The sequence below is a fragment of the Schistocerca americana genome, chromosome 8, assembly GCF_021461395.2.
Source record: "Schistocerca americana isolate TAMUIC-IGC-003095 chromosome 8, iqSchAmer2.1, whole genome shotgun sequence".
NCBI lineage: Eukaryota > Metazoa > Arthropoda > Insecta > Orthoptera > Acrididae > Schistocerca > Schistocerca americana.
Window position 1 is genome coordinate 314,742,877 of NC_060126.1, and position 144,179 is coordinate 314,887,055.

At 44.4% G+C, this 144,179-nt stretch overlaps 1 protein-coding gene across 1 annotated transcript; it reads right to left on the bottom strand.

Annotated features, from left to right (window-relative positions):
• Window positions 1–16,670: 16,670 nt before the first annotated feature.
• Window positions 16,671–113,752, bottom strand: LOC124545794 (Krueppel-like factor 3). Its single transcript, XM_047124740.1, has 3 exons — window positions 113,579–113,752; window positions 45,111–45,234; window positions 16,671–20,378 (listed from the first exon to the last, which is right to left on the bottom strand). Exons 1-3 carry the CDS (start codon window positions 113,750–113,752, stop codon window positions 20,206–20,208), a joined length of 471 nt encoding a protein of 156 aa, XP_046980696.1. The 3' UTR covers window positions 16,671–20,205.
• Between the last annotated feature and the right edge of the window lie 30,427 nt (window positions 113,753–144,179).

A 144,179-nucleotide genomic window follows, 5' to 3' on the forward strand; every position in this document is an offset into this window, starting at 1 on the left:
AGTTTTACGTTGTTTGTTGCTCTTTAGGACTGTAGATTCGATGCACTAAGAGTCACCAAATGGCAGAAAAGGCGGAGGGAATTAGAAGAAAACACTGCCTTCTGCTAGGAGACTGCTAGCAGCCTGTGAACGAAACTACACTACAGACGAGAAAGAAAAATTAGAAATAATACGAGTTTTCTTGCAAATACCGTTATCTATTTACAGGCCAGAAAGTGACGGCATTCAGATTACAGGGCATTAGCTTTTCTAATGCAATGTAAGCTATGCAAAATAGAGTGACTCATTGGGCTTTGTTTCTGCAAGAGTTCAATTCCGAGGTGCACTACATGAAAGAAGGACCAAAATTCAGAGGCTGACACTTTGTCAACACTCCCACTGAATGTGAAAGAGGGATCAAGATGTGTCACCTACGGCAATCCATTACAAGTATATTTTCTAACGAAGGCATATTGTAGCAGTCAGACGAAACATTTGCGAAAATATAAAAAAACAGGTATTTCATACACAGACTATCAGGGAAATACAGAAATTATCTGAAAACACTGGGCAAGAAGTAGTGCAGATGAAATGTATACTTCATGAGGGCACACTGTTTAGTTGTTTGGAGGAAGAAATACCGTACTGACGAGTATGCATACCTAAGGATAATGTGATACCTTTATCAGTAATGTACCATAAGGGGTATGGCCACTCTGGGCCAAGAAGTGCCTAAATCACAAGTGGAAATATTACTTTTTAAAGCAAACGAAGTCTTAAAATCATGTGAGCTTGCGTGAAACTTACTTGCAAAATGCAAGTGTGGCTACCAAAATTACCCGTGGAATTTCAGTACATATTTGTAATTATAAAAGTGTGGTCTAAACTTATAAAGTTATATCCCACAGTCAAAGAGACAAGCAAGAGAGCGATGAGGGTTATAGGCAATCAGTATTTCAACAACCTGGGAAAACCACATAAACTTTTGTCAGACAATGCGAGTGTATAGGAAGAACTGATACAGCACAGTACAGTATAGGATAGTACAGAACAGTACAGTACAGAAGGTAACAGAAAGAAAATGGAATGAGACAAACACAAATGACACTTTAATTGGAAAGCAATAATTACAACGAAGTCTCCGCAATTCGTGACGGTTCCCAGGACATTAATAAACGGCAGTACATGGTTCTTAACAAGCTTTGGGGGATCACCACAGATGACAACGCATGCTCTGCAACGTGCTCTCATGTTGGACACAAGGCTCATGAGGAGCATTCTACTCCCCAACCAGTGTGGCTGACATCTGCTTGATGGTAGCTGGTACATCTGAATGTTCTGTAATATATTGCCCAAGTATCCTAAATGTGCAAGATCAGATTTAAGTGGGAGGAACAGGCAGGTCCATCCATTCGCCAAACAAGCTCTTACTCGAACAGCTCTGCCTCCTGTGCTGTTTAATGCCATTGTCCATGAAAATGTGGTGAGGGTCTTATGCATCTCTCAAAAGATGCAGATGAGGAAAGAATAGAGTGTCACAATAATGTTGACCAGTTGATGTCCATATTCAAAGACTTGGCCATCATGTTCAACAATGATGGACATACCCTTATATCGGTGGGAACACACAATGGTCACAGGTATGTTGTTGATCATAACCATTTTGGTGGTCCAGGTGTTATGGTGTAGGGAGATATAATGTTGCATGGACATACTGAACTCCAAATCTCCAAACACAGAATCCTCAATGATCAATGTCATTATTACTCTGTACTTCTTTCCAACGTTTGTCTTTTCAGCGATGCTTTCAGCCCAGACATTCTTTCATCGATGTCAATGTGGCCCTTTACAAAACTGCGTGGGTGGACAAGCTCTTGCAATTATAGAATATTCAGTGAACGGACTGCCCTGCCTGTTCCACCAACTTAAATCTCATCAAGCTAGCGTCGGGAGTGTTGGGCAGACAAGCATGTCCCCGTGCACCAGCGACCATCCAGCAGTTGTTAACTGCACTGGTGGAGGAGTGGAATGCCTTACCACAGAAACTCCTTACCAACCTTGTAGCCAGCATGGGAGTATGCCGCAGAGCATGTATTACCATCCATTGTGATCACACACCCTATCCCACCCTTTGTAACATCTAGTGGGCCTTCTTAAATTATGCTGATTTCAGTGTAATTACTGTCTTGGAATGTAAGTGTCATTTCTGTTCGTGTTGTATTCATTAGTTACCTTCTGTATCATACTGTAGCACTTCTTCTTATGTATAATCAAAGTTTCATCCAGCTATTTTACTTGGCAATGTAACATCCCATGAAAGCTACTTTCATCCTGAAGTTTTCCACACTAGTAAATATTCCTTTAGAAGGGGTATTAAATAAAATAATACAATAGATAAGGGCAAACGCGTGAAGAAGGCTGCTGATACTAAATACAATTGCCAACAACTGGCTCAGGAGTATTCAGCAAATTATCTGGTCGATGTATCTAATTAAAAACTTCAGTATCACAGTTGCTATTCAGAGTAAACAAAGTGATAGATACACTGATGTATTTGATGTCACTGGAAGCAATATGAGCATTTTTAGTGAAAATTTTTTGAAGTGGTTGCAAATGCAAGTGATGTAGGATTTCTAGTAACAGGAACACACATGAGATCTACAGGACTCAGATTAAAAGTAATTCTTAGAATAGATATTGGTTATTTTACATAAGAATGAGCATTTGGTTAGTGATCAGATTTATAAATACTGTAATAACATAAACTTCGGGTAAAAGACAAGAAGTCTAACCAGCTTTATTATGAGAAAAAGAAAATTATCTCAAGCAACAAAGTAAAAACTATGTTGGATATAGTGAAAGGCAGGTGAGTACAGAAAGTAAAATGAACAGATAGCTCTAAAAATAACTGAGATATTGGTAACAACCCCCCCCCCCCCACACACACACACATGAACCATAGACCTTGCCATTGGTGGGGAGGCTTGCGTGCCTCAGCGGTATAGATAGCCATACTGTAGATGCAACCACAACAGAGGGGTACCTGTTGAGAGGCCAGACAAACGTGTGGTTCCTGAAGAGCGGCAGCAGCCTTTCCAGTAGTTGCAGGGGCAACAGTCTGCATGATTTACTGATCTGGCCTTGTAACACTAACCAAAACGGTCTTGCTGTGCTGGTACTGCGAACAGCTCAAAGCAAGGGGAAACTACAGCTGTAATTTTTCCGAGGGCATGCAGCTTTACTGTATGGTTAAATGATGATGGTGTCCTTTTGGGTAAAATATTCCGGAGGTGGAATAATCCCCATTCAGATATCCAGGCGGGGATTACTCAGGAGGACATCGTTATCAGGAGAAAGAAAACCGGCGTTCTACGGATCAGAGCGTGGAATGTCAGATCCCTTAATCGGGCAGGTAGGTTAGAAAATTTAAAAAGGGAAATGGATAGGTTACAGTTGGATGTAGTGGGAATTAGTGAAGTTCAGTGGCAGGAGGAACAAGACTTCTGGTCAGGTGAATACATGGTTACAATTACAAAATCAAATAGGGGTAATGCAGGAGTAGGCTTAATAATGAATAAAAAAATAGGAATGTGGGTAAGCTACTACAAACAGCATAGTGAACGCATTATTGTAGCCAAGATAGATACAAAGCCCATGCTTACCACAGTAGTACAAGTTTATATGTCAACTAGCTCTACAGATGATGATGAGATTGATGAAATGTATGATGAGATAAAAGAAATTACTCAGATAGTGAAGGGAGGCGAAAATTTAGTAGTCATGGGTGACTGGAATTCGGTAGTAGGAAAAGGAAGACAAGGAAACGTAGAAGGTGAATATGGAATGGGGGTAAGAAATGAAAGAGGAAGCCGCCTGGTAGAATTTTGCACAGAGCATAACTTAATCATAACTAACACTTGGTTCAAGAATCATGAAAGAAGGTTGTATACATGGAGGAGGCCTGGGGATACTAGAAGGTTTCAGATAGATTATATAATTGTAAGACAGAGATTTAGGAACCAGGTTTTACATTGTAAGAGATTTCCAGGGGCAGATGAGGACTCTGACCACAATCTGTTGGCCATGAACTGCATATTAAAACTGAAGAAGCTGCAAAAAGGTGGGAATTTAAGGAGATGGGACCTGGATAAACTGACAGAATCAAAGGTTGTAGAGAGTTTCAGAGAGAGGATTAGGGAAAGATTGACAAGAATGGGGGCAAGAAATACAGTTGAAAAAGAATGGGTAGCTTTGAAAGATGAAATAGTGAAGGCAGCAGAGGATCAAGTAGCTGAAAAGACGAGGGCTAGTAGAAATCCTTGGGTAAAAGAAGATATATTGAATTTAATTGATGGAAGGAGAAAATATAAAAATGCAGTAAATGAAGCAGGCAGAAAGGAATACAAACGTCTCAAAAATGAGATCGACAGAAAGTACAAAATGGCTAAGCATGGATGGCTAGAGGAGAAATGTCAGGATGTAGAGGCTTATCTCACTAGGGGTAATATAGATACTGCCTACAGGAAAATTAAAGAGACCTTTGGAGAAAAGAGAACCAGTAGTATGAATGTCAAGAGCTCAGATGGAAACCCAGTAATAAGCAAAGAAGGGAAAGCAGAAAGGTGGAAGGAGTATATAGAGGGTCTATACAAGGGCGATGTACTTGAGGATAATAGTATGGAAATGGAAGAGAATGTAGATCAAGATGAAATAAGAGATATGATACCGCGTGAAGAGTTTGACACAGCACTGAAAGACCTAATTCGAAACAATACCCAAGGAATAGACAACATTCCATTAGAACTGCTGATAGCCTTGCGAGAGCCAGCCCTGACAAAACACTACCATATGGTGAGCAACATGTATGAGACAGGCGAAATACCGTCAGACTTCAAGAAGAATATAATAATTCCAATCCCAAAGAAAGCAGGTGTTGACAGATGTGAAAATTACAGAACTATCAGTTTAATAATTCACATCTGCCAAATACTAACACGAATTCTTTACAGACGAATGGAAAAACTGGTAGAAGCCCACCTTGGGGAAGATGAGTTTGGATTCTGTAGCAATGATGGAACACATGAGGCAATACTGACCCTACGACTTATCTTAGAAGATAGACTAAGGAAAGGCAAACCTACGTTTCTAGCATTTGTAGACTTAGAGAAAGCTTTTGACAATGTTGACTGGAATACTCTCTTTCAAAATCTGAAGGTGACAGGGGTCAAATACAGGGACTGAAAGGCTATTTACAATTTGTACAGAAACCATATTGCAGTTATAAGAGTCGATGGACATGAAAGGGAAGCAGTGGTTGGGAAGGGAGTGAGACATGGTTGTAGCCTATCCCCAAAGTTATTCAATCTGTATATTGAGCAAGCAGTAAAGGAAACAAAAGAAAAATTCGGAGTACCAATTAAAATCCATGGAGAAGAAATAAAAACTTTGAGGTTCGCCGATGACATTGTAATTCTGTCAGAGACAGCAAAGGACCTGGAAGAGCAGTTGAATGGAATGGACAGTGTCTTGAAGGGAGGATACAAGATGAAATCAACAAAAGCAAAACGAGGATAATGGAATGTAGTCGAGTTAACTCGGGTGATGTTGAGGGAATTAGATTAGGAAATGAGACACTGAAATTAGTAAATGAGTTCTGCTATTTGGGGAGCAAAATAACTAATGATGGTCGAAGTAGAGAGGATATAAAATGTAGACTGGCAATGGCAAGGAAAGCGTTTCTGAAGAAGAGAAATTTGTTAACATTGAGTATAGATGTAAGTGTCAGGAAGTCGTTTCTGAAAGTATTTGTATGTAGTGTAGCCATGTGTGAAAGTGAAACATGGACGATAAATAGTTTGGACAAGAAGAGAATACAATCTTTCGAAATGTGGTGCTACAGAAGAATGCTGAAGATTAGATGGGTAGATCACATAACTAATGAGGAGGTACTGAATAGAATTGGGGAGAAGAGAAATCTGTGGCATAACTTGACTAGATGAAGGGATTGCTTGGTAGGACATGTTCTGAGGCATCAAGGGATCACCAAATTTGTACTGGAGGGCAGTGTGGTGGGTAAAAATTGTAGAGGGAGACCAAGAGATGAATACACTAGGCAGATTCAGAAGGATGTAGGCTGCAGTAGGTACTGGGAGATGAAGAAGCTTGCACAAGATAGATAGCATGGAGAGCTGCATCAAACCAGCTTGTGGACTGAAGACCATAACAACAACAACAACGTTGGTAACGACTGTATGTGGCGTTGCAAACCTCCTAAACAAGCACTTTGTTTCTTTTACTGACAGCTTGGGTTTATCCAGTTCAGTAAATCGTGCAATGGGACATCTGAGACCAGTCTACAAATAACTTCAGCGAAATGAAAATGACACTCACTTCTCCCAGAGAAGTAGTATCTATTACAAAATCCTTATAATCAAAGTAGTCTGGTGGTTATGATAACATATCAGTGATGTTAATCAAAGAGTGTTCATGTGGACTGAGTTCTTTCTTAAGTTATTTGTGTAATCAATCTCTTACCAGCAGGACATTTCCAGACTGGCTAAAATATGCTGAAGTTAAGCCTGTTTACAAGTAGCAGGATAAAGAGATATCGTTAAACTACAGACCAATTGCACTTTCATGGCTTTTTCATAAGTGTTTGAAAAGGGTGTGGTCAAATATCTTCTTAAGCATCTGACAGCACATGATATATTATCCACGTCAAAGTTTGCATTCCTTAAGAGTTCCAAAATGGAGAATGCTATTTACACATACAGTGGGAACATACTTATATCATTAGATAACAAATTAGAGCTACTGGTATTTTCTGTGATGTGTCGAAATCCTGTGAATCACAGCATTTTCCTAAGTACATTAGAATACTATGGTGTCACTGGTGGTGCTGTAAAATGGTTTGAGTCTTAACTAAATAGGAAACAAAGGGTGTCGTTTGCAAAATACCTATGGAGTAAACAAACAGTTTTTGTCTCACTGGGAATAAATTACATGTGGTGTTCCTCAAGGTTCCATCTTGGGTCCATTGCTTTTTCTTGTTTGCATTAATTACCTCTCAGCTGTCACATTGCCAGATACTCTGTTTGTTTTTTTTACAGATGATACAATCATTGCAATAAACAGCATGTCTAACACCAGTTTAAAAATGCCTCCTAATGAAATTTTCACTGACATTAATAGTTAAAAGCTAACTCACTATCACTAAACTACTATACGTAATTCAGAACCATTAAGAATGTATAACGCATGCAGATAGAAGACACTGACCAAGTCAAACTTTTTTGATCTCAATAATAAATTCAGTTGGGAAGTGTGTGCCACAGAATTACTGAAGTGCCTGAACAAATTTGTATTTGCAACACGGATGATGTCAATATAGGAGATATAAACACAAAAAACCTTGCATACTTCGTGTTCCTTCATTGAAATGAGTCATATAGTATCATATGTCGGTAACTCTTCAAACAGAGTACAAGTTTTTACAACGCAGCAGTGTTTGGTGCAAATTCAAGAACATCATATACAAAACCTGTTGGAGGAAATGGATATTCTAACCAATGCTTCTTGGTATATTTATCCATAATGAAATTTGTTGCAAATAGCATGTGTCTGTTTCCAAACAATGGCTCAATACATAGTATCAATACAAGGAGTAAGAACAATCTAAATAAAGACCTAAAATCATTTACCTCAGTCCAAAAAGGATTCCAGTATCCATGAACATGTTTCCAATAAATTTCCAGCAACCAATGAAAACTTTGTTTCAGATAAAGCACAGTTTAAACAGGGTTTGAAAGACTTTTTGATAGGTAGCTCCTTCTACTCTGTAGATGAATATCTTAATAGGGACTGTTAAATCAGCTTAAGGGGTGTCTGTTGGATTTCGGTACTGACAGCACTTGGTGACAATAGTCAAGATTAGGTATTCTGTGTAAAATAAATTTATTGAAAGTGCATAACTATGTGACATTCTGACAGTGTATTAATTCTGTAAATATTAGCAGCCCCAGTTTACTGCATTGTATTCGACAATCTCCTGACATATGATCAGGGAAATGTGTATTATATTCATATGTTCTGTGTTTTTATGTTATACTTTCTGACACGTTCCACACCAACAAGAATCATCTTAGTTTTGGGTATATGGAGGGAAAATTGAATTCTAATATGATCTCCAAGACCCTCAACGATGATGGCAAAAAAAGGAGAATTTCATTGAGGACATTACAAGGAAAACAACAGATTGCAGAGCAATACTAAACAACTATTATGAGGTGGATAAATAAACAGCACACTAATATTCAGAGGTAACAAAGTGATATATTGCTCCTTAACACTAGACAGAACTGAGTTAAGAATTATTTTTTGCTTTTGTTTGGTCATGAATAAAGCAAATAGTTTAGTGGGAGCACACGTGTCTTTTTAAGGGTCTTAAGCAGCTACATGGAGTGACTTAAGACATGCAGGAGATAATCAGTTACAGAAGTAATCTGGCGAAAAAGATTATTAATTACGTATGTGTTGATTGGTGTGAATATATTTGAGTGAGTATAATTTATTACGGGTAAATACCATCATTATTGTTATGTAATGTTGACCATTAGAAATAGGAATATGTGCAAACGAGTAATGAGGGATGGTACAGACGAAGTAGTAGAAAGTATTACACTAAGTGTCGGAGAAGGATATCGAAGAGGATAAAAATAAACGTGTACGAAATGGAGTAAACCACATGGGAATGACTGTTGAGTCTTAAAATGAGTGCTGTGACGTAAAAGTGTGGTTTTGTAAGTAAATGTCGTGATTTTGGACTACTAGAGGTTTAGACCATCTAACAACCATCTTCTTGTTCGATATACACACACCAAAAAAAGTTTTGCATCACCACAGTTCTCAGAACTCCTGAAGATAGACGTTGACTGTGGATATTGTATCACAGACACAGCCGTGCATGGCCCGTGTTCATGCCATTTATTGTTTGTCATCTATTACAGTACTGCCACCTCGTTTTATTATTCTATTTATTGGCATCACTAACTTCCTGCCTTACTTCCCCATGAGTGTCAGAAGCAGCGTGTTTCGATAGTGCACTGTTGTACCATCTCTGGAGTGACTGATAGTATTCACGGCTTATCGTGTGTCTGGAGTTTATTTGGGAGCTTGGTTGGAGATGGAACAGTGAAGTCCGCACAGCCAGTACCAGCAGCGACGACCGTTGGTTGGTCATTCGATCAGTCATCGCATCGACAATGTGCATTTGGGTTGATTCCTTCCTGTGCAGAGATGTTGGTTGTGTTCCCTCTGCATGGTTGGATCCGAGCTGGTGTCTCCGGGATGTAGTCTGTTCGAAGGAAGTTGGTTCCGTTGGAGATGGACCAAGAGGGTGGTTGGGACGCAGCAGCACTGCAGTCGGGGACGGAGCCCCAGTGAGGGCCACACAGCCAGCACCAGCGAGGACGACCGTTGGTTGGTCGTTTGGTAGGTCTTCTCATCAACGAAGTGTATTTGGGTCGGTTCCTTCCAGTGCAGAGATGTTGGTCGTGTTCTCTCTGCACTGTTGGGTCCGAGCCAGTGTCTCCGGGACGTCGTCCATCTGAAAGAAGTTAGTTCAGTTGGGGAATGACCAGGAGTGCAGTCAGGCATGGAGCAGTGAGTCAGCAGAGTTGGTCGGAAGGCAGACAGTGCGAGTACGCCCCGGGACCATGGTCGATGCAGACAGAAGGCTGTTGGCCAGTTGGTCAGCTGGTCGTCGCATGGCGAGGTGTGGTCTGCTGAGCACTGACACCAGTATCAGTCGGGGAAGAGTTGGCAGCCAGCAGCAATTGGGTCCATATGGTGTTAGTATTCACCGAGACCGCAGTCGGCTAAGGTGGTCTGCTGTTGGTCGTTTCCTCGGCTGGACGTCTCAGTTGACGATGTCTTCGATTCTCAGGACAAACACTATTTTCCCAGTTGGGATGTGGTTGGACCTTGTTGGTTCGTTGGAACTGAGAAGTGATGCAGTCTCCACAATGTGAAGCCAGGCCGGGGCTTTTGGCAGAGGGCACACACTGTTCCATTTGGAGGCGCTAGCTGTGCAAGCGACTTTTCGCTTTCTTCCAAAGCAGGCTCCTCAAAATGAATAATTAGTTACCTGTTCGTAAATCTCGACTGTTACGATTTATTCATTATTTGTGGATTGTTGTTTTCTCAACCCATGATGGGTGTGATATCAATTCGTGTGTTTTATTGCCTAGAATCTGCAGCCTCCGGTAGTGACTTGACAGTTGTGACTTGCGTTTTCACATTCTTTTAAACTCGTCTTGAGTGATGTTTGATGCCTTGATCTTGGTGATGCCCAGTTTGAAGTTATTGGTATCTCGGTTTACTCTTCATCAGCCGATATTTTCCATTATCTGTGCACTTGGATCTGACAATTGGAAATTGGTCAGATTGTCGGTCGGTCGTGAACCGTCCCTTGGTTGTGCTGCCTTCCAATTAAGAGCTTGTCGGTCGGGCTGCCTGTCTCACCTAAGCATGCGTTAGTGTTACTTCCCATGCCGACCCTTGGAACCCTCTGAGCGCCTCTCCTTCTGTTTTACATAGTGATTTCCTTTTATTTGTAAGTACTGAGTTTTAGCATATTTAAATTTCAAGGCTGTTCTTTTAGGACTTAAACTGTAAAATTGTTTTCTGCATGGTGTGTGTGGCCTTCAGCCGAGTTTTAATCTTTCTTAAATTAGAAATTCAAAATCTTGGTCTTGCCCTTAAGTCATAACATTGTTATTCTTTAGTATGAGGGTTTCAGCCACGTTTGCATGAAATGTTTAAGCTAAGGCCCTCAGCCTGTTCAATTAAAAGCTCTTCTTCCTAGGCTTTAAGGCATTAAATTGTTTGGTTGATATGTGGCCTTCAGCTGAGTTTTAGCGTATTTAGAATTAACATTGAAAATCTTTGTTTTGGCCTTAAGCCGTAACACTGTTCTTGCTTACTGTGTGGCCATTGGCCTATTTTTATTGAAGTAAAAATCAAATTAGAGGAGCTATTTCGTTAAAACCTTGAGAGTTTTTAATTCTTGCTTATGTTATTGTGTGTTATAACAATACAGTTTATATGTTGAGTGCAACTGACAGCAACTTATTTTGGCCGTTTTCCACAAATATAACCTCATCCGCTCTGTCCCGCTAGTCCAGGGATTTCAGTGTGGCTTTCATGAGCAATAAAAAGGACGGAAATGATGTTTATGTTGATCTCTATTCGCATTTTCTGTACAGGTTCCGGAGCTCTCGGAACCGAGGTGATGCAAAACTTTTTTTTGATGTGTATATATACTGCCAGCAGGGAGATATTCTTTACTCTGCTAGTCAGCAGTTCTGGTTCTTCCGCCAATTTGTCAATGTACCCATAACAGCTACTTCCTTTGTTAAATGTTCTTCAACATTATGAACACTTCAGTTGTCAGTGAAGTAAAATGGGATCATATAAAAATGTTTAGTCTGCTAAGGAGTGCTTAAACTGACATCATACAGTTTATTTTTCTGAGGCTGTGATGTTATATATGATTGTTAGTTCATTGTTGTAAGAGTGAAATGATACTGTATATGTTTTGTGCAGTCAGTCAGCAAAGGGGAGCAATGTATGGTTTCAATCTAGTTTCTTGGTATTGCACCCTTCATTTCATCTTAGCTGCATGTGTTAGTGTTTAATGGATTCTAACTGATCTTTCATTTGTGTCATTAGAATGTGAAAGACACATACATAAGAGATTTCGTATTATTAGATGTAGGATTCACTGCTAAGGCCATACACTGATGCTAAACAAACACTGGACAGCACATTCTAGCAGCACTGCAAGAAGCCAACCAAAAAATTTTTCTGATGGAAGATGTTAGGTAGTGAACATCAACGCAGCATCAACGTCATTTAAAAAGTATGAAGAAATGAAGAAGAAGCAGCAGCAATATCGGCAATTGACTAGTTGTCAGTCTCTGTATAAAGGCATCTGTGACTTCACAATTCTGGACATGGTATGACTAGCTCTCCCTGATTTTCCTGGCTTGCTATGGAGTACAACATATTAGAATGAAGAACATAATTCGCAGTAATTGTAATTATTTATTAAGTTGTGTGAGTTAACGAATCTGTGTCACTGAATATTGTGAAGAAAATTAATGAAATATAACTTGTATTGTAATGAACACTGGAATGGCACTTGTTAATGACGAATTTTATTATAGTTAACAAGTTTGTAACTTGTGTAAAAATTCGTTTTTAAATGAGGTAGAAATCCATTCATTTCTTGAGATCAGTTAATCTTATTCCAGTTAAGTTTTTTATGCATTAAGTCAGCTACACAAGACAACTATACACAAATTCTTTTTACCACACTAAAAGATTTAAACAAGTTCTAATTCTTTTTCATCAGAAACTTACTGCCAACAAAGTGACATGTTGTACTGAAGTTTTGTATTAATCTTCTCATGTTTTGTTTATGGTCAAGGATTAAGTTGTGGGCACTAATAGTCACCATTAGCTTTTTTTTCTATAACTTACCGGTCAGGGTGCATGAAGTGGGCCATAATTTTTTAAGTCCATGCATCGACAGAATCAGATCAGAAGTTAAATCTCTTTCCTTCTGAACCATAATATGACAAACTCATTGCCAAGCACATACTTCCATACCAAAGACATATCAGCCAGTTATTTATGTACCGTCTGCATGCTGCAGATATTCATTTATGCATGACTCTCAGTACTGATACAATGAGTTCTTCACTGCATCGTATTGTTGTATCATACGAAAATTATTAGGATTTAAGACAATCGTTATTCATTGCAACCATAAATTTCAAACATTATACACTTATTTTCTGTCTTTCAATCGCTGTTTATTCCAAACTGACCAGATGCAGCAGTTTTCCCTATCTTCAGATCATATGTTGTATTACACAGTAACTTATCCTTATGGACTGTCAGTTGACAGTAAGTATATGACAGTGAAGCAATTCCTCTGGGCCGTTATTCTGTAGCCACGACTTTTGATCTCAAGATGGGCAACATTATATAAAACTGGTAATTTTGATATAAGCAGCGTCTGTCAACCAAAAAATAAGTGTATTTTGTACAAATAACGATCGTGTGTCAAAATATTTCCAGATTTGACTTCAAACATTGTTGCTACGTTAGTCCACAGTGTGGCACATTACTACTTGCGTAAACTGACAACTCTGAGTGTGGTGCTTGTTATTTAATCTGTTTGGCTTCATGTTTAAATAATTACATTCAATAACATGTTCACGTACTTATAATTTATTCGTTTCTTTGAAGAACTTAGATAATACAAGCTGTATCTGGTGTCATGTAAAGCGAACAGTAGTGAAGTTTAATGCATTGTTTATGGGAAATACGATGGCCTTTTTTTGAGTAGGGAACTACTTGAGCACTCAGTTTCTTTGTTTTCTCTAGTGTCAGTTATAAAAGAAAAGTTACATAGTACATCCTTTATTTCACGTTAAACTCTGCAACCCTTAAGTCATTATCTTTGCAATAGGTAACACACATCAACACACACACTCTGCTATTTCAGACACACACATAACATTTCTGTATATATTAAAGTGTACATGTGACAGAATGTATCCTTCACACAAAAAATTGTCTATTTTAAAATGACTGTGTTCTTATTTGTGTACTTTATAGTGAGGGTTTGTTAAGCATGCTGTGTGTTAATAGTGTTAACACGCACAGATCAATTCACGTTAGTTGATGTTATATTTTTTAAGGCAACTGACATTGACTGTTTCCAATAATGCAATTCAAGTAGGTTTCGAACAAAGGTGCTGTGAAAAATACTAACTTAATATTTCATTTCCTCACCCAGACAAACAACGAAAAATTCTGTGTTCAAGCAACTGAGATAGTTTTCTAATTGATACTACATCATAAACGGTTTTTTTATCTTACGATTACCACAAACGAGTATACACTGTGTAACAAAGACCTTCATGCCCTCGACTCATGTACCATATAGCGAGGAAAAGAAGATTCACTGAGGCTGACCAATTGAACTATTCTTAAAATATAAATAAACGCTTACCACAAGAGATATATTTAGAGTTTTGAGTGCAATTTTTGTGTAATTTCATTTGTTAAGTTTCTTCGTGTTACGTGTGTCAGTTTATGTGTCACAGAACAAATGTGTGGTATATCTTACTTTTTATCGCTGCATTTTCTAAAATTTTGTAAGATTTTCATTTGCAAACTTCTGAAAAAGTCTAATCGTGGCTGTCATGACTACACACATTACATGTATTCACGTACCAGTGAAAATTGCTAATGTATGAACGAATAACAAGATAAGCTAGCCAACATTCGAATGAAGTAACACAATGCAGTAAGTAGACATACACAGCCGCAGGAGTGTTGATGACATCGTTGAAGTCATCGAGTGGTGAAGCAATCTCGAAGCAATGTCTCACAGCTACACAACGTTACAACAAAGCACACAAGCTATGACTGTGTCCCATGTAAGCCATTCCAAAGATACATCCATCCACTGTGATAGTGCAGCTGTATGAGTGTGTGCTAGCATTCACTGCAACATATGTACTACGGCTGTCCAGATGGGATACAACCACATGAACGCATTTCTGTAAGAGTACAATTTCAGGGGCTGGAGTGGCTCTGAGGTTATCGAAGGTGTTTAGAATACACCCAATTCGAAATAGCACCATGAATACCAAAAAGCGCAGTGCTTCAGAACATCTGGACATGTTCTCACGCCGTATCAAAAAAGATAATGGACTCCGCAATATGACATATTTCAACATCTCATGTTCGTCCTGTGGTCACTGTGGTCAAACTGAAGGACAACTCACCAGAAAAGACGAACTGTAGCCAGTCGTCACATTAGTCAATACTGACAAGCATTTGCAGATAGAGCATTTTATGCTTTTGCCACAGTGATAACGATTTCATATATTTTTCTCGACTACTCAAACACTAGGTTAAAACTCGTAAGAAATGGTTGCAGCATCAGGCGCCATGTGCACATAATAGTGCCAATGACGATGAAGCCATCTGTCGGAAACTTTAGTAACGTGCTGGAAACAATGAATAAAGGTGCTTTCTTCAGTGTTTAAAGTGCTATTTATATTTAATACTGCACACTTTTTTATTTCTAACTATGCATCATTCAGAAAACATTACACACTACATATAAATTTTATTTAAATACTGTCAGGGAATGGCGAGTACTAGTTACTGTACGCATGAGCCATTGTTAATGTATACGCGCGCCTTGAGTCTGGAGGCTCGTTAGCCACCACTGTGAGGTTATCTGTACGCTGCCAACAGCTGCACTAACTGCAGAATATAAGGCCGTGCACGTTTCCGCCAGGTCTGAAAGCCAAGACTAGTTCAGTACTGTCAGCTTGGAGCTGTGCTCAAGTACTGCGCACTATTTTTCACAATCATTGTTCATTTTCTCAGTCGTTCGCCAGACATTTCTGTGATTGCAGTAAAGAGTTTATTTTAACCGTTCCAAATGCCAGAAGCAGTGTTCAGTGGCATGCAGTGTTAAATATGTTCGAAATTTTCACTGACCTGCAACTAGTATCTTTTGTCACGCTTAGACGAGTTGCTAAACTCTGCACTGCAGAAATGCATACCGGGATTATTTCATACAGTACTACATACGGGATTTCACTGTCTCCATTAAACCGCGAGGCACGATCTGAATTACGGCGATCGACTGTTACACAACTTCATTACATGCCTAGATGATGGCAGAAAAATAAGCGTTAACTGCAGATACATTTCTGGGTGTTTATTGAAGTATTTCCAGTGTGACCATGACAAGAACGGTAGCCAGGTGTGCCTTCATTAGACAGTCAGTTCGTTCGCCAGCAAGGCTATACGATTTTCTGGATTAAATGACATTTAGCGTGAACCAGATCGTTCAGTGTACGTGGCAAAAGAACTGCTTCAACAGACCTATTCTATGGCACAGGATGAGATAGCACTTGCAAAAGGATAATAGCAGACACCACCAAATTTGAAAATGAGACGTGCAGCAATTTACCAGCGTTGTGCCAACATTTGAGATGAATCGACACGCTGCGACACTGTCCTAATTGATGTGGCTTTTTATCCTGGAGATACATTTTGTACTGATATGCTGGCTTTAACCATATATACATGCTTAGCATGTAAAAGCTAGGCTCAAACAAGGCTCTCGATATTGCTCTGTAGTTCAACCACTTACGTTCTATAATAAGCTTTGAATATTATTACAGTTTCATATCAGTTGCATGCTTTCTTGTGGTTTCTGAAACTGTCACTAGGATCAACGTAAATGTGTACCATAGCATGAGTGTGGATAGCATTGATTGTCCATAATGGTATAGTCTTCAGTAGATCACAAAACGTTTTCCGCTGGTAGTATGAATTGCTTTCTAGGGTTTGCTTATAATTCTTGTTTAAGTGAGTTTGTGATTCACATGCGTTCTTTCCAGGATGTTCAGTTAAACAGTAAGCATGTCACAGAAACTATGAAATTCAAGACACTTACTTGATTGTCTCTGATGATACTTACCATTAGGTGAGACAAATACAAAGGACACTCCTGTAATTATAATGTGGTGGATTCGGTGAAAGGAATAAGGAAGCAAAATGTACATTTACTGCACTGTATGCTACTTTTAATTTTTTTTATTTCGTTTTGCAAGTATACCTTTTCACATACACCACTTTTTATTGTAATCTGGAATGTTATTTTGCGTAACAAGCAACCAAGCCTTCTTCTGATGGCTTAGCATAAAACCAGAACAATCATACATTTATTCCACAAAATTTCACGTACACTTTTACCAGCTTAAAAAGAACTACGAAAATTCTAGCATAATGCCTCACTTAAAATAACTATACATAAAACGTATGCAGCATATTTACAAGAATAAAGACAATACTACATAGCATAAATAAATTATAAAGATAACCAACGTAGCAAACACGATGGGAAAAAGAAATGTGCGCTCATACTGACCATTATATTACAGAGATTATTTCGAAGAAGTAGACACTGACCTGTGGTATGCATAGCTTTTTCTTCTTGGCGATATAATCATAAAATTAATGAACGACAAAAACAAAAACAAAAAATTTGAAATATATTAAAATAAAAAATCACTGTAGTGAGAACACGGACCACCAACCTCTTTCACGCGAGAAATATGTAACAGAAGCGTCTCTTTGAGGCGCTGCATTGGCAGCAACGCCCCACATCAGTGATGGGACCTTCTGGTAACTAAGTCGGCAGGCTCGCTAGCTCAGTTGGTGGTCCGCGCCCTCCACAGCTTCCCCTCAACTCTCACTGGCCTTTCCTCTTGATCACACACAATAACTCACACAACCACTCGAAGACAAACAGGCACTCACCCGCCCGCGTAAGCAGGCGTAGGACGGAAGTTAATAACTCGAATCGGGATGTGACCACAGAACACAGAGCCAGACATTTCTACGCGTGAGGCTAATTAAATCCTGGCGAGGCCAGTGTAGTGACTGCCCCACGACTGCGTGTGCTTTGAAAGCATGCAAAGGCAGCCGTATGGAGTGACCGTCTGAGGTAGACTGGCTCAGTATTCTGTAGTCTCACTTCTGTTTTGTTCCCTCTTATTGCTTCAGCGTATATGATTCAGCCAACATCGAATAAATTACTATCAGTTTAAATTCAAATCCCAAAACACAGTTATCCACAGCCATATCAATTATAACCAACCCCAGTCGTTTCTATTAACAAGAAACAAAGAAAAATTATTAAGATATCTCTCAGTTGATCGGCAAGAACGTTTAACAGATTCTTTTTTTTCGCAAGAAAGATAAAATTAAATAACAGTTTTGTACATTATCAAAACGTAATATATCTCCTAAAATATAGATTTATGTCTATATGTACAATACAGAAAACTCACGTTCTCAATCGCTGTACAATTGTATTTACAAAGAGCTGAAACATTCAATAAATTAATTTCTTAAACTAATCCCTTCATAGTAGCAGTCACTGAAAGCGAAGTACAAATGATGTTTTGTTTCCTCTTTGTGCCCAATTTCTCTGGGTGATAAACAAAGCATAGTGAAACCTTACCACTCACAGGTAAAAACGTCCAAATTCATTCCAGTGTACCTCCTTTTTCAAGTACGATTCAAGCCATAAAATACTAAGTGAGATGATTAAGAAAAACTAGCAACAGACTCCTCATAGTCGTTCTCCAATAGTTGTATCACTGCATTCTTCTTCTACTGTGCCGAATAAACCCCACTCCAATAGTGATAATTAGCAGATACGCAGTTAAAGTGTGAAAACATCCTACGTAATTATTCAGCGACCATGAATGAAAGCTGATCTCCACTATTTCCCCCTCCCATTACAACTGTATCTGCACTCAGCATTATGTTGCAGTGAACGTATAGATTAGGCCTTTGATGCTTACAAATTGTTATATCACAGTAATGTTACGCAACAATGTACTGATTGCTTACGTCTGGCAGTCTGCCCAGATAAGATCACAGTAATTTGTAGTTAAATACTCTCTTCGAATATACTACATTTGCACAATTCTTTTTAAAGAAAAATGAAAACTTTAATCGTCAAATTTGTCCAAGCCACTACGTGCAAATACTTCAAGATCGCAGATTTCATAACTGGAAGACTTTTGTAGTTGGCAGTTTCCTTAATGGAATGTGAAGCTCACGTATGAAGGCTATCCGAGGTTTTAGGACTCTAATTAAAGACAGAAACTAGTGGATCTTGTAAAGCTGCTGAAATTGATAGACGTTATGAATGGATTATTACTAGCTGCGTATAAAGGTATCTCTGTGTGTATAAAAATGGTACAACACTTCTGATAAATAAAATATTACCAAAGTATTACAAATTGACATTTTCAATGGACAAATTTGTGTTGTATTGCCGTTTATACAATATCTGTTTAGTGAATCGTGAAATGGTCTTGAGGAGACATTAAATCGAAGGATCAGCAGATTTTGTACTTTCTTCGATGCTCTCTATTTGTTTATCTCGCTCAAAAGTGACGTAGCTCTACGCGAACAGTTTTATGCGTCTAACTGCTATCAACGTGGCCGAAAAATGAATTACCATCTTTCTCCACAGCGAAAACTGTTCTGTTCGAACGCAAATCGTGGGCACACCTGGACGCAAAAGGGGACAGCCGTTTTAATGACTGTCGTTGGACGGAAAGTACACATGCAGAGAGGTAAGTACCTGGAGTCGGCAGACAATTTGAGACGCGACGGCGGGGCAGCGACGAATTCGTTTGGACGAGGGCGGAGGCGTGCCGGAACGCTGCCGACACCGCCGGCTGCGCGCTGAGTGTGGAGGAACTGGTTCCAGCGGAACCCTAACAGGTGGCAGACGGGCGGGCTGGCCACTGCGCCCCGTGCGGTCCGACATCTGCGCTCAGCGCCAGCTGCTGGGCTGCAAAGGCAGTACGTGCAAGCTCTCGCGTCATTTGTTCGCTCTATCCGACTCTCTAGCTATTTTGGAACGACATCTCCCAATCAGCGAAGTGCTCTGGCGGGAGACACGTGGATGTTAAACTTGCGAACTGGCGGCGACTAGGACTGTTCTCTTCCAGCTGGCTGCTACACAATGAATTTACTGCTGGAAGCAATCTTGGGCACGCTCGGATGGGTATCCAACAGCAGGCCGTTTCATACCCAACTTTGGAGTCTAAGGATGCGAGACTCGCTGGTGTAAAACTCCGGTCATCGTACCAGGCGCACCAAAAGATCTTTGGACTCTATATAGCTTTCTTGGCACCGGTATCGAGCTTGATATTGTCTGAATTCCGTAATTTGTTTTTAAACGAAGTTGCTTTTTCGCCATAGGTTAAGAAGGTGTACGTAACCACTCCACAGGCTGGCAAGGTGTTACACATATATCCAGTAAATCTAAAGAGAAAAGTAGTTCTCGGTGGGGGAAACCCTGGCAGCAGACACGAGTTTTTTGATCTCTCGACACTGGCGGGCAGAAACGAGGAGGAAGGTCAATCGTGACGAAACAGTGAGACGACGCGGAGACATCGACCGGTAGCGTCCCCGTCTTTAGTGAAGGTGCCTTAGAACATTCACGTGTCTTCTTTAGTGCGGAAGGTGTTGGCAGCCGCGACGGACGCAGGCACTGTCGCAGACTCGGCAGCGGCGCGACGGCTCGTCTTCTCAGTGGCGCTTCATGTGCAGCGACAGGTGGTCGGAGCGCGAGAAGGAGCGCTGACACAGGTGGCACTTGAACGGCTTCTGGCCCGTGTGCTTGCGGAAGTGGCGCGTCAGCTCGTCCGAGCGCGCGAACTTCCACGTGCACCCGTCCCACATGCACTGGTACGGTTTCTCGCCTGAAACATAAAGAAATGGAGACAATCAGCGCTACTGAGAATCTAGGCAGGGCTATAATAATGCAGTGGGAGGACATGATGTTGTTATATGACGTTAATATACAGGGTGTAACGGGTATAAGTGCACATAATTTTAAATGTGGTACCTTAACATGCACAAACACACTGAAGCGCCAAAGAAACTGGTACAGGCATGCGTATTAAAATACTGAGAGAGGTAAACAGGCGGAATACGACACTGCGGTCGACAACGCCTATGTAAGACAACAAGTGTTCGGCATAGTTGTTAGATCGGTTACTGCTTCCAAGAACGGAACCAACGATGACTTAAGACAGTCGTTCAACGTGACAGAAGTGTAACCCTTCCGCATACTGCTGCAAATTTTAATGCTAGGCCACCAACAAGCGTCAGCGTCAGAACCATTCAACGAAATGGGCTTTCGGAGCCGAAGGCCCACTCGTGTACCCCTGATGACTGCACGGCACAAAACTTTAGGCCTCGCGTCGATGTTTCAACACCGACACTGGACTATTGATGACTGGTAACATGTTGCCTGGTCGGAGGAGTCTCGTTTCAAATTGTATCGAGCAAATGGAGGACGTGTTCAAATGGTACAAATGGCTCTGAGTATTATGGGACTTAACTTCTAAGGTCATCAGTCCCCTAGAACTTAGAACTACTTAAACCTAACTAACCGAAGGACAGCACACACATCCATGCCCGAGGCAGGATTCGAACCTGCGACCGTAGCGGTCGCGCGGTTCCAGACTGTAGCGCCTTTAACCGCTTGGCCACCACGGCCGGCGGAGGACGTGTACGTGTAAGGAGACAACCTCATGAATCCATGGACTTTGCATGTAAGCAGGGGACTATTCAATCTGGTGGAGGCTATGTAATGCTGTGGGGCGTCTGCAGCTGGAGTGATATGGGACCCCTGATACGTCTAGATACAACTGTGACAGGTGAACACGAACGTAAGGATCCTGACTGATCACCTGCATCCATTCATGTCCACTGTGCATTCCGACAGACTTGGGGAATTCCAGCAGGACAATGCGGCACCCCACATGCCCAGAAATGCTACAGAGTGGCTCCAGGAAGACTCTTCCAAGTCTAAACACTTCCGCTGGCCACCAAACTCCGCAGACATTCTGTCGTCTTTTTGCATCTTGTTAGAAACCTCGTTCGTATACCTTATGTCGTTTATGAGTTGGTGGTCTCTACTCTACGCGAGATACCCAAAACGCCTGTAGTGTCACTTCAAAAACGGGAAAAACTCCCTGTATGAGATACATAATACAATATGATCACTTTGTGCGGCCTGTCTGAATTTCTTATTGCTCTATATTCGTACAATGTAACAGCTTATTCTCAGTCATTTAACAGATTTTAAATTAACTTTGAGAAACTGGTAACATGATTTCCGAAACCAGGGAGCCCCAGTGTATATTAAGTAATTAGTTACAACTATGTAATTAGTTACACCGTTTGAAATAAATTATATTAACAAATATTATGACTTTCTGAAATCAGCCACATTGACGGAGCTGATTCAATAATTAAGACATCCAGATTTATATTTTGTATGGTATTCCTACAGCACTTTAAGGTCGTGATAGATTTCCTCCTCATTCATGTCCAATTCTGAGCCTGTTTTCTGTCTTTAGATGTCGTCGTCGACGGGTAGTTGAATCCTAACTTTAAATTCTTTAATTTTTTTAAAACTAGATCAAGCCATTCTTCACGAGCCATCTTGTTATACAAGAAAAGACAAGTATGTCAGTCCCTATGTCCAATAGTTTCAGAGATGTTAGTTGGAAAAATTAAGTTAAGCAGAAAGAAGCTTCTCTGTTCTTGCTGCCTCAGATTTCACGCAAACTTCGTGCTTTCGCAATTTTAGCCGTCTAATCCTAAGTTGACTATTGGACATAAAACGACAGAACTAAAATTTACAACTGTCAGCTGCTTGGTCCTGGCGCAGTCAATGGAGAATATCTTCGGCAGATTTAATTTTTTAAGCCAAATTGTACATGGGTGGAGAAACAAGAATGGTTTACCTCACGATGCTGTTCAGAAGGACCAGTCAGACCAGAAGGGTACAGAGATCGCCTTGAAGTTGTCAAGGATACTATGTCACGAAAGATAGGATGGACAGAGAACATCGAAAGAGTTTAAAGAAGGGCAGCTCCTTTTCTGGCGAAACAGGAGGGAGGGTGTTATGGATACGATGTGTGAACCTGGGTGGTAATCATTGAAACAAAGGCGTTTTTCGTTGCAGCGAGTTAACTTTTCATGCAATTTCAATCACCAACTTTCTCCTCAGAGAGTGATAATATTTTGTTGCTGCCTCCTATATAGGGAGAAACGATCAGCGTGATAAAATAAGGGAAATCAGAGCTTTCGCGGAAATATTTAGCTGTTCGTTTTTCTCGCAAACTGTTCGAGAGTGGAACGACAGAGTTTGAAGGTGGTTCGATGAACCCTCTGCGAGTCAGTCATACTTAGATTCTGTATGGTTTTCCTAAATTACTTACGGGAAATGACATATTAGTGTTAGTTTCTCCCACGCTGTTCGAGAGTGGAAGGGCAGAGAAATAGGTTGAAAGTGGTTCGATGAACCCTCTTTCATGCATTTAATTGTGAACTGCTAGGTAGTCATGTAGATGCACATAATTAGCAGCAATTACTGGGTGAAAAAGATATGAATCGGCGGTAGAAATGATTATGTGTTTAAGCCCAGCAATCATAGCATAAGCAAAACTATGTGAGAACACAGTGCAGGGATGCGTGGCAATGACCGTAGTATGTGATGTACGACGTGCAAGTACCTGGTACCCTGCTAACAGCAACGCGACAACTTTCTTGCAATTAATGATCCAGGTCCTTGCATTTTGTGTTCTCCCAATAATAACAGCCTTGTTAATGAAAAGTACAGCAGGGTGCATGTTTCCTGCGAAGCGCGTGTCAAGTGCACAAAGCTGTATAGGAGGCTTTAAGACATATAGGCAGTGCTGCGTATCGAGCACAGCAGAATGGTAAACGCCTATATGCTCCAGAGTACCAGCAGCTACAGCGACGCAGAGTACCAGCAGCTACAGCGACGAAGCGAGATTAATTGTCGGAAGAAAGACCAGCGTCGCTAACACGTTACATAGCGCCACATGTGGGATAGTGGGCTCGCAGCAGGTGACATGAATAATGCGTCGTTAGGTCAGACAATGGCGATTAGATGCGGGGCGCAAAGTAGCGCTGCGCCGTACACGAGTCTCCAGAGTGTCCGCGCCGCAGCTAACGACCAGTAAGTTACGTCGACAATTATTTTCCAGCCGTCGAAATTAGAAACACCTAGCACGCTTCGTCTCGCGGTTAATGGCGTCGTCCATTGAGGCGGCGTCGGCACGCAAATTAGTGACTGGGAAGAGCGCAGAAGAAAGGACGCGTATTTCACGGCGCGGCGCACGGGCTTGCTGCTCGCGGCCGGTAGAGCGGCTCCCGCCGGGAGAATCGATCCTAAATTAGCCATCGGCGATCTAGAGGCTGTCGCGCGCGGCGGAGTACCCTGCCAGCAGTCTTTGTACGACAGCGGCGCCCGCTGCGGGCGGACACGCGGTCCGCGTGACCAATAAAACACCGGGCCCTTCCCACCACGCTCCCTTCCCGCCGAGCCACGCCTGCTCCCCACCCTACCCTCAGGCGTAAATGATACTGTCTGTTCCGATTGCGGTGGGAAATACGAAACCAATTAGGTCATATTCACCGCGCCCGCCAGTCGGTAATTCTCGGCCATTGTCGGCGGCGGCGCAGTGCACCGCGAGGCTCGTTTCCAGGCCCTGATTTACCGGTGTGCTTTGCCGGCGCCCACTTAGGGCACATAAGTCGTGCGCCGCTGCGGCGTCGCCAGAAAGTAAATAAACAACCCTACTCCCCCCCCCCCCCACCACCACCACCACCGCCACCGCCCCCACCACCTGCGTTTCCACCGAGCTCCTCTCCTGGCCCGCGTAGCCACATTCCCGTTCCCTCCTTCGACATATATTTATTTGGGCTAAACCGCTGTGCTCAAATCTGACGCAATTTCTTTATTTATATGAGTCTGTCTCGCGGTTCGCCACCCTCTGCCCCTCGTACGCCGCCCGCTTCCCACGCCTTTGGCTTTTATTCGTTTTTGGGGTGCGCCGGCGCTCGTGGCACGAGCAGATAGGCCACAGCGGTGTCGCGTGACGGAGTGCCGAAGCCGACCCATTGTTCTGCGCCCCGCCAGAGATGAACCCGGCCCGGGCCGGCCCGCTGCGGTCCGCCTTGCATCATCGCCGCAGACGTCCGATTTGTGCCGAGATTAACATCCCAGTTGCAGCAACCTTCCCACGTCTGACGGACGAAACCCTGACGCCAATCAACATTTCACTCCTTTCATACTGCGTTTGAATTTATCACAAAGAACATTAGCGTAAACCCCTTACGTTTTCACGATATTGCACGATAACAATGGAACATAAATTCCAACCAAGTTACACACAAAAAAGATATACATATAGAGGATGATTCAGCAGCCCTCACCTATGGGTTTTACGCAACCCGTGACGCCTTCAAAAACCACAAGCGAGATTTTCATGGTCTCTCGCTCGCTAAACGCACACAAAAAATGAGCAGAACCTTTTTCTAGGAAATTTAATGTAGCTAAATTTTGTAGTGAGATAAGTTTTCGCTGGAAGCCACAGTTTTCGCGTTATTCAACAAAAGCGCGTTTGAAGGTCACTTTATCCGTACGTTTTTGTTGAATAATTCGAAAACTACCACCTCCAGCGGAAACTTATCCGAGTACAAAATTCAACTACGAGGGTTGGAACTTTAATAGTGGCAACTATTTATTTACAGCTCGAACCAAATAGATACGTGTTTCAAAGTTTTACTGAGGTTCACCAGCATTGTGCATAACCCTTTGCCAGCGATGTGAAAGTCGCAGGATACTCTTAGCAGTACCATTTGTGTTGACAGTTCGAGCGGCTTTGTAACAGCTCTAAAACGAATTCTGTGAAGTGTTTCCTTCAGTTTAGAAATCGAATTGAACTCACGTGGGCTTAAGTCAGGGGAGTGGAGTAGGTGGTATAGCACTTAGCAGCCCCAACAGTAAAACAAATCAGTAACAGCTTGCACTGTACGTGCTTGAGCACTGTCCTGCAAAATGACGGTCAGCCCCTGCAGAAAATGTCATCACTTCTGTCTCTATGCTGTTCAGTGTTAGAACACAACCTACGACCAGCTTAGAGACAGAAGGGATGATACTTTCTGCAGGACCTGACAATCATTTGGCACGACAATGCTCAAGCACGTACAGTGCAAGCTGTTACTCTTTTGTTTGACTGATGGGGCTGCTAAGTGCTATACCACCTACTCCACTCTCCTGACTTAAGCCCTCGTAAGTTCAACTCGATTTCTAAACTGAAGGAAACACTTTGCGGCATTCGCTTCAGAACTGCTACAAATTCATCGGGCAATAGACCGCGCCGCTCGAATTGTCAACCCAACTGTCACTGCTAAGAATATCCTACGACTTCCACACCGCTGGCAACGGGTTATACACAATTCTGGTGACTACTCTGAAGGTCAGTAAAACTTTGAAACACGTATCTATTTTGTACAAACTGTAAATAAATAGTTGCCACTATTACAGTTCCAACCCTCGTATATTATTTCCTATAAAAAGGTCCTGATGATTTTTTTTCCTGTAGGACTAACAGTCTGCATACAGCGAGCGAGAGAATATGAAAATGTTGCACGTGGTATTTTAAGGCGTTGCGAGTTGCGTAAAACCCGTTGGTAGGAGCAGCTAAAAAATTCTTACAGACGCTAGACGCTACACACGGTGATTCTGTGATGATGTTATAAAGTTTCAGGGACGATGGAAAAGAGTGAATATATTAATTTGAAGTAAGGGACCCTAGTCTGGAAAGGACAGGAGTCCATGGACATAAGCGAAAATGTACTCGAGTTGTGCCTTAGTCTCGCACTGCATTCGAACTACGGACTCCAACTTCCCCAACTCTCATCGTGACGTGCAGAATTCCCGCTGAATTCTCCGCAACACAACACTTGTTGAAAATTGCGTCCATCAGCCTCAATGCAGGCATGGGATCGTTGCGCGAAGTTCTTTCATACCCACTGTAATCTCTCCCGCGTCGTTTTAACAGTGCCACAGGCAGCGAGAATTCTTGTTAGGAATATCCTCTTCAGTGTCGACGTCTCGTACACAAGATGTTTCACTTGTCTCTCCAAGAAGAAACCAAATGGAGTAAGATCCATCGCCACGAAACATGACCTCCTCCACCGATCCACTTTTCAGGGAATGTCTGACAGAGGTGTTCACGAACCATCAGTCTAAAGTGAGGTCGAGCTCTATGATGATGTAGCCACATCCGTTGATGAATAATAAGTGGGATGTTACAGGAACCTGCATACGCTGGTACATTAAGCAGGGAGGAAGAAAAAAAGAATCTGATTATGCCCGTCCACACGTTGAATGATAATCTGTGTTGATGGCTTTCCACAGCTGTATGGTAGGGTTTCCCTCGACCCAATCATGACTGTTGCGACTATTTAGCATTCCATATCTGGTAAAACATGCTTAACGCGTGAAAATAACATAAGCAGAAAGAGAAGATCGGCTGTAAACAGCAGGAATAAGCACTGACTGGACAGGACACGAGATCCGAAGTCAGCAGTTCAAGCATGCAGTTTCTGTGGATGTAGGTGTGTAGTTGTTTTTCACGTAATACTGGCCACATAGTACTCTGCGACATATTTATTTCACATGCAGCTGGTCGAGTGTTGATTGCAAGCGCCTCATCAACTCAAGCAAGCAGTGCAGCTTCTCAGTCGGGAATCCGTGCGGTTTGTCGTCCTCGTCCTCGGTCACTGTACTGTGTTACTGCTTCAGTTAATCGTTGGAACACTCTTGGAAACATGGTATGAGCCGGACGTGTTCTATACGGATATTTGGTCCCTGGATTGTCTAAACTAGAATCTTAGCAACAACAGTACAATTGAGAAATTTCACTCTGCAGCGGAGTGTGCGCTGATATGAAACTTCGTGGAAGATTAAAACTGTGTACCGGACCGAGACTCGAACTCGAGACCTTTGCCTTTCGCGGGCAAGTGCTCTACCAACTGAGCTACCCAAGCACGACTCACGACCCGTCCTCACAGCTTTAATTCCGCCAGTACCTCGTCTCCTACCTTCCAAACTTCAAAGAAGCTCTCCTGCACACCTTGCAGAACCAGCATTCCTGGAAGAAAGGATATAGTTCGAGTCTCGGTCCGGCATACAGTTTTAATCTGCCAGGAAGTTTCAACAGTACAATTATTCCGATGTCAGAGGTAGCAGAATAAATTTCGGTTATAGTTTTCGACTAGGTCGCTTCCGCGCCAGGGTCCCTTACATAAACCTGACACATTTACCATTTTCTATCGTCCCAGAAAGTTTGTATGTCATCACGGAGTCACTTTGCATAAAGATAAAGGTCGAAAGTTCAAAATGGTTCAAATGGCTCTGAGCTCTATGGGACTTAACTTCTGAGGTCATCAGTCCCCTAGAACTTAGAACTACTTAAACCTAACTAACCTAATAACATTACACACATCCATGCCCGAGGTAGGATTCGAACCTGCGACCGTAGCGGTCGCGCGGTTCCAGACTGCAACGCCTAGAACCGCTCGGTCACTCCGGCCGGCAAGGTCGAAAGTGACCGAAGGCATAGTGGCACGAATGCCGACTTAAGGAAGAAGACAGCAGTAGTCTGGGGGAAATACGACATAAAGTCACATCAACAATTAAATTCGATAACATCAGTTGGCCAAAGTAATACGTACACCTGCACAATATGGTGATGAGATACGCTTTTAAACGACACCAGCTTGAGTTACTGCGAGCCGAAAAATGTATGGTGGTTAATGGGAATTTATACCATTTCCTATACTACCTTGTAAAACGAGGTGGAAGAGAGAAAGAGGCCGTTTTTACCCTTCCATACGAATTACCACTCCCGTTCGTTGTGTTCCTAGGAGCCATGATCTGACAACAGAATACACGAAAAAGGTGGTACCTATTCAGGAAGTGCGGGTTTCGAACCTCATGTTGTTAGCCTTATTAAGCTTTACGGTACAAGCAGTCTCTTGGAAAAAAAAATTCTATCACAGAAAGTCTCGTGTGAAATTTGAGAAAACCTTAATAATCGTTCATTAGACACAACGATGTGTTCGTTCTCCTCTTACGAAATGGAGAAAGAAACAATTACATTTCCACTGTACTGACGATTATATATGTTGGCAGTAATTAAAATTATACATAGACAACGTTCAGGAGCTATAGTTTTGAAGACAGTCTAGTAGGCGCATAGGCTGACTAACGTAACTCTGGCCTGAACATTTTGCGGAAATGTCAAGAGACAGTCACGTGCGCAATCTTAAGAGCACTCGTTGAAGTTGCTGAAACTGTCACGACAAGGCGGGTGGTCTGACGAGTTGGTAGCGGCCAGAGGAGGGTCCTGCTGGGACGCAGCTCGCGGCCCTGGTAGACGCAGCGCAAGGTGGCGCGCGGCCTGCGGTGCCATTACCGTATTTGCATGCGCGCGGCCGCGGCCACAGCCACGGCCATTACCGTAAATCAGGAGCGCCGATTGGCGGCTCGCGATGCCATCGCCGCCAACACTCGCCGACCAGCGCGTCCTTCTCGTCTGCTCCTTTCCCTCACTTCTATTTTAGCCCACACTTTTGCAATTCCGAGAGTAGAACTTGTACCGGAGGCGCATTAGCAGACAGTGCAGTCTTCTAGTATTAGCTATATCTTAGGTACACCTGTCTACAGATATACTCCGCAAACCACTTTACGGTATGTGGGAGAGAATACTTTGTGTGCAGCTGTCATTTCCCCCAATTCCTTTTCCTGTCGCGAATGGTGCTCCGAATAACTGACTGTTGGTAAACTTCCTGTCAGTTCGACTCTCCCTCATTTTTGCCTCTATGGCCTTCTTATTAGGCGTATGTGCGAGGAAGCAATATGCGCTAAGGTGACAAGCGATATTCACACATACATGTAGCGGTAGTATCGCGTATACAAGGTATAAAAGGGCAGTGCATTGGTGGAGCGTCATTTGTACTCAGCTGATTCTTGTGAAAAGACTTCCGGTGTGATTATGGCCGCATTACGGGATTGATAAGACTTCGAACACGGAAAGGTAGCTAGTGCTAGGTGCAGGGGACAATCCGTATCGAGAATCGTTAGGGAATTCAATATTCCGAGATCCACAGTGTCAAGAGTGTGCCAAGAATATCACATTTCAGCATTACCACTCACCCCAGACCCCAGACAACGCAGCAGCCGACGACCCTCACTTAACAACTGAGAGCAGCGGCGTGTAAGGCGAGTTGTGAGTGCTAAGAGACAAGCAACAATGCTTTAAATAACACCAGAAATCAATGTGCGACGTACAACGAACGTATTCATCAGGACAGTACGGCGAAATGTGGCGGTAAAGGGCCATCACAGCAGACGACCGAAGCGAGTAATTTTTGCTAACTGCACGACATCGCCTGCATAGCCTATCCTTGGCGCGTGACCTTCCCGGTTGAACACTAGACGACTGAAAACCGTGGCCTGATCAGATGAGTCCCGATTTCAGTTGGGAAGAGGTGATGCGAGGATTCGAATGCGGCGCTGACCCCACGAGGCCACGGGTCCAAGTTGTCAACAAGGCACTGTGCAAGCTGGTGGTGGCTCCATAATGGTGTGCGGTGTGTTCCATAGAACGGACTGAGTCTTCAGGTCCAACTGGACCGATCATTGACTGGAAATAGTTATTTACAGCTACTTGGAGACAGTTTGAAGTCATTCGTGGACTTCATGTTCCTACATAACGATGGAATTTTTATGGATGACAATGCGCCATTTCACCTGGCCACAGTTGTTCGCGAATGATTTGGCTATACATATCGCCCGATATGAATCCCACCGTACATTTACGGGACATAATCGAGTCGTCAGTTCGTGCACGAAATCCGGCGCCGGCAACACCTTTGCATTTATGGACAGCTATAAGGCAGTATGGCTGAATATTTCTGCAGTGGACTTCCAAAGACTTGTCGAGTCCATGCCACGTCAAGTCGCTGCACTACGTTGGGCGAAAGGAGGTCCGACACGATATTACGAGGTATCCCATGACTTTTGTCACCTCAGTGTACTAGTTGACTCTTCTAGAAACGTACGGTCGCTGAACGTTGACAGTAAATTTGTCTTTGAGGTCAGCCGCTGAAGGTGGATGAGAATCGCGCTACGCTTTCGCGCTTACCAAACGAACCCGTGACCCGTCACTCGCTGCTCGTGTTTGGATCTTCTCTACTAGTATATGTAATCCTCTACTTGCGTATGTACTATGCTAGTACATAACACAGGTATGCATGCAGATGCTCGAGCCTTTCGAATTTCGCAATCCTACAAATGGGAATCGCTAAAATAACTGAGTTATATTTAATCAGCCGAGAGATCGCTTCAAATATATTTTCTCCGTGTATATTAAACATGATTACTTTCGGTTATGTAGTTCAGAGCCGGCCGGTGTCGCCGAGCGGTTCTAGGCGCTACAGTCTTTCAGCAACTTCCACGAGTGCTCTTAAGATTGCGTACGTGACTGTCTCTTGACATTTCGTTCTGGTTTAAGCATTTCTAAGTTCTAGGGGACTGATGACCTCAGATGTTAAGTCCCATAGTGCTCAGAGCCGTTAGTTGTTCAGAAACGCTTTATCTGGCATAGGTTTCCTATTTACTTTAACTGCCTGTCTTTACAGTTCTTGAGCTTCGCTCGTCCCGGCCGGCCGGAGTGGCCGTGCGGTTCTAGGCGCTACAGTCCGGAACCGAGCGACCGCTACGGTCGCAGGTTCGAATCCTGCCTCGGGCATGGATGTGTGTGATGTCCTTAGGTTAGTTAGGTTTAATTAGTTCTAAGTTCTAGGCGACTGATGACCTCAGAAATTAAGTCGCATAGTGCTCAGAGCCTTCGCTCGTCCCCTTCCAGTGCTCTGGCGGTTAGCGTCGTAGCCTCTACATCTTGGGTTTCCATTATCGAGCTGGTTGAGGATTCTTTTCGCTTTTCGCTAGGGCATTGGGCTTTCGTGTTATCCTCATTATTTCATTTCATCTACACCGACGGGGATGTCACCGATGTGGCGTCAAAAAGAAAGACATGCACCAGGCAGCCGAAGGACCCCCGGACACAGTCTCCTCGCCAATAATGCCATACTATGATTCGTTACATTTCAGTTCAGTTCTGCGTAGATTTCCTTCTCTTTTTCCCCAAGTTTTGTTAAGTAACTATACTTGTGTGCCAGAATTCCGACCAAGAAAGTACGTTGTTACGATCCGAGAGGTTAGAGAAGACCGAAGCAACAATGAATGATTACGGTGGCGGTTAAAGGGTGGACAAGATGTTGGTGTCCACTTCTTTAGGGAAGATACATAAACTCAGTTTATGAAGGACAAGGAAACGTGACGGTTATTGTCTTCCTTTCGCCACTCTGATACAGTAACTGTGAGTTAACGCTGAATACCTATTTCAAGAAGCTTCGTCCAGGATTTAAAGCCCACCGCTCTCGGATGCATTTCCACGGTATTAATTACCACGCCGACCTCATTTAATCGTCTGTGTGTGATAGAGTGTCGTGAGAAGAATCTCGTAACTGTATTTCAAAAGGCACAAAAGGAATAAATGAAAGGCGAAGCATAAGGCAAATGATTCAGTAATGGAAATGTGTCACTCGATATCATTGTAATTTGGAACGAGCACCCCTCGAAATTATCACTGGACTCCTGGCTGGTGACACTTAGGAAGACTATTACACGGTCGTAAATACGTCTTCGCGTTCCCATTACAACGGCGTCGTAAATCTCGTCACGATGAAGAGGAACGTACGACGCATAAACACGGCAGAAAAAATACGATAAATAAGAGGCAAAGAAAGGGCAATTCTGAACTGTCAGAAGACACAGAATCGGACAGGTGTCGGGAGCAGCTGTGGAAAGGTGGTTGGCCGCGCATTTGGGGTGGGCCGCCGGTCGGAAGGAATTATGTGCTCGGTAAGCCTAGGAGTCACCGTGGGTAAGGTGCGCGGGTGGGGAATAAATCACGCTGCCTCCCCTCCCCACTCCCCAAAAGAGAAGAGCGGTATGTGGGCGAAGCGTAAAAGGAACGAAAGCCGGGGAAAAGGCACGGCGCTGCCGCCGGATAGCGGCCGGGGTCCCGCCCGGCTGCGGCTATCTGCGCCCATTTATCTGCGCGCGCGCCACAACTTACATCTATGACAGCGGCGGACCCACATAAATAGCGGTGACAACGCGGCCGCGAGCCGTCCCCGCGAGTAGGACCGCGCTCTGCCTACCTGGCGACGCGGCCGCGGCAGGCCGGAGCAGAGCAGAAGCAGGGGACGCGACGGCTCAATCCGCGCACAGCCTCCGTTCCTCATCGCCGGGACCGCGCATTCTAACCTGTCGGCGGGACGGCCAAACTAATGCCTCCAACATCTCGTCCCCCCACTCTTCGCCCGTGCCCTTTTGTAGGCGTTACCCACATTTCTGAGGTGAACGACACTGCACGTGCTTTCCCTTTGAATACTGCAAGTGTGCTTCACTTCTAAATGCCGTCTTCCGCTCCAAACGCCGTCACAGAGCGTGTAGTAGCGTATGTACATTGTGTCCCGTCCATCTTGACGCCCCAAATAATTTATTGTCTAGAACAAAATAAAAAAATTATCACGCAAAAGATGCTCAAATACTAGGAGAACATTAACCTACATGGTAGAATGATAAATGTTATTGCAATTAGTAAATAAATAAACAAACATTATTACAATTAATGTAGTCATTCCCATTTTCAAGAAGAGACACAAGATATATGCAAATGATTATAGACTGAGGTGACGAAAGTCTGGGGATACCTCCTAATATCGTGTCGCACCTTCTTCTGCTCGGCATAGAGGAGCAACTCGTGATGGTATGGACTCTACAATCCGTTGGAAGCCCCTGCAGAAATACTTAGCCGTGCTGCCTCTAAAGCTGACCATAATTGTGTAAATGTTGCCGGTGCAGGATTTTCTATACGAACTGACCTCTCGGTTATGTGCCATAAATGTTCGATGAGATTCATGTCGGGCCATCTTGGTGGCCGAATCATTCGCCCTATTGTCGAGCAGGTTCTTCAAACCAATCCCGAACAACCGTGCCCCAACGACAAGGTGCATCATCATCATCCATAAAAATTCGATCAAAATGGTCTCCAAGTGGCCGAACATATCCATCTGCAGCCAACAATCTGTTCATTTGGACTAGAGGACCCAGTCTATACCATTTAAACACAGTCCACATTATTATGCAGCCACCAACAGCTTGCACAGTGTCTTGTTGACAACTTGGGTCCATGGCTTTGTGAAGCCTCCGTCACGCTCGAACCTTACCATCAGTTCTTACCAACTGAACTCGGGACTCAAGTGACCTGGACACGACTTTCCGGTCGTCTAGGACCGAACCGATATGGTCGCGAACCCAGGAAAGGCGCTACAGGCGATGCTGTGCTGTCTGCAAAGCCACTCGCGTCGGTCATCTGTTGCCATGGCCCATTAACGTCCAACTTCGCCGCAGTGTCCTAACGGATACGTTCGTCGTATGTCCCACATTCATTTCTGCGGTTATTTCACGCACTGTTGCTTGTCTGTTAGCGATGAAAACCGTACGCAAACGTCGCTTCTCACGGTCGTTAAGTGACGGGCGTTGGCCACTGCATTGTCCGTGGTGAGAGGTGATGGCTGAAATTTGGTATTCACGGCACACTCTTGACAATGTGAATCGCAGAGTAATGAATTCTCTAACGATTTCCGAAATGAAATGTCCCATGCGTCTAACTCCTACTACCATTCCGAGTTCAAAGTCTTAATTCCCATCGTGCGGTCATAATCACGTCGGAAACCTTTCCACACGAGTCACCCGAGTACAAATGACATCTCTGCCAGTGCGCTACCCGTTACACCTTACGTACGCGAATGTGCATATCGCTATCTCATGACCTTCGTCACCTCAAGTGTAGGCCTATCTCGTTAACAGCAATCTGTTGCAGAACTGTTGAACATATTTTATGATCAAGAATTATGACGTTTTTGAGATCGAAAATATGCTCTATAAAAATCAACCCAGATTCCGTAAAGAGGGGTGTTATGAAACTCAGCTCGCTCTGTTCCTCCTGACATGCACAGCGCCATAGACAAGTGGGCTGGGGTTGATATCGCGTTCCTTGACTTCCAGGAAGGCTGTTGAAACCATCCCGCACTGATGCTTAGTGAAAAAAATAATACGAGCTTACCGAGTATAGTACAGATTTGCAGCTGGATTCTAGACTTCCCTGCAGAAAGAACTCAGAATGCTTCTCTCAACAGAACAAAATCGAGAGATGTAAAGGTAATTTCCGGTGTATCCCAAGGAAGTGTGATACGACCGTTACTGTTTACGATTATATAAACGATGGAGTGGAAAGTGTCGGAAACTTTTTAATTCTGTTCGCAGACGATGTGGTTGTTTATAAGAAACTAGCAACGCCAGAAGACAGTATTTGCAGAACGACCTGCAAAGGATTAACGAATGGTCGAGGCTCTGGCTGTTGACCCTGACGTAAATAACTGTAACTGCGAATACACAGGAAAAGAAATCCATTACTGTACAACTGCACTACTGATGACAAATTGTGGGAGACCGTATCTACCGTAATATAACTAGAAGTAACTACACTGAGCGACACTGAATGAAATGACTTCGTAAGGTAAGCGGTAGGAAAAAAAGATCAGAATGAGCAGAGCTTTTTTCGTTTAGTAACCTAACAAGAAAACAAATTTTTATGCATTTAAGCGTGGTATTCTGTTATTAACTTATTCGGCATCACAGAATCACACATATAAGAGCCTATTCCCATTCAAAAATTTTACATAAAGTTACTGAAATTTTAACTTGTGTGAAGCTGCAACTACATGAGACTGGTGTGAATAGTTCCGATGAGTCCAACCCTGTAACAATTGTGCCCCCCCCCCCCTCTTCCCCCATATACAGGGTGTTCGGTGTTCGGGGAGGAAAGGTCAATATTTTACACTGTGACAGTATAAGTAATTCTGAACAAAAAATGTTATATGAACATGGTCCGCAAATGCTTCGTTAGGGAGGTATGGGTATTGAAAGGAACTTTAAATTTGGAAAATTTATGTGCACAACGTGAACGTATACGCAATACAACTGGGCCGTAACGTGATTTTCTTGAAAACAATGTTGCAGACAAGTATAGATATGTTACATATTTTACATAATGTTTACTTACTTTGCATTTAGTACATAATGCATTACAACATGCATGTTACATGTATTCAGTTGAGAAAGACGTACCACGTCTTTTACACACGGCTTTCACACTTATCGCACAGATGTTGTACAGTTGACAGAACACGTTCGAATATCCCACCATCAACGTCAATGCACTTTTGCGCTCTAGCGATAACATGTTGTGTTGCTTGTTCAATTGCCTGTGGGTGGTTCCTAATCAATTCAGCATCGTCCATGATGCGACGAAGCAGTTCATCTCGTGCATTTACCTTCACTTTGTGCACCACTGATTTCATCCAACCCCATAAACATAAATCTAAAGGTGTAAGGTCAGGTGATCTTGGAGGCCAGTTAACAGCACCGCCACGGCCAATCCATCGATTGTGGTAGGTGAGGTTGAGATGGTCCCTGATACGTAAGGTAACTTGTGGAGGGGCACAGTCATGTTGAAAGTTCATTAAAGTTCGCTTGGCTAAAGGAACGTCTTCCAACAGTTCCACAAATGAATTTTCCCAAACAATTGAATTTTCCAAAAATGCGGGTACCTCTCTCCCCTCAATTGCTTATTGGTAATAAATGGACCTATCAAAAGGTTACCGTTCATGTCGCACCAAACATTTATGGCAAAACGAACTTGGAAATTGCTATCCACTGAAGCGTGTATATTTTCCTGTGACCATCGATGATTAATGGGTGTGTTGTTTATTCTATGTCGTGAAAACTGTGCTTCGTCAGAGAATGGTACGTATGGAAACAAATGACTATTCTCAATTACCCAGTGACAGAATTGAAGTCGTTGGGCATTGCCCCAACGTGGAGATTTTAGACACGCTGTATGTGAAATGGATACAGGTTTTCCGCATGTAATGTTTCCCATACACGTGTCTGTGGAACATTCATACGCAGGGACATTCTTCGTATGCTCGTACTGGGACTTCGCTTCACACTTACGATAATTTCTCCCTGTTCTTGCAAAGTTTGTTGACGTGTACGCTCGGGCGAAAAATATCTACTTGGAAGAGAGCCTGTTGCACGCGTAAGTGATAAACGCTTTGGTAAACACTCTGCGATCAGGAATTCGTCGAGTCGGAAAGCGCCTGTGGTATTCTTCCCTTGCAGCGATAGCACTACCGTCGCAGAAGCCATAAACATACACCATATCTGCGTATTCCTAATTACTGTAGACGTGTGGCATTGTTAGCAGCGCTTGTACGAATACAGTTAACACCATACACTACACAGCTAACCGATCCGTCGCTGGTACACTAAATAATGCGGCTTACACGGCAAAACTGGGCAAACTACGGGTGATTGTATTACGTACGTCGCATGACCACAATACGTGGTAGGCTGCACAGCGTAAGCATGGCATGTACCCGTGCATTGTTTGTAAGAAAATTACGTTACGGTCCAGTTGTATTGCGTATACGTTCACGTTGTGTATATCTATTTTGCAGAATTAAGGTTCATTTCAATACCCACACTTCCCTAATTTTTTGGTCAGAATTACTTATACTCTCACTGTTTAAAATATTGACCTTTCCTCCCCATATATATATATATATATATATATATATATATATATATATATATATATATATATATGTGTGTGTGTGTGTGTGTGTGTGTGTGTGTGTGTGTGTGTGTGTGTGTGTCTGGGACAAAGGACATCACAGTCTCAGAGGTGTATTACAACTAGTTCCAATCCCCAGTTCCGAGCAGGGTTTTTTGGAGGTTTCCTTTGATTATTATCAACGAATTCTGGAATGGGAAATCTCCTCCCACAGTTTCCCAATTGTCAATAAAGCACACTGTACAACGAAAAGATCCTCATACTTCAGCAGTAAACTGAAATGTAGGTTGCTGCCTGGCTCAAAAGGAGTCCATTGACAGCTAGCACGACATGTCGGTCATTTATTTCCAAAACTTGGTCGTTACCAACTTCGAGTAACTCTTCTGTTAGTAACAGAGATAACGCCTCTTTATAAGCCGTGAATCTGTTGTCTACGCTCGTGTGATCTTTTTACGGTGAGCATCCAACGAGTCACCATCTAACTGGACGGTTTCAAGAAGTTCTTGGTACTGGCGCATACCTAGCAGTTGCTCCAGGAACGGTGTAATGCCGAGACACAAATCTTCATCAAGAGAATTAGACACAGCCGAGATGGAGATAGGTAATATCAGGAAGAAACCTCGGGGAAATGAACGGCGCGAGGGCTGGCGATTAATTGGGCCCGTAGGAGGCAGCGCGGGACATTAAACAGGGAGAGCCCGCTCGTTCGTCATGGCGGACCCTGGCGACGACACACAGCAGGAATTCCGGCGATTAACATCAGCTCAGTATTTCCTCTTTACGGAGAGCGGCGGGGCATCGGAAGCTCTGGCATTCGCGTTACCAAACAATCGCTCGCCTCGTCGGAGATGACCAGGCAGCCGCAAGGCCGCGCTCTTGCGCTCGTCTCGGACACCTGCTGCCTCGGTCGTAAGTCGCTTCGGAAGAGGCGCACGTGCGTCTTTATCTCGGACAGGCGGAACATAAAAGGCCTCACGACCTGAAGCAGCTTGCTTTCAAACGTTTCTCTCATCCAATTGCTTGCCAACAGTTTAAAGACTACCGGCGCACTCGAAGAAACCTCTGGCAAAGCAACGACCTCTCGGAATGCAGTGGTCCAGTAAAGCAAAACTATGCAGACTCTTGCAGGCGACTACTTACGGTTCGACAATAAGACATAACGAAAGCCTTATATGTTTATCAACCCCGCAGATGAACAGAGCCTGTGCATGTCACTCTGGTTCCATCCAAATTCTGAACAAAAGCGCCAAGCAGTTGAAGGGAGTTTCGGTCTGTCACGTTTGTCCCCAGCAGTCTTTAAATACATAAGATTTTTTTGCAACTTTGTTGCAAGATTTTGCTGCTGACTACGCAGAAACTCACTCTCTCACTAGGTTTTAAGATTCTTACACCAACTGGTCCCTTTTTTTCGTCTACGTGACGTGGTGCTACACAGTCCAGGATGTCTCAAAGAGCGCCGAGGCTGATGTCTACGGACAATGGGACAGTACGAACTTCCCTCACCGATTTGATTTATACCGACAGGGCGTGTACTACACGACTAGGACTTTCAACATAGAGGGTGACAATTATTGAAGTACATGAAAAAAAAGTAAATTAGTTACAAACTACGACATGCACACGCTTTATTCAACATGTAAACGTCATTGCAGATATTCGGATTTAGGTTATGACATGTTCGATATGCCTGCCATCACTGATGATGATACGGCTCAGGCGGATAGCGAAATTCTGCTTTACCCGCTAAAGTGTCGGAACATCGATGCTGTTGATGACCTCCTGAATGGGTGTTCCCAGCTCAGCAATGGTTTTGGGGTTCTGCACAACATGTCTTTAATACAGCTCCACAAAAGCGAGTCGCATGTGTTCAGATCCGGAGAATATAGTGGCCAATCGAGGCTCATACCAGTAGTTTCTGGGTACCCCAGAGCCAGAATGCGGTCCCCAAAGTGCTCCTCCAGGACATCGACCTGGAGGTCGACCTCAGTCTTGCATGAATCACATCTTGTCGAAATCGGGGTAACTTTGGGTAATGGGGACGAAATCATCTTCCAGTACCTACACGTACCGTTCGGTGGTCACCGTGTCATGAAGGTATATCGCACCGATTATTCCGTGACATGCACAACACACAGCAAACTAGTTGGGAGCGAAAAGACTTCTCGATCGCGAAATCCGGATTCTCAGTCTCCAAAAACGCCAATTTGCTTATTGACAAACCCGTCCAAATGAAAATGGGCTTGCCGCGCGTGATTAGCCGAGCGGTCTAAGGCGCTGCAGTCATGGACTGTGCGGCTGGTCCCGGCGGAGGTTCGAGTCCTCCCTCGGGCATGGGTGTGTGTGTTTGTCCTTAGGATAATTTAGGTTAAGTAGTGTGTACGCTTAGGGACTGATGACCTTAGCAGTTAAGTCCCACAAGATTTCACACACATTTCTATTTTGAAAGTTGGCTTCGTTGCTTAAACAAACCATACAGCGTATATTAATTCCCATCACGCCCCGTGGCCAACCGTGCAATTTGCACATCGTAACATGAACCGTTCAGAAGTTATGACGATTACATTTCGTATAGTTCAATAAATGTCACCCTGTTCAGGATGCCCCAACTGTCAGCCGTTTTCGAGAAAATTGTGTTTGGAAATTTTAGGCGTTCTCATATAATTTGTATGGTTTCTAATAATCGGGGGTTCCGCAGCGTAGCGATTAAGCTTTTACTTTTATAATGCGAGGTCAGCTGATTAAATCTCGCTGCCAGTTTGCGACGTAAGCTACAAGCTACGAAATTCAAGGATGATCGAGAACCGTTTATGGACGTAAAGACACAGCAGGGTTTTTTTCCAACAGACGCACTGAAAAAACGAGGCATATGCAAAAATGCGGTGTTCGTTATAAACGCTGTATGTTATAATACCTTTTGTTTCCCATGTTTCTATGATCAGCATCATCCTGATTCGTGCAGTGCTTCGTAGGCTACGCGTGGCATAAATGTTGATATACTAATATAAATAAAGTAACTACAGAGATTAACTTGAAAGTTCTTGTGTGTCCTTTTTTACTTCCAACCTCCCGACGAAACTTTTTTTCTCCTTATCCCAGGCCAAAGTTTACGATAATAATAAAAGAATCATTAAATACTGATAATCTGCAGAGTCGTAATAAATCTGTTGTTAGAAGCACTTTGGAATAAAAAAAGGACGTGCCTGCAGGTAGATTCGATACAAAGACTTCACACTTTTGAAACTGAGCTGTTACTCGCTCACCTGCGGACTCCTTGAATACGTTCTAGGCAGCCATACAAAGCATACAAATACGACTAAAATTTTCAAACTCCATTTTCTCGATAACTGTTGCAAGTTGTATCTTTCTGTTTACTTATGCTGAAGTCATATTCGTGCCCTACAGGCCCTGACAGTATGAATCAAACCGGTGAGGGGAAGTTCCTACGGTCCACTTGTGAGCCAGCGACGCACTTAGAAGAAGTAACAGTTTCCGCCCTGATAAGCTCGCAACAAAAAATTATCTTAAAACTTTTAACGAACAGTCGCGACATGCTTTATATTTTTTTTCTCATTTCCACGAGGAGTGCATCCCTTCTTTCGTAGTGAGAGTGATTCAGTTTCCCGTAACTGAACATAGCTCCGGGAGGAACATATTTACATTTCACGTTTTGAACTCTGTCCACAGACCCTGTAGGCCCCTGTGGTCAGCACACCGCTCTCACGGCCGTTGCCAGTCTTCGTGACACGGAGCCGTTAACGCTCGGCCAGACAGCTCCTCAGCTGGCATCACGAGAATATGTGCACCTCGTTCCAGTCCTCACACGATGGAAGAATCCCTGGCAGTACCGAAAGTATAAGTTGGGCCCTTCGCAAGACAGTCAACCACGTTAACCACTATCAGCCACGGAAATGGGCTTATGCGCAACGGCGATGCTTATTATTAATGCCACATGCGAAGAGAGACTTTCTCCTAGTTGATTCTAGTGACTGCTCTGACAATTTAACTGAAAATGCGCCTCTGAACCGTACATTATGTGAATAAAATGAGTCCAGACAACACCAAAATGCGTTCACTCCAAAATAAAATTCCTGTTAACATGACTGGAACTGACAGGAAACTTCGTAAAATAGTTTCTCCTGAAATTGTGCCACAATTAGGTCTCTTCAAGTCTCTTCGTGAAATATTTTTACGATGCGCTCTATTTTGAGAAAACCTGGCAAACGACCGGAAATCACTAACACGTTTTACTACGAGTAGTATTCGCTAAGGTCCAAGAGGTGTAGATTTCTGAAATAGCTGCGCGTAGCATGTCGGCAGCTCGATAGCGCACATCAGTTGAGAAGGTGCGCGCAGCGCTACTGTGCGAAGTATTTTCAGAATAGTGCAAGTGTACGAGTAACACGACAGAGTCCTTGCACACTCCTTACGGAGAGTGATGCAGTGCCTCGTGAAATTAATACTCGGCACTGGATAGATCGTGAAGCGCTGTTGCACAATCACCGGAGTTACAAGACCTTCTTCCACAGATTATCGTACACTTTGTTGACTATACACCGAAGTATAAACTAGTTAGGAATTACTAGTACGCGTTTTAAATGCTCGAGCTTCTATTAAAGTTGAATGTAGACACCATTTTTATTAGTAACATATTGTCCTCCTACATCGACATGGCGATAGCATTTTTGAACAAGTTGTAATAAAGTAGTAGAGTAATAAAGTAGTAGAGTAATAAAGTAAAAGTAATAAAATACAGCGGGTACGCTCTATTAAAATACTATAGCATAGGAAGTTTCCATTCCTGAGTGTTTCAAGTGTTACTTCTGAATCACTGAAAATATAGCTCAGCCTGACACGACAGATTCCTTCAGTACAGTCCTCCGTAAAATATGCCCGTTCCCACATGAAATGCCGTGAAGAGACGCTCGAGGAGAAAGGTGGTACATGCATAACATTGAGTGTCGCGTCGACATACAGGTAGAGTCAGATACTTACGGCGGACCAAACGCGCCTGGGAAACGATGGGCCCAAAGGCGCAGCTTACCGAAGGAAATACACGTGTGTGAGTTCCTAAGGGAGCAAACTGCTGCGATCATCGGTCCCTAGACTTACACCCTACTGAAACTAACTTATGCTAAGAACAAGACACACACCCACGCCCGAGGGAGCACTTGGACCTCCGGCGGGAGGGGCCGCGCAATCCGTGACATGGCGCCCAAAACCACGCGGCTTACCGAAGAAACTGTGAGAGACAAGCATGAAGTAATGCAGGGCACCAAGGTTAACCCACGGCTCGATAGCTGCAAGAGGATTAACTGCTATGCTACACAATAAAGAGTCCAGAAACGTCTCACGGTCTAAACGTCTCGGGTTCGATACTCAGTCATTTCTAGGATTTTTATGTGTCAGTTTTCACTTTTTCACCTCGGGTAATATCTTTTGACGTGAAAACTACTAGCTGCATCGTGGTTCGGAATTCACCTAAAACTGCAGATCCCACTGTGCCTTGCTGGGTAAGCTAGTTCAAAAAACACAGGAAGGCATCAGCATACAGCCACAGGACTACGCCAAGTACAGTGTTGGCGCATTCAAACCGATTTTCGGACTGATGAAAGCTTTAAAATTTTAGGGTTCCTTAACTCAATTGGTAAAACCATAACACTTGAATGATCGAGATAATTCTCATTTATTGTTCTGTCTGACATGAACATTTTTAATTATATTACATGTTTCGATTACTCTGGAGCATCTTCAGATGCAAGCAGTTGCGTCAGCAACCTGTCTTGCCTACTCAGAACCACGTATCAGAGTACTGTCAGACTTATACGATCGCTTTGTTGTCCCTCCGCCCGTCCGAGCGTCTGTCCGACCGACCGTCTGTCCAACTGTAAGGAAGCCTTTTTCTCAGGAGCGGGTGGATGTATCAAGTTAAAATCAATGTCACATACTAAGGTCCACTAGTTATATAAAAATTTAGGCTTGTAAGTCACTGCAATTAAAAGACATGTCCATTTACGACACATAGTTTTGATACCCGCAATCTTACTCATCAAAACCTATAGGGTTCTTAACGTTGACCTAAAATCACGAAATTCGAAAAGAAGCAAGGTTTCACAGCACAAGTAAAGGAAAAAAATTCGAAAACTGTTAAACTGTAATTATATCATATAAAAATACCATTGTTGTCATTATAACTTACACTGCAATCATTATCCGTCAAAAGCATAAGAGAAAAATATTACTGGATGCAAACAAAAAAATGTAAATCTTTCTCTCATTTTATTATAATGATCATTTCTCTCTGTGTAGGCGGGAGGGAACAACATATTTTCACACTCTGAGGAGAAAGTTGGTGACTGAAATTTCATGAGAAGATGCTACTGCAACGAAAAACACCTTTGTTTTAAAGACTGGTACTCCAAATCGCCTATCATACCCGTGGCGTTTTCGCCCCTGCTTTGTGATAGTACAAAACTAGCTGCCCTTACTTCAACTTTTTCGATGTCGTCCGTCAATCCTTACCTGATGCGGATCCCACACCGCACAGGAATATTCCAGAAGAGGACGGACAGGCGTAGTCTAGCAGTCTGTTTAGTAGACCTGTTGCATTTTCTATGTGTTCTGCCAATAAATCACGGGCCTTGATTTTCTTTGCCCGTAATATTATCTACAAACTGTAATCCATAAGTATTTAGTTGAATTTACAGCCTTCAGATTTGTGTGTTTGTCCCGTAACCGAAATTTAGCGCATTCCTCTCACGAGGGGACCTTTTGGGAGGTGCATCGAGTTATGAGCTCCCACTTTGTCTGCTTATAGTGTGGGTAGGCACCTATCACACCCTAAAATTGTAGGTACCAATGCGATTTCGTTTTGAAATATTGCCTGTTAAAGTTTCGGCAGCTCTTTATATACAGAAAAGTTTCACTATTGTGTCAAGTGAGCGAGTAGCCTAGTGGCAAGCGAGCGAGACCTCCGCCCAGGCGACCCTGGTTCGAGACACATTTATGCTACTAAACGACAGCATCATCTGCAAACAATCGAAGAGGGCTCCTCAGATAGTCTCCTAAATCGTTTATGTAGATCAGGAACAGCAGAGGGTTTGTGACACTTTGTTGGGGAACGTCGGATATCACTTCTGCATCAGTCGATGATTAGGAAATCACGAATCCATTCGCACAACTGAGGCGATACTCCGCAGGCACGCAATTTGGTTAGAAGTCGCTTGTGAAGAATGGTGTCAAAAAGCCTTCTGCAAATCTAAAGTTATGGAATCAGTAAACATACTAATAAATTTAAACCATTTCAAACTCAATTACATATAACATTTCAGTGATCTTTATAACTCCGTGTGTTTCACTTGCTTTCGTTTATGGGAACGCAGACATACTGAACGTAATGTCATCTACTAGTTGACACGTTTGAGGATGCGGTCGGTAGCGAACAGGGCCATTCGACTTCCATCGATACCGCTACTCAAGTCAGCAAACGATTGGTGCATGAAACATGAAGGTACATTATTGTTTAACGTCTCGTCTACAAGAGGTCATTGGAGACTGAGCAGACCAGTGAAGGATGGGATAGGAAATCGATTGTGCACTTTGAAAGGAGTTATCCCTGCATTTTCCTTAAGCGATGTAAGGAAATCACGAAAAACCTACATCTCACTGGTCGGTAGGGGATTTAAAGCGTTGTCCTCCCGAATGATAGCCCCACCACCTCGCTCGGCATTAGCGCTTGAAAATGGGAGAGAAGGAGTGGTGTGGTACCTGTATGCGTGCGCTTGTGCGCCTTGAGGTGGGAGCTCTTGGTGTAGACTTTGTCGCAGCCGGCGACGTCGCAGCGGTGGACCTTGCGGCGGCGGAGGCTGTCGCCGTAGTCTCCGGAGGCGATGGAGGCGGCTGCGGCGGCGGCCGGCGTCTGCTGCAGCGCGGGCGGCGACCCGGAGGCGGCGCGCCCGTTGTGCTGCCGCGACGCCGCCGACGCGGGGGACGGCGACGGCGCCGACGAGGCGGCAATGCGCGGCGGCAGGTGGAACGCCAGCGACGACTCCTTCAGCCGCTGCGGCGCCGGGGGCGGAGGCGGGGGCGGCTGCTGCGGCCGCGGCAGCGCCGTCGTCGTCGCCGCCGACGCCACGGCGCCGTTCGCCACGCCCGCAGACTCGCTGCCGCGCGGAGGTGACGCGTCTGGAACGCAAGCAGAGTCCCTGCTCAGACGTCTGTTCTGTTGTTGCCACTACACACCCATATTCTTTAACTAATCAAACTCTCACGTACAAGACGGCTTCAAACGTCTGATCATCTTACGAATGAGTTAATGCGTTACATATTTGACGTTACGCATGGAAGAAACATTAAGTTTAGAAAAGGTGCATGTTTAAAGTTTCTTGAAAATCGCAAAGTGCTCTCAGTATCAAACACTGGATACTAGTATAGTGTGGTTAATCTGCGCTCCGTTTTCAGGGACAGCTAGTTTCTCATGCGACTCACTGTTTATTACGTCGTATATCCTGAACTGTGTGTCGTAAAATGACATACTTTTGCAGGTGCAGTGAAAGAAGGTACATGTGGGTACTATCTATAAAATGTCTTGCAAATAGAACTGGTGAAAAATACAGTGAGACCTCTCTAATCCGTCCTCTACGGGACTGCGAGTATGGTCGAAACGCAAAAAGGTCGGATTATCAGAGGAACGCTTCCGTTGACCCACAACATCACAATACAGTACAGTACAAATTTAATTTCACCTGGGAATACGGTCCATGTTAAAATAGTAACAAAACGAACACATGCACACAGTAAGTAATCTTACACGAAAGTGTAACGTACAGTAGCGCACGTACTTTAAAACACCTCTGTATCGTACAGAAAACATTTTTAACTCCGTCCGAACAGGCCTCGAAACGCACGACGGTACCGACCGACCGACCGCCGTATCATCCTCAGACGATAGGCGTTACTAAATGCTGATTAGACGGGCATCTGGTCAGCACACCGCTCTCCCGGCCGTTGGCAGTTTTCGTGACCGTAGCCGCTACTTCTCAGTCAAGCAGCTCCCCAATTGGCGTCACCAGTCAAGCAACTCCCCAATTGGCGTCACAAGGACTGAGTGCACCCCACTTGGCAACAGCGTTCGACAGTCGGACTGTCACCCTTCCTAGTACTAGCCAAGCCCGACAGCTCGTAATTTCCGCGATCTGACGGGAACTGGTGTTACCACTGCGCCAACGACGCTGGCAAAATATGTTGTTACTGTGAGTGAAAGATTAACATCTGTACATACGTTATTAAAGCACTTCACTGACACGCAGATGATTTGCGCTCAACTGTTTAAAAGATGAGAAATCACATGGTAAAAAAAGGTTCTGGTATTAAGAAGGACAAAAAAATCTGTAATGTTCTTTTGTTTAGCAGACGATAATATTGATTTTGCCGCTATTTTCCGCCACTTCTTAACTTCCAGACTATTGGGGTGGACCTAGAGCTTTGTTCGATGTACTGAAGGGGTATGTCAAACGCATTTTTAGCATCTGCATGTGATACTCGAACCGCAGATTCATTGTCTTCGTTGCCGTCATCATCTTGCTCGTTTTCATCAGTTGTTCGAGTTACAGCGTAAATGAGTTGGTCGTCAGTTAATTGTGCTTCTGTTGTGCAATGAGCATCAGCTGTACTGATCTACTCACTTACGTCACTTAGCTCAACGTCCGCTTTAAAGACAACGTCACCTGTTTACGTTTATTTGGTGCCAGAATTTAGTTTTACAAACTGTAATATGTAAGACCAACACTGAAACTACCTGGCAGATTAAAACTGTGTACTGGACCGAGACTCGAATTCGGGACCTTTGCCTTTCGCGGGCAAGTGCTCTACCAACTGAGCTACCCAAGCACGCCTCACGACGCGTCCTCACAATTTTACTTTCGCCAGTACCTCGTCTCCTACCTTCCAAACTTCACAGAAGTTCTCCTGCGAAACTTTCAGGACCAGCACTACTGGAGATGAACACTGTCACTAATTTATAAAAAAAAATGTGCGAACAATAACAAGTTAAGAACAACTTATTTCACACAAAAAATGATAGAATTATCTCACTTAGCAACGGTCTTCCGCCTACTGATCCACATCTCAGACGATGAGCCATGGACAGCTCCTGCTGCCTCTGGATCACGCGTTCCCGGATTCGAGTCCCGGACGGGTTGGGGATTTTCTCTTCCAAGGGGACTGGGTGTTTGTGTTGTCCTCATCATTTCATCATCATCATATGTGAGAGTGACTAGATTGGATTGTGAAAAGAAAATGGACTGTGTAAAAATTGGGACTTTGTACGGGCGCTGATGACCGCGCAGTTGAGCGCCCCATAAACCAAACATCACCACCATCATCATCGACAGCTCCAATCCAGACTGTAACAGCGACCTGCGTAGGTAAACAAACACCGGAAACACGTAAGCGGACGCTGAGATAAGTGACGTACGTGAGTAGATCAGTACAGCTGATGCTCACTGCACAACAGAAGCAGATTAACTGACGACCAACTCATTTACGCTGGAACTCCAACAACTGATGAGAACGAGAAAGATGATTAATATGTTCAGTGTTCTTGATAAAATAACGTCTCCACTGTTTCATTTAATCCTGTTAATCTTGTAACTGAGTCACTGATGGGAAGGTTACCTCATGTCAAGTTAGTAACTGTGATATAATTTCTCAAATTTAAAATCATCCTTTAGCCCTGGGTAGCATGTTTGGTTACGATTCTACCGTTTTTTCTCTAATTTTTTTATGACTGAAGATCACAAACAGAAAGAAACACCAACTTTGGGAAAACTTCTAGCCTCTGTTTCATTCTGAGAAAAATTGTCCTGACTATGGAATTTGTTTTAACATGTACGAAACTGACAACATTTTTCTGGGCAGTCATAATCCATTAGAATTTTAAGAAAAAATGAAGCATCAGAATTATAGCCATCAGTGGTTTATAAAGACACATTACAGTGCGAATGAATGTTGTCACAGTGATAGTGTTAGAGGAGTATTGTGAATTGAAAGTACTGGTCAAAGTATAACTGTTGTGCTATTCAAGGCACTGGTGGGCTCCTCTTGCAAAGACATTGTAGTGTACGTTGTACACATAGGGCAGTAAGTGATGCTGTGCATTCCGGAGACACTGAAAGGAAAGGTCCACTGCTATGACGCTTGTTATGCGTAATAGTAAAACATTACGCAAAATATTGATGGAACATGCACAAATATAAACAACGAGACTACTGCTACAAACCACTCTTGCCTTGTTTTGCCACATAAAAGGGGTTAACTGCTCTTCGGCGACTTCACCGACCAGTAGCATTACTCTGAGACATTATTTTCTTCTGGGCTGCATCATACTTCGTTTCTTTCCACTTCCCCACATAAATATACCAAATACGACATAATATCACGCGTGATACTACTGATATTGGCCTAATAGACGGGAATGGAAATGGAAAGAACTGTAACAATGGCAAGATGTTCTCCATTTGATCAGACGCAGATGGATTGATCACCTGGACGTATAACTCGCCACAATAAATTATTTCATCAGCGGTAGCGAGAAGTACGTTACTCACAGGAGTACGCATTCGTGTAGCGACGTTGCACTCTCACGTAATGGATGCTGCACTCTGGTACCTCGCGGACATCTTCGCGCAACAGGCCTGATGATTTGTTATAAACGCCGTGAAATTTTCTGATGTTGGAAGTAAAATACGAGTGACAGTGTCGAGGGAGAAGGCAGTGGAATATGCATGCAACATTCCAAAATTTTGTAAGGTCTGTGGTTTGCAAAACAGGGAAGGAACGATACAATCTCGAAATATCCGAGATTCAGCCATCGCCGCTAAAGTGGAAATGATTGGCCTCGAATAAACAATGAACTGACGACATAGAAAAACTACTATTAGGCATTATGTTAAGCGTGAACATTAAAAATGAATTAACTCTGCGAACAAATTCATGTCTGTTTTTCGACTGGATTTCAAAGTTTAGCAGTGATACTTCTCTGACAGCAGCGCGTGTCGGAGAATATCGACACGTACGCTGTTGCTATCTCCCTCCCTCATTGTCGGTCAAAAAACGTGACTGCGCTATCTTCTGGCAAACGGTAAAGGTGCTTTTGGCAAGTAATACAAATGTAACTTACACAGATTGCTTGTCGACTGATAGTTTATGCTACATCTTCTTAGTTGCGTGGCATGCCCTCATAGTTATTGCACAATAAATCGTTAACTACATCGTCTTTTTACATGCGTGACATGTCCTCGTAGTTACTGCACAATAAATAATTAACTACAGCCGCGCGGGATTACCTGAGCGGTCTAGGGCGCTGCAGTCGTGGATTGTGCGGCTGGTCTCGGCGGAGGTTCGAGTCCTCCCTCGGGCATGGATGTGTGTGTTTGTCCTTAGGATAATTTAGGTTAAGTAGTGTGTAAGGTTAGGGACTGATGACCTTAGCACTTAAGTCCCATAAGATTTCACACACACATTAAGTACGTCGTCGCAAAGCCTGAATTCTAACTCAAAACAGCAAATTATGAAGCCCCTAAAGGTCCACTCATCCTGTCAACTATGTGGTCGATCAGCGAAACAATGGAACGGAATAGGGCTAAGCTTCATCATAGTTACTAGAGGCGCACCTCAGACGACCAGACAAACTTCAGAATGATCGTCATCTGCGAGAACACAGGTGTATCATTATCGTGTGGACGAGGCCACATGGATTATGGAGAAGAATGCGACGTGGTAGTGAAAGGCGAGCACGAACTATCGGTTGGCACTCTCCAGCAGCAACAGCAGCAGTTAACAACAAGAAGTCATTATCGGAGGGGCGGAGTACTTACAGTGTGGCTTCGGCGGCGAGCATGGCGAATTCTAAACCTGCAGGACTATCGATAGCGCAGGCGTTCCAAGCGCCACTGGGACGGGCTGAGATCGATAGCGAGGAGGCACACGTATAAATAATGGCCATGGGCACCGGGTGGAGGGGCTCTGTGTGTGTGTGTGTGTGTGTGTGTGTGTGTGTGTGTGTGTGTGTGTGTGTGTGTTGGCGCGCGCACTAACGAGAGAGAGAGAGAGAGAGAGAGAGAGCGGAGGTGCTCCTAGCACTGGCTCTGGCTCTGCAGACTCATGATTCATAAGTGCGACTAGCGGCAACCGTTTCAAGTTATGTACGGCGCTCCACATATTGCGGCAAGTCGCGCGCCTGCTTCTTATCCGGCCGTGAAATTGTACCTGGCAACGCAAACTGCTATGAAATAGCTGAATATTTCTCCGACAACACTTTAGCCTCTGCAGCAAGTTGTACGCTACGCATCCTCCACCGGTATCTACATCTTTAATCTGACGTAATATATTCAGTGACATGGAAAGTTTGCTGCACTACTACATAAGCTGCGAATACAAATGTATGGCACTGGGAGTCGTTGTAGCGTCCTGAAAATTGTTAATTTTATCTTGTTACCCGTCATGAATGTCGTTGAAGGCGAGGTCAGTGGGCAACTGTTCAGTTCCAATAATGCTAGAAGATAGAAAGCCGAAACCATGTCAAGAAAACTTGTCACTCGACATTCGGAATGCACAAGCCGGTACGACAGGAGAGCGCTGTCCTGTGCAGTGTCATTTCACTGCGACTCAAGCACGAGTTCCATCACTGTATCACTATAAAGGAATGAAAAGAGGTGCGTATTAAGCAAACAGCACAAAAGTTTCGGTAAAACAAGTGCATTAAAATTATTACAAATGGCGCGTTCTTCATAAAACCAAGAACGATCTGAAAACTTAACCAGCTACTATCTAAATCAGAACTGGAAGTTCAAGTGTTACTTTCGGGAGTGGAGGACTCGGGTATCAATAATCTTATTTCACTCAATCATTGGGACAGTTACGCATAACAGTCTATAAATTCAACCGTCCAAGTTCTGCGCGATTCTGGCGATGAAATCAGCTATACGATGAGCTGAGCCCCTTGGGGAAAAGATGGAACAGTAAGTAAAGTGTCTCCCAGTTCATTTTACTTTCCTCTCCGAAGAAGGAAAAAGACGCACTGGATTTGCTGCAAAAGAAGTTGTCCAAAAATGCAACATTCACTGTGGCACACGAAGTATATGCCGGACATGAGACCCTTGTAAATGTAGTGATCACTGATATTATTTTGCAATAGTTTCTCTGTTATATAGCATGCTACTGCCAATTTCTCCAGTTCCGCGAATTTTGCATAAGTAATGTGCTTGGAGTAGATTTAGAATTGTCCAGGTTTCCTTTTGGCTTTAGAATAGAATGAAGGAATCACGTGGCATCTGGAAGAAGACGACTCTTTTTGAACTAGGATCGTCTGGGAAAGTCAGGTCCAATCTGTGTGTCGAAGCTTTCCGTAGAGAGAACGCTAAGAGCTTCCAAAATTGAGCTTGGTTACTGGCTCGCCAATACCGCCGTTGTGTTTAGGAGTCACCTTCATACATCGAATGCCACGCTGTTGTCTTGTTCAGTCCGAAGACTGGTTTGATGCAGCTCTCCACACTACTATATACGTGCAGGCCTCTTCACCTCTGCCTAACTACTGCAACCCACATCTACCTGAACCAGCTCACAGCACTCATTTTGATTCATTGACGCCTCAGGATATATTCTGTCAAGTAATTCTTTCTTTCAGTCGTGTTATGATAAGTTTTTCTCTCCAATTACATTCAGCACCTCTTAATCAGTTATACGCTCCATTTGTCTAATTATCAGTAGCACCACATTTCAAAAGCCTCTACTCCCTTCTCAACACATTCCACTTACGCTACACAAAACTTTCAGAGAACATTTCCTCATATTTACATTTCTTTTCGAATACGGTAATACGGTAACTCTTTTCGTGCTATTGCCAATCTTTGTTTTATATATATCCTCTCTACTTCAGCCGCCGGCCGGTGTGGCCGAGCGGTTCTAGGCGCTACAGTCTGGAACCGCGCGACCGCTACGGTCGCAGGTTCGAATCCTGCCTCGGGCATGGATGTGTGTGATGTCCTTAGGTTAGTTAGGTTTAAATAGTTCTAAGTTCTAGGGGACTTATGACCACAGCAGTTGAGTCCCATAGTGCTCAGAGCCATTTGAACCATTTTTTCTACTTCAGCCATCATCCATTATTTTGCTGTGTAAACAGCAGAGTTAATCTAATACTTTCACTGTCTCATTTCCTAATATAATCCCCGCAACATTACCTGATTTGCTGCGACTACATTCCACATGCCATTTTAAGTCTTACAAGAATAGTGAACTGTGAAACGCTAAAAATCTTAGAGATAAGCGAACCAGTAAACCCCAGTAAGACTATCTCCACTTGAGGGGGCAGGGAAGTTCCTGACGACAGAAGGGTCAAATGGAAATTTCTGGACCGCTTCGCTGAAGACTCAATTTCGCATGTGACGTTGGCTGGGCGGATAGTGGAGAACTTTGTATTGTCAGAGCGTTACCTCGTGAGATATATGGCGCCGGCGAATTCAGCAGGAACAGATAGGACAGTCTGTTCCCGGCGTGGAGTTTATTGTAGAGAAGTTGGCATTCGCATGGCGTACGCTGCGCCAGCGCTTCGCGCATACCCAAGTAGCGGATTCCTGCTGTCAGCTGCCCGACGCAGGTTCCGTTACAACTCGCAGTAGCGCACAGTTGTATACATGGCTGCGCATACTGACTGCCGGTTAGTGTTTCTGATTCCGCTTAGGGAGATGAGAGGCAGTCGCAAGCACAGTTCACGTCTTCGTCGACGCTGATAGGGCTGGAGTTTCCCCTAGCAATGCCTGGATTCAATGCGACAAAAAGAACCAAGTTGTAAGGTAGCCTTGTTGGAGATGTGCGCGCTGTTACGCCTGATTCTTCTCTGCATGACGTGGGTGGCGTAGTAATAGTCACTATAACAGCTGGAGTATTTTGTCGTTAGTTTATTGTATGGGCTGACTGGGGTACGTAGGCGTGCGCGTACAGCTTAACGCGCTACCTAGCGAGACATGGAGATGCCCCTCACCAGAATCGAACCTGCGCTGCAGACTGTCGGCCGCTGGCTGACACACCGGCCAGCCCGAGTTATGGTTCTTAGGCGATTTTCTCCGCTCGATCAGGCAAATATAGGGCTGATTCCCAATCTCCGTCTCACAATGTACAATGCAGAGACATTTAAAACACGGTAACTGACAGCATAAAGTTTATACGCGGTACTTGTTGTAACATGGACATATTAAAAACTGAAATGCACAGCACTGATGTTCCAGAATAATCTTTATTTTACAATTCGCTGTCAATCGGGTTTGGGTTTTCTACGGCATCCTCAGACAACTTAAAATTAAACAGACAATCCACACAACATCAGCGAGAGTTGATAGCTGTACAAAAGTTGTTTCCCAAAGATTTATGACCTTTTAGGGCCATATATCTTTACAAATATAGAAGCATAATGAAATTCACAAAGAAGTTATGAACAATAAATTATATATTGCTTTAAATACAAAGATTAAAAGTATAACAATGTTCAGAAGAAAAATGGCATACTAACGAGTATTGGCCCACACTACTATGTAATGTGAAGAAAGTAACTTATTCTTTTTTGTCTGTTCGTCTTATTCACCAGTTATAAAATAAAGTACGCCCAAGAGTCCACTTCCCTAGGTGGGGAGGATGGTTAACGCCAATGAGGATCTGTAACGCCTAATAAATGCCACATTTCCAATGTTGCTTTGAATGGAGTCATTTGTGAGATTCTATTGGTACTCACTCATAAAGCTTGTTCTGAGGGACTGATGATCTCGTAGTTTTGTCCCTTCACTCCCGAAGGCAACGAACCAAAGCTTGTTCTGGACCTCTGTGGTACGGTGGCTAGGATTCGTGATCAAGTTCTTTTAAACGTCACGATGAATCTACGGATGAGCAAAAGGCCTGTATGCCAGATAATGCACACTGGCAAGTACTGTAGGCCAACAGAAAGCCTGAACGTCTCATTCAGTGCCCTGTCGAATGCCGGCTGGGGTGGCCTAGCGGTTCTAGGCGCTACAGTCTGGAACCGCGCGACCGCTACGGTCGCAGGTTCGAATCCTGCCTCGGGCATGGATGTGTGTGATGTCCTTAGGTTAGTTAGGTTTAAGTAGTTCTAAGTTCTAGGGGACTGATGACCTCAGCTGTTAAGTCCCATAGTACTCAGAGCCATTTGAACCCTGTCGTATCTTCGACATGGATAGTGCGCCTGCCACCGAATGACACAATGATGATGCCGTTACTCTTCGAGGTCGAGGCTTATGGCCCCATGTGCTACCGTTTTATCGAACTCAGAATGTCATTTCTGGCTTCTACTTTCATCTTTATGTTATAACACTGTTGCTTGAGTGTCAGTGTGTGATCACGTGTGGCATCGACGTACTTTGGGTACGACTTTACAATACAACTGCATTTTTTGCCGTAAGGCACTGAGATTGCGATGTGTTTGTCTGCGCTTAAGATAGAAAGCAGACAGTTGGTTGTAACAAGGCTTTTGGCGTAGTTGATTCTCGTTTCATCGTATGGAACAACAATATTTCACCTTCGATATTTCGGTCTTCATGAAGGCGAGTCGATGACTAAACTCTGAGTGTCCAAACGTGGCTATTTATATGCTGAATTGCTAAAATCACTTGACACAATGAGATACTGTGGAGTAAAATGCGCATGCATCTAAGACAGTCGCCACAGGAGCGCCAGTCATAGATAAAACCTGTGCGTCTAACAACAAAATTTAGCAATCGCCGAGTGAGTAAATCCACAGTGCTTGGAAATTATGTGCTTAATTATTACAATGGATGCCAGGTCTCAGAATGTCAGGTACCGAAGACTGGGAGCAATAATCGCTCTGAGAGAGCGGACGGGAAATGAGTGGTCTCCGTGAACTGTCGAATTGGAAACTCACGTCTGTATTGAGCGGGTTGTCTGCCAATTGTGTCTGAGCAGCTTGCTTGACTACTTAATAGGATGAGGCCTTAAGGCGCACAGTAAACTACATCTCATGCAAAAGGAATCGACCGATTTGCTCCATTTGCCTAACCTGGAGGAAGCGGGTAATATTCAGAAGGTCTCCCTTTACCATAGGACAGATACAGGAAGACTAGAGTTGGTTATAGAAATTGTACCTAGCCCACGGGCTATCCAAAACACTTCACCCTACCTGCCTATCGCCAACAGGACCCGAGGTATGAGCCCCGGAAAAATCCCGATTTTATGCGCGGCGCGGCGTTCTGGAAGATATTTGGCAGCGCATGCTGTCACATACCTACCGATATTCTATCCGAATCTCACAAGTTTATTCGAAGCATCTACTCCTGAGAGGACTCGGCCTGAGATTGCCACGGTTACTCATTGCAGGGAGCAGAAACAAGGTGCGGTGGTGGTGTCCATCCTTGAGGATGAACTTGGTTTCTGCCCAAGGGAGCAGGCAGCGGAAGGCGGCTGGCGGCACGGAGAGAGGCCCGTGGCTGCGGGCGGGCGGCCGATAGCCGCTCTCCTCTCCGCTGCGCGGCGCGGCGCCCTGCTCGTCATTACAGATTGGCCACGCGCGGCCGCTACGTGATCGACATTTAGCCACACGGCCGCCGCGCCGCACGCACGCCGCGGCCGCAGCCGCAGCCGGAGGTGGCCCAGCATCACAGCCGCAGGCTTCTGCCACCCTCACTGCCTAGCGCTCTACTAAACACCTCGCAAATCACGATGCACAACCCATTTGACCAGTCACTAACGGTCGCAGCGCGGCAAATTAATCGCATACATGACGCCATTGAGGCCAATCGAGAGTAGTTTTCCAGCGTTTCAAGTCCTCATCAAAAAGGCTTGACAGAAGAGAAGGAACGAATTCAGTGACGCGCTGCTACAATCGTAACAACAGAGGTGCTCGGAGAACTTCAAATATCAGTCGTGGACGAAATATGAAGTAAATCTCGCGAAATCGTGTTGGCTAAATGCAGACAACCTGTTTTCGAGAACGACTGTGCAAAAACTCTGTTACCACCATCGCATATCTCACGTGTCCATCACGAGAACAGGGTAAGAGATATTAGGGCACGCACACACACACACACCCACACACACACACACACACACACACACACACACACGCACGTCGTATCAGACAGTTACGTTTCCTTCATCCAACAGGCGGCTCTAATAGGACATAAAATCGCTAATCCCTTGCGGAGTATACGCAGCGTATCCTTCCTGAGAATCGTCTGGCAATTTCTCTCGTGTTTCGGCAGATATTCACTATTTCGGACTTAACTTCTGAGGTCATCAGTCCCCTAGAACTTAGAACTACTTAAACCTAACTAACCTAAGGACATCACACACATCTATGCGCGAGGCAGGATTCGAACCTGCGACCGTAGCGGTCGCGCGGTTCCAGACTGTAGCGCCTAGAACCGCTCGGCCACCCCAGCCGGCTTTCACTATTTCGCTTCTGAAATATGTTGCTGGAGTCGGCCCAAACAAACACTGCCTGTCAAGTCTTTCGTGCGATGCCCGATGTTGACGGAAAGCGTCGGTTCCATCCCCGTTTCAAACAAAACGATTTTTACGGTGGAATCTTACGTTCAGTTCGACAGTATAGTCACATTTTAGTCCTTTGCGATGTTTTTTTTTATCAATATGTATTAACAGTGACAGCAAAACATGAAGAATAACCAGTACTTCGGCAGCCGCATCAGCGTCCTGGCCCGCGCTGACTGCTACCGCCATGCAGTAGCGCTGCTCAGTCGCTGCTGGAGTACTGGTTATCTTCGGGTTTTGCTGTCCCTCTTAACATATACAGAAAAAAAGAATATCGCACTAGACTAAACACGTAAAATTCACCTTTAAAAGTCACTTTGTTTCTAACTGGAAACAAACCACGCTTTCCACTGACACTGACCATCGCGTGAAAGACGTGATGAGCAGTGTTTGGTTGGGCTGACTCGAGCTACACCTTGGAAAAACCGAAACGCAAGCATCAGAGAAAATGCACGTGACGACCCTCAGGAAGGACACCCGGTGTGTCAACGTAAACCTGGATTAGAACACCAAAGTGACTGACAGCTACTTGTTTACAGACCAGCAAACACAGCAATAACCACTCACAGATTACGCTTGGTCACCCCATCTTGTTCGCAGTCGTAATGGCGCTCTCCTTTCCCACGCACCGATTCCCACAGTCAATTGCACACGACGCTTATGCCCAGTAACGTAAGAGTTGTAATTCGTTTTTCTATTTACATTCTTTCCCTGCGTGAAGTGGTTTATTTTACGCTACTCAATGTCAGAAACAAACTGTGCAGCTGCGCATTAAAGTGATCAAGCTATTACCGTCCCGCTAAGTAAACCCAATACTGCACACTGACGTGAAGCGTGTGAATGTATTCAGAATGCGAATCCACACCTGCTGCTGCCGTAGCCATATAGCAGGCGCGGGCCAACGCGAACCGACAGCATCGCACCGTTCCAAGCTAGGCTGCTTGACACTCAGTTATTTAGCTGGTGGTGTAGAGACAAGAATGGAAGATCGGTGTCCACATCATATGTCAGTAACTGTACAGTCAGCGTGCGCTGCAGCACTCGGTACGACATATCTGAATTACTACGGGTATTGTACGACACTGATGCTAAGGACTTACAAGAACCGGTATGCGCTACGTACCATGTGTTGGAATACAGTGTACATATTTTCAGCAACCAACGGCTTCCTCAAAGGAAGCACACTCACGGCCAATATGCTCACTTCTCAGCTGTAAAAATTCAATGGAAGAGCTACATGCGAGAGACAAGTAAGGTGATGCAAGAAACGGACTAGACGGCTTAATCAATTGCAGTCTCCCTCGATATATCACCACGTTGTGCAGAACACGTAATAGCACGGCCATCAGCAATACTGTCACGCAGCTCCACTGGTCTAATGCGTACATTAATTAGTAAAATGTCTTCTGTGTCATTATACAGAATGTCCCAAACGTAGCTATGTGGTGACGTAAAGGCAGAAATATGGTGCGGCCATTTCTTTGTAACGCTTGTCAGACATTCTTTAAGTAATTTTGTTACCGATAATTGGCAATTTTTACCTGTCTGGGCACTTTAACACCAGTAAAACTTACCTGAACCACTGAAAGTCATTACGCCTAGAAGAAAAAGCCACAACATGATCAGAGGATTTGCATGTTGTGTGCATTAAACGGATAGAGTGTTACAGGGCCATTTTCATTCTAAGGTACGATCACTGCGAAACATTACCCCACCACCACTCAGTAGCCTGCAGCGGGCCCAAATCAAGATGCCTGATTCAAACAATACAGGCCAACCACACACATTGATCTGCCATCTGTCCAGGCCTTAATGATCGTACCATCTTCAGTGACATCAGGTTTTTTCCGTGTCCATACCTGTGAGGATCACTGAACGGTGTGGTACATAAGAACCTGTCATAGGCTGCGGACAGCCGTAACCCAGTGCATCGCACAGGTAATTTTGGCAATACTCCAGTAAACGTCTCGCTATATACATAGAGAATACACAGACATTTATGCAGGCTGTAACAGGACATTTCAAATATCATTCGTAGAGAAAACTGCTCTGCCATAAGTACTATTTTAGATTTAAACGTTAAACTTTTAACAGTTCACCCGTTTCTGACAACATGTCGACAGCTTACATCAGTAGCCAAGAGATCACTGTGTCTGACGGACACAAGCGGGATCCAGGTACGATCTCAGTAGTGCCAGAAACTGAGGTTCTACGTGAAGGAGAAATAGTAGCTCCAGTTTCGAAAGCCACCACCAACGACCGGGAAAGCAATCTGCTAATACATATTCCGTCAATGCTTATTCCCGATGACGTGCTGTGTCTTCGTTACGCGATATTCTCTTCTTAATCATGAAATACGTACTCTTTTTCATTACATGTATATTTTTAAAACTGGAGAATGTATCACTGTAATTGAAATCCATATATTAAAAGTCTGATTACGGGCAATAATGTGCCGCTTCTTGTTACTGAAGGGGAATGACTATTTTGTTTCAACGTACTTTACACTAAGCATCTGTTCTTACCCGTCTTTTAGGAACAGTGTGCTATCGGTACTCGTCTAGACTTGCAGAATTCCCGGCAAAAGAAAGCAATTTTGTATGTGTAGTATTCCAAAACTTGTAATTTTTTTCAACATAAGATTGCTCAGCCAACCGGCTGCAAATAACTGGTACATTGACCTAGGTTTCGACACCTTCATCAGAATGAAATTGTGATAAACCTTAAAATTACACTGCGAAAAAGCAACGGTCAGAAATTACAGAAGTTGTGCTCACGTCAGAAATAAAAATAAAACATTCCAGCCTTTGTCACGTGCGACTAAATAGGAACAATATCTGATGTTTTATTTTATTTTTGATGTGAGCATAGCTGCTCTAATTTACCATTGCTTTTCCACAATGTAATTTTACGGTTTATCAAAATTTCATTCGAAGACACCTTCAGAGGGTGTCCGAATCCAGGTCAATGTACCGAGCAGTTATATGCAACCGGTCGGCTGTGTGATTCCTATGATTGAAAGATCGCAATGATTAACAGTATATGCCGCCTGGATAAAAAAATTTTTTGGTTACAACACAGATTATAATCAGGCAATCTCATGTTCTGGTAGTCGACGAAAAGTTTTTATTCAAACAGCAGCTTATCCTCGTGACTGTGATGTTCTTTAAGCAATCATGATCGATTCAATACTTAGACGCAGCACAAAGGCACTAGAGAAATCAAAATGTATACGAAGATGGCAAGACGGCGTTTCACCTTGAACGCACAAGAAGGAAGCCCTGCACCGTGTCGCCTCTCTATTGCCCTCTGTATACCCAAGGACTATGGTTTGTGTCGCACAGAATGCTCTCGTAACGAAAATACCACTCTCCTGAGCAAAAAGTTTCAACGACAGCAGCCAACCTACCAATCAACGAGCCTTCCTCATATTCACTGCGGAACAACCCAAAGAGTACCGTTCGCGCTCGCTTCCATCTTTAATAACACTGGAATCCGGTCGCCGTGATATTTTTCCGCATTGCGGTTCACTTTGTGATACCGAGAGCGTTTTTCCTGCTCTTAGTAGCGCAGCGGCCCACGAGACGGGTCGCGAATGACAGGGCGCGTTGGAACGTAAAGATCAAGGATAAATGAGGCGACCACGTTCCATAGTCAAGCGGGAGTCCCCAACAGCAATACTTCTGTATCTGTAACATGTCACGTGTACCTCGTGATACAGTTATTCTGACTGAACCGCGATTTAACATCTCGTAAATCGAAATTTAGTACGTGGTTTTAGGATGCAATCTGAAAAATATGATCAATGTCACAACGCTAACTAAATATTAGTACGCATTCATTAAACATGAAGCAAATTATTTATCAGTCTACACTTTTCTGAAGAAATATTTCTGCACAGCAAAAAATTTCGGCTGGTCATGAGGCGAGGGAACAATCAGAAACGATCAAGTACATCTGTTGCTGGTCTGTATGAACGATTCAGAAAACATTTTGAGCAGACCTTTTACGTTGTTTGCACATGATGTTGTCATTTATTGTCTTGAAAAGTCATTACATGACCAAAACCAATTGCAAAATGATTTAGATGCGACATCTGTATTATGGGAAAAGTGGGAAACGACTGTAAATTAAGAAAAGTATGAAGTCATTCACATGAGAACTAAAAGGAATTCGTTAAATTTCGGTTACACGATAAATTACACAAATTTAACGGCTTTGAATTCAACTAAGTACTTATGGATTAAAATTACGAATAACTTAAATTGGAACGATCACGCAGAAAATGTCGTAGGGACGGAGAACCAAAGACTGAGTTTTATTGGCACAACACTTACAAGATGCAACAAATCCAATGTGAAGAGACTGCCTACCCTACGCTTTTCTGTCCTCTGCTAGAGTATTGTTGTGTGGTATGGGATCCGTTTCAGATATTATTGACGGAGGATATCGAAAAAGTTCAAAAAAAGAGCAGTCCGTTTTATGTTATGGCGAAATAGGAGAGAGACTGTTACAGACTTGATACTCGAATTGGGGTGGCAATCATTAAAACATAGGTGTTTTTCGTTGCAGCTAGATCTCGGGTATGGTCACAGCAAACAAACGGGTACCCCTGTCGTAGAGGAGAATATACGCACTTGCAAATATATAAGCAAATCAGTACGATAATTGAAGAGAATTGAATGCACGAACCTTTTACAGATTTTTTTGAGCTAAGGTACAGCTAGAAGCAGACCAGACCTAACAATCATACTACAATTCCTGTCTCAACAAAATTTCCAAGTCACAGCTGAAGCAAAAGACATGTCTTCTTCAGCTCTGAGTTACATCACATTAACTTGTCTTTAAAACCAACCTCTATAATAGAAAAAATACAAATATGCGGATAAGGAAGATGAAATTACTCACTTCGCTGCTGTTCATGAAATAGACCACTACCAGTACTCTTACACTCGCTAACGCCGCAGCCATGTAAAGACGCCAGGAGAGGCCATATTAAGTACCTGGGAGTCCGGTCTAGCCTAGTGTCGTCTAGCAACTCGTGTTCCATCTTTTAAGGAAAATATATCGCGGTGTCGGAGCTCTTTAGTTATGTATGTTTTTTTCCTCGTACCTAGCAACTCGCTAAGAGGTACCACGTAGGCGAGTGAGCATATACTCTTCGAATTACAACGTGGGGGTAACTAATTGCAATAAACCGCAACAACCGAGCTAAAGCGACAGGGAGCAAGATCCTCGTGTCATCCACACCCACGCAGACGTGCTCGAGCAAGCGCAGTAGTTACAGATGATCCAAAGGCGGCGAATACCTCCAAGACGGGTCGTTATGGCTGCGATGGACGTCCACACGGTCGGAAATGCTGCTTGGCGAGTGTGACGAAAGCCATCGCAGTTGTATCCGCTACTAGATGGCGGCACGGGTGACTAGGGCTTCGACCTATCATCGTTACAGTTCTTTGTGAGCGCTAATGGTTTTGCAGCAACATTACCACTATAAACGTTTGCCTTTCACTGCCTCCAGGCATGTCAGTTCCACAATCTGTATCAACGTCATCGATCAGGCACTTTCGTACAACCCCTCGAAAATACACTATAGAACTACACTGTCGGAAAAAAATCGCAGCACCAAAAAACAGTGAATTTAGAATAATTAAACTTCGGGAATACTTTTATCTAGGTAACACATTTAAGTGATAAACACTACAAGATCACATGTTAATTTAAGCGTGAGATAATTCATTGCAAATGTGAAATGCTGGTACATTAATAACCGGTGTAACTGCCAGGATGTTGGGTGCAAACATGCAAGCATTTTGTTGTACAGGCGCCGGATGTCAGCTTGCGGGACGGAGTTCTTGCACTTGGTTGGAGTTCCATTGCTGTTGCACTTAGTTGATCAATACAGGGCCGGTTAATGCTGGTTGTGGATGACGCTGGAGTTGTCGACCGCTGATGTCCAACACATGCTCGACTGGAGACAGATCTGGTAATCACGCAGGCCAAGGCAACATGTTGACAATCTGTAGACCATGTTGGCTTGCAAGAGCGGTATGTAGGCTAGCGTCGTACTGTTGGAAAACACCCCCTTGAAGGCTGTTCATGAATGGCAGCACAACAGATCGAATCACCAGACTGACGTACAAATCTGCAGTCAGGGTGGGTGAGATAACCAAGAGAGTTCTCCTGCTGCCACACGAAATCACACCTAGGATCATAACTCCAGGTGTAGATCTGGTGTGTCTAACACACCAGAGAGGTTGGTTGCAGGCCCTCAATCGGGTTACTTGTAACCAACACAGCCATCACTGGGACAGAAAACACACAACAGACCTTAAAACAATGCCCTCCAATGAGCTCTCGCTCGATACAACTGTAGTCGCAAATGGCAGTGGTTTGGGGTAAGTGGAGTGGACACTGGAGGACGTCTGGCTCGGAGCTGTTCTTGAAGTAACTGATTTGAAACATTTCGTTTTGTCACTGTGGTGCCAACTGCTGCTGCAGATACAGCACGATGCGCCACAGCCATATGCCGTACGACGTACGCGAAGGTCTTCACTCTCGGCAGTGTCACGTGACCGTCCAGAGCCCGGACTTCTTGCGACTGTACATTCCCATGACCACCGCTGCCAGCAATCATTTACAGTGACTACATTCCTGCAAGGTCTTTCTGCAATATCGCGGAAGGAACATCCAGCTTTTAGTAGCCCTATTACGACCTCGTTCAAACTCAGTGACTTTTTGACAATGGCGTCTTTGTCACCTTAAAGACATTCTTGACTAACATAAACTCACCATCTCCAATCTCAAAGGTAACTAACGCTCACGATCGTTACAGCGTGTATTTAAAACGTATATGATTTGCATCCTCATGCGCGACTGACGGTATAATTGAATAGACACCTTTCAGATGTAGAAACATGCCTACCAATTTTCGTTTATGTCGCACAACTCCTTCTTGATACTGCAATTCTTTTTCGGTCAGTATACTACGCTGATGTAGTGGTGGAAATGTGTACCAGATTGTGGTTCACGAAGTGAGTGTTAGAGGTTGCATATCTCTACGAAATAAGTACCTTACATGGCAATTTGTGACCACTGGTTGTTTATATTGGGTGCTTGTTGTATCTAGCTAAAGAAATAAGAGCTAGATGGGTTGGTTGACCCATGGCGTCTTATTCTGGCGGGGAGAAGGACGTTAAAGAAACACTAAGAGGAATTCAATGACAGAAGATGTATGAAAAAAGCCTTCTGTTTCACTTAAGGTAGCATTTTCAACGGTATATATATATATATATATATATATATATATGGCGACAGACCAGGAGAAGGCGCAGTGTGTCTTCTGGTAAGCAGAATCCAAATCTGTGACTACGCCAATATAGTATAGGAGGACATCGACGGCAAGAAGCATAATGAGATGTTCCAAAAGCAGAAAAGAGATACACAGTGTCAAAGACCTTCCTCGCTGTTAACGTGGCCCTGTGTCTTAAGCACATGTTGACACAGTGCAAGCTACATTTCAACGCAGCCCTCAGAAGTCTGCATAGGGGTTACACCTTTCTGTGTACAAAGTGAAAACGTCCCGAGCACTGCATTCAAACCATCGTGCTCTGCGGTATACATTTGCATGTTCCATGCTGGCCTCCACAGATTTTGTAAATTACCATCTGAAAAAGAGTCCGTTTTCACATTTTTGGACATTTTAATCGCCACAACGTTACGATTTGTGGCTCCGAAAACCCACACAACACAATGAACACGTCTGCGATAGCCCGAAGCCTAACTTCTGGTATCGCCTAATGCACGATAGAGTGATAGGTCCATTTTTGTTCACAGAGAAGCCCATAATGCGAAATGTTTATCTTGGCATGCTCGAACAGTTCACGCTACCCTATATCTAAGAGCTACAGCTGCCCATCAACTACGAGCACGATGGTGCAGCCGCACACTGTAGTTTGCACATGTGATGTGCTGAAGGACACTTTTCCTCAGAGGTGGATGGGCTGTGATGGTCCCGTTGTATGGCCCCGTGCTCTCCCGATGTTACGAAATTAATTATGTATGTGCCGTCACGTGAAAAATCGCGTGTACACAACAGTTCAAAAATGGTTCAAATGGCTCTGAGCACTATGGGAGTTAACATCCGTGGTCATCAGTCCCCTAGAACTTAGAACTACTTAAACCTAACTAACCTAAAGACATCACACACATCCATGCCCGAGGCAGGATTCGACCCTGCTCCCGCGTAGCAGTCGCGCGGTTCCAGACTGAGCGCCTTAACCGCTAGACCACCGCGGCCGGCACACAACAGTAGTCAATGACGTGCTATCCTTCGTGCACGAACCAATGAAGCAATCAGAACTGTTGCTGCTGATTTGTACATGAGCAGGACTCGAATACTGCTACCAGCGAAGTGGGCACGCACTGAAATTCTGGCATAACAGAAAAAAACTATGAGAGCCGATAAAAGTTTTAAAACAAACCACAGTGCTCTATCTTTAGTAGTTGGTACGTTACATTTTTTTAACGATAGCTGGACTTTTATGGACCTGCAGCGATCACATCTCCCAAATAGGGTAACAAGGACTTACAGAGAAGGCAGTGAAAAGAAGATCTTTAATGTCCAATCGACACCGATGTCACAAGAGACGAAGAGAAGCTTAGATGGACAGGGATGGTGACGATATGGATTGTATTTTATTGTGTTTGTAACTATCCAAGTATTCACTGGACTGTTTCAGGGAAGTGTTGTAAGTGTAGTACGGATAACAGAGACTAGAGTGTAGCGGTGTGCACAGAGCTAATTGCCGCAACACGTCAGCAGCATAAACCAAGATCGCACGGCGACTGTCTTCAGTAATCGAGCTCGCATAGGATTGAAGAATACTGTCACAGGGACCTGTAAATCAACAGCTTGCACGACAATTTCACTGTCATAGGAAAAAGAAGATAGAAACAACGTACACGTGAAGAATGAAACACAAGTGCTAAATTTGGACCAAGTACGGAGAAGAGCACCACCAATGGAGCATTTTGGCTAGGAAGTACGAATGTTACAGGGGGCTAATGGTTTCTGGGAGAACGTAAATGAGAGATGCGAATCATTTGCAGCTCGTACCATTGCATTTGGGCTTGGCAACTACAGTACTTTCAATGCTAACACCGTTTCTTCGCGACAGAAAGGCGTCGTTTGGTGGATGATTAATTTACAGGGCGCTTCCCAGCCGCAGTCAGTGCACGATTTAGAGTCAGTGGAAGGTAGGAATAACATCGACAATAGCGACCGTCCCATTCAGTGGGAGATACTAACCGAGATTGGCTAATATTATGCTCGTCGGCGGCAGAGCGCTGTATCGTATAAATCAAGATTAACCTGTTCGGGCAACAAAAGTGGGCAGTGAGGCAGCGGGGCGGCGGTAGCGGCGGCGGCCACGCTGAAAGAGAGCAGTCACGGAGACGCGGCCGCATTCACGATAGCGTGGCGGTTCGCGTCCGGCGACCCCAGAGTAATGGCCGTCATTAAAGTGCTGCTGCCGCCCCCGCCCTAAGTGGATTATTAGGCGCTGTTGCAGCCGCCGCCACCAGATCGCTCGTCCATCTACTACTTTCTTTCTTAGTCCCCTCCCAACAGATATGCAACTAAAGTAGCGAGGCGGAGAGCAAAGCCACTTTATTCATCAGTCCGTTGCTCTACTGCGTACGCCACAAAGATTCGCTGTAGAACTTCGTCACATCTATAATACCAGAACCGATCTGCTAGTATAGACAAAAAAAGAGTACCTCAAGGACTCTCTCTCTCTCTCTCTCTCTCTCTCACACACACACACACACACACACACACACACTTACTCACTGAGCCAAGCGATTTTAGGATTTCCTCGAAGAATTCTGTCCACATGTATTTTACGCAATTCATGAATGATGTATTTAAATATTCACAATGGTGCCACAGAGCAAAGGTGGTCCAAATGCATTATGTGTTGTACTCAGATTACAAAAGTCTTGGGACAGCGACATGCACTTACACAAATGGCGGCAGTATGGCCTCCGCAAGGTATGAAAGGGGTGGTGCATTGGCGGAGCTGTCACTTGTACTCGGGTGATTCATGTGGAAAGTTTTCCGACAGTGTTATGGCCGCACGGCAGGAATTAACAGAGTTTGAACGCGGCATGGTAACTGGAGCGAGACGCGTAGGACATTCCATTGCTGAAACCGATAGGCATTTCAATATTCCAAGATTGACATTGTCAAGAGTGCGCCGCGAATACGAAATTTAAGGCAATACCTCTCACCAAGGACAACGCAGTGACAAACGGCTTCACTTAACGACCTAGAGCAGTGGCGATTGCGTAGAGTTGTCAGTGCTAAGAGACGAGCAACTCTGCATGAAATAACCACAGAACTCAGTCTGGGACGAGCGACGAACGTACCCCTTAGGGCACCGCAGCGAAATTTGGCGTTAACGAGCTATGGCAACAGAAGACCGACCCGAGTGTCTTTGGTAACAGAACAACATAGGCCGCAGTGCCTCTCCTGGACTCATGATCATATCAGTTGGACACTAGACGACTGGAAAACCGCGGCCTGGTCAAATAAGTACCGGTTTTAATTGGTAAGAGCTGATGGTAGGGTTTAAGTGTGGCGCAGAAGCTGTGGACCCAATGTGCAAGCTGGTGGCGGCTCCATAATGTTGTTGGAATGAACTGCGTCCTATGGCCCAACTGAACCGGTCACTAACTGGGTATGGTTATGTCCGGCTATTTGGAACCATTTACATTCATCAAATTCATGTTCCCGAACAAGGATGCGCCAAGTGACCGGGCCACAATTGTTCGTGATTGGTTTGAAGGGCAGTCTGGACAATTCCAGCAAATGATTTGGTGAGTCAGATTGCCCACCATGAATCGCATCGAACGTTTATGGGACGTAATCGAGAGGTCGGTTCGTGCACAAAATCCTTCAATGGCAACACTTCCCTCTAGGAGCCTTCCAACGATTTTTTGAATCCGTGTCACGTCGAGTTGCTGCACTTCGCCGGGCAAAAGATGGACCGACACAATATTAGGAGGTATGAAATGATTTGTTACCTCACTTATACACTCTCACTTGCAGATTACAATCTGTTGACGAAGTGGTACCTCCATAGCGATCTGAAACTTAATAAAGGATGCTTGGCATGGGAAATCGGTCGCCAATAAATTGCACTGTGAAACTGAGGTCCTGTACTACATAAGCGCTCCGCGCAAAAAAATCAGAAAGTTCCCATCCGAAACTACGAATCCTCTGGATAGTGTTGGGGTGCGTAGTTAAGCATCTGTACTCACAGATACCAGCCTTCCACAAGGCTGGAATGGCACGTCTCATTTTTGAAATAAAGCGACTGTTTTCCTCAGATGCTATCGATATTCGCTAACAACATTACAAAGACTGCAGCTACTAGCGCACAGAGGAATTGTACTTGCTGCTGCCGAAGATGAAAACGGCAACTACAGTCACATATTGTGGCCATTTTCGGCCTCAATTCTGAGAGGTCACTGTACGTACACGCAACTAACAGTAAAAGGGACTTAATAGAAGCTCTTTGCTTCCTTCTCGAAATGTACAGTTTTCTAGGGTTTATATGTAAATAAAATAAGAGTTAGAAGGTTCAAATCAGTATGTGTTACAAATACGACAGGACGGTTTCAGGTTTTGTAGCTAATATGTGGCTCATATGGCAGATTGCGTTTAATTATGAAAAATACAGTGAAGTGAACGTCGTCTAAATAAAAGATATAAACATTTTTCTGTTTTATTTCATCTTAGTGATGGACAGTGTGAGATTCTCATTAATTAGGGATGAAAACACAAGCACTGGAAAGGGCTATTCAGAAAGTAAAGTTCGACAGGACGTGAATTGCAAACTGCAGTGAAAATCAAAAAAGTTTTATTTGTAACAGTTAGCTACAGCTTCCATAGTCTACATAGTCGCCGCTCCCACTGAAACATCTTTCGTAGCGTTGTACTAATGCTCCAATAACCTCGTCATAGAAGGCAGCCGCTTATGCTTTCCGTCAATTCTCTACGCTGATCTGCAGCCTGTTGTCCGTGCCAGAATGTTGTGTTCATAGCCAGCGGTTTATGTGAGCAGAGTCGAAAATCAGAGGGAACGAAGTCCGGATTGTATTGTGGGTGATCAAACACTTCCCACTGAAAACGCTGCAGGAGAGTCCTCGTTGCCCCTGCCGTGTGCGGTCGAGAACTGTGCTGAAGAAGGAAATGCTCACCAGGCCCTCATACTGGGCGGGAGGCACTATTTTCGAGGCACCTGTACGTGCTCACTGCGCGATCAGAACTGAAAGAGCGACGTAATGCGATAGACGGGCATACTAGAAACACTGTCCAACACATTTATGCAAAGTTCCATCTGATTTTCACTGTGGTTTCCATTTCGCAATCGATCGGATCTTACATTCCGAACAACCCTCGTACTGTCTAGGACTTACCAGGTCAAATGAAAAGCTACTATTAAAAACTGAGAGAAGAATTCCTCATCTACAGCTGCGTGGTTTCGCTAAATCAATCTTTTAGCTGTCGAAATGAACTAGATGTGAAGATGTTAAAAGTTAACACCAACCTCAGACTACGTATTATGTCTGTGAAACTCTCGGAAACGACGCACTTAGACCTCCACCGTCTCTACAGGAACTAAGTCCGGAAAGAGTTTGATAGCTTGGCAATAAACGAACTGCAATGTAAGGCCATTTAAAAGAAACCTTGTACGACAATAAGCTCTTTCGACAATAAGCCTTTCTTACTTTCAACCGCCAACTGAAAGGACAACGGCCTTCGGAAACAAGTTGTGTCCCTGTCAGTCGCACCACCAGGTCCCATTTTCGCATTCGGACGCAGAGTACGTGCGTAGCCTGGCCGCACGACTGTCAAAAGTCGACGATCCCGCCTGTCGCGACGGCCCTATCTTTTAACATTCGGGCCGCACAGCGGGTGGCTCGCGGCAGTCACGGCAAAATCTCTGATCGGTGAAACAAGTGGAGTAGCCGCGGGCACTTTCGAAATCCAGACGGCCGAATTACTACGCGGGATGGAGGCTACTTGTCGCCTCGCCATGCTCCGCCTGTAGCCCTCCCTGCTTTTTAGTCGCATTCGACTGTAAAGTGGCGCAATTTATCCCAGCGCAGTAACACTACGCTATGTCCGAAAATTGGAGAGTGTATTACGTGACGAAGATCACCGCATGGAACGGGCTGCTCACGAAATTCTGCTCACCTATAGACAAGCATGGAGTCACACGTGCACACGCAGACAAATTCATATATCAACACAAACGCAACTACGTGTACAGATGAAGAGCCGATTTATCTTCTACACTGTTACTACCATCGTATTTGAATGAGCTGACCTAGAGCCAGTGAGGCAAATCAGTGAACCACAGATTCCTTAAAGAATCCAACTCTCGTGTATAAAGCAGCTTCAAACGTCCGATTCCTTTACAAATGAGCAAATGTGTTAAATATTTGGCGTTAAGCATGTAAGCGAGAAGAAGTTTAGAAAAAATTTGAAAGTGTGATTAACGTTTCTTGAAAGTCACTCCTCTCATTATCAAACAATGGATGAGTATAGTCTGGTCCTACATAAAATCGCTAAGCGGGTCGAAGACTTCTATCTAGTCATTCATTGAGCAATCCGGTGTGGCAGTAGGAGGTACCAATAGGAAATCCAACGTTTTAAATTTCGCGTTTACGAAATAGTTCTCGTAGGAGAATCGTCCAGAAGTACAGTGGTTTCACTATCGCACAGACTCCCGTAAGGACGACACAGTAAAAGGCATCCGTGACGTAGAGAAACAACAGAAAGGGTTGAGAACAAATAAGTCGCCAGGAGCAGATGGGATCCCAAAACACGACTCTAGGTCAATGGCTCTTATCTCCCTTGTATTCATCGCGAATTTCTTGCCCAGAGCAGCTAACGTCTGTAGATAAGAAAGGTACAAGATTGGGCCCACAAAATTACAGTCTAATGTCCTTAATATTGGTTAGCTGCAAAATTCTTGAACATATTCTCAATTCGAATAGAATAAATTTTTTTGAAACAGAAAAACTTCTATCAATGAATCAGCACGGTTTTCGAAAGCATCCCTCGTTCGAAACACAGTTTGCCCTTTTCTCACATGATATACTGCGAACTATGAACAGAGGGAACCAGGCAGTTTCCACATTTCCAGATTTCTGAAATGCATTTCACACGGTGCCCCAATGGAGTCTGTTAACGAAGGTACGAGCATATCGAAAAGTTCCCAAATGTGTGAGTGGCTCAAGACTTCTTCAGTAACGGAATCCATTATGTTGTCCACGACCGTACGTGTTCATCAGGGTCAAGGGTATCGTCAGGAGTGCCCCAGGGAAGTCTATATCTAAATGAAGGTGAGCAACAAACTGTTGCTGTTCGCTGATGATGCGGAGGTGCACGGGAAGGTGTCGTCGATGGGTGACTGAAAGAGGATACAAGATGACTTTGACAAAATCTCTAGTTGGTATGATGAATGGTAACTAGCTCTAAATGTAGAAAAATGTAAGTAATGCACATGAGCAGAAAAAACAAACCCGTAATGTTCGAATACAGGATTAGCAGTGTGCTACTTGGCACAGTCACGCCGTTTAAATATCTGGCGTAACGTTACCACAGCGATATGAAACAGAACGAGCATTCTGTAGGAGGGAAGGCAAATGGTCCACTTTACTGGGAGAATTTTGGAAAAGTGTGGTTCATCTGTAAAGGAGACCGCATATAAGACGCTGGTGCGACCCATTCTTGAGTACTCCTGGAGTGTTTGGGATCCGTACCAGGTCGGACTGAAGGAAGATATCGACACAATTCAGAGGGGGGCTGCTAGATTTGTTACCGGGCAGTACAAACAGCACATAAGTGCTAGGGAGATCTTTCGGGAATTCAGATATGAGTCCCTAGATGGAAGGCGACGTTCTTTTCGAGGAACATTACGAAGAAAATTTAGAGAACCGGCATTTGACACTGACTGTAGAATAGATCTACTGCCGCCAACGTACATTTCACGTAAGGACCACGCTTGTAAGACAAGAGAAATTCGGGCTCATACGGAGGCATAAAGATAGTTGTTTTTAACTCGCTATATTTGCGAGTGGAACCGGAAAGGAAATGACTAGTAGTGGTACAGGGTTCCCTCCTCCACACACCGTACGGTGGCCTGCGGAGTATGTATGTATGTATGTATGCAGGTGTAGATGTAGATGATGACGTAGCTAGTCTAAATAACTTGCACTCTGTTTTAAGCTAAAGCTAGTTTCCACGCATTTCGACGCTGATGATGTTATACCTTCTGAACTACGTGACGTACAATGATATCATTTTGCTAGGACATTCAATATTATCTGTAGATATTGTCTGAAAATGTGTTGCGAATACAGTTCCTGATGCGGTGGTTTTACTGCAAGAACAGCGACAGTACAGTATCTGATCAACTTTTTTCACCATTTTGCGGGGAGTATCAGCGAGAAAAAGTTTCGTAAACTTTTGTTTGAAGTCGCTAAGTGCTCTCATTCCAAAAACTGGATGAATGTAGTCTGGGTGACTGGCGCTCGCGGAGATACGCTGCCTGAAGGCATGTACACAACTTCCTACTGCAATACTTGCCTTATAGTGTTAAATCTTTAACGGAAGATTGTACCTCTTTATGAGTAAGTTATACAGCATTTTAAATTTAAATTCAGTCAATATTGACATCAAATAATTAAAATCAAATTTTTGCTGCCCTTCGAATCCGTTAGATACGCAATATCCAACTAGCATAGTGCAACGTGAACCAAGAACCGGCTTAGCCGTTTAGCAATACAGACGCGGCCGGATGAAACACAGTCCTCATAAGCCGACGCCCTCCTGCGTCCATTCTATTTCGAAAGATCACAATTATGTTCCGGAGTTTGCACTTCGGTGTTCAAAATTTTCTGATTTGTACACGTTATGCTTCGACAGCGAAATCCTTAGTCGAGTCATAGAAAGACTATAGAAAGGTCAAATGCAGATAACGGTTCCCCCTGTTGCGCTTCGCAAAAGGAAAACGCATGCTACTCCTCTCTCCCCGGGTTAATATTACACTGCGTTCTTTCTTGCATTGTTCTTTCCTTCCTCTTGATTATCACTCTCCAGACTTTTCAACTAACCAGTACCACAATTTTCTGAAGTTTCCCTTCATCCCTTGATCTTTTGCGCTTGGCGGGAATAGTTGTTCTAGAAAAGACATGTTTTGTGCAGACTTAAAAATAGTTACAATTTTGTAGCTCACGTCAGCAGATATATTAATGTGGAAGTTGTATATTATTTGTGAACCAGACGACTGACAGTTCTAAAATGCAGAAGGGTAAAGGAGCAAACAATTATTATTTCGTAGGTCAAATGAACCAACAAATGTTTATATAATCCCGAAAAATTATAGATTTGTTCGTAGAGGAACAACTCGAGACCATCATACCCCCGAGAAGAGACGATGCCAGCTGCACACGAATCAGCTAAGTAACGAAACTTTAACCCTTTAACTGCTCTGGACGTGTTAACGCGCGCGCATTTGTACCTGTCCCCATGTGCTCTGAACATAGCGTAGACACGTTCAGAGTACCAGGTAGAAGGACTGGTGGCGCGCGTAAGCACGTTCAGAGCACATACGGACAGGTACAAAGGCGCGCGCGTTAACACGTCCAGAGCAGTTAAAGGGTTAATTTATAGAAGTGCGGACGCCTTTGAAATTCACTCAAACATGAAAGTCATCTGTGCAGTGGATACTTCATGAGACAGATATTCATTCACGACAACGGCATTTTACAACGTCTCAGTTTTTTACCATCTCCTTGAATCTATCCAAAAACTTCCTCGTTCCATCTGCTATCCATTCGCTTGACTACATGTCCCGCGCACCTTTCCATTTCATTACAGTCATAATTACATCTTCCAATCAAACCTGTTCCTTGATCTACTTCTTTATTTTTCTGTCTCTCCTAATAATTCTCAACAGGCATCTCTCGCTCAGCAGCCTCCAGTTTCTGAATAGTTTTCGCATTACGAGATAACCCTTAGCGCATACTTCTCAAAACTGGTACGGTTCAATGACTGTAAACTCTCTTTTTCAGACATATCAGGAAATTAAGTTTCAAACTAACGTATTTAGTTTACCAAAAGCATTTAAAGTCTTTTTTCTTTATTTACTTTTCAGTGTCTACTGCTGTCTGAAATACAAAAACTCCTTAACTTTTCTATGATTTCATTGTTACTTTGTAATTTATTAGGTTGAAAACTGACCATTCTTCCTAGTAGCGGCTGCCAAGACTGATCGATATGTCGAACAGCTGGTAGGTATCACTGGTTATCGCGAAAAGCAGCGAACCTCGAAAACATACTGTTTTCATGTATTTGTTAATCTAGATTATTTCTGTTATCTGACAGAGCGCGTCGGCAGCAAAAATTAACTTTCTTACGAGATGTGCTATTCTAAATACAGGGCAGATAATAGGTGAGACAATGGCAAAATCTATCATACGACTCTCTGGGCTGGGATTATTTCGATGACAGTTAATGACGCTACGGTCGCAGGTTCGAATCCTGCCTCGGGCATGGATGTGTGTGATGCTAGTTAGGTTTAAGTAGTTCAAGGTTATAGGGGACTGACGACCTCTGATGTTAAGTCCCATAGTGCTCACAGCCATTTGAACCATCTATAGTATTGTTGATACGTGATCGCTATCCTACTGCGTCATCGTTACCTATACTTGCCAATATTTTGCAAGAAAAATCATACAGAACCTGTACTTATCCATTCCGAGATGACTGGAAACTATTTTGAATGTCAACAGTTTTCCTGCATCATATTAGGCACAGTAAAGTATTGTGTTTTTGATACTCCCGTATTTTTGTCCACCCCCTGAATATGCAAATACATAATTTTTGTGGAATATAGCCACTCACATAAATTTGTAACTTGTATGTATTTTTATATAACGTTCACTTACATTTTACGAGATTAAAGCGAAACTCACCACCGATGGTGTAACATCACCGCAACACATGTGAATGAATCGACAAAAACAAGGGTTTGGTGAAAAAGGTGTCCTAACAATATTTTTGCAAATTCTACAGTGCTAGGCGCTGTGCAGTCAGAGAACCGCCAGCTGTATCGGTTTCCAGCTGCACACTAGGTCGTGGCACTGGCGCATTAGTTTCCGGCAACGCCTTCACTCGCGTAAAGTGTTTAACATAAGGTGACAGGTGTCTATTAAAAGCCAAGCACGAGCGCGTAGCCTCGAGGAAAAGAATGCCACGGCAGCAGTCGCGAGGTGGCAGGGTGCTAAGTTACGAGGGGGACAGTGGCCACGCGTCATGACGGCCTTCTACTGGATGTGAGGCGCCGGTCACGCAAAGCCGTGCGGAGGCCGGGCGTATCTCGCGTGCCGCCGCAGCCGAGGTGGCCGCCAATGGCGGGCGTAGAGGCGACGAGTCACTACAGCTCGCGAAGAGGTGCCGCGAGCGTTGTGGAAGAAAGCGGGGGCCACTGAGGAGGCGAGGCAGCGAGCAAGTATTTTTGAAGCATTACTGCCATTCCCTATATTTTCAACGTAGTCTTTCTCCAGAGGTATCAAAATGCAAATAGTTCACGTACCAGCAGTGACATTCTTTGACTGATTTTAATTTCTACACGAAGTCTAGTCAGTAACACTACTTTACGCCTTGACATCGCCTTAAATTCCTGTTACTGGCATGCCAGTGTACCATCGCTATGGAGCTTCCTAAAAAGAACTATCCTGTACAAGTGAAGTCGAAAAACGCTTTCGCCACATAATTCGTTCGTCCTTCGGCCCCTCAGTAGTCAACAGGCATTTCTATGGAAACAGCATTCACGAGACTGTCGATCATCACATTCCCTATTTCCTTCAGACCTACCTCCCCACAAGATACACATGGCCTCTCTTCTCAGTTGCTACGGGATACCTGAAACACAAAATTTGCGCATTTTCATAAATCAATCCCAGCGTGGGACCTCGTTGCACAGCACATATTGCCGTCCGTGGTGACCTTTTGTAATGTCCAGGGACTATCACGAATCACGTGGTGACATTATTGCAATTGTTATCTTAGAATTGATATGCCATGACTGGAAATTCTGTAGGTGGCAGGGGTAAAATACAGGGAGCGAAAGGCTATTTACAATTTGTACAGAAACCAGATGGCAGTTAGAAGAGTCGAGGGGCTCAAATGGAAGCAGTGGTTGGGAAGGGAGTGAAACAGGGTGGTAATCTATCCCCAATGTTATTCAATCTGTATTCTGATCAAGCAGTAGAGGAAACAAAAGAAAAATTCAGAGTAGGAATTAAAATCCATGGAGAAGAAATAAAAACTTTGATGTTCGCCGATGACACTGTAATTATGTCAGAGACAGCAAAGGACCTGGAAGAGCAGCTGAACGGAATGGAAAGTGTCTTGAAAGGAGGGTATATGATGCACATCAACAAAAGCAAAACAAGGATAATGGAATGTAGTCCAATTAAATCGGGTGATGCTGAGGGAAATTAGATTAGGAAATGAGAGGCTTAAAGTAGTAAAGGAGTTTTTCTACTTGGGCAGCAAAATAACTGATGATGGTCGAAGTAGAGAGGATATAAAATGTAGACTGGCAAAGTCTAGAAAGTGTTTCTGAAGAAGAGAAATTTGTTAGCATCGAGTATAGATTTACATGTCAAGAAGTTGTTTCTGAAAGTATTTGTATGGAGTGTAGCCATATATGGAAGTGAAACATGGACGATAAATAGTTTGGACAAGAAGAGAATAGAAGCTTTCGAAATGTGGTGCTACAGAAGAATGCTGAAGATTAGATGGGTAGATCACATGACTAATGAGGAGTCATTGAATAGAATTGGGGACAAGAGAAATTTGTGGCACAACTTGACTAGAAGAAGGGATCGGTTGGCAGGACATGTTCTGAGACATCAAGGGATCACCAACTTAGTATTGGAGGGCAGCGTGGAGGGTACAAATCGTAGAGGGAGACCAAGAGATGAATACACTAAGCAGATTCAGAAGGATGTAGGTTGCAGTAGGTACTGGGATATGAAGAAGCTTGCACAGGATAGAGTAGCATCGAGAGCTGCATCAAACCAGTCTCTGGACTGAAGACAACAACAACAACAACAACAACAACAACAACTTCTGAATCTTGATTGACTGATGCAATGACTAGCGGCGAAAAAGGGGGGCATCTATTGAGGTACGTAGTGTACCGGTGGCTGCTTGGCCGCCTACAATTTCCAAGTTCTGTTGTGCCCGGATCAGGTTCCTGACCATGTGTTGCTCTTCAGCTCATTGTTTCAGACATCTACAATAGCACAGAGATTTTCAGTATCAGTGCTAAGTATTTTGTGGAATAGACGATGTTTTTTTACCGTTGAGGGAAAAAGAACACAATGCTCCAACTATCAGACTTTAGTATTCGAGGCTTTCGGAGTGGATAAAAAACACTGGAAGATTCTACTACAAAAATTGGTTCACTGATACATAAATTTGATGTACTCCATATACAGAGTGACCAGCCGACCAATTTTCAAATTTTAATCTTGACCGTCAGCTGAGAATTTTTATATCAGATACCCTCGTTCTTCAGCGACTCTTTACAGAGTAATTCATTCATCCTTGTATCCAAAAGCTATTGGGAACATACTACAGTTGGAATGCCACATATCAGTTCAAAAACGTTTGACATAAGATGTGCGTGTTGTTTGTAAGGTGGAAGGGTGCACTGATTCGCGATAATTGCTGCTAAATCTCTTGCATTTTAGTCCTCAGGATTCAAATGCATACTGACTCGTAACTCCACGGTGTGTCGCTATACACGCTGTCGTGATCACGACTGAAGAAGTTTTGAACAACGCCTTTATGTAAACTATTTCGTATTATTTTGTACTGAACAGGCTTCTGCATTACTATATGTTTTACAATTTTTTTTTCTATGTTGCTGCACACATGGTAGCATCTCTTCTCTTTAAGAGTTCGTACTCAACCTGTGTAAATCACTTTCCTCTCGTCTTCTATTCGATCTGAGTACCTCTTGTTTACAGTAATATGAGGTGAAACTGCGCTCAAGGCAAAGTCCCTTCTACAAACTGCGAATATGATTTGAGTAGCACTAAACAGCCTTAACATAAATCGAGCTTTACAACATGGAAATACTGCCAAATATGAACTAGCATGTAAGTAGTTCTCAAGAAATAATTCCGATGTTTCGAAATTATTCTAAAATATCAATTCCATGATATTAATTTGGTGCAAAGTTCGTAGCGTTTTTCCATAAGTTTAAGAAACACAACAGATACACATAACAGAGACTTCAGTCATCAATAAATTATCCTTCCTCACTGTTTACAACAGTCGACCAACGCTGAGGTAACTTTTCGATTCAGCGACTGTAGAAATCACGTGGTTTTGCAGTCAAGAACTCGTCGAGCCATGTTCAGAGCTCATTTTCATCCGGAAACGAAGTTCCTTGAACGTTGTTCGTTAAGAGAGCAGAAGAAAAAGAAAATCTGAGGCGCAAGGCCAGCTGAATAAGGTGAGCGCGGAATGACTTCCTAACCCAACTCCTGTGTAATGTTTTTGTCAGCCGGCCAGAGTGTCCGAGCGGTTCTAGGCGCTACAGTCTCGAACCGCGCGACCGCTACAGTCGAAGGTTCGAATCCTGCCTCGGGCATGGATGTGTGTGATGTCCTTAGGTTAGTTAGGTTTAAGTAGTTCTAAGTTCTAGGGGACTGATGACCACAGCAGTTAAGTCCCATAGTGCTCAGAGCCATTTGAACCATTTTTTTGTTTTTGTCAGTCTAACAGGGTGCGGGCAGGTGTTACCGTGGAGTAGTATCAATCCACGCAGTCTTCCTGGTCGTCGTTCTTGAATTGCACCTGCAAGACGTCTCACTTTTTGGCAATAAAAGTCAACAGTGGTAGTTACTCCTCGAGGAAGTAATTCGAAGTACACCAAACCGTCGCTGTTCCAACAGATGCATTACATTATCTTTCGTGGATACGCGCAGGGCTTTGTACGAGGAGCTGCTGCTTTATTTGGCCTCAACCATTCCTTTCGCTTCCTTGTGTTAGCATAAAGCACGATTTCTCGTCACCAGTGACGGTGCAGGATAGGAATGGTCGGAGCGTTCACAAGCCAAATGTTGACGAGCAAGCAGAGGTGCACATATGGCCACCCGATGATTTTTGTGTTTTGGCTTAGGGGGTACAGTACTCATACACCCGATTTTTGAGCCTTCGCTACTGTATGCAATTGTCGCACGATGGTGGGATCATCACGTTTGTCAGTTCTCGAGTACAATGACGCTGAGCATTGTGGATTAATGCATTTAAACGATCTTCACCAAACCCCGAACGTCTTCCTAAACGTGGAGAGTGGCTAATCCTCTTCAACATGAGAAAATAACTATCTCTCCGTGCTCTGTCCACTGGAATTATTCCCGCATATGGCAGCCTCCGCTGCTATCTGTCACCCCTCTACTAAACTCAAACCGGAAATGTTCCGATTTCTCCACTGTCTAGCGCCCATAGCTCAGTGTCTCCGAATGACAACACATAAACTCAAATAGGAACAGTGAACTGCAAATAAAAAATGACAGTCGATTAATAAACTCATAACAGCCGGAATACCAACATGCAAAACAAAAACGCTGCGGAGTTATGCACCAATCTAATGTAATACTGAAATAAGTTCATACGCCTTCGCTGTTCGTTCCAAATCCCGCAAAATTCTTCAGTGTTGCAGACAGTGTCATGTTGTAAAATTATGTATCAACGTTCCGGCTACTGCAGCAACTGGTCTTCATTAGAGTACCTAACAATATTGGTGCAAAGCGGCATTACTAAACGTTTTAGCAATTGCGTTTCAGCCCATGCTGTCTTTTTCACGTCTACAGGTTAAGCGTGTGTGTTGAGAATAGTGTGGTGTAAATGCTAACAGCGAGCCGCTAAACAAATGCGTTACACTGGATGGAGAACGCCGGTGTCGTGTCGCGGTGCGCACACCGCTACCCACGCTCGCGAGAGAGAGATTGGCGTGAAGCGTAGGTGACGGCTGCCGAGGTGCCCACGGTCAGACTGCAGGCTCGCGTTTTCTCATTAGGGGCACTACAGCAGCAGCAGCAGCAACGGTGAGGCGGCCTTGGTGAACGCAAGCGCGGCTGCGCTTGCAGCGGTCCGCAACCGACACTATCGCAGTCGAGCTGACAGCCACCACGCTAATTAAACCGTCCTCCTTTTTTGCGCTTCATTCGCACACGTGAAATTGAACTCTGATTTACTAATTAATTTTGTCCCGCTTGGCGGTAGGTACGGTAATCAATTTCCTGCCTCTTCGCTGCCTCGTTTTTTACCGCTCCTCCTGCGTACAGACGTATCTTCAGTTACCGACAGTGTGCCCCTTCCGTGTATGAAGCGCTGCGTGTAACGACGAGCAAGAAACCGAGTTATGTCAGCGCTCCCGAGATACGCGAGCTGACAGTGCCCTAATGGCGGAGTCCTACGATGACGCACCGCGTAAAATGTGTGACGCACCATCTTATATGTCTACAGGTGCGTCGGCGCTCATTTCAATAAGCCGTGTAACTTGTTCTCTCCAACAAGCAAACACAAACAGGTGTAAATTATATGAGCTGTTTCGGTATTAGGGCCAAAGATATCGCCACCATATTTCAAACGGAGTCACATAAGCTCGTCGATGCGAACGGCGGCACTCAATGACAGCGCAAGTGAACGACTGCGATCGGCGATAGGACTACAGCAACGCGAAGCGAGCCTTCTTCTGCACGCACAAAGCTAGCAGGACAGCCCGCCTTTGTACCTGTTGTGTCTGAAACAAGTCGCTTCGATACTATCTCGGGCCAGTATCGAGTTCTGGACTCCTACAAAAGCACTGCACAGTAAGTGGTGAACTATTATGGATGTTATGACGCGGCAAGTACTTTCAGGGCGGAGTCAGTCGATAGAATGGTACGCGCTGACGTAACATTGTGGTCATATATAGAGCCGAGTGAGATGGTGCAGTGCTAAGGATGTGTATTCACGATGACGTCACTTCTAATTCCCCCCCCCCCCCTCCCCTCCCCCTCTCGCAGCCATCCACATTTTCAGATTTAAGTTTTCCTTGGTTTTCCCCACATCCACTTCCATAACGAGGTACGCCACGTTGGTTCCTTAGCAAAGAACACTGTGATTCCCTTCCCTAATCCACGCTTGTGCACCATCTCTCTTATCGCAGTCGACACGATGCAAAGTTTAAGTCCAAATTTTCCTTCCATACATGCAGTGGTCGCATTTCTTCAATATTGGTGAAAATTTGAAGAACTAATTCGCCAATAATTACTAGATAGTTTAAAACCACACATCACTTTTATGAACAACATTTCTTACTTGCCAGCAGGCCGGCCGCTGTAGCCGAGCAGTTCTAGGCGCTTCAGTCCGGAACCACGCGGCTGCTACGTTCGCAGGTTCGAATCCTGCCTCGGGCATGGATGTGTGTGATGTCCTTAGGTTACTTAGGTTTAAGTAGTTCTAAGTCTAGGGGAATGATGACTTCAGATGTTAAGTCCCATAGTTCTTAGAGCCATTTGAACTTGCGAGCAGGTAAATAAATCACTCGTCAGAGGAGGGGCAATTGTCTCGGTGATATACCAGTACGGTTCTGGGAAAGAACTTGCCGCCCTTCTAGCAGTAGTTTATCTTAAGTCGCTCGCGCTACGAAGTGTTTGAAGCGCTTGGAAAAAGGCGCTCGTCATACCTGATTTCACAAAAGATAGTTGGTAGGTTGCGTGGTTTAAAAGAGGGGAGGGACCACTGCTATGTCATCACGAAAGATAGTCGGAGAGATGCTCGTAACAACAGACCTACACTGATGAGCCAAAATATTGTCACCCTAGATTGTGGGGCCACACATAGAAGCCAACACTGCAGCGCTTCAGTGTGACATGGATCTAAGGGGTGCTTGGTAGGGTTCTGGATGTATGTTGCAACATATGTCTTCGCGCAAATCGAGCAATTCCCGTAAATTAATGGCCGTTGATGTATGGGCCCGATGCTGGAGCCCGATAGCGTTCCAACTGAGTTCCAACGGGTTTAGAATAGATTTATTGGGTGGCGAAGACATCAACACGAGTTCGCAATCATGCTCCTCAAACTATTGTAGCATGATCCTGGTCTCGTGACATCGCTAAGTATCCTGCTAGAGGACCCCATATTCCTAGGAAAGTCAAGACGTCAAACAATTTGCAGCGAATTGTAGGAATACCTACTACATCATCGGATACGTAGAGAGATGCAGGTAGTCCCCAATAATATTGCCACAGCAGTCATGGTGCCTTGGATTACTGTCACAGGTCCGACAGAGGACCGAGCGAATGCTCTCCCTTGCGTAGTACGGACCACACCGACGTTCGTCCGTGGCGCGGTCCATGTTTCGAGCAGCCGTTCTCCTGGATTAACGGCGTTCGCCGACACGACTATCGATCTGGTGTAACAAGAAAAGGAATTCATCCGACCAGCCAACACGTTTCCTCTGATCCACAGTCCACTCTAAAGCATCCCACACATACTACAACCGTAACTGGCGACGTCGTTAGGACAACTTGGGAACACGTAGGCATCTTTTGGTGCGGTGTCCCATGTTCAACAATGTGCGCTGAACGGTGTGTTCTGAAACACTTGGGCCTGCACAACTGCCACAATCGGCACCTGTCCCACTTAACGGAGGGAGCAAGCCTCCAACTTCCACGTTCTGTCACGAGGTGTGGGCGTCTAACACCTTGTCACCGTCCTTCAAACACCTTCCACAGATGCTCACGACAGCAGCAGAGAGCTGGCGACTGGCTTCGCCGTTTCCGAGATGTTTGTTCCCTGGCGCCTGGCCATAACAATCTGGCTTTTATCAAAGTCGCTTAATTGTTGGTGGATTTCCCCCATTTTCCTAGGAAAGTCAAGACGTCAAACAATTTGTAGCGAATTGTAGGAATACTTACATACGAGTGACGCTTCGTACAGGGACTGGCATTTGCGCTTTGGCATAAATAATGTACAGGGTGTTTATAAACTAAGAAGTTACACAAAAGTAACCTTTAATTGTGAAAAAGGTAAATAACTTACATACCTTCCAGTTTCATTTACGAATGTTTGTTGTGACTACTTTTTGTAACACAATAAATGTCCCATCTATCACCAATTTCCTGCCAAATTCTACGAAGCAAGTCTTCATGTATGGTGGCAACTGCTTGTGTTATCCGTTTTCACAGCTCGTCGACGGCGCCCTGAAGAGAAGAAACCCCACACTCAGTAGTTAGTTAGGGTTAAATCGGGTGATCCTGGTGGTCAGGAGATTGTTCCACCAAGTCGACACATTCCTATGGAAATGGAAAAAATGGAAATGGACATCAGCGTATGGTGTCAATGGCCGGGTGTTCCCAGTCGGGAAGTTCGGCTGCCATGTGCAGGTCTTACTGAGTGCAACGCCACATTGGGCGACCTGCGGGTCGACAGTGGGGATGAAATGATGATGAGGACAGCATTACACCCAGTCGCTGAAGGGAGAAAAATCTCCTTCACCAGCCGGGAATCGAACCCAGGCCCCCGTGTGTGGCAATCCAAGGCGCTGACCGTTCAGCTAATGGGGCGGACATTCCTAAGGGGATACGCTACAACTTCATGATTATGCTGTGGCGCGGCTCTATCTTGCTGTGAAATGAATTCTGTGCCCATATTCTGTTGCAATTGAGGCATTAAATAATGTTAAATCACGTCCAGGTACGAGACGCCACTTACAGCTGACTCGGCAAAAAAGGACCGCAAGTCTTGTTCCAGCTTACAGCGCAAAAAACATTTACCTTGGACGAATCCCGTACATATTCGATTACATGAGGTGGTTTCTGCTCACCCCATATTCAAACTTGACTGCAGGTATGGAATGCGGCATTGTCACTGAACACAATTTCATGAAGAAAAATCATCTTCCGTCGGAATTTTGTTCAACATTTCTGCCCACAACTCAGCTGTTTCTCACTTCTCTTAAAGTTAGCAACAGTTCCAGTATGTAGTGTTTGAATGACAGGCGTTTCCATAATACCTTCCACTTTGCAGCACTAGGTATATCCATTTCTAAACTGGCTAGTATTGTTGATTAACGCGGACTACGAGTGTAACACTCCCGAACTTGTTCAACCGCTGCGTCGGAGACTGCTACCAGAACTTGGCCCGGCATCATATGTGATACACAGACAGTTTCGGTGAAAAGGTTATACCCATGATTACCGTTTGTCTTTGAGGTGGTGGCTTACGATATTGAGTCCTTAATTGTGTCTGAACTGTAGTGACGGATATGAATTCATGAAACCATAAACATCACTGTGTATGCTTTCACCGTTGTACGAATATACGATGACTGTTGAATTAACTCATTCGCGCATGCGACCTAGCGGGAACGTCAGGAACTAACAGCGTAAGGTGGGCATTACACTTGAAGATATGTTACATTCGGTGCTGCGTGATATATTTCAGTCTATTATATACCCTTTTCAGAATTAAAAGTAACTTAATTGTATAGCCAATTCATAAACATCCTCTACTATTGTGCATAAAATCTACTATTATTTGTTTACACGATTGGCGATTCATCATTGAAAGCAGTAACAGCCCTAAAATATCTAGAAGACTGTTTCCAGAAGAACATGAAGTGGAAAGAACACACAAAAGTAGTGACGGTAGAAGTTGCCAGACTCAAGACTCCCTGAAAGGAATCTAACGAAATGTAATTCATCCGTAAAAGAGGTGGCTGATTACACCCTCGATAGATCGACTCTCGAGTACTGTTGTAAATCTGCGACCGCTGCCAGGTTAGATTAACAGAGGAGATAGAGAAGATCAAAACAAGTGCGCTGCGTTTCGTTACTCGCTTGTTTAGTAAATGCGAGTACGGAAATGCTCACGAAGGCCCCGGGAATGACAGCAGGAGTGTGATGTTACGCCTCTTTACTTTTAAACCCCCCAGAGTGTTCATTACTACAAGAATCCGCCAACATCTTCCCACATTCTTTTCGGTGATCATGTGGGTAAAAATCAGAGAAACTGGAGGTCGCACCGGTTTTTAACGACAGTCTTTCTTCCACCGCATAATCCGTGACTGTAACAGGAAGGAATATGGTGGGAAGGAGGATACACTAGGGGGAGGGGGGAAGGAGGTGTGGAGCGAAATCATGTTGGTATCACAAGTACCTTCCGATACCTTGGTAGATATGGAGGTGGTTATCGGCGCCTCTTGTCGATTGTTACCTACGACAACACAGTTAAGAATTAAAATAAGTTAATACCACCGGATGGAGCAAAGGGCTGAAGTATCAAGCTAGCAAGTAAATACTAAATCGGAAACACGGCGCTAACGAAGGCTGTCAATCATAATTTGTCTTCCTTGTACAACGAGTAATACGTTTAAGAATAGCAACACATACTCCATAATAACTACGGATATGAAAGCACTAACTTAAATACGGGTGTAACTGGCAAAAACTAAAACTGTATCGGAAACACGATTGTAAAGTGAGATATCAGAAATTACTGACTGAGCAGGAAGAGAATTCTGCGGGTTTACTATTCAATAGCAATTCACAAAATAATGTGCATAGGTTGTGAAGCGCAGTAAATAGCCTTCATCGAGTGTTATTGCTCTGCTTGTCTCTTTTCATCTGATTCACAGCGGCGTTCAGACCCGGACAATGCTGACCGTATCATCAAGAGCCGTCCTAAGCCGCGTCATTACAGGCAGTTTTGTAAATAAGAGAGCCGAAGAATGTCCCGGCGCGTGTTCTGAGGCCGCATTTAACGCCAAAATCACAGCGAGCGGCAGGCAGGAAGCAGAAAATTACTCGCGGGGCCTGGAAGGGCGTCGCCGTCGCGAGAGGAAGATCAAAAAATAAACGACGGCTAATGTGACGCGTACGGCAGCAATTTGGCCGTCCAGTACCCAGGCCTACGGCGTAACGCGAGACACTAATTATCATCGCGTCGCTGCGAGGTACAGGTGCCGTGGCTGAAAAAGCGTACGGAATTAAGTGATCCACCCAAGCGTATCACTTAACGAATATCTCGTCGTCGTCATTATCAGCGGCAGAGGCTGCGCCATTCCGGAGGTCGGCTCGTATATAATTTATCTATTTATTAAATCTGTTAAGTGATCCCGGAATGGCGGCAGTATGTTTATGTTAATAGACACCGCGCCCCCGACCACCTGGCCTCTTCCTGGAGCGCGGCTTGACACATTTCTTTTTACAGTGCCGACTGTGTCACTGGACGGACCGAGAGGTGGTCATCAAAACAAGACCCGCCAGCTGCCGACATCTTCATTTGCGTTACACTCTCTCATTACCCCACACATGTCGTGCATGCTCTGAAACTCTCTTAACTTCTGCACGCAACAGAACGTGTTGCACGGGAGGAAACGTTCGCACAAGAACGATCTTTTCAGCTTCTGTCGCAGAGACGCTGCAATGTCTTCCTCGTCAATGCACAGAAAACGCTCACTCATTACGTGAGGCTACGATCTGAGAAATAGTATAGTTACTGTAATGAGGAACATTGAGGACATCCATATATTTACTTCAAAAGCACCCCCCCCCCCCCCCCAAATCACTACGTGTCGGTAGGTACATCGTACCGATATTATCGATTTTCCTTCCTGTAGCATTCGCGTATCGAGCGAGGGAAAATCGTCTGTCTACGTGCATCTATGCTTGCCGTAATGCCGAATCACACGACCCCATGCGAAATATACAATGGTGGCAGCAAAGTCATCGCACAGTGTTCTTCGAATACAGATTGTCTAAATTTTTCCAATGGGACTTTGTGAAACATACGTCGTCTTTCTTCAAAGGATTCCCTTTTAAGCACCCCGAGAATCTCTGTACAGCTTTGTATGGGCTATACCGACCTGTTACAATCCTGGCAGGCGTCTCTGGTTTCGTTCGAGTCTGTTATCACGCCTACCTGATAACGAATCCACTCTACAACTAGACGCACTAATATCTCCTATGCGATTCCCTTTACAAATACATTAGCATTTTCCGAGAACGCTTCCAACAAATTTAAGTCTTCTGTTCGCCCTCTCTGATGTTGATTTTGCGCAATGTCCCATTTCATATCGCTACACACCTCCAAATATTTCTACTATGTAACAGCTCGACATGGTTAATCCGGTAATCAGATAGGATCAGGTAGTTTCTTTATGTAACAGTCATTCGTTTCTAAGCACAAATTTGTTGATCGACACGTCTGTGTTCGCTACTTCATTCATGAGCTCCAATTTCAGTGATGTTCCTGTCATGACCAATCAGCTCATATTTTGTGCTTGAAAAGGCAGATAGGGACTTTATCTAATGCCTCGCAGAAGACGAGTAACTAACCATTAACTCGGGCGCCTTTTTTTTACTGCCCTCTGAATCTCATAGGTGAAGTGAGCGAGTTTCACATGATGGCTGAAATATACCGGTAAAAAAAATGTTTCGGTTCGTCCATATAATAGCAGCGAATGATTAAGTCTGAGAATTTGTTTAGGCTAGGTCCCCTCTTTTGTGGTACGTATCAACGAAAGAATCGAAGATGCAAACAGCAACTAAAGTTTCAGTTTTAGTTTCACTTTGAAACGTCCCCTTAGAAACATTAATGAATTACTGTGCTGATATGTAAGTAAGCTGTTTAGGTTTCTATATTGGTAACGTCACGTAGCGCACTGTATGAAAATCACTGGCTGTGCTGTGTTTGTCTCTGATTTTGTTCCATTGTGTCTAACTTTTGAAGCTTTTGCTGTGTTTGTCTCTGATTTTGTTCCATTTGTTGCATTAATTGCAATAATAATGTATTAGTGTCTGGAATATGTTCCTCTATGCTTTTTGGCAGTGCATTTTCACCGGCAACATTCACATTTTGACAAGCAGAAAATGTGTCTTGACTCATTTGAGAAAACGGTGAGGACCCAAAACCTGAGTCTACAGTATTTGCAATATTGTGTTCTGTCATTCCGGATTCATGAGGCGAGCTATTGCCGACCGATCGATCGATAATGCTTCCCTGTTCACTACTTGTTTCACTGTCTACACCATTATTTGCCGCCCGCTCCATTTCCCTATGCACTATTACCAAATTACTACTTTGAATGTCTGTTAATTCATTACACAGTGGTGCTGATAAGCTACGCTCGTCGTCACTATTATTTCTCAGTTTACTTTGGAGCCTAGTGTTACGTTTTTCACACGCCATTATTGTCACAATATTTCACACGATAACACAGAAAAGCACAATTTGAAGAGCAAAATAAGAAAACACATAAACATAGCACTGAAAATAATATCTAGTTAATTGCAAGCGCAGCTGCAAGTGTACCTGGTGCAAATCTACATGCATGCCACAACTGTTTTACTGTACAACAATGAAAAACTACAACTACAAAGGAAATTCTCTCCATGATTATGCGCAAGCAATGAACAACAGCTACACTAACTATACAAACTACAAGAAAAAAATCGGAAGATTCCAGTGAGGTATCCTGGCAGGGTCGCCATATGAACGTCCCCTTAGAAAAATCAATGAATTACTGTGCTGATAAACCTCTTACATTATTTGATTTTCAAACAGCTGAGCAGAACTGGATGTAGTCAGACATTTCGCTCTGTACCTATTCTGGTCAACACTAAACTGACACACAATATTTTTTAGGGCAACACAATCTGTCTTTCAATAATCCCTACAAAAGAATGGCCCTGACTAACATTAACCTATACCTTTCACAAATCACTTGCCTCACAAAAATCTTCGTTACTCAAGCTACTGCAATACAGCGAGCGCCAATACTGCTAGCTAAATAAAAGAGTCAAACTACTGAAGGCACTAACTACTGATAGGCACAGTTAGCAAATGAAAGATTTTAATAGAGAACAAACAATGTATTTACCTTAATAGTGTTCAAAGCTCATAATATATATAGCAGTTCATGACATACAATAATACAAATTTACTCTTTCTGATGGACACACGTCCAGATCGTCCACTCTCAAAATTCTGCCATCTCTCTCCCCATATCCACCAGTGCTGGCGGCTCACCTCCAACTGCGCAACGCTACGCGCTGTTAACAGCGAACTGCCCAACACTACAATAGCGAATATTACAACAATGCCACCCAGCCACAGACTGCTCACAGCACAGCCAGTGATTATCATACAGTGCGCTACGTGGCGTTACCAATATAAAAACCTAAACAGCCTACTTACAACTTGAAATCACGTACAAAGCAGGTGAGTTTTCTGAAATGTCCGCTTGCATCTGTAATTTTGTTGTATGGTCAACATCAAATTACCACAAAGCAAAATACACTGATGGTTTATAATTTCACTTGTCTACTACTTATTTTCAAACCAAGTCCGATTCGTACTCTAGATCCAAAAGCCTTTCTGCGTCGGATATTTTAAACGCTATGTTGACAAATACTCACGGTGCAACTTCTCTCTCTCCAGCAAAGAACCTGAGCTATTCAGCACTTCCGAATAAATTGGGCGAAGCGTTTGCAGAAAAATTTAAGTCCTACTGTCCCCAGAAAAAAACTACCTCCAACAGAATATTTTTGTTTTCGCTTTGCGCCTATTAGTGGTGCAAAGAACACGAGATAATTCATACCTTAATGACACCTTGTTATTTTTGAAAACTTCCGACTGCTGTCACTCATAAGGTACTGCAATAACGTCAGAAAAAGAAAAGCCATAGACAACAGCATCAACAGTTATTCATTTTCTACAGCAGCGTATGTATTACGCATACTTATGAGAGCAATGAGTGGTCATTTCTGGTGGCGAATTGTAAGTCTGCCTCTGCCTCTGCCTCTCTCTCTCTCTCTCTCTCTCTCTCTCTCTCTCTCTCTCTCTCTCATTGGACTAGCGGGGAACGCAGCTGTTTCCTTTCCATTTCAAGTTCTTATTTTTTATTCTCCTCTTATTGCGCAGAGCGCTTTCCTGACGAGCCGACAGACGTTACAGCTATTTCCATCCGACGACCATTTATCTCCAAGGTTCTTGCGATCATATATGTGTAATTGGTCTTAAAGCTGGGTGTGGTTCCTAATTATCTGTCTTCGACGGAAACGTGCAGTTTAGACGGCCGCCGTCGATAAGGACTGTGGCTCCTCACGGCGGAAGGAATTACACAGTGGAGGCCGGACCGGCTGAATTCGTATCCTCAATTGACTATTAAGGCGGCGTTGCGCCACGAGTGCAGCTCTGCTACTGGCTCGACTGGATTAGACCATTGCCACCTTTTACGGAGCACTGCCGTTAATGGCGTTAATACGTTTGCGTTCTACGCCCAAAGGCAGAGAAAAATGACAGGTTGCTTACATTGCGCTATAAAAATTGTCTTTCGCCAACACGAATTTCAGTCGTAATAAGTGGGTTACTACGAAATTAATGCCACTTCACCCACCGAGAGGGTTTTTTCACTTCGTCGGAGCGCGCCTAGAAATGCCGTCCATTACAATCTTGAAGAACGGCTGGTCTTTGAGAATTGGATCTCAATCTACGATTTCTCAACCGTAATACTGTCAATGAACGTTATCTTAATTCCAATATTTAGGATTACATGAACAAGATAACATTCTTAACAATCGATATATGAACAGCTGTTTGTTAAGCTGTGGTACTATTTACTAAAAATAGGGCTATGAAAATTCAGAAAAGTCAGCTTTTCTGTGTATAATGAAGAGGAATATTGTCAAAATGCTAATTTTTTTATTTCTTTTTTTAAAATAACTGCGTTCACGGTATGCCTGATGGGAGGCTACACCGTCGCTGCTGTTACTGTGTTCATGTACTTGCTCTTGTCTGTGTGATTATCATGGAAACTGGAGGGCCTTTCACATACAGTCAACTGCTATCAGATATGGCCCAGGCAGCTATGCTCAGTGTTAGCTAGGCATTTTGAAAGGAGGGCCATATTGAGGAGTATTGCAAAAGTAACAATTTGTTAATATGTAGGACCACAGATTCTGCGCTTGCGGCGCCCTCTTCATTTATTTCGTGCAATTTGTCCCGTCATTGAGCGCTGCCTTGAGTTTCTTCCCCTTCCTAGAGTGTTACGCAGGAGTTCTAAACAGCCCCGAAACCCTCAGAATACTGTTATGGATTGCAGTGTGGTATTCTGTTACAGTTTCTAGTCAATTTTCTCGAAAGTTTTTCCTTTCTTGCCATGAAACTCTCTACTCAACTGTGTATCAGGTTTTCCTTCGCCTGATTTCCAATTACTGGACAAATATATTTTATGCATGTGAAAGTTCCACAACACTATCAGTTGCACTTTATGTTACCGTCAGAGATGAGAATTCCTGACACAGACGAGGAACACTGCTTAGGTCATGTCACTGCGTCAGACACTAAGAGAAACCGATTTTCATGAAGTGCTGGGTTCCATCCAAGTAAGAGATGTCGACAGCGTGGAAAACGGGACGGCAATTGTGGCCGAACGGTTCTAGGCGCTTCAGTCAGGAATCACGGAGCTGCTACGGTCGCAGGTTCGAATCCTGCCTCGGGCATGGATGTGTGTGATGTCGTTAGGTTAGTTAGGTTTAAGTAGTTCTAAGTCTAGGGGAATGATGACCTCAGATGTTAAGTCCCATAGTGCTCAGAGCCATTTGAACTTTTTTTTTTATTTTTATTCTTTTTTTTTTTTTTTTGAGGAAATCTGCTGCTGTCAGCAAACGATGAAGACTTGAGGAAATATTCGGAAAAACCCACGAACCGAACAGCTAACGATTTTGCGAACCGAAGTAACAAGTTCAGAGAGAAAACGTGACCAACATCATAATTAGAGATCTCCACTTCCCTGAGTCCATGGTCCGAAGTTTAAGTGAAAAGTGGAGGCAGTGATAGATGAGGTTGTCGCGTTAGGCAAGACGCGTCAGGTAGTGAGACGGGGGCTGCCGAATACGGAGGTGTCTCTCCGTAACTGATAAGTGCTTTTGTTGAGTTCTTTACATGCCATTAATTAATATCTTTATTTACTTCTACTTTTAATTTATAACATTGAGCTGTGTGCTTCGGATGCCTGTAAGAAAACAAAAACTATTCCTTTTCATAAACAAATTATGCACTAACTCGATCAGTCATTTAGTTACTCCCCTTTACAGTCGCCTATAATTTTTTTATTATTTAAATCCAGCGAGGTTTTGATGTACACACACACAAAGTAGGAAAGATTTATATCAGGGACGTCGGGGGAGTCTCGACGCGTTATACGTCTGCTACACGTCTGCCAGTAACTAGACATTTCCAAAAACTTCACTTCCTCAAAAAATTTATGTTTGACATGAAACATAACGCACGTCTTAATGTATTAATCTGAATTTGTTCGTGCTCCCACCTATACCGAACGCTGATTTCGTATCTGGGAAAGCTATGAGTGTCATCTGATATAGAACTGAAATACATTAGTCGATACAAGGCACCTGGAGTTGATGACATTTCCTCGTAATGATTAAGATCACTGGAGGAGTCAGTCTTGAGATAACTGTTCTCTGTGGTGTGCGACGTGCATCAGGTATGAGGTAGGCAACGTAATCCCATATTTCAAGGAGAATGTATAAATTTCATTACCAAAGAAGACACGTGTTGACAAGTGCGAATGTTACCGAAGTGGTTGAAAAAAAACCGACACGGTTTATTTACAGAAGAATGAAAAAATTGGTACAATTCTCCTCCGGAAATTTCAGTTAGTATTTCCGAGTGACCCTACCACTTACCTCAGAAGAGAAGTTGAAAAAACTGAAATTTGCGTTTAGGTCGCTTATAGATTTAGAGTAATCTTGTGGCTTAACTGGAATTTCCTTCTCGAAATTTGGAAGACAGCAGAGATATAATACAGGGAGTAACAAGGTTATCTGCAACTTGTGCAGAAACCGGACTGCAGTTCTATCTGTCGAAGAATGTAAAAAGGAAACTGTGGTTGAAAAGGAAGTCAGAGATGGTTGCAGTCTATCCCCGATGATATTAAGTCTGGATATTGTGCAAGCAGTAAAGGAAACAAAGAAGATACTGAATGAAAGGAGGCGTCACTGAGGGAATTAGATTACAAAATCGACACTGGACGTAGCAGATGAGATTTGCTCTCTGGACAGGAAAATAAGCAAAGATGGACGAAATAGGGAGGAAATAAAATAGTCTGGTAATGGCAAGAAAAACTTTTCTGTAAAAGGGATGTTTTTAACATTTAATGAATATTTAAGTGCTTGAAGTATTCTCTGAAGTTATTTGGCTAAAGTGCGGCCTTGCACGGAGGTGAAGCGTGGACGAGAAACAGTTGAGCCAGAAAGAAAGTGGAAGTTTTTGAAATATTATTCTACAGGATAATGCTGTCAATTAGACGAGTAAATCGAATAGCTCATGAAGAGGTACGTAATCGAAGGAGGGATAAAAGAAATTTAGGTATAACTCAACTAACAAAACGGCTCGTTTGACAGGACACACCTTGAAGCAATGGGAATCGTCTATTTGGTAATGGAAGGAAATTGGGGGGGGGGGGGGGGAGGGAGGAGAATGGAGTGCAAACATTTGTAGAGGGATCAAATAAAATAAGCAGTTTCGAAATGGATGTAGGTTGGAATATCAGGTCTCCAACTTTGCTTCCGCCGTTTTGCAATAGATGGCAGTAGCAAGAAGTGGAGGTGCAGGTGGTACGCCGAAAGTGTCGTACAACACGCTTAGGCATACATAAACAAAACGCCATCAAAATATTAGTCGATGTGTATATCCATCATAAAGCTATTCTCGATTGAATATGTTAACTTACGAGCTCGATTCTCATCAGCTGCGGTGAGTTTTAATCTTCTGATTTATAATGAAAAAAATCTACGCCTGATGGTAATAAAATGCTGGATAACACCCATGGTCAGACGCCTATTAGTGAAAGAACGTGCAGAGAATTGTTTCAGCGCTTCAAGAACGGCGATTTTCACGTCGACGGCGTACATAGCGGGGAAAGACAGAAGCTTTGAGAACCTGCTCAAACTGACGGAAATCCCCGAAGATTGTTATCGAATGCAACTGATGCGTTTGAGCCGAGCACTGAAAGACAAACGTCCACAATACAGCGACAGACATAGAAGTATGATTTTGTAGCGAGACCACGCTACAGCCCACGTCGCAAAACTTGTCAAAACATACTATTTTTAAATTTATTGGCTTTAGGTACGTGCCCAGCCAGCCATATCAAAAGTGGAATGTCAATAATGACGATGCGAATGTAAGGACCACACAACACCCACTCCCCCAGCTGAGAAATTCTCTGACCGGACCGGGAACAGAATCAGGGCGCCTTCAGCTAGGAATCTGCCGCGCCGACCGCTGCAGCTACCGAGGCGGACGACAAAATACTTGGAAGCGTTGCTGTGGGAAGTCCTACGCCACCCGCCGTGTTCTCCAGACACTGTGCCTTCTGGCTACCGCCTTTTTCGATCCACTGACACACGGCCTGGCTGACCGGCACTTCCGGTCATGATCAAGATCAAAACCGAATCGATTCATCGATCGCCCAGTTCTTCCTCCATGGGATTCGTATGCTGCCCAACAGGTGGGAGAAAGCTGTGGCAACGGTGACCAATTCTCTGAATCTTAAACTTTTTGTGAGTTTTTCACAATAAAACAGCGAAGTTCGAGAAAAAAAAACGGTGAACTCGGAGTCGTAGACCTAATAGTTAGACAGAGATGAAACGATATGCACAGGACACGCAAGTGTGACAAGCTGCATCAAATCAGTAACGACAGTAGCAGTCGTGTGCGAGATAGTAGGGTTGCCCAGAGAGTAACAGACGTCTTGTTCTATCGCGGCGGTGGACGGGGCTACAGCCGCCATCTCGGTGCCATAACGTTCCTACACTCAGCATGCATCCAGCGGTAATAGCGTGTGTATCTCTGAAATTTGCTTTCTGTAACTTGTTAAAATGTGCGCTGCAATAGAAAATCCCGCCACTTGTGAGGTCCGTTCTGTGATTACGTTTTATGGCAGAAAACTGCGGACCAACGGCCAAACAGCGACAAAATTTAGGCGGGCGTCGGAGAAACCTTACCGCAGAAGTTTTGTTTTTTCACGACGTCGCACGTCCACACACGGCGAATCGTACGCGAGAGCTCCGACGGCGTTTCGGGTGGGAGGTGTTCCATCACCCACCATACAGCCTCGGATTTGGCGCCGGGAGACACCCGCCTCTTGCCGACAGTGAAGACGTGGCTCGCTACACAGCGGTTTGATACTGCCGCCGAACTGCATATTAGTACAATTAAGTGATTGCAATCGCAGGCAGCAGATTACTATAGACATGGTACTGAAAAATTTGTGCCACGGTGTGATAAGTGCCTATGTTAAATGGCGATTATTTAGACAAACAATACATTTCAAATGTACATAATAAAATTTGGTTTTTCATTAATAATAATTTTTCATTTTTTCAAAACGTCTGATACGTCCTGATAACTCTCGTATTTTCGTATTTTAAGTTGCAGCGATGTGTAACTTAAAAATTGCCCATAACGACTGGGCGAGCTAGAGGTCGAACTGTTACAAGGGAGCGGACGGTGCCCATCGAGGAAGCCAACCGCCTGCTGGCTGTGCTTGCTTGCCTCGCCTCGCCTCGCCTCGCCTCGCCTTACGCCCTCACGCACAAAGAAAGCTGGGCCGTCTGTAGGCCTACAACCCCCTCGCGGCCGGCGATAAATGGCGGCGGCGTAATGAGAAGCGGTGCGCGCATTTACAATTCCATTACACGTGCGCAGACCAGGAGCACGGCCGAGCAGCGCGCAGCACCTGCCCCGCGGTAATTAACTTGTCTCCCGCCGTTACGAGCGAATAAGTGGCAGAAAAAGGGGGAGAGAAATGAATCGTTTCTATTAGTCAATTTGCAGTTGCACTCGCTCTACTTAGGTCGCGCCGTTTCGTGTTTTGTCGTTCGGCCGCGGAGAAATGTATCGGCCGCGCGTGCACTACAGGTTTGTGCGGTGGGACGTAATGACCTCTGAATCAATTTAGCGCAATTGAATTGCGACTGCGGCCAGCGGCTCGATGCCCGCGCATGAAAAACAGCGCGGCCTCGCCGCAACGTAAACCTGATCCCCGTGATCCGCCGGCATCGGCTACATTTGTATTCAGTTATCCGAACAAGAACTAGGCGGATACCGGTTTAATATTGCATCCTGATGTGTTTCTAATGGCCAATGTTCCGAGCGCCGAGTCCCACACAGTCAAAGATCTTATTACTCATGTTTCTCCCTCACAAAAAGACAATTAGCTTGTTCGAGACGATAAATCTCCTTGTACGGCAAGTGGAGAGAGGTCTTGTTAATCCGATTTCGAGTACTCGGAATTTACAGTGTGATGTATTTTATTAATAGCATCCCTGTAATGCCATGTTCTATGTTCGTGCTGATGTTACAGTTCTCTGTTTTTACGTTCTTTTGCGTGGATTCTGGTGTCCTGTATAACTTATTTGCAGGTATATCTGGTATTAGGGGGGTTACAAATGTGTACTTGCTGTAGTTGTGAAGTGGTGCACGATTTCATACTGTGAGCACACATACGTAGTCGTTTCACACTCCGTGGCTTGTCGGGATAACACAGTCTCGATCCTGCCTCTGATTCACAAGTCTATGATGTATCCGCACTACCATATTCGAGTCTGGCGATATGTCATTTAGATGCGTCTTGTCATTTTAGCCTGTTTCATAGCGTCGTTCATACACTGAAGCGCCAAAGAAACTGGTACAGGCCGGTCGGAGTGGCCGAGCGGTTAAAGGCGCTACAGTCTGGAACCGCACGACCGCTACGGTCGCAGGTTCGAATCCTGCCTCGGGCATGGATGTGTGTGATGTCCTTAGGTTAGTTAGGTTTAAGTAGTTCTAAGTTCTAGGGGACTTATGACCACAGCAGTTGAGTCCTATAGTGCTCAGAGCCATTTGAACCATTTTTTGAAACTGGTACAGGCATGCGTATTCAAATACAGAGATATATAAAGAAGGAGAATACTGTGCTGCCGGCCGAAGTGGCCGTGCGGTTAAAGGCGCTGCAGTCTGGAACCGCAAGACCACTACGGTCGCAGGTTCGAATCCTGCCTCGGGCATGGATGTTTGTGGTATCCTTAGGTTGGTTAGGTTTAGCTAGTTCTAAGTTCTAGGGGACTAATGACCTCAGCAGTTGAGTCCCATAGTGCTCAGAGCCAATACTGTGCTGTGGTCGGCAACGCCTATCTATGACAAGTGTCCGGCGCAGTTGTTAGATCGCTTACTGCTGCTACAATGGCAGGTTATCAAGATTTTAGTGAGTTTGAACGTGGTGCTATAGTTAGCGCACGAGCGATGGGACACAGCCTGATCTCCGAGGTAGCGATGAAGTGGGATTTTCCCTTACGACCATCTCACGAATGTTCCGTGAATATCAGAATCCGGCAAAACATCATATCTCCTACATCGCTGCGACCGGAAAAAGATCCTGCAAGAACCGGAACAGTTACGACTGAAGAGAATCGTCAGCGTGACAGATGTCTAACTCTTCCGCAAATTGCTGCACATTTCAATGCTGGGCTATCAACAAGTGTCAGAGTGCGAACCATTCAACGAAACACCAGGCCCACTCGTCTACCCTTGATGGCTGCACGGCACAAGGCTGTAGGTCTCGCCTAGACGTGTCAACACCGACACTGGACTGTTGATGACTGGAAACATGTTGCCTAGCCGGTAGAGACTCGTTTGAAATTGTATCGAGCGGATGGACGTGTACGAGTATGGAGACAACATCATGAATACATGGACCCTGCACGTCAACAATTCATGGCTCAAATGGCTCTGAGCACCATGGGACTTAACTACTGAGGTCATCAGTCCCCTAGAACTTAGAACTACTTAAACCTAACTAACCTAAGGACATCACACACATCCATGCCCGAGGCAAGATTCGAACCTGCGACCGTAGCGGTCACGCGGTTCCAAACTGACGCGCTGAGAACCGCACGGCCACAACGGCCGGCTGCACGTCAACAGGGGACAGTTCATGATAGTGGAGGCTCCGAATTGGATTGAGGCCGAAAGCAGTTAAAGTGATATGGGGCCACTGATACGTCTAGATACGAATCTGACAGGTGATACGTACGTAAGCATCCTGTCTGGTCATCTGCATCCATTCATGTCTATTATGCATCCCGACAGACTTGGGCAATCCCAGCACGACAATGCGAAATCCCACACGGCCAGAATAGCTACTGACGGGCTCCAGGAACACTCTTCTGAGTTTAAACACATCAACTGGCTGCCAAACTCCCCAGACACGAACATTATTGAGTGTATCTGGGACGCCTTGCAACGTGCTGTTGAGAAGAGATCTCCACCCCCTCGTACTCTTACGGATTTATGGACAGCCCTGCAGGATCCATGACATCAATTCCCTTCAGTGCTACTTCAGACATTAGTCGAGTCCATGCCATGTCGTGTTGCGGCACTTCTGCGTGCTCGCGGGGACCCTACACGTTATTAGGCATGTGTGCCCGTTTCTTTGGCTCTTTAGTGTACAATTCACGAGAGTTAATGATAGACAATAATTTAAGGCTGGTTCAAGACTATACAACAATCAGTTTTGTAGATTTTTTAACGTAGTGCAGTCAGTAATCAGAATTGGAACTGCATCTGGAAAAGCGCGAGGGTTAATGATCTTGGGTTATTATTCTTTTCTACTAATATTGATTACTGGAAGTGTTTGTTACAGCGCATAGCTGCTAACGTTTCTAGGAATCAAAGCAGTAGCGTGGAAGAGGTCTTCACACTTGAAATACTCAATCTCACGTAAGCTCTTTCACAAATTTAGAAACTCACCTTCCTTCGGTAAAAATTTCGTAGTTTATGCATGATATAAGCAAATAATATGCATCAAAATACTCGCCGGACACTTATCCATAATGTAATATAGTTTTTTTGTTTTTTTTTTGTAATTTACTTTGCTCCTATAGTTTTTATGAGGAAATACGTGTTCAGTATGGTGAAATGCGTTAAATATGACACGAATGTAAATATTTTACTACCACAATGTTTATTTGGCTTTGGTATTCACATTCGCTGGCTTCGCCAACTCGCAAATTATTATCTCCCAACCTAAGCTAGACGTCGGGCTACGCTAGAGATCAGTCTATCACTCAGTAAAAAGAGGGGGCTGGGCGGAAGCGGCCACTCAGACAGAAATTCACTTTCCACCAAACCGTGGTTGTTAATAGAAGCTTACCACTAACGAGTTTTGAATCTACATACTATAAAGTATCACAACAAATATTTTAAGCAATGAAGAAACTAATATACTGGAACTACATACACTTTTCAGAAGGCTTACATAGTGACCAATTTCCCGTACCGAAGCGAGTACTGTGGCCTGTACCATCACAAGAGCAGCCCACATTTCTTTTTCTGATTTTCGTACACATTTTCTAGGCATCTTCACGTCCTCATGTCTGAAACAATGCGAAGAGATTGCAGCAGACCGTTTTCAGTAGGACTTTTGTATTGGGTCAGATAGAACAGATACAGTTTTAGATAATATAAATTAATTAACTCAAATTTGTCACAAAGGGATTGAAGGTTGGATGATAGCTATATATATATGAAAGGGTATAGAAGTCAGTTTTATCTGTTGTATTGTGCATGTTTTCTTTGGAAATAACTAGGTCTCATAAGGGTGAATGCCTTACTCACTTTTCTCGATGTGAAGTATGGCAACTTTTCCCGAACGAACGCCATGGTGGCGTTCATACCACTCTGCCCCTGATGTGAGGAGCAAAATTTACTTAGCTCACGGTCGAATTCATCAACGTCAATTAAAATTAAACATATCTTAAAATATTACTGACCCTATAGGTATTTTTGTTTGTTACTGAGCTCTTAACATTATTTGACATTTTTGGATTCTAATTGCTAGAAGCGTAGTATTACAAAATACAGCTGAGGACGAAGGGCCGCACGAACGTTTGATTCGGGCTGCAGTTTAACAATCACTGCTCTAGCCCTTTCTTCAGACGAAGGAGGTTTACAGAAGCAGTGAAAACATCCCCGGTCAATGACATTTTTAATTGAAAGCTCAAAATGGCTCTGAGCACTATGGGACTCAACTGCTGAGGTCATTAGTCCCCTAGAACTTAGAACTAGTTAAACCTAACTAACTTAAGGACATTACAAACATCCATGCCCGAGGCAGGATTCGAACCTGCGACCGTAGCGGTCTTGCGGTTCCAGACTGCAGCGCCTTTAACCGCACGGCCACTTCGGCCGTCTAATTAAAAGCCTCTGATAGTACCAAGAGTAAGGGACAGTCGATGAGAAACATAGTTATTGCGTATAAAACTCGGTACTTGATGTATTTTATTCATACTAGTTGATGGGTTCACGATAAACTGAGAGATGGCAGCGCTTTCCCGAACTTCAGTTTCTCACTATCGTTCCCTTTGTCACGATGTGTGCATGTACGTGCCAAAAACCCGACTGCCGGTAGTAGTAACGTGCGCGCTGTTCGTGCCAGGAAAGTGATTTACAGGGACGATGTGTACAAATCTAATGACGATGTGGATAACTATGACTCGGCTAAAGACCTGAATTTGTTTTTTAATGCAAATGCACTTCAAAAGTTGTCGCTAACAAGGTAAATGTGAATAATTAATTAAGGAAGTAAACAATGTTGTGTCCCTTATCACGGTTCACGGAAATTTACGTGATTGTGTGATGGCAGAAGTGTTAAGGTCCATCCTTAACATCGTTTACGTGTTGCAGTAAGGCGACAATAAAATTAATTTTATGCTATGCTGACTCATACACTATTTTTTGAGCTTCATTTACTTGAATACTGCAAAAAATTGTAATGAAACTCTTAATGTCATGAAATGAAACTTTTCAGCCCTTTTAAATTTGTATTTCTAAGAGATTTCACATTAATGTTTCGTTAATTTGCCCATCAACTGAAAATTTGCCCATCAACTGAACAGTGATAAACACATGCCAACCCATGGTAAGTACACTCAGTTTGCAAGTAAACAATGCTAAGAACTCACTAAAATACTTTTTAGGATAAAATTTTGTATAGAATTTGTGGTGTCACCGCCAGACACCACACTTGCTAGGTGGTAGCCTTTAAATCGGCCGCGGTCCGTTAGTATACGTCGGACCCGCGTGTCGCCACTGTCAGTGATTGCAGACGGAGCGCCACCACATGGCAGGTCTAGTGAGACTTCCTAGCACTCGCCCCAGTTGTACAGCCGACTTTGCTAGCGAAGCTACACTGACAAATTACGCTCTCATTTGCCGAGACGATAGTTAGCATAGCCTTCAGCTACGTCATTTGCTACGACCTAGCAAGGCGCCATTACCAGTTATATTGAGATTATATTAATGTCTAAACAAGAGCGATGTTCTCCAATTGTGGATTAAAGTTAAGTATTCCAAGAACTACGTTCTTTTCTTTATAGGATAATTACTTTACCTTGTTCCAGACCTCACGCCAATCTACGTGAGCTTTAAAGCGTGCATTTCGGCCTCCTCCAGCAACACGGTGTTGGCTCTTCTGCCAACACTTCAGAATTTACAATTTTAAAAGTATGTCGCTCCTCTAGAAATATTAGAAAACAATGATTTATCTGAATAAAAAAATTGAAATGGACGTACTTAAACTTATTTATGAGATTTTATTGAAATTTTATTGAGCAACTTCTCAGCACAACTAATTCGTCCCTTATCATTGTTTACAGCCAAAGTTTTCAAGTATCTGTAAATCGAGTGACTGAAATGTCGACGAATTGCCTGTTGGCTTCTTTTTCGAGTTCTTCGGACGACGTTTGTTTGATGATTTTTCTCACGTTTCGCCAGCACGAGTGGTTGGCGTTGTCGAAGCTTCTTCCTCCATTGCCGGTAGTGGACTGAAGTCCAGCTCGAGGGCGAAGATCATATGTGCGTGCAAAGGCTATTCCGTAGTCATTTTTGGTGCCGCTGGGCGTTGAGGCGTCAAATAGATATAACCTAAGGCCGCAAGCTCGACTACAGTCCTCCATCACCAATGGAGGTTGAAGCTTTGATAATGCCGGCCATTCGTGCTGGCGAAGCGTCAGAAAAATCATCAAACAAATTTCGGCCGAGGAACCCGAGACAGAAGCCAACAGGCAGTTTGTCACCAAGTGGCCATTAAAGCATTTTCAGTTTTGGACTGAAATGTAGTTTAGACATCTGTGAATATAACGAAGTGCTTTGAAACCGTATTCTAAACAAGAACTCTTACTATAATGTTTCGTAATTTATGATACTCAACATCGCACTATTATTATTTTCACAACTGTTACATTATTAAAAAAGTTAAAACGAAAGGAAGAACAAAAGAAGTCCTAAACCATACTGCAGACTGTTTTTTTGGGATAAAATTATTTCTGTGCACAAATGTGTCGCCTCTTCACGTAGCTGTTGTTTATCACTTAACCACTGAGGGAGGATAGCTGCAAATATTAACAACTGCTGCCTCTGAATCACGGGGTCCCGGGTTCGATTCCCGGCTGGGTTGGGGATTTTTCTCTGCCCGGGGACTGGGTGTTTGTGTTGTCCTCATCATTTCATCATCATCATCATCATCATCTGTGAGATTGACTAGATACGATTGTGAAAAGAAAATGAACCGTGTAAAAATTGGGACTTTGTACGGGCGCTGATGACCCCGCAGTTGAGCGCCCCCACAAACCAGACATCATCATCAAATATTAACAACATTATCTGTCGTAACATTTTGTCGGTTGGATTACAGAAGACGCAAATCTTACGTCCTGACAAGTAATTGCTTTTAACAGGCGAAAACATAATTCCGTTGCTCAGAGGTCACCTGGCCAGATATATCAGATATCTGTGGCAAAAGTCCTGGGCTAGTGATAGGCACATATACAGATGGCGGAAGTATCGCGTACGCAAGGTATAAAAGGTCAGTACACTGGCAGACCTGTCATTTGTACTGAGGTGTTTCATGTGAGAAGACCTCCGACGTCATTATGGCCGCACGACGGGAATTAACAAATCTTTAACGCGGAATGGTAGTTGGACTAGACGCAGGGGACACTCCATTTCGGAAATCGTTTGGGCATGCAATATTATAAGCTCCACAGTGTCAAGAGTGTGCCCAGAATACCAAATTTCGGGAATTACCTCTCACCACGGACAACGCAATGGCCGACGACCTGCACTGAACGACTGAGAGCAGCGGTGTTTATGTAGAGTTGTCAGTGCTAACAAAAAGCAACACTGCTTGAAATAACCGCTGAAGTCAATGTGGGACGTTTGACAAACGTATCCGTTAGGACAATGCGGCGAAATGTGGCGTTAATGGGCTATGGCAGCGGACGACCGACACGAGTGTCTATGCTAATAACGCTACATTGCCTGCAGCCCCCCTCCTGGGCTGGTGACCATATCGGTTGAACACTGGACGACTGAAAACCGTGGTCTGATCAAATGAGTCCCGATTTCAGTTGGCACGAGATGATGCGAGGATTCGAGTGTGACGCAGTTCCTACGAAGCCACGGACCCAAGTTGTAAACAGGGCAGTGTGCAAGCTGGTGGTGGGCTACCTAATGGTGTGCGGTGTGTTTACACGGAATTGACTGGGTCCTCTGGTCCAACCGAACCTATCATTGACTGGAAATGGCTATGTTCGGCTACTTGGAGCCCATTTGCATCCATTGATGGATTTCATGTTCCCAAACGTGTCACCGGGCTACAATTGTTCGCGATTGGTTTGATGAACATTCTGGACAATTCGAGCGAATGGTTTGGCCAATCACATGGCCCGACATGAATCCCATCTGACATTCGTAAGACATAATCCAGAGGTCACTTCATGCACAAAATCCTGCACCGGCAACACTTACGCAATTTTGGATAGCTATAGAATCATCAGCATGGCTCGATATTGCTCCAGGGGACTTTCAACGACGTGTCGAGTCCACGTTACGTTACGTCGAGTTGCTATGCCGGGCAAAAGGAGGTCCGACACGATAGTAAGAGGTATCCCACGACTTTTGTCACGCTGCACTGACAGAGTTCGCCTGGCAATATATGCCATTTAGCAGATATACTTGCCAGTGCCTGTTAATTGTTATCTTTAATGGTCGCTGTGTTACAGTTGCGATTATACGTAACAGACGAAACATTTTAACGGTCGAGAGTTCGAAAGGATACTACAGGTTGCGAATTCGTAACATGTTATTTAGAACGAGAATAAATCACAACTAAAAACAACAGTTACCGAAAAGTAGCATACACAGAAATCACTGTTTTCGCCAAGTCACAGTTTAGCCCATTGCTAGAAAGCTCCGTCACAAACCCAGAAGAGGTATCCGAAAACACTGCAGGAAATGAGACTCACAAGTGACAGCACGGGCTGTCGAGGTGCGCGCCTAGAGTGGTAAGGAGATTAGAAGCGGGCGAGTGGGCGCGGTACGGAGGACGCGTAATGACCGGGGCTGGGGCCGGGGGCCGGCGCGTCATTAGGGCGTGTTTTGCGGCGCGGCGGCCATTAGGCGCCGGCCGGATGGGCGACATTCGTCGCGGTCGCCTCGCCTGGGACGCTGCCGCGCCGCGGAAGGACGCGCCAGGGGTCGGTCGTCCACCTCAGTTGCCGCTGCGTCCATTAGCGGGACGCAGCCGCCCGGCCACTGCCGCAACTGTCCCTTACAGCCTCGTCTGCTTCTTTGTCTTCTCCCTGCCGCTCGCAACCCGGCCGCTACGTGACATACTCGCTTTTGTCTGCCGAATTTGACTGTCACGTCCAGCTACGGTAATGTTCAGTCACTTCTGGACACACCTCAAATTCCATCACATTTCGCAAACTATGTCACATTTAAGGTTCTGTGTTAGATTTACTAGGGGAAGTCACAAAGTTTTACGACACTGGTGTTCTGTTTGGTACACATCTGCAGTCCTGGCACACATTAAAATCCCCACGACACATTACCGTAGCAAGCCGCCAGAGAAACGAAAACAAAGTGGCATAGCCCGTTGTGAAGATGCACTACGCATTTTGCTTTGTCTTCCCTAGCGGTACGCTACGGTACTTGGCGTGGGGATTTTTGTGTGTGTCAGGATTGCAGACATGTACCTGCAATTAATTACGTTTTGCATGGATGATTAATACTTGTGACTAACCCTCGTAGAAGACACAACGAGAAATAGGGTACTGCGTGCTATCACGATGAAGCAGCTGCAAGGGTATGGAGGACGTAGTGTACTACGGAAATCAAAACACTGTTCAACAGTCACTATATTTCGTGAACCTGTACGCAGTTGGAGCCAAGTAGTTTCCGCTAAATCGCTATACAGGGTGATTCTTACTAAAGTTTAAAAAACGCGAAGCGACGAAGTTGACACTGATATAATTTAATACATGATACATGGGGCCTCAAATATCGGGAAATATCCCAAGAGTGGATGACAAACACTGAACATGTAGCGTCACCAGATAACGCCCCTCGCCGCTCGTGCAGCGGTGCACTCCATCGGACTGTCGCTCTTGATCATCTCCCAAGTTAAGTATTCACGTCGGTGTGGCTCCGGCCCTAGTGCACGATTTTAGCGCTTGTGGCTCAGTGTTCGAGTCTTACGTGAGGCTGGCAGTCTTTTTTTTTCATTGGGTTTGACATTCATATGATTACAATGAGATAATATTTATTATATCATTTACCAGTCTCACTGTCACGCTGGTTTATTCCAAAGTATAACAAAGTACGCCGGCCGAAGTGGCCGTGCGGTTAAAGGCGCTGCAGTCTGGAACCGCAGGACCGCTACGGTCGCAGGTTCGAATCCTGCCTCGGGCATGGATGTTTGTGATGTCCTTAGGTTAGTTAGGTTTAACTAGTTCTAAGTTCTAGGGGACTAATGACCTCAGCAGTTGAGTCCCATAGTGCTCAGAGCCATTTGAACCATTTGAACAAAGTACACGTACAACAAATACTTAGCGTAGTGCGTCATGAGTACAAGCTTCCGAACTGCATCGCTACAAGTAAATGACCTACATGTTCTTTGCTAAAGTCTGTAAACAAAAAAAGGAGGGAGTGAAAGTAAAGAAACAAAAAAGCTTTCACTCGGTTAAAGCGAGGCCAATAGTTTTGTAACTTCTACGTTCACGACAGATCACATTTACAAAAGGTGATCGAAAACAGAGTAGCCTAATGGAGCGATATTTAGCAATGTCCCCTACCGGCGAGCCGGCCGCCGTGACCGAGGGGTTCTAGGCGCTGCGGTCCGGAACCGCGCTGCTGCTACGGTCGCAGATTCGAACCCTGCCTCGGGCATGGTTGTGTGTGTGATGTCCTTAGGTTAATTAGTAGTAAGTGTAGGGGACTGGTGACCTTAGATGTTAAGTCCCATAGTGCTTAGAGCCATTTGAACCCTACCGGAGAGGGTAGGATCACCAAGCCCGATCTCTGCACATGCGGAGAGGTACGTTATCTGGGGAGTCACATGTTCATCAATTGTCCTCCACTTTTGCGTATTTTCCAACATCTGCGGCCCCTTGAACTGATTTCTCTAAATCACAAAATATATAAACTTGGTATGATGGTCCGACAGGTATCTGAACCCTACTCCTGCCATATCAATGCGCCACGCTGCTCAGTGTGGTATTCTCAAGAACAGCATGTATTGCAAGTCATCATTAGTTCTTTAGGTTCCACTAACGGCGAAAAGCTGGCTCATGCGACGACCTTCAAGTACTTCGGAAGTCGACACAGCTGACGATAGATGTACAATGGATTTGCAAGTCAGAACAGCCCACGCTAAAGATTCACTAATCCAGAAAAGAGTACTACTAATGTCGAACAATGTCTGCTTGGCTAACCACGAAACCTCTCTTCAGGAACTAAATTTAAGACATACGCCTGTACGACTCGAAAACTTGGAACTTCAGAAAGGAGGAAAAATAAACAAATTGCACGCTTACTAAACGCGGTGTTGGACGAGAACGTGAAGATACCATGGACTGACAGTGCATCAAATGAAGAAATACTGAAAAGGAGAGACAAGGAATCTCCCCCCTAAAACAGTCATTTCTAGGAGAAACAACATCGTTAATCACCTGATTTCGTCATTCATTCTAGTTCACTATTCCGACTGAAAAAATGACCGAGGGAAGAAGACAGAGAAGACGACTGGGACAAGTGTTCGTGGATGAAATTAAAACTGGCAGAAGATATAAGAGCATTAAGAGACTAGCATCAAGAAAGGAGAAAATGTCAGCGATCCCTTCAACTTTGAATCTGAAAAAAGGGATTGTAGTATAGTGAGAGAACCACAGATTATAAGACGCCTTCATTACATAGTGGTTTGTCAGTCTCACTCGTCGAACGAACGTACATCCGGCAATGTTCTTTAAACTTCGCTGCGAAAGTAACCACGAATTCTTTTATCTAAACCAGACCAAATGGCAATCGGAAGCTGCGAAAGGGTGTCAGAGTCATTCCACCGAGCGAAAATACATTATCTGGTTAAAAGTATCCCGTAACCCTTATGTGATGCGTAACTGGCAACTAGATATCTCGAGAGACGCACCCGCCAGTATAAAAGGAGGCTACGAGAATTGTTTTGTCAGTAGAGAACCAGTAACGGTAGAGTGGGTCGGTCAGGAGAGAGGGCACTAACGTGGAACGTGTAAACAGTCAATGGATGTCACCTGAGTAACAAATCCCCCAACCACTTTGCCGCAGTGGTAACATCGATCCCCGTCAGATCACCGATGTTAAGTGCTGTCGAAACCAGCTAGCACTTGGATGGGTCACTCACCGGGTCTGCCGACTGCTGTTGGCAAGTAGGGTGAACTCGGCCCTTGTGAGGCTAATTGAGCAGCTGCTTGACTGAGAAGTAGCGACACCAGTCACGAATATTGACAACGGGCGGGAGAGCGGTGTGCTGACCACATGCCCCCCCCCCCCCCCCATATCCATAGACGCCTACGGGCTGAGGATGACATGGCGGCCGGTCGGTAACGTTGGGCCTTCAAGACTTACCCGGACGGTGTTTTTTATAGTAATAAATCCATCAAGGAGATTTCAACCCTACTGAATCTGCCCAAGAAGTAACCACTGCAGCTAAACAAAGACCAAGCAGATCACATGCACCGACAAATAGGCACAGTAGAACAATGCGGATGGTAGTAGTAAAACTCACAGGGTACGGCGTGGTCTCCTTATCGGGTTTCAGAAAAAATGTGGAACGATATGAACACCTTTTACAGGACTGCATACAGTAGAGGAACAGTTCGAAGGTGACGACTGTAGGTATAACCAGGTCAACGCACTCTGTCATTAAGCAGCATCTCAAAGGCAATGGTGTGTGGACAATAACATTCCTTAAACGAGCTGGTTTTCCCAAAGTCCCTACCTGAACTGCAATGAAATACCTTAGGGACGAGTTAGAAAGACATCTTCGCTCCAGAGTCCTGCGCGCATCACAGCTACCTTTTCTCGTTTCGGCTCTTGAAGAACGAAGTGTGCTACCATTCGTCCACAGACATTCAGATACCTCACTGAAAGCGTCTCCGGCAAAGTTCGAGCCGTCATACAGGTAAGAGTGACCACACACCTTACTTATCCCACTAGTTAGCTGTCCGGGTACTCTTAATCAGATTACGTATTACTTGGGACAGCGCCGTCCTTCCCGACTCGATCAGATATTCACAAGGGCCTCCTTAAAGGGCGCTGCGAGCAGCAGATAGGCGGCTGCTTCTCAGGAGACGGCAGGGTGCACGCGGCACGGGGTCGTCCACCTGTGCCGGCCGGCCAGATTACGGTAATTCGGCCGCTACCTGGCGCTGTCCCTCTGTCCAGCACAAATTGCCGCTTCCCGCGACGCCGCATTCTCTACGCTCTGCCGCAGCGCCGCCTCAAAGGCTTCTCTGCAGGGGCCGCCAGACCACTACGGCACAGCGCCCCCCTCCTGCCTGGCATATCCCATCCTCCACTCGCACGACTAGTTCGAGAAAATGTTATCTTACAATCGTGTTCCACAGAAGGGATTCCACGCAATATTTTAGCGGGTAACGTTAGCTGCAAGGACTCTTATGAAATGTATAGTCGAAGAGAACTGGACTACGTAAGTTGGTTGGCCGCCTACAAGTATTTTGTCAGGTTCTTACGTCCACAGCGAATGCAGTGGTTAACGCTGGTGGTCTTTACTCCCCGTGACAAGATAAAGTTAAGCAGTGAAAACGAGTGTTCGCATTTGGTCTGAACGATAGTAATGGTGCCGGCGAACATTTTTTGCGGCTTTGCTAGAAAAGGAAGAGACGGAATTATCTGGAAGGATTGCTACTTTAAATACAAAAAAATAGTCTTTGGTTGAAAAGAATAACATACTCCACAGAGTTGGAACACACATGTGACAGTTTTAAACAAATAGCCTATGAAGTGAGTAGTATACAAGAATCACCTCATTATCACTATTTTTTCAAGGACTACGCTATTCGCCTGTTTTTCTCATAGGCAAAGCTGTTGCTGATTTCCTTCGGCTGCCAATATATTATTTACTAATAGGTTTACATCATACAAATTCTTTTGTTATTCTTCTTCTTTGCATTCTGTTGACATATGAGATCCATGTTTCTTCATTTTCGTCCATTGTCTCTTCCACTGTGGAAATATTCCGTTCTCTCGGCACGTCGTCGTTTATGAATCTGTCCAGTTTTATGCAATCTTTGACGGATTTCAGGAATATCATTTCCGATCTCTGTATCTTACTAAGGCGTTCAGCGTTCGTCAGCGCGATGTGTCTCAGCTTTTAGCGACCGCCTTACAAAATTTCATTCTGGTTTATTTCCCAGTTTGCCTAGATAACGTCACTCGGATCGTTTCGCATAAGGCCTGGTACTTTTCACTATATGATCGATATCAAGACCGTCATAAGCTATTGTAATGGAAGTGAGGCACTTGCTCAAAAAATTAACTTCTCACGGTCAGGCTTCACAATCATCTAGCATTTTTTTAAAGGCGTCACATTCGCTGGTCGTGTTAGAACATTAATTTGTAATGATTTACGTGAAGAGTGTTAACACTGGTAACATTTAGCGTGTAATTTACATCATTTCACCATGTACACAGCTTTGCACTCGTCTGATGTTGCTGTATTTCTACACTTTAAAGGCTTATTTTTGATGCTAAAACGTAGGAGGTTTTTGAAGTCTGACATGTGCTGAAGCAAAACCTCTTGCAGTACCGCTTAAGAATGGCCCAAGGGTCAAAACTGCAACAATAAAATAAATAATTTTTACAGTCAACGGCGAACATTATGTCTTTTAAAAAATTTGCTGAATAGTCCTGATACGAAAGATTATTTTTGTTCAAACCGTATATTTTCCTCTAAAAGCCATAGACTTCGCCTTTTGTGCACAGATTTTCAGGCTGTACCCGAGGAGATCTTTTGAAGATAGTACACATATCTCTTAAAGTTGAACAGTCACGTGATGAACAGTTAAGTGTATTTAAGGTGCAACTTTCACTCGACCGTACCTGCAGGCCAAGGGTCTTGTAGAAACATGCACGAGTGACGCGCAGAGGCCTTCCACAGGCCGCCACCCTCGCGCTGCGGCAGAGTGCACGCACCGACGCTGAGGAAAAACTGTCCGTCATGGCTCTAATCTGGCTGACCACAGGCCATTACCGCCGCTCCTCAATTTTTGCACCGCAGCGCAGCGCAGCCCAGCGCGCAGCATTAAATCCACGCAGCCGTGCCGTGCCGCGCGCAATTTCGCTAACTGCATATTGCGCGGCGGCCTCCCCCGCAGGTCATTAGCCACTTTGCGCTGTTTGTTTCCCGGGGACGCAGATGTGACCGCCGCCAGAGTGTATGTCGTCACGGCGTCTTTTTTTCCCTTCTGTGCTCGTTCTTCACGCGTAAGGACAGTTACGAAGCTGACTCGAGGATATAATTTAAAAGTCTCGAGGACCTGACTTCTATATAAAAAAGAAAAGTCCCTGAAGACAGAATGAGATCTCGGTGGCTTTTGAAATGACATTCCGCCGCTGCTGACTGCAATTTCCCGTGGTAGCGCAGCTGGCACAGGGCACGCGAGCTTCAGACTGCCCTCCTGTCTAATACGTAGCTACGCCGGTGTTCTGCGTGGCGGACGGACTTTTTTTTATGTCTCTCTACTGACCTTACATTTCCTTTACGGCAAATGGCGACGTGTGTGGCCCGATCACTGGAAGAGCAAGTAGCATACACACAGAGTGAACAATTGCTTTCCTACGATTTTCTGCACACTGAATTCCATATCGCGAAGTTTTAATCCGCAGTTGTTGTGCCTATACCTCCGACAGAACAAATTTTGCATTATTATTTTTCCACCCTCCACTCCCACCTCTCTCATGCAAATGACGCCATATGGCACCGCTGGTCTTCTGGGCGTGCTCACGGAGTTCAGCTTTTGATCTTCATTTCTGCGTTTCTTTACGGCCGTTTAAGAGTTCAAGTGTAGATATTTTTATTGGTAACTCAGGATGGTGTGCTGAATCACATTGTGTCAGTATTTACTTTATTTGCAGACTAATAATTATAGCTATTAGGGGTAGTATATTTTTAAGTTGTTAATACTTCCAAGTACATCTGAAAAGAGCAAGCCATTAATGCTTATTTTCGCCTGGGCACCGATCAGCTGTTGAAGTGTGGACGTTTGGAAGCAAAACAGTTAGTCTATACTGACAGGCGTAGTCCACTAGTGCAGTTTGAAGTGTTTGCCAAGGATAGATCGTGTTTGACGTGTCTGTGGGAGGTTTTGTATGACGGGGAGATTGATAAGAATGCGGACGTTGTTTGTGTCGATGTTTCGCCGCATATGTTTGGTGAAAAATAATATTATTACAATTTGTCTCACTGCATCGTGATCTTCCGCGACTATGGAAACTACGATCGAGGATAAAACCCAAATGGCACTAGCAATTACCAAAGTAGTAGCACATTTTTCACAGCCATGTATTACGCAGGAAGAGGTTATCAACAAAAATCAATATTATATACATAACATTCAAGCAGGAGTGCAATGAAATAAAAGAATATAAATTGTAGGTTCTTCCACGGACAATATGAGAGCTTCATGTTCCCACGTTGTGGTTGGTTGGTTTTTTGGGGGAAGAGACCAAACAACGAGGTCATCGGTCTCATCGGATTAGGGAAGGACAGGGAAGGAAGTCGGCCGTGCCCTTTCAGACGAACCACCCCAGCATTTGCCTGGAGCGATTTAGGGAAATCACGGAAAACCTAAATCAGGATGGCCGGACGCGGGATTGAACCGTCGTCCTCCCGAATGCGAGTCCAGTGCCCACGTTGTGGTATTTTAATGAACTGTCATTAGAGGACCATGGAGAAGAGAATATATTACCGCCTACTTGTGTCTTATTTTTCAGTGTGAGGGCGAAGTAACTCTAAATAAATAACAAAAAGTTTCGCTACCCATTCGCAGAAAGTTGATGTGATCTTCAGGTTCGGAGTGTAGCATTTCCATAAACGGGTTTTCGTATGTATGCTTCTCTCGCGTTTTAAACCATTCCTGGACCAGCGTCTTGCTTTCTTCTTCTTCTTTAAACATAGTGCCAGAGTCAGTGTTAGAAATGCTTTATCTGTATTTGTGTCAAAATATAGCGTAAACGAAAAGTGTTTGCTTCAACAGTAATGTTAAACTGACAATCTTTGGTGGTAGGAGTACGGGCTTGTTAGACACATCCCTGGCCAAACACGAACGAATTTGACAGACAAGTTTGCTCTTTTATGAGGGTCTTAACAAATTATTAAAACTTTCATTGTCCACTCGAAGAAAGTTGATGTAATCATCGGGTTCTGGAAGTAATATTTCACTTAGCATATTTTCATGGGTAAATCTCTCTCTCTCTCTCTCTCTCTCTCTCTCTCTCTCTCTCTCTCACACACACACACACACACACACACACACACACACACACTCACTCATTTCAAGGTATTCCTAGAATAGCGTCTTGTTTTCTCCTTCTTCTTTAAACACAGTGCCAGATTCGGTGCGTCATAAATGACCTTTCTCACTGCTGCTGTCAAAATGCTCATTAACACGACCAGGGTCAGCTCTAAAGTGATGTTAAACTGACAGACTTTGTGTGTAAAGTACGGGCATGTTTGCAAGATGCGCAGGTTGCTCGTTAAGAGGGACTTTGGACACAGAGAAAAAACAACTAATCTACTGAAATGAATACATATTAAGACCAATGATACCAATCTCTGCGGCCGGCCAGAGTGGCCGAGCGGTTAAAGGCGCTACAGTCTGGAACCGCACGACCGCTACGGTCGCAGATCCGAATCCTGCCTCGGGCATGGATGTGTGTGATGTCCTTAGGTTAGTTAGGTTTAAGTAGTTCTAAGTTCTAGGGGACTGATGACCACAGCAGTTGAGTCCCATAGTGCTCAGAGCCATTTGAACCAAACCAATCTCTGCATGCCTAACACCCTGTACATTGGGAAAAAATTAGGCATCTGGTTACGCTATTCCGCGTGTACAAGCCGGAACGCGCTGTACGCGCCCACGACCCTGAGAGCACCTGCAGTTCCAGAGCGCTGCAGGCGCAGCAGCTGTGGCATGGATTCGCGCTGCCCTGTACATAATGGAAGCTGAGAGCCGAGCGGCGACCCGGGGTCGCGGCTGTGAGGTAGGACGGCCGCTTTGCGGTGCATCTGCCCGCCGCTGACCCTAATAGCCGGCCGGGATCGAGGACAGCGAGCGTCGAGGTGGACGTGGACGCGAGATGAGGGCCGACCGTATCGCACGGCTGGCGCGCCTGCCCTACTCCTACAACATCCGAGTCACGCCACCGACTTCACGGTTTAGACGATGTATCACCTGACATTTGTACTCCGTTTATTTCGCGCACGATTCATTTTATCAAAACGAAGTTTTCCGCAAGTGATACTACAAGCATGGTTTTGACGTCAAAATGTCTATTCGCTCGTCGTCGAACTTTCTTTTGTGAAAAAATACCATCAGATTTCAATCGCTAATAACTACGAGATTAATAATGCATAAACAATGACTGAGCCCATAACGGATAGATCTCGTCTATACGTGATTGTCGGGCAGTATTTGTTTTGCTTCTGACGTCATCGTACCAGTATTGTTACGATCTAGCTTTGAGTAAAGTTCAACATTTGTGCAGTGTACAAACGCGTTTAGTTAGCATAGTGATTCGGGTGTCACTTTGAAAAGCTCACGGAGCATTACTAGGATACAATGTGAGACAGTAAAAATATTCGCCAAATCAAAATTAAAAAATAGTGAACGATATCTTCTAATGTGAGTCGGAATTACAGAAAACGCAAATCAAAGGCAATTTCGCACCGAAAGGAATCCAAAAAGCCTAAAAATTGGAGTGCCGAACGAATGCGAGAGCTACAGCAGCGTCGAAAAGCAAATGAAAAAACCAGCGCAAAGCGATTGCGTAGATAGCCATCGAGCTTATATCGGAGAATGACAGTCCGAACTTGTGACTTATCTCTTCTGTAGCCAATACACTACTCCGTGTAACCACTGTACTCCAAAGACTGACAATTGAATTATACATTACAGTGAAAAACTTATGGCCGGCCGGAGTGGCCATTCGGTTCTAGGCGCTACAGTATGGAGCCGAGCGTCCGCTACGGTCGCAGGTTCGAATCCTGCCTCGGGCATGGATGTGTGTGATGTCCTTCGTTAGTTAGGTTTAATTAGTTCTAAGTTCTAGGCGACTGATGACCTCAGAAGTTAAGTCGCATAGCGCTCAGAGCCATTTTTTTTTAATTTATGATTTTATTCCGACGTTTTCACGGAAAATCTGTGGCATGGACCCGAACTGCGTACTCAGAAATGTTTTTAACGGCGCTCGAGGCCTGTTGGAACACGAGTACAATTAACATTGCTGTTGAAAAACTTCTCGGAAAAATATCCGAGAAATGTACTAAAACTGAAGGTTAAGGCGGCGTGAGACGGCTATGGCGGCCCAACTGAGTGGAGCTCCCATGACTGGCTGGGTCTATGTCTCAACGCTTTTGTCAGTTTACCTATCCTCCACAAAAGCAGTTTACTTAATCATGGACATGCACACCGTAAAGATACCGAGTCGATACCCATAGTGGCGAGCTACCTAGCAGCATGCGCTGCCTCGCGTGCATTAGCTTCCAGAACTTTCTGTCGTTTCTCGCCTTTTCCGGCTGACAGGGCCTTGTCCTGTTGCGTCGACAATGTCAGGCAGTAGCGAGTGTGCGAAGTCTGTCGTGGTCTGGTGTCGGTCGAATCAGCATCTGATGAAAGTGTCGGGCGATAGGAAAATGCCAAATGAAAGAGTAAGGTGTTTAACAGTTGTTATGGTGGGGGGAGGAGGGAATCTAATTGATATAGGAACTTTGAACGGACTGTGACTTTTTGGAGGAAACGAATTTCGTGTTTGTACAATTCAAATGAATGGTTCAAATGGCTCTGAGCACTATGGGACTCAACTGCTGAGGTCATTAGTCCCCTAGAACTTAGAACTAGTTAAACCTAACTAACCTAAGGACATCACAAACATCCATGCCCGAGGCAGGATTCGAACCTGCGACCGGAGCGGTCTTGCGGTTCCAGACTGCAGCGCCTTTAACCGCACGGCCACATCGGCCGGCTGTACAATTCACCAACCTCAATGAGTGAGACTTAGTTAAGCATATTCCACTGAATGAAAGTTGAATGAAATAATTAAATAGGCATCACCTTTAGTTGCGGAAGACACTTACCGTTATTTACGATTAATTTTTGTGGTACTTAATTACTGACACGTCACTTATTGTTAGGCCACAATTTATTTGCATGTCGGTCGTGAACTGCGGTAACTTGTCTTACTTAAAGGTCTGATAGCCCAAACCTCAGGAACACGGTAATGTCAACTAAAATTTCTAAGTGGTATATTACAAGACACATCTGAAATAGTTTTCCTAAGCTCCTTCTGAGACACTAGAAATTAGTGTGTGATGTCCTTAGGTTAGTTAGGTTTAAGTAGTTCTAAGTTCTAGGGGACTGATGACCATAGATGTTAAGTCCCATAGTGCTCAGAGCCATTTGAACCATTTTTTTGAAATTAGTGTGTATTTTCATTGACAACAATTGCAGCTGATCCTACATCTATGGCGAACAAAGTACGGCAAGGTAAAACACGTTTCATTCTAGTGGCGCGAGTGTATTTCTTCCTGCATAATAATGAAGGAACCTGGCAAGCGAACGTCTTTTGCACCGCAGTAGGCGATCCCGGTCGCTTTAACCTTCAATTCAGTGCATTTCTCACATACTTTTGAGAGAGGTTTCATCTCTAAAATTAACGAGAGTTATACCACTCCGCACTCGTCTTTCCAACAGTTCCGGAATGCCCTCGAAAAGTAAACTGTTCCTTTTGAGAAACCATACTTACTTCAGTATCTCGGTTGGTACAAGAGTTACGGAGTATTATCCACGCAACTGAGTTACGGACTCCCACATCAATTTTCTTTTGCTGAATATTTCGTTATATTACCTTGAACGGTTCACAAGATAAAAGCAGTTGCAAACTTTAGGTCAATGACTTTGTACATTAAATACCTAACGGATTACGTCGAAAGCTCTATAGGGTCTTCGCAGATAATGCTGTTGCATATAGAGAAGTCAGGGCGCCAGAAAACTGCAGCAAAATGCAAGAAGACGTACAGAGTATCGACGCTTGAGGCAGGGATTGGCAACTGACCCCAAACACACACAAACGTAAAGCACTGCCCATAAACAGGCAGAAATCCCTGTCATTGTATGAATAGACGATTGCTGAACAGTATATCGATATTGCAGTGCCGGCGTTATTCTGATGATCCACTGCAGCGACTACAGCCGTTACTAAACAACCATACGTAGACGTATGGTTGACGACATATGGAAGTTTGGTTCTGCCCGTGAGTCGTGCACGGATAGCCAAATGTTACGGCGACCGCTCGCGATAAGCAGGAAATCCGGGCTGGAGCCCCGGTCCGGCACAAATTTTCGTTGTCTGATGGTAGTCATTATTCGCAATTGCGACTTCATCTGATGAGTCTTAGGAAGCAGTCATATCCGTTAAATACATGCAAATGTGAATATGTGTAAACAGCTATTTAAAGTGTAACGACAAGGTAAAACTAACGGAAGGTAAGGCAGATGCCAGACTGAGATTCAAGGATGCTTACTCCCTCACGAAACAGGAAGCTTACAAAAGACACGTTAATTCGATGCTTGACTGCTACTCGTCATTTTGGGACCCTTACCAGACGTAATTGATAGAAGAAATAGAGACGATCGTAAGAAAAGCAGCGCACTTCGTCAGACGTTAGTTCAATAAGCACGAAGGCGTCACGGAAATGCTCGTCCAACACCAGCGGCAAATGCAATAAGAGAGGCTATGTGCACCGCGACGTAGATCACCATTAAAATTTCCAAAGGGTACGTTCCTTGAACAGTTATCCGATCTATTGTTTACTCCTACGTATATTTTGTGAACAGACCGTGATGGGAAGATTAGAGAGATTCGAGACCACACGGAGGTTTACCAAAAATCATTCTAACGCGCACCATTCGGGACTGGACGAGGAAAGGAGGAACATAATAGTGCCACACCAACTACTGTTCGGCACATACCGTATGGTAGCCAGCAGAGTATAAACATAGATTCTGACGTAATGTTCAGGTAGTTTCGGGCAGTACTGAACTTTCCAATAACGACATCAAAATACACTACGTACCTTTCACTTTATATTTCAAAAAATAATGTTCAGTTTATTCTATTACACTCTCCATCTTGTGGAACTAGTTTTCAAGGCAGGCGGACAGGGCACATGCACCGTCGCATACTGCACGCGTTTTTCAGCCGTAGAAAATCTCAGTTCTCTCAGTCAAGTAATTACCAATCCTATGTGATACTGCCTTGTTTCCACAAGATTAGCGCTTTTCACTTCCTCATCTATGCACTGCAGCAAAAACCAAGGGTCATGTTCGGATCTTGGATAGATGGTTTAAGGCATCCTAAGAACTGCTGGAAGCGGACATTAAAACGAGTTTTACCTTCCTACTCATTTACAGATGACTTCTTGTTTTCCTACATTTCTACTATCGCCGTGCAACAAGATGCCCTGAACTAGAGCAATGCTATTTGCGTAGCGCTGTTAACACTTTCAGAATGCTTGGAGATTTGCAAATACGAATGGTCGCTGGTTTGTTTTACCTCTCGGAAATGCTGAGATGGAAGATTCCAGAGGCTAACTATCCCACGTAACTGTACTTACAAAGTTTCAGACCAATATTATACGAGAAGTACAACACAACGCCCTATGTGTCGCAGTAGTGTGTACGAAGAAGATACGATTATAATATTACAAAGCGTACATCATCATTTAAACTATCATTCTTCCCCCGCTCCATAAACGAATGGAACGGTACGACCCCCCCCTACATGTGGTAGAATGGGAAGTAGCCTTTGCCACACAAAGCACAGCGGTTTTGCACGGTTTAGATGTACAGTTAGAAGTTAAGACGTAACAGCCCATCTGTTCCCATGCCAATAAAGCGGTACACCCAAAGAAAAAGACCCCTCCAAATTTCTTTGTCAAATTGGATGGACTGCTATAGTTGGCGGCAGCAGTGTACGACTGCAGCACAGTTCTGCGAGAAACGAAAGAGATTTTCGCATGCAGGAAGAGTTCTTCACACTAAAGTTTACCTTCGGACTCTTTCTCAACCATCGAAATAGAACACCGAGCACTAGAGAAAAAATATACCGCTGAAATAATGTAGTTGTTTCTATGAACTGTAGAATCCGCAGCCGGCCGGTGTGGCCGTGCGGTTCTAAGCGCTTCAGTTTGGAGCCGCGTGACCGCTACGGTCGCAGGTTCGAATCCTGCCTCGGGCAAGGATGTGAGTGATGTCCTTAGGTTAGTTAGGTTTAAGTAGTTCTAAGTTCTAGGGGACTGATGACCTCAGATGTTAAGTCCCATAGCGCTCAGAGCCATTTTGTAAAATCCGCTCTCTAGTAGATCGATGAAGCTTGCAACAATGTAAACGGCTTATGCATTAGTAGGGAAGTCCAATGATTTTCAACAAGGATATGCAGTGGTACTTTCAAGTTTAATATTGTGCTCTTTGTTGAACAGTAGCAGAATTCTTAAAAATTTTCTATCATTTACTGAATGTTCACGATAGCAGAGAGTCTGAAACGGGATTTACGCCGTATGGAGCTGTGTGCTATTACGGCCCATGAACTATATGTGGCGGACCACGCACACAGAACGTTAAGACGGCAGCTGCGGCTCCGGCACATCACGTCTCCCGGGAAACAGCGCGCGGACTGCGCTGAATTATGGACAGGAAGTATTCAGCTCACACGAGCGGTGCGGCAACTGTGGAGAAAGGGGCAGACGATATGAGGCACTACTACGCTCTCTGTTCTTACGGTCGAAAAAGTTACGGTCAGAAGTAATTGCAGATGCAAAGCCGAAATAATGTGAGTGCTATTAGGCAGAAGAATTATATTCGTGTCAGAAGGACAGAAAATCTTTATTCTTCCTGCAATCGCATTCTTTGAAGGTGACAGCTCTCTCAGTGTCAGGATTTCTTGTTCTTGGCGGTCTCCTACCAGTTTCTGTATGATGCTGACTTCGGGTAAAGTTAAAGTTCCATTTGTTTGAATTTATTAAATACTTAACTCAAAACTAAATTTTTAATTTCGTAACACATGTAAATTCATTTATCCCGTAAGTGCATGCCTCTTTTAGAGTTACACGTCCGATTACGTTTCGGAGTGATATATTCCGATCTGATGATATATTTTCGGGTTTGACGTCGAACAACCGAATCCTTGAAATCGTGCATCACTAGAAACCAGAAAAACATATCGTAAATGTTTCACGCGGAGAAAATCTCAAACTGTGTGTGTTTGTTACTTTCTATCTTTCAAGACGGTTGTATCATAAACGTCTTACCTAAGGATCAGGATGATGAATTGGATACGGAACATATACAGCGTATTTCACAAGTCATGTTACACACTTCAGCATGTTGTAGAGGGGGTGTAATAAATTAGGTTTTACATAGGAACCCATGTCCAGATACGTCACCCAGCGACGCTTCAAGGTGTTAAAGTTAGAGGCGCCAGCGCCTCTAAGCGTTTGTATGCACACAGTGATTCCGTTATGATGTTGCCAAATTTCTAGGACGATGGAGAAGGATAAATGTAGTAATTCGAGGTACGGGTCGCCGTACCGGAAACGAACGACATGGAAGTTATGATCGAATACCGTTCTGATACCTCTGACTGTGGAATACATATACTGGTACTATTATTTCTAAGACTGTAGGGTAGTATACTTTCAGAAGTGGTAGTATGGTTCAAAACAAGAAAAAAATGCCTGGTAAATATGAGCTCTAAAATGCATACCTTAGGAGCTATGAGAACTTGTCCAATAGACGACATGTGTGTCACAGTAGCGAAATGAACACAAGGGCTCATAGCTCCTCAGGTATCCATTTAAGAGTCTCTGTTTACTGGACTTTTTTTCTTGTTTTGGTCCATAAAACCACCTCTGAAATCTGACTGCCCTACAGTCTCAGAAACAATAGTACCATTATATGTATTCTACTGTCAGATATATCAGAACGGTTTTCACCTGTTACTTTCGACTCATTCCTTACCGGTACAGGGACCTTTATCTCCAATTGATATATTTACCCTTCTCCACCAGACTAGAAAGTTTGTAACATTATCACGGAGTAACTGTATATATTCATACATTTACAGGTGCCGGCGCCTACAGCTTTGAGGCTCTGTAGAGTTGGTGCATGACGGTTCCGGACATTGGTTCCATTGTCAAACGTTATCTACTAAGTCCCCTTTACAACCTCTAGAAGTGTGTAAAATGAATTGTGAAACACCCTGTAGACAAGGTGGCCCGTGTCCCCCTAGATTCACGTCTATACTCCGCAAGACATCTTAACTGTGCATTGTAGAGATTACTTCTGGTTCCCATCGTTGGTTGATACCATCCAGCTTCTTTCTTTCGGTCAAATATGGCAACTACTTACGATCACGCCTGACGGTTTCTTACCTGTCCCGTATTTTCTGCCGTTCAGACGAAAATCTGTTCATTTTTCACGGTTATCAATTTTCGGGTCTTTTACGAATTTTGTCGCTACTGGAGTTTCACTTGGTTGCTGGTGCCATTCTGTAGACACCAGAGACGCTTGTCTGGACTCAATTTTACTACCTTTTCGGGGTATGCAAAAGCATAACTTAGCACAGTGTTCGCCAACGTAGCTTAGTAGTCTGCTTGTCTGGCTGCCATGCAGAGGGCCCCGGTTCGATTTCGTGAACAGCCACGTATTTTTCCACAGCGGGTGGGCTGGAATGGGGTTCACTCTGCCTCGTGATGCCAAATCAGGAACTACTTGAGTGAGAAGTAGCTGTTCCAAAGTCTAGAAAGCCGACAACGGCCGGGTGAGCAGTGTCTGACCCCACGGCCCTGCACACCACTTATGAGTGACACCACGTGGCAGAGGACGACACGACGCTCGGTGGGTCCCAATCAGCCCACAGCGCACAGCTTTGCCTTGCTTACCGCAGTATGCACCCAAGCCCTGCACCTTAATAATGAGACCATTGTTAGTCCCATTTCTCATCAACACAGTGACGCATTTCGCTTCGGGAAAGGTTTACCTGTAAACTGGTGGAATAAGTGATCTTTCCCCGACGAACGCTACAGCTGCTGCACACGGACACTGGAACTCAATTTCCTCTCTACCAGGAGAACGCAGAGTGCAATAATATTGTCCAGCCCGTTTCTGCACGTATCTTTATATCAGTTACTAATCTCCGTATTCCGTGTGGTATTAATGCGTTAGTGAAGAATAAACACTCTCCGGACGTATCTGTGTACTACATAGCCACTATTTTAAAAGACGCGCTGTGGAAGACACGGGTAAACAGTCTCTATCTGCTTCTTTCGATGTATTTGGACAGATTGGAGACTCGCCAGTTGTTTCTTCAGTTTGCAGATAAACCAGAATATAGACATGAGGTTCCTGCTTTTTTGCGTCAAGGTACACGTTCTCGATAGTTCATTTACATAGCTCTGTCCTCCTTGCATTAATTTCAGCGAAGCTTCCGTAAAGGCAAACTCTCATCTGCCACAGTCACTTTTACCACAAGTTTCAAAGCATACTAAGTTACGATCTGAAACCAACTTGCACGATGACGACTGATTAATTTACTTAGCAGGGTTACGGGTAGAAGAATGTAACAACAGCACCGCAGAGTAAAAACCTCGTGGGCAGTAGCGCGGCTGCCGCCCCATCTAGTTTCCTGCGGGTCTTTCCCGCAGCAGCGACAGAGAAAGGAAGCGCAGCAAGAAGTCGGTACGGCTAGCGAGCGGAGCGAATGTGATCGGCAAGACCGCCGGCTGCTATGATGGATGTTTCCAGGGAATTTCGCATTCGTGACGTGCTGGAAAAACATGGCTTGGCGCCACATTGCCACGGCTGCCTTATCGAATTGTCGCCTCGACTTCAGCAGCTGATCCCTTTCTTTTCAACTGACTCTGTTTTTTTAAGTGCCCATCAGTCCTCCTCCACAGCTTGTTCGTTCGCGCCGTAAGTAGTAGAATGAATTTACTCAACGTCTCCGGGCAGCCTCCCGAAGTTTCATACCATGGTATAATGTGCCAATCTACACTGAAGAGCCAAATAAACTGGTACACCGGCCGGCCGATGTGGCCGTGCGGTTCTAGGCGCTTCAGTCTGGAACCGCGTGACCGCTACGGTCGCAGGTTCGAATCCTGCCTCGGGCATGGCTGTGTGTGATGTCCTTAGGTTAGTTAGGTTTAAGTAGTTCTAAGTTCTAGGGGACTGATGACCACAGATGTTAAGTCCCATAGTGCTCAGAGCCATTTGAGCCAAACTGGTACACCTGCCTAATATCATGTATGGTCCACGCGAGCAAGCAGAGGTGACGCAACACGACGTAGCAGGGACTCGACTACTGTCTGAAGTAGTGCTGCAGAGAATTGACACCACGAATCCTGCAGGACTGTCCATAAATCCGTAAGAGTACGACGGGGTGGAGATCTCTTCTGAACAGCACGTTGTAAGGCATCCCAGGTATGCTCAATAATTTTCATGTCTGGGGAGTTTGGTAGCCACCGGGAGTGTTTAAACTCAGAAGAGTGTTCCTGGAGCCAATCTGTAGCAATTCTGAACTGCGGGGGTGTCGCATTATTCTGCTGTAATTGCCCAAGTCCGTCGGAGTGCACAATAGACATGAATGTATGCAGGTGATCAGACAGGATGCTTACGTACGTGACACCTGTCAGACTCGTATACAGACGTATCGGAGATCCCATGTCACACCAGCTGCATCCGCCCCACACCATTACAGAGGATCCATTAGTGTGAACAGTCCCCTGCTGACATGCAGGGTCCATGGATTCATGAGGTTGTCTCCATACCCTCATACGTCCATCCGCTGGATACAACTTGAAACAAGACTCGTCTGACGAGGCAACATGCTTCCAGTCATCAACAGTCCAATGTCGGTGTTGATGCGTCCAGGTGAGGCATAAAGCTTTGTGTCGTGTAGCTATCGTGGGTACGTGAGTGGGCCTCCGCCTCCGAAAGTTTCGTTGAATGGTTCGCACGCTGACACTTGTTGATTATCCAGCATTGATATCTGCAGCAATTTCCGGAAGGGCTGCACTTCTGTCACGTTGAACGATTCTCCTCAGTCGTCGTTGGTACCGTTCTTGGAGGAGCTTTTTCCGGTCGCAGCGATGTCGGAGATTTGATGTTTTGCCGCATTCCTGATATTCACGGAACATTCGTGAAATGGTCGTACGGTAAAATCCCCACTTCATGGCTACCTTGGAGATGCTGTGTCCCATCGTTCGTGCGCCGACTATAACACCACGTTTAAACTCACTTAAATCTTGATAACCTGCCACTATAGCAGCAGTAACCGATCTAACAACTGTGCCGGACATTTTTTGGCTCATATAGGCGTTGCCGACCACAGCGCCATATTCTGCTTGTTTACATGTCTCTGTATTTGAATATGCATGCCTATAACAGTTTCTTTGGCGCTTCAGTGTGTATGATTAAGAAACTATGTTGGACTAAACACATTCAGTTACTCGTTTAATACAAATCGTTGATGAAGGTTTCTATAGACTGAAATGAACTCGCACAGTCGTTTACGGCTTTGAAAGAATTTACTAGTTGTTATGTGAAAAGACAGAATTTAGGATATTAGGTAAATTATTTTTCAAGTAACATCCGATAGGGAAATCGTCAGGAGTATTCGAAGAATAATTTTTAAAAGCAGGAGAAAGAAGTGCTTCTGTAACACATTATTAGACTCACTGAAGAAGAAATCCGAACGTCAAAGGACAATGCGTCGTTCAGTGGTGCAGCAGAATGAATTATTCTCGCCTCACTGGACTACAGGGTGACAAACTGCAGTCTAGTCGCTTTCTCCGATCGGCCCGTGTGATCTTCCACTCCCAGCCTCCTTTGCTCCCGAACAAGAAAGGGCATACCAACTCCAATAGCATTACGTCAAGTACAGCATTCTGATGCTTAAAGGATTCACCAGATTGACGACAGCTTTTTTTTTTCTTTAATATACAGGGTGTTTGAAAAAGAATGACCCGATTTCAAAACTCCATATTTATTGATAAAAACATGTTACAAATATGGATGAATAGTAAAACATTCACAAAACTTGAAGTTTTAGCTACGCTGCTATAGATTCTCTGTGTGGCCACCAACAGCATGACAAACAACATCTAGTGACTGCTTAATTCCTTACAAACTTTACACACTGTACCTGTTTTTACAGAAATTACGGCAGCTGTTACTCTGTTCTTCACTTCTTCTGTTTTTACAGAAATTATGGCAGCTGTTACTCTGTTCTTCACTTCTTCTGTGTCACGAGGCAAAGGGGAAATGAACACACTTCCCTTCACATATCCCTACAAGAAAAAGTCTCATGGGGTCATGTCTGACGATCTTGGAGGCCAAGAATGCAAGGCATTGTCTCGGGGTCCAGTGCGCCCTTTCCAGAGTTGAGTCAGAGAGCCACTGCGTACGTTGTTGAGTCCAGTGCGGTGGAGCTTCATCCTGCTTCAAAATGAAGTCATCGGAGTCCTCCTGAAATTGTGGAGAAAGCCAATTTCGGCAGCACTTGAAAACAGCTCGACGCCGGATAGAGGGCACGGGACCCCGAGAGACACTGGCCTCCAAGGTCACCACACATGAGCCCATGCGACTTTCTTTGTGGGGATGTGTGAAGAAAAGTGTGTTCTTCTCCCCTTTACCTCGTGACAAAGAAGAAGTGAAGAACAGAATAACAGCCGCCATAACTTTTGTAAAAGCAGATACACTGTGTAAAGTTTATGACGAATTCAGCTATCGTCTAGATGCTATTCGTGCTGCTGCTGGTGGACACACAGAGCTTTTTTAACAATATGGCTAAAACTTTTAACATTTTGTATTGTGCAATTTATCCCAGGTTGGTAGTGTGTTTTATCAATAAATACGAAGTTTTAAAATTAGGTCATTTTTTTAAATACTCTGTGTATGACATTTGTAAATTCTTGCAGTTACAATATGCTTTTGAACACTAAAACGGGTATCTTACATAAAGTACAACAATATTAAATTACGTAATATTCACGGATTTAACTCGTTTACGTCTGGACTGAGTGTCCACTTATCAGGTATCACTTCTCTTATGACAAACATTTTACGTGTAGTACGCACATGCCGACGACCTCGTATGTGTTAACTCACTTGCTTACTTGACGGAGAGGCGAGTTAGACCGGACCGAATCGTCAGGATAATCGTATGTCAGATACCCTGGCTGGCCTACGTCTACTTTTTGAGCGGTTTCTCACACTGCATTATAGTACAGAAAATATCGTAAAATTTAAATGAGCAGTATGGTCAGCCAGTATCGACCTCCGGAGGGTGATAGCTTTGCCTTAGCCACTCTGCAACCCCACTCGGTCTCCACGGTTTGTTACTACAAACTAGCCCGTTGACTCCGCGGCTTGTGATAAGCGTGTAAGATCCACCGGTTACAGATGCGGAGCCCGAGTAGAAGTTGCGTGCGGCGGAGGCAGCGAGGTACGGCGGCCTTGCAGTGAGACGCGGTACGGGAGGGGCCCGGCGCGCGCCGGCAAACCGGTTCGGCTTCCAGTAGCGGTGGCCGCGAGGCGCTGCAGACAATTGGACGGCCGTAATTACGGCCGCCCGCGCCTCGGCCGCGGCTGCGGCAGCGCCTGCGACAGTACCGGGTCGCGTTATTAATGCGGGGTCACCCGGCTACCTGCCGGCTTCCGCCTTACCCCGCACGCCCGCCAGTAACGCTCCCGGCGCTGCGCTCGCCGAATCTGTGGGTCCTATAGTAGCTTTGCTCCGTTCTTTTAAATATATGGCGCACCTTAAACTACTCCGATCGCTATACAGACCCGCTCATACGGCAGCAGCGTTATGTACCAGCATTCATTTTATTCGAACGTAGCTCTGTACGTACACTCTTAGCAGATGGAGCGACGGATGGTCCCTCTTCACATTTGTTGGCTTTTATTCTCCTTCTACGACTTCTTCGTACATACTCGGAAGCCATTGGGCAGGTGGTATATCATGCCGATATCGTCGATTCTCTTTTCTACTCACTTCTTGCATTGAACAGGTGCCGATCCCTACGCTTGATATACAACGGCGACAATTTACTGATCGCAGTCTTCTTCGAATACCAGACAGACTTTCGTGTGGCGTACATCGTGTTTCTTTCAAGGGTTCCCATTTATGTTCCCCACGCATTGCTGTTATACTTCATTGTGAACTGGACAGGCCTGTACAATCCTACTACCATGTCCTTGTTATCGTGCATACTAGATAATGACTCCAAACAATGGAACAATACTCTACAACTGATGGCACTACCGTTTCCGTTTACAGATTCACTGCATTTCCCCCAGAACCCTTCCAACAATTTTAAGTGTAGCAGTCGCCTTTTTTAATACTCATTTTACGCGATCGTCCTATTTCATACCGCTTCTTAGTGATACCCCAAAATATTTATACGATGTGAGGTGCCCAAGATGATGCTAACTAATCTTGTTACGGGACACCCGGTTCTATATCTTTCTTTGCAGACATTGTCTTATACTTATCGATATTTAAATGCAGCTGCCACTCACCACACCATGTGAACATTCTATACAAATCGTTCTGCTGTTCCTAATAATCGTGCGACGCCGACATTTTCGTGCGGTCAACAACACTGTCAGCGAACAATCTTATACTTCTGCTGATTACATTACACAAACAGTTTATGTATACTGAGAATACTAGAGGTTCTGCTAAGCTTCCTGGCAATACATCCGATATTACTTTCGTATCTGCAGAAAATTTGACGTATGTATAACGTACTGAGGAACCGCGCGACCGCTACGGTCGCAGGTTCGAATCCTGCCTCGGGCATGGATGTGTGTGATGTCCTTAGGTTAGTTAGGTTAAAGTAGTTCTAAGTTCTAGGGGACTGATGACCACAGCAGTTAAGTCCTATAGTGCTCAGAGCCATTTGAACGTACTGGGTTCTGTAAGTAAAATGTTCTTCGAGCCAAGAACATATTTAAGAAAGATTTTCCACATGATCACATCTAGTTTACTAATTGCAGATACGTTGGCTATATTTTCTTATTTTTGTTGCTTCTTTTAAGTCTGTATTTTTTTCCGGATCCATGTCTATTGCCAGTGGAACGTGTTAGACATCAATAATTTATTTCACTCGTCGTCTCGTGTTGCTGTATAATGCGATTCCTGAAATTTTAATTCCTCCTCCCCCCCCCCCCCACCCCTTAAACTATCCAATCCCAACCAGTGTTCTGGGTTCGTAAAAAACTACCCATCAATGGTTTTTTTCTCCCTTTGTCACAATATTTCACTTCTCACAGTGCACATTCAGTCTATCATCTCTTGATGGTCCACAATACAGTAGCAATTCTGCGTTGCATGTATTCGACAAGTCATTGATAGGTTTCCGGAGGTATGTGGCATCACATGTCCACGCACAGATCACGCTATTTCCGCAAGTTACTGGTTGGTGGTTTATTGGTGCGTTCTAGATGTATTCTGCCGGAGTGAAATCAAGCGATATTGGTGGCCAATACAGCAGCGTGAGTTCACTAAGTGCCCCTCGAACCACTGTACCGCTATTCAGGCCTTGTCAGACGGACAGATGCCATCTTAGTTGTGAAAACATCATCCATGAAGGGAATTAGGTCGTCCGCAATAGCGTTCACGAAGTACTTAGCTGTCATGATGCCTTCGATTACTACGACAGGCTCCATGGAAGCCAGGCTGAATATTCCCTACAGTATAGCACTGCCCCACCAGCCTGCGTGCGAAGCGCCAGGCACCTTTGGAGCAGCAGTTCCCCTTGTTGACTTTGTATCCAGACACGCAGACTGATCTGAAATGTAGTTCATGCAACCAAGCGAAACGTTTCCATTGATCCATGTCCCAGTATCGATGATCCCATGCCCACTGCCATCGTGACTGAGGATGTCGTTGCTACTGCGGAGCACTGTTTCCAACAACGTTCTCTGAACGGTGCGCTCCGAAGCACTTGTGCTGCAACAGCATTGTACGCCGAGGTCATATACGGGACAGACAGCAGCCTAGCCTGCTTTAACAAGGCGGACAAGCCTTCCAGCCTCCACTTGCTGCGATGAGGCATGGACGTCTAACTTCATGTAACAGACCAAGACCTTCAGTCATTTTCCACAGATCCTCCAAGTCAATAGCAAGCCAACACCCGGCCATCTTCGCTGTTTCCGATGTTCGTTTCCGGGCTCCGGAACACAACAGTCTGCCACTTGTTGAAGTCATTTATGTCAGTGCATTAGCCCATTTACAGCTCATACTATCATCGCTGACATACTTTCCTCACGGCGTCACCTGCTCACAACTTCAGTAGGCGGCATTCAGTCTAGCAGAGTGCAGTGGTCATAATGTTTTGGCTCATCAATGTATATGTATCTGATCTGTTAATCCTCAGTTGGCATTATTACTACATTAATGATTTTTAGGTTACGATCGTCTGTAGGTAGCTATAAAGTCGCTTGAACAAGAAACTATGTTCTAGAAGGCGAACTTTAAAAACCTAAATATATCAGAAATAATTTGCGAAAGCAACAGTGGGCGGTTTCAGACTTATATCCTAAATGCACATTTTTTTCCAGGTGAAAAGAAAATCCTTCCTAAACGATATCCGTTTAAACGCATTTGTTGTCGAAAGAGGAGGGAAGGTGAAGGTGGAAATACTTTGTTGACAGAGTCTACCTTATCTGTTCAGGTGTATATCAAGTAACAAACATCGGCCAGTGAACTGATGCCACCATCAGCGGCAATTTTATTGGGTCGGTATGACAAATTCGTACCACCTCGAATTCCGTAAGTAAAAATTTGGAAATTTGTGGTAAGGTCTTGTGGGACCAAACTACTTAGGTCATCGGTCCCTAAGCCTACACACTACGTAATCCAACGTAAATTAACTTACGCTATGGACAACACACACACACACACACACACACACACACACACACACACACACACACACACACACACATATATATATATATACACCCATGTCCGAGGGAGGACTCGAACCACCGACGGGGGGGGGGGGAGCCGCACGGACCGTTACAAGGCGCCTCAGACCACGCGGCTACCCCGCGCGACCGAATTCCATTAGTCGTGTAACACACACATACACACTTCGTTTTCAAAAAACATTTCTTAATGTGGCTAGATAAATGATTGTTCTAGCTGAAGTACGAAAACAAGAGCAGAAAGGAAATGCATATTAACGAATACTGTGCTGTAAATGCTAGCAACACGATCACATCATGACTTAGCCGTGCCTTGCTCTTTGCACGGGCTTGGCTTGCGTGTGCACAGCATGTTGCCTAAGGAGCAGGCGACTCCAGTTAAACAGACAGTGGTGGCACTTCTCGAGCATGACGTCTTCAACGTTTGCTATCGTACTCCAACACGCAGGCGTAGCACGTAATGTAACGGCCAGAATGCATCTAACAACACAAATATACACTGTGTAGGCGTCTCGGAAATAATATACGTATAAAATTGTTACACATCGCTCACTATGTATAAATCTTGTAATGGAATAGCGTTTAATGTCTATGTATAATGGTTGTCCGTTTAATGTCTATGTATAATGGTTGTCCACTCCCTTAGAACTAGCGATCGACAAACGCACAGGAAAGTGCTTGATATAAAAAAACCATGAGGTGCACCTGTTGGTCAACTAATACGTTGTACTTCACACCTAATAATACTTCAGAGCAGAAATGAAAAAATAACTTCAACTGGAGTGAGACGATGCTGCAAGAAGCAGTAAAATAACTCGTAACTAGTAGGAGAAACACATATGTACCTGGTCAGAGCGTACGAAATTAAGTCGCTGAAGGCCTGTAACTCCCAATGCAAACACAGGGAATCATGTCATCGAATATTTTAACATTTACTGTACCCTGTCCAGAAAACAAACGTCATCCTGACAACAGATGGCTGGTTATATTGGCCAATGGCAATGGCGTGGCGTGGGAAATGGCATAGGTATCCTTTTATCGTAAATAAAGGTCTTTCGGTTAGAAACTGCGGATTCACGAGGTGGCTTCTTTCTTTTCCCCCGATCGGTCGCGAGCAGTGAGTTCCTGCAACACTGCCATACTTTGCTGTCATGCATGACATTTACGTTATGTGGGCTGCATGAAATCAGGCGGAAAACCTCAGCAAAGGACAGCACGCACTTCATACTTGGCGAAAGACTATTTTTCTAGGCGTCTTCATTTGTTCGCAATGCACTCATATCTGAAAAGTGCTGCGTGACGCAATCGACGGACATATTAGAGACGCTGCGCAACACATTTCCGCAAAGCTCCATCGGATTTTCAATGTGCTTTTAATTTTGCGACCGACTAGAAGTTGAATAAAAAAAAAAATGGTCCTCGTAATTTCCATTATTTCCTGAGAAAATCTATTACAAGTCACCCTGCTAACTGTTACAAATCAAAGTCAAGGAAAATATGCCCATGTATAATACGAGCAGTGAGTCTATTACGTCGAAATGTTTTCCATACGTTTCTGATCACATCAGAAATTTTGGTTACAAAGCAAGGTCACTTGTATCTATTGAAAGCTGTGCCTCCTGGCCGTGTTTTCTATGAAAACCCTGACGCTGAGAAGCACTGTTCCCTTTTTCCTAGCCATTCCACTCGTCGCTGGCGTCACACGAGACTTCGTAGCCCGGCTCCGCTATTTCTGACGCAACGGCAGGGAGTTCCCACAACGCCACGGCACCAGGTCAGAGGCAATTACTCTCCTCGTCGCGGTATTTTCCAGAGTATTCACCGTGCATAACACTCAGGAAACGATGACATTAACTCTAGTCAGATTATACGAATTCTCTGTGGTTTCAAATTCAGTATCGTTACGCTGAAAAAGTCACATCTCGCCCCAGTGTGGCATACGGCAGCAGATACAAAGACGTATCATACAGTTTGTATTACCAACCAAAACGTAAAGTATGACATAAATAAGGATAGAAATTCATGACGATTTTCTTGGGATCAAGTACAGAACAAAGGCCTCTATAAACCCTTCTCTCCCAATATCTATTTTAGATCTTTGACATGAGATGTTCAGTAGAGGTTGACTGTGTGTAGTTCGACCATTACTGTTGGGTCAGCCTGGGACAGGATGAGTCTGGTAGTGCTGGGCCATTAAGAAGACAATTCGTGTGGTTGACAGACGAGGCATTGCTAGAGTTGCCAAAGAAACTGCCGTTTGGACATGAGGACACAGATGTGGATTATACACGACGGGACACCAACTGATTGCCTTCACAGTCTGAGATGATTTTTAGGTAATGTTCACCATCACATAGGATCGGCTGCGAGGGGTCTGCGACATAACCACCCTGCTCACCAACATCGACCCACTCAATTATTTTTTTCATTTTTTGAGATAACGTACGAGTGCGATTTATGTCGCCCCATGAAACTATGTGGACGAACTACGAGAGTATTAATAGAACGATGTGAACGAAGTGCCGTAACGAAGCTTATATTGAAGCTAGCGAAAGGCACAGGTAGAGGACCCCGGTATTCGCTTGAAACTTAGGATGGCAGAACAGGGATTTCATCTCGCTCTCTTCAAAATGAGACCAGCAACACATTAACTGCTCCACCTATCTTTCGAATCGGATTATTTGCTACATTCCATTCTGGATTTTGTGTTCACCGTGACAATACTAATGTTAAAGTATTTGGAACTCAAACAAATACGAACTTACGTACATTCTGCAGAATTCTACCTTACCTGATACACAATGTCTTGTATTTCTCTCCTTTCCCATACAAGTTACGGTGCTGTTACGCAATCATTAGCGGTAAAATGCACAAAAAAAAAAAAATGGTCGGTGTGACAACGTGAAAATCACCACCACAACAACAAAAATAAGTTTAATCATATTCATCGATATAATCGTACAAACTTTGCAAGCCACGATATGGTACGTGGCGAAGGTACCTTGTACCGCTAGTAATCATTACCTTCACTGTTCCACTCGCAAATACAGACGGAAAAACCACTGTCTATACGCCTCTGCACGAGCTCTAATCTCTTTGATCTTCATCTTCGTGGTCTCTATACGCGAGGTATGTTGGCGGCTGTAGGATCGTTCTGCAGTCAGCTTCAAGTGCAGGTTCTCTAAATTTTTTCGATAGTGTTCCTCGAAACGAACGCCGGCTTCCATCTAGAGATACCCATTAGAGTTTCTGAAGCATCTCCGTAATATTTGAGTGTTGTTCGAACCGACTGGTAACAAATGTAGCAGCCCGCCTCTGCATTGCTTGGATGTCTTCCTTTAGTCCGGTCTGGTGAAGATCCCAAACACTCGAGCAGTACTCAACTACACGCCGCACTAACATCCTACATGTGGTCTCCTTTCGAGATAAACCACAACTCTGTAAAATTCTCCCAATACACCGAAGTCGCCATCCGCCTTTCCTATTACAATCCTTACATGCTCGTACCACTTCATATCGATTTGGGACGTTACACTCACATATTTAAGAGACTTGACTGTGTCATGCAGGATTGTACTAATGCTGTATCCGAAGATTACGGCTTTGATTTTCTTGCCCATCCGCATTAAATTACATTTTTCTACATTTAGAGCCAGCTGTCATTCACAGTACTAACGAGAAATACTGTCCAAGTGTCCTTGAATCGTCCTACAGCCACTCAACGACGGCATCTTCTCGTACAGCACAGCATTATCAGCGAACTGCTGCAACTTGTTGCCCCCCCCCCCCTCCCCTTATCCGCCAGATCATTTATGTGTACAAAAAATAACAGTGGTCCTCTATCACTTCCCTGAGGCATTCCCGACGGTACTCTCTTGTCTCTGATGAACATTCGCCGTCGAGGACAACATACTGAACTGTTAGTTAAGAAGTATTCGAGCCAGTCACTTATCTTACAAACGCTCTCTCGCATTCACTAATTTTACGCGGCCAAACACGACTAGCATGTAGCTCAACTAACAAGATGGGGCACATTTTTTCGCTATAAGTTGAACAAAGCTTGGAATAAAGGAGAAAAATAATAAAAGCTCAAATATTGCCTGTAAAAATTAAAAATACAATAGGAGTTCGTTAAGTAACAATACCGAAGTAGAAAAGTAGACCAAACACCAGGAGTGTAATTCTAAAAATACAGGGTGAACATTAATAAAATTCAACTGTAGGGACGGATTGTAACTGGAAATGCAGAAAAGGTCCTACAAACGTGCATCGTTTCCAGGGCTGATGGCGCTGAGGAATGATAGTTCCTCTGACCATGTGCTGCGCGTTCCTTGTGTGCTGCAGGTGACAGGGATAGTAGCGGTTGCCGTGCATGATACACGTAATCGTACTTCGGCTTACACCATGTGGGCGGCCACTTTTCTGGAGCTTGTACTAGGACTCGTCTCAATATCCGTACAACCCAGTTCTACAAATCTGGTGTAAGTACATTATTCCGCCGCCGCCGCCTCCCTGCACGTTCGTCTCTCGGAAAGGATTTATGATCACACAAATGCGCAATAAGGACTTGAAATATTGTGTGATTTGTTATGAATCTGTGAGGGTACTTGTTTTCGTATAGACGTGTTGCCTCTCGACCATTTCATCTGCTTGGCTGTATTCAAAACACCATCTCGGCTTGTTCCCGACATGAATACCAAATCATCCTGCTGCTTACAGTACGCGATGTCAATCACACAGCCTGCAACAAACAAAGAACGCCCGGCACGTGGTCAGAGCTGCTGTCACTCGTCAGCGCCATCTACAGTGCTAACGTTGCATTTCCGGACATAAATTCACAAGACCTTTTTTCCTCCATTTCCAGTTAGGAATCCGTCCCTGCTGTTTGCCGAGTTTACTTAATGTTCACCCTGTATATTAAAATACAGGCAAACAGCCAACATTCGTACACACGGTACTGAAACATGGAGAGCTGCGAGTAATCCCGACACGGGCGCCAGAGCAGAGGGAATGCGGCCACGGAGTGACCTGCAGCCTCCCGCTGCTCTGGCCGCGCACTGCTGCGGCATCGGCATCGGCGTCCCCGGCTCGGCGGAGATCTCGCGGCCGATCGGGCCCTTTGCGGCGCTCTGAAGATTCAATTGTGCCCGTCACGCTTTCATTGCGGCGCGGCGCGAGGCGCGGCATATCGATTTCACGGCGGTAATGGGGCGGCGTTTTCCCACAGCCAGAGCCAGAGCACAGGGCGCGCGGCCGTGTCATTGGACGACGCCCTGGGCGGAGCGCCGGCTAACCTGCGGAACCGAAGCGCGCCAGCAGACGCTCACGAACGCGGAAGGGCACTCGCTGGGAACATCCCGCGCTGCACGCACCCGCCGTCTCCCTGCACTGCCCGCATTCGTCTCCCCTTTCCTTTTACAGAGTGCAGGAATGCAGGCTTCCTATTCTGCGGTACGCAGGAGTGAGCTGAGTTACAGGTATGGTTCTGTTCTCTATTATCATCAGTTCCAACACAGCCGCCTGTACCCAGGAACCCGCAGTATCGACACAAATAAGTTAATCGCAAAAAATGGTTCAAATGGCTCTGAGCACTATGGGACTTAACAGCTGTGGTCATCAGTCCCCTAGAACTTAGAACTACTTAAACCTAACTAACCTAAGGACATCACACACATCCATGCCCGAGGCAGGATTCGAACCTGCGACCGTAGCAGTCGCGCGGTTCCGGACTGCGCGCCTAGAACCGCGAGACTAGTTAATCGCAAAGGACCTAACAGGTGATTATGAATTTACTTTGTGAAATACGATGTGTATTCAAAGTTGTATTTATCCTCTTGTAAAAAATAAATTAATTAATTTTTCGATTGTTTGCAAGTACACAGTTCGGTCACATCAACGTGACCACCGCCTACGTTCCACGTCCGTGTACATTAACCACTCAAGACGACAAATGGCAGCGTTAGCACTGGAGGGTCAGAAACAGTCTCGAAAGCTTCTACGACGGAAGAGGAAGAATTATGGTCTGTGGAATGTTTTTGTGGCATTCCCAGGGTGATCTCGGTATTCTAAAGGGCACAATGGATCAAAACAAGTATGCCTCTATCGTTGGTGACCATGTCCACCCCTACATGCACTTTGTTTTTCCGCGGCACGACGGCACCTACCAGCAGGGCAACTTCGGAATGAGTTTACCGTACTCCGATGGCCACTCAACACCCCGGATTTAAACCCAATTGAAAGTACGTGGGACCACCTCGATCGTGCTGTTTTCGCCATGAATCCTCAAATCTAGAAACTTAGCGCATCTGGCCACAGCACTGGAATCGGCATGACTCCACATTCCTATCGGAACCTTCCAAACCTCGTTCACCCTGTTCCTGCAAGTCCCGCGCGGCAGAAGGTCGTTATTCAAGCTAATGGTAGGTGGTGAAAATGTGACCGGGCAATGTATATGTCCGTACGGCTGGTACATATTCCCGCGCCAGAGCCTAGAAGCCCTGTAGTGAAGAAGAGTATCGCAAGGTAAATCTTTTTCTGTATTTGAAGGGCAACAACGCTGCAACAGTCCATTCCGAGTCGCTGGAGGCGTACAGCAATAATGCAAAATAATATGACACGCTTGTTAGGCGGCGCAAATGGCTCCACGTTGGTCAAATACACGGAGTGGATAGAAATATAGAAACAAGACAAACACAACACATTACCATGCGTAATACGGTGTAGGTTAACTGTTGGAATGCAAAATCATTTCCAGTAGTCTCGAAATGGATAAATATAGGTCCTGTATAGTTATCAAGGGAATCTTTTACCATTCTTCTAGCAAAATAGGTAACAATGATAGACCAAATCTCAATAATACTAAGATCTAGTGACTGGGATGGTGAGAAGTTCATTCTCGCGCTCACAAAACAAGTCCTGGACGATGCGAGCTGGGTGAACAGGAGGCCCGGTCCTCTTGGAATAAGGACGACGGTTCAATCCCGCGTCCGGCCATCCTGATTTAGATTTTCCGTGATTTCCCTAAATCGCTCCATGCAAATGCCGGAATGGTTCCTCTGGAAGGGCACGGCCGACTTCCTTCCCCGTCCTTCTCTAATCCGATGAGACCGATGACCTCAATGTTTGGTATCTTCCTCCAAACAACCGAACCCTCTTGGAATACACGTCACCACCGAGGAACAAACATTGTACCACGGGAAGAACCAGATCAGCCCAAATGGGCACATAATCCTTGGCGGTAATGTGATCTTGCAGAGTAACCATGGAGCACATGGAATACCACTGCATGCCTGCCCAAATCATCACCGAACCCCCGAAATGTTTCACGCTTGGAACGTAAACTCGGCCAGAAGTTCGAAACTCTGAAACAATACTCATCCGACCAAATGACTTTCCTCCACTGCTGCATAGTTCACATTTTATGGCTTCGATACCGCGTTTTTCTGTTACTGGCATTTGCATCAATGACGTGCAATATTGGAATTCCAACTCGCTCTGCATTTCCCAGGTTATGGAGCTCCCTTCGTGTTGTTTTGCAGCTGACACAAAAATCAAATGGCTCCGAGCACTATGGGACTTAACTTCTGAGGTCATCAATCCCCTAGAACTTAGAACTACTGAAACCTAACTAACCTAAGGACGTCACACACATCCATACCCGAGGCAGGATTCTAACCTGCAATCGTAGCGGTAGCGCGGTTCCGGACTGTAGCGCCTAGAACCGCTCGGCCACTCCAGCCGGCGCAGCTGACACAGTTCACGAGTGCGCACTCTCTGACGACAGCTGATCAGGCAACGTCAGACGCGAACCGCGTCTAGCCCGCAGCTAAACGCCAGTAAGCGGAAATCTCTGTTCAAAACCTTGAGCCTTCTTTGTTTTCCCATTGTATTTTCCGAAGGGATACCGACTATTGAAGTAGTAACATTTAACTGTATGACGTGTCCCAGGACACTGCGATATAACCAAGGATAAACGGAGTTTTAAGCAACTAGCTGGGCCCAACGAGGCCAGCGCCACGGAGTTACAGAGACGGGGAGTTTAGTCGCAAGATGTTGAGAGGAAAAAGACGGCGAATTTGGTTGCAAAGTTAGTAGCAAGATGTTGAGAGGATAAAGAAGGCGAATTTGGTCGCACAGTAAAGTTTTTTTTTTTTTTTGTGTGTGTGAGAGAAGTAGAGTTTGAGGAAGAAGCATGAAGCAGCTACCTTAGAGTCGCAGAATTGTCATTTACACAGTTAAGTAGGCGACAACGTCGTGTCAACGATGCGCCATGCACTATACCTTCATAAAGGGAAAGTCCTTCAGAAATTACGCTCAACTTAGTCTTTTCTAATCCAATTCCTTATACTCTCTCTGTCCACTATGGACATCGTCGTGTTTTGGTCCTCTCCTTTCGTTAGCAACAGCGTTGACATCCTACGACACAATCTATGTCCCACCTGCACCAAACTGGTGTCACTTTTCTTTGTCACTCTCACTTTATGGTGTTTTGCAAATATATTGATGCATGAGAAACTTCCTCTCACAATGCGAATGTTATTGCATTTGGATGGTTAGCTCAAAGAGGCATTTAACCTTGTTTGTTTAGTGATATGGAATATGCAGTAAATTTAATGTGATATTTGAGTGCTTCGTTTTTATATTTTCATGTTTTTATAACAATTATGTCTGGACTAAAATGGATTTCATAGGACCTGTATTACGGGGTTGTGACGTATCTGTCACTTATGAACCAATTTACTATGGCATAATGTAATTTTTAACAGAACCCACTGTAACAAATCATCTAGCTTGATGTCACGAGTAATCCCGCTTCTATTTTGTTGGTCATCGGTGAATAAACTATATCGATTACGCATATCTATTCCCCTTTATTCAGTAATGCTATACCCCTTTTTGCGCCATTAATATTCGTCACTTTGAAGCACATAAATACGCTCATCTGGCGCAGGAGCCCAAGAACATGTGGAGAGAGCGTAAAATACAGACAGCGCAGTGAACAGCGTCGGTAAGCTTCATCGCTCTCACTCGCTCTTACACCTGACGCTTGCTTCTTGCACGTAGTCGCCTCAGCTTCGCTCCGCAGCTGCCGCGTGCTGCTCTGACGCGGCGCTGCCTTTGGAAGTTGTCTGCCGCGCGCCTTTCTGACTTAGCGCGAGATTCGGCCTTGCAGTCAGCTGCCATTCTGACGTAGGCTCCACGCAGATCTTCCGCAAACGGTTCCTGTTGGAACACCACATAACCTTTTATGCCTCTAGGGCTTATTCACTTAGTATTCGTGCCACTTATGTTTTTTATACCTGGGAGCTTTTTCGTGATTCCCTGCTTTATCTAAGAAATCAAATAATCACCTCCTATCGTCAATTGATGACTTGCTAAAACATTGGAAAAGGACAAATTTTTTACGTTCGCCTGTTGGCACACTTAAATGAATGGCAAAAAAAGAGAGAAAACAAGAACCCTATCATGCATGTGCCCTCCCTTAGTTTTAAGAGTGCAATTCTAATATCACCTACTGTGGAAAAACTAATGTAGTGTAGTGAAGTGTTCCCTTAGTGATAACTCCCTTTTCAACTGTGTCTTGAAACATGTGGACCTCCCCTCATACCTTCCCTGCGCTGAGTTCCAGTGCACAGACCTGGCCGCGGCCACGCCCCCTTCCCGCCGGCAGCCTGCGCGCTGCCCGCTGAGGACAACACACCACTCCGCCTCGCGCCAGGCGCCCCCGCAGTGATTCACCAGTGGTGATATGTTTATATTTTCAACTTATTCAAACAAAAGCAAAAAAAAGACATTTTTACCTCATCTTAGCAACAAGAACACTTAGCATGTTTACCTAATTCACACTGTTATGTTTTGTTCTAATTTTGTTTTGATATTCTATGATATTTTATGATGTTCTGAGGTTTTACGATGTTTTGATGTTTTATGATGATTCTTGTATACACACAATATTGTTGACATGTGTAAGTCCCCTTGCGACCCTTAGGAGGTCTTTAGAGTCTCTATATCCTCCCGTAGGTTAAGACCCCTGCAGTCTTCCGTGAGGGCCATTCTTAATCAAGTGATGTTTACTTTGTTTTGCAAGCTAAATTTGTTTACATTTAAATGCTAATTACATTGAGCGAATTCACATACGTTCTCCGCTCCCACGTAAGGGGGAGGAATGTAAAGGATGAGCCAGACAGTAGGAGATTTTACTTTATTGTATGAGCCTCCAACCGGTAACGTCATTTTTCCATTGCGGTCAAGCGACGGCCGGCAGTGTTAGCTGCCTGTAGATTCTTTCGTCCCACGGTCTACTAACAGGAAGTCAGCACCGAGGAAGGGCACCTTGATCACGCGCCTCTCTCGTGTGCTTACAAGGTAACGCCACCCCAGGCGTCGCTTAGCAAGCAACGCTCTGGAAAGTTCCATGCCGCCCGCACGGTTTGCTCCGTCCTGACCAATCAGGTCGGAGGAAGCCGCGTGGTGCGTCGAACATACCCGGCCGCCCGTCGCCGGGCTCGCTCTCTTGTATTCTTGCTCACCCGCGAGTCGGATGCGCGCCCTGTAGCATTGAACATCTCCCGCTTCTCCCGGTGCTGCAGCACTGTGGACTTAGTTTTGGCAGACAACCACTTTCGGTAGCTTCGCGAACAATGTTCGCCAAATTGTAAGCTCTGGCTCACCCTCACCTCCCTAGGCCTATGTAGCCCCGTTCAACATGCTTTAGCCAATAAATGGCCTTTCTCTAAAAATTACCCTATTATTCCACAACGCCCACCGCCTGCCCATACCCGCCATCCCGTACAGGACTGACGCCATCGTCAAGTTTGATTGTCTCAGCTTGATTTTTTCGGGTGATAATTAAAACTTTATGACTAATCCTCGTATGTTTCAGTGCAACGTGAGTACAGGAGCATAGCCCGCACACAATTTCTGGGAGCTGGTGTAAGATAATCGATTAGACGATAACTGTTCTGTGACTAGAGCCGACTTCTATCAATCAGTTGGGAATGTGACGGATAATCAATCAAGGCCGTTTAAATCGATTACACAACGACAAATACATAAATATGTGTTCATTTCTGCAGAAAGCTTACACATATCCTTGCGTTCAAAAAGGTCAAAACGCTTTTACATAAATCAGTAAGCGCTGTGCTGGATGAAAGAAGGTATGCAGTATGGCAAAACTATGCCCAAGAAGCGTCACACGTCGCAGAATTTTTCTTGATAACGGTGGCGTCTTACTGTCGCACACGTTTCACTCCGCTGTGGTGCATAACTGCAGTCGGAACTCATATGGGAATTTGAGGGGAACTAACCACCTCCGATAGGACCTTGCCTAGTCGGCGGTGCGGGTCTCCCGCAGCGTCCCCTACGCTCCTCTGAGTATGGGACCTCCTCCTCCTCCTCATCATCATCATCAATAGCACGCAGTAAAATGAATAAAGTTAAATAATAACTGAATTTACTCGTTCTGCGAGCGTATCCTCTATTAAACTCGGTTGTTCACTTCTGGATATGTCTCAGAGTATGGTTACGATGATGCAAGTAGGCGTTGGCTACTCACAGCGTACGTGTACCTTAATAGTTTACAAATTATATACCCGAGGTGGATATGAAGGTACAAGCCAGCACTCGTTTAATCAGGTGACGAAAACCATCTACAAAACAAACTGAAGTTGTTCAAAGAGTTACGGCCAACGGTAGATAATCTTTTATCGGATCATCTCCGTCCCTTAATTAAAAATTAGCGCCTCTTAAGTTGATACCACGAACTATGTCCTTACCTACTAAAATAGTTATTTCAAGTGAATTTACTGAAAATAAGAGAGAGTAAAAATGAAAGTGCACAAATTCGAGAAGGGTGTGAAGCAGAATGGCAGGTTGTCGCGACTGTAGCTTAATTTATACACTGAAGCGAAATTATACTTCAACACAGGAACAAAAATGGAAGACGAACTGGTACCATTTCTAAGGTAAGTAGGTGGAGTAGCTGTTTTTGTCTGAAGGAAAAGAGAACTGTTCGAAGCAACAGTGACACAACCTAATGCGGAATTTGGGTTCAAAATAAACAAAGCGAAGATGTAAATTAAATAGAATCTGTCCACAGGAGACTGGCGATCTGTGAAACTTCAAAACTAAGGGATAAATAAGCAGATTGTCGCAGACCAAGAAATTATAAAAAACTGAGGTGAATTTGAAAAACCCAGGTATTTAGGAGTGCCTCGAGCAAAGTTGGATGCGGAAGTGAAACGAGAACCATGAATGAACGGAAAATGAAGGAGTTACAGTGTTACATAAATGTGGTATTATGGAATGATACTGAAATCATACAGATCAAACACGGAACGAAGAGAGAATAACTCTATTTAAAGACACGAAAGATGAGAAGATTATTGGAACGCCTGTTATGGATGGCATCGAGGAATAGATAACTTCGCACTGGGAGGGAACAGAAGAAGAAGAAACCGTGAAAGGTACAGGCAAGTTCTTATGTGTAAAACATATTATCGCAGATGTTTACTATAGCAGACAATTCGGATACGAAAGTATTGGGTAAAACTGAAAGCGATGGAGGACGCCTTCACGGTAGCTGAGAGACTGATTTACTCGATTTGCTGCAGCGGAACGTCTGTGGCGCGGAGGAGCTATCCTTTTACAGCCACAGCTACTTGGCTGCGAACAGTGAAGGAACTGAACGCGGCGAGGGCGCCTGTGGAACAGCACGAGGGCAGAGACAGCAGTACAAATGATCGGTTTAGCACTACTAAATAAGGAGCAACGCTGCACCTGACGTCTGCGGCTGTCGTGGACTTTCCGACCGTGAACTTTGCGACCCGTGCCGTCAACATGCTGTTGTCTCCGATCACAAATACACTGATGGAAAAAATCTGCAACACCAAGCAATAAATCATATACAGTAATGAAATTTCGGAAATACATCTCCTAGAATGTTGTTCATCAACGGCAGCTCGACAGGTCGAATCGCGACTAGCGTACAAATTTGTAAATAAGGCGCGTGGGATAACAACGAGTGTTTCCTGCAGCCATACGATTCGCACCTCAGACAATAACTCCAAGTGTAGATCCAATATGTCCAGCACGCAGACAGGTTGGTTGAAGCCTCTCAATTAGGCTCCTCCTAAATAGCACACGGCAATTACTGCCACCGGGAGAGAAACTGCTTTCATCACAACAGACATCCAACAAGCTCTCCAACGAGCTCTCGCTTGACACTACTGAAGTCGCAAACGGCAGTTGTTTCAGATCAGCAGAATGCACGCTACAGATTGTCTGACTCGGAGCTGTCCTTGAAGTAACCAATTTGTAACAGTTCATTGTGTCACTATGGTGCCAGATGCTGGTGAAATTGCTGCTGCAGATGCAGTACGGTGCACCAGAGCCATACGCCAACGCGACGGTCCTCCCTCTCGCTAGTGTCTTGTGGCCGTCCGGAGCCCGGTCTTCTTGCGACCGTACATTCTCGTGACCACCAGTGAAAGGAATCATGTACAGTGGCTACATTCCTGCAAAGTCTTTCTGCAATATAGCAAAAGGAACATCCAGCTTCTCGTGGCCTTATTACACGACCTGCTTCACACTGAGTGATGTGTTGAAAATGGCGGCTTTGTCGCCTTGAAGGCGTTCTTGACTAACCTCAATTCACCACGCCCAGTCTCAAAGGTAATTTACGCTTATGCCCGTTGCAGCGTGAATTTAAAGCAAACACGGTTCGCATCCTGGTAGTGGAACTACTGCCGCCACTTTTATGCGATTTTTTTCCGAGAGTGTATGTTAGGCGCGGCTTTTCCGACTGTCAAAGAAGGCCACAACAGTGCGGGAGGGTCTGGTAGAAGACACAACGGAAACTGGAGGGTGTTAGCCGTGGATTTTGCGACCGTTATGTAATAAGAACATCCCTTTAAATTTTATTTAAGTTCACATAGCACACATGTATGCTTAATTTTTTTAAATTTTAGTCCGATTAAAAATTAAAAGATTAAACTATTGCGAATGAAACGAAGAGCAATGATATTTGCATAATTTGTGGACACGAATATCAGGCTGTTCACTTCCTAACACACTGAGTCGACAAAGTCATGGGATAGCGATATGCTCTACACAAATGGCACTAGTATCGCGTAGGAATGGCAGAGAAGGACAGTGCACTGGCGGAGCTTTAATCTGGACTCAGGTGAGCCACGTGGAAATGCTTGCGGTGTGATTATGGCAGCACGGCGGGAATATACAAATTTTGAGCGTGCGACCGTAGTTGGAACTAGATGCATGGGACATTCCATTTCTGAAATCGGTAGGGAATTCAATTTCCCACGACCCACAGTGTCAAGAGTTGCCGGGAATACCAAATTTCGGACATTACCTCTCACCACGGACAACGTAGTGGCCGACGGCTTGCACTTAACGACCGAGAGCAGCGGCTCAAAAATGGTTCAA

Excerpts from the sequence above, each read along its gene's own strand:
- LOC124545794 (XM_047124740.1), bottom strand. The coding sequence starts at position 113,752 with ATGCACCGCAAAGCGGCCGTCCTACCTCACAGCCGCGACCCCGGGTCG. Across the intron at positions 45,235-113,578 it reads CGTACAGCGCGTTCCGGCTT|ATCGCCTCCGGAGACTACGG; the intron begins GTACACGCGGAA and ends GCAGCCGCCTCC. Across the intron at positions 20,379-45,110 it reads GCACAAGCGCACGCATACAG|GCGAGAAACCGTACCAGTGC; the intron begins GTACCACACCAC and ends TTTATGTTTCAG.